Raw genomic sequence first — 118474 nt, forward strand, 5'->3', positions numbered from 1 at the left:
GCTTTTATCCGGTAAAAAAGTGTTTTCATTCAATGTGTAAAAGCTATGTTAACAAAAGACATAAAAGAATACTAAGTGTATTAGTGTCATTTAGATTTATGAACTCTTAAGTCTCAGATTAGCTGTTTGTTTTTGTTAGCATCTCAACACCTCTACCCTAATTGTGTTAGTTATAAGCTCATATTTTAAACCATTAAAGTCAATTGTTACCCAACAAAGAGTTTTATTAAACATCTCCATACAACAACTGCCACCCAACTTATTTCGTGGAACGTCATTTTTTTTTATCTTTATTATTCTTAGTTTTTCACATGTAACGAACGGCCTTGTTTTGAGACGGTAAAAATAACTTTATATAAAAAAATCGCGGCGCGATAAATCTGGGTTTATCTCATATTTCGGTATCTGTTTAATGTTTTTTTTTTTCTAATAACCTACTGAGGTGATCGGCATTCTGTGCCTGACACACGCCTTCGACATTTTGGGTGTAGAGGGTGAGAGACTTGTCGCGAACTAAGACTTCATGTATGTCAAGAATTTTACGCTGAGTCATACCGGTTTCCTCATGATGCTTTTCTTCACCTTACGAGCGATTCTTAAAAGGCGCAAATAGAAAAAAAGTCCACATTAGGGGTTCAAACCCACTACCTACAGAATGCCAGTCGTTCGCTCTAGCTACTAGGTCAAGACCGCTGCAAATTAAAAATTTCGGTCCCTGTGGCAGTGCACCTTTAAATTAAGCAGTATTTCCCTGCTGTATTGCGACACTTATTCGTTGAGCGAGAAAAGTACCATCTCTGGGTACACCCGTACTATCTACCAGGCCCCAACTTTAATCTTTAATTAGCTCCTGTGCACATGAATAAGCTAAAGATTACAGTTGAATCTCTTATCATTAGGAGAGTGTCCCGTTTTCCAAACCAAAATTTATTATTATTATTGGTTCTATATTCCATTGTTTAAACGTCTTACCATTTAATTACAAACTCTAAAGCACTTTTGATTTCAAACGCTAACTCGTAATTACTATTTAGACTTGAATAAAGACATTAGGTGTCATTATCGCGTGTTTGTTTAATACAATGCGATTTACTCCAGCGAGCGACGTCTGACAAAAAAGTAGTTCATTGAATCCGCAAAAATGTTGGAGCTTTCTAAGGTGTGCTCTACTGGTGAGCTGTTCATTTATTTTGTGTGGTGTAATTCATTCTTGACTCGCAGTGGTTTTTGTTATTTATTTTTTATTACGAATGTATTTGATTGACAGCTGGGTTTATCTTTTGGATTCGTTTAAGCATATTGGGTTATATTTTGTGACAAATAATAAATATCGGCCAGTGTTCTTTCAATTTAAAATTATGTAGGACCTGCCATAGTATCCGTTTTTGAAATAGGACAAAATAGGGTTAACCTAGACTTTATTTTAATAAAATATTTAAGTACCAAGAACTATTTTTGACGTATTAAGTAATATAAGTTAACATTTGCCGACGAGTGTTGGAGGGTAATTACTAATGGCTAAGCAAAATTCAAAAGGCAGATTTTATGAGTGTGAATACGAATTATTAAATTTTTGGTTAAAAAAATATTTTACAGACTCCATATACAAACTACACCATATGCAGGCTTAGGGTCTGAAAAGGTCTGACAACCTTAAGATAAGCGGTATGGGAGTACGGAGTACCTACTGTAGGCCGTGGCGCGGTAAGGGCGAGCGCGGTCGATGAGCCCGGTGGTAGGGGGCAGCACGGTGCCTGCTACGGGGCGAGGGGAGCCTCTCCCCGCATCGCCCTTCTGCTTGCGCACACGTACGGTCGCGCCGCGCGTTCACTGATGCGTCATACTGCTATCGAAGACGACGCGTGTTCAATCCATTCGGAACGACACTTCCCGCGCGCCATGTGAACTTCTCGTGTCGATCATAATAATTTTTGTGGCGCGACCGCTAATATTCAAATAATTTAATAATTATTCTCAACATAGACAGTGAATTTCGTGATGCTGAATGACATATGTGGCAGTGGTGCATGAGGTTAACGCACGTGCTCGCATCGTTCCTGAAAGTGAGTAATTTTCTTGACTTATTTTAGAGTGTGACTCGACGCTGACGTCTGTCGATCTGTGTATGGTTCGGGCATGTTATTTTAGCAGCATGCATCGGATCACGGCGCGGGGCCGCGGCTCGCCGCCTGGAATGCGGCCTCCGCCCCGCGGCGCGTTGCTGGCGTCGAACGCGCCGCGCGTAGCGTAATAAATAAAGGCGGGGCATGACTGCGTGCGCGCGCACCCTCCCGCGCCCTTCTGTTCTTCGGGTCATTGACTCAGGCCTGTCCACTGCCGCTACCATAACCGTCAGCGCCAACATTGCCGAAGACGACAATTCCCGGAAACGGTACCACGCTCTTGGCCTAGCCGCGCCTCGCTTAACCCTCATTATCTGTCCAATGTCAATGCCGTTGTTTGAATGTAACGGTCGGAACCATTTCATGTAAGAAAGTTCTAAGTGAAACTTATCTTGTCACAGGCAAAGGCTATTGACCTGTGTGTAAACTATATTCAAAATTTAATCTTGTCAAATGTTGCCACAAAAATTTCAATAAATTGTTATTTATTTACTACCTTCACTATAAATATAATAAATAACCCAATGTTTTGGATGTGATAATAGTTTTAATATAGCATACATAGTAACATAGATACGATACAAGCGTAAATAACACTGTTCCACCCGGTTTACTAAACGTTGCATATAATAAAATTCGCACTGGTAGTTTACTATATTACTAGAAGTAGATTCCACCGTTACGACTGAGCGTCCATGCAAGCTCCGTTAGTGCGGCGTTGTTCGTTTTGTGAGATGCTAAAAATAAAGCGTGAACTTCCCGGTTGAATGGCGTTGTCGGCCCGGCGGCCGCGGGGAGTGGCAGGCAGCCATTGCACTCGCCTGGTTTGTTTACAACTCGGGGCCAGGGAGTGGTGCAACGCTCAATGCTCTGTGTATATTAACATTGGGTGCACAATTAAGTGCCCGCTGCGGGTTCAGTCCCTGCGCTCGCGCCATCTGCGCGTTCACTATAAAAATAAACTTGTAGTCATATAGCTAACTTAACCGTACAAAAAACAGCGTCGGCTCGGCTTCGACCGCCAGGTGTATACTACCCTTGATTGCGGTTAAGGTGCGTCTAGTGTTAGGTCAGTTATAGCCACGAGATGGCGTGGCCGAAGACCTTGCGACTTTCGTGCCAATGACCAGATCTCCTCACTGGGCCTCTCGTGATCCAATGAAATCCGCGTTTAATATTGACATTTAGTTATCACTTAATGTTATTATTCTGTTTTTTTTTATTATTATGGTAGGCATTTTAATGTGGTTTTTTGTAACACATGTTACAACAGTGTAATATGAGAATGGCATAGTAAAAAATAATATCTGCATTGCGATGCATTTGATGCCTAATTTCTCTGAAAATAGGTATCAAAAAATGGTAGGCAAGTAGTCGAATTTAGTCAAGAAGAGTCATGTGGTATAAGTGGCGACTGGGGAAAACGCCATCTACGCATTATAGATGCCTTTGAACAGCGTGCGCATTCCGACGGACGAGTCGTTATCAATTCCTCTCATTCACTAATGGCGTCGTATCGGCACTGATAAAATTATTTGTTCGTATATGATGTACCCAAAAATTTGTTACCAAAATTACTACGACATTATTTAAATATTATACGTACATATTTATATGTAGGATAATATTTAAGGACATCCGGTGGTGAAAATCAGTGTTTTCAATTCAATCGCCATACTTGAGTTATTGAGAGGCCAGGTGTGAAATGGGGTGTAACGATATAGATTTTACACGCAAACATACCAATGATTTTGCTTTTCTCTTGAATTTTCCTCTCGCGTATGTTTTTGCGGAGTTCTTTCGATAAGTACAATATTTAGCTTTAGCGAAAGTTTTCGTGTTCTGGAAATTAGTGTAGCTTATGCTGTCTTAAAATAATACAATTAGTCATGGTAATGTTTAAAGATGGGAACATACTGTTTAAACGGTACCGATTGTAACGGTGTTCGTTCCGTTACAGTCGTGTATGTGGGGAATGAGTATGTGTGTCATAACCCCATAATTGTCGAGTTGAAAAATGAAGTCCATTGCTTGAACTTAATTCAATTTAATTGTTTAATAAATACATTCATCAAATAGTCTTTTAAGACAAATGGAATTTTAATAAGTATAAATAAATTCTTTTTAGAGCGTATTTGGAGTCATACATATTTTTTGAGAAATTTAATGTTGTGCGTAATAAAGTCAAATAAGTATTATTTATAAATAATACCAAAAGAAAAAATAAATAGTTTCTTTAGTTAAAATAAAAACGTTTATTAGTAACCTAAGACTTCAAATATACAGTATTTACCTAAATAATATATTAACCTACATAGTTATAATAATAATAATTAAAAAGAATAGTTCGTTTTTCTTAGTGACCTCTTTTTTTCTAATAAAATTTTAACATTTTATAATGGTCGCAAATGAATAATTTCTATTGATTTTGCACATGAATATATCTTTTTTGTTTACATATACATTTGTAATCTACAAAACATTGAATATGAGTACGAGTGATAAATAACTCTTCCAACTCGTATCTAGAGAAAACCTCAATGTTTCAACTTTCACATGACATTTCTGTGCAATATTGGTCTGTAAATAAATCTTTTGTATTCTTTCATTTATAATATATATAACCAGTCAATCAACAACTCAATGAAATCAAGATCTCCATTTTAAAACTAACCTATTCATACATAAACAATAGTAAAATAATTATGGTTACAAAACAATGCTAGCCCATTAGCAAAGAAGATTAAATTTTTAATTGATTTATTTTATAAGACTAAGTAGTCAAATCCTCTGTCCATAACAATGGTTAAACGTGAAGTGGTACGTACGTGACTTGGTATAAAATGTCTCATTTATACTATTCGTTTTATAGCACCGTATCATCACATAATAATCTTATCCATAGATGATATAACTACGAAGAACTTTGAATAAAAACTCTGAGAAAGTACAAGGTTGTCAATGTAAGTCAAGAGTAAGGTGAACGAAGTTGTAAGCAATCAAGGGCGAAAGAGCGAATGTAATTTCGCGCGATTTCTTTTTGCGATTTTGTCTTGCAAAATATAAGTATTTTCTGAGCCCAATAAGACAACATATAATATAGAAAGCGAATTAAGATTACGAAAAATGTATTTAACCTTTGGTTTTCCAAGGATAACAGGATAAAAAATCGTTGCCAAACCATTTCATACCAATGAGTGGTCAATCAATAAGTGATAGAAATAAAAATCAAGATTGATTGGTTCAACTATTGAATGATATCAAATAAAAATGAATTCAACAGAGATTTGCTATCGAAATATATTCTTTAACAGTAGGTTTTGCAGTTAGATGATATTAATTTCTAGCTACCTTGTGTAATCTGATTCAACTAGTCTCTAGTAGATAATTAAAAACTGCGGAATTGTAGAAATAATTAAATAGCCATAGTCTTTAATGCGTCGTCTACTTCATATTGTGATTATAGGTTATGTTAGTAATGAATGATGGAGAAGTGTTCACACGGAGTCTAATCGTGTTCCAATTGTCACGGTCTTTAACACATTGTTGTTTATATAACCGGTTTATATTGTGGTTGAAATCAACTATTAAACAGAAGCGTAAATATCGAAAACATTGAGAGAAACACGAGAATAGTATGCATTTTAATGATGCGGATGTGAGGTCCTCAAAAAACTCACCAAGCCACGCTACACTTCCGCTGCGAGCATTAGAGCGATGCTGCACGCAATAGGGTACATCTTGCAATGATCTATTTCATGTAGAAAATTTTACCTTGACTCGTCACTGGCCACAAGCATCAGTTTGTAAGATTCGTAATGAGATTACCAATACAACGTGACAATGTGCCGGTAGAATGCTTGCTAGCTACCCATTGTGTGTGTACCCACGTTTGATCTTGTGAAAGTAATACCTAACTCGAAAATATCGTGATAATGTTTCGTAGAATAATTCTAGAACAAATTTGTGGGATTGGGCACTATAAACTTTTTGCCGTAAAAACTATATAGAGCATCTGTTTAAAACCGGTCCGGGACCCAGGTAGTCGTTCACTTCACATCATCCCTTAAATCCACAAAAAAACTTCTTGAATTTGTGCAATAATTCTATAAGCAGTGTTAGCGCGAGATCCAGTAAAAAATAAAAGGTCTAATCTACTTTTAATTATTTGTAATTATATTATATTTGGTTATGATACAATACGATAACTGTATGTATTTGACCTTTTAATTACAGCTTTGAAGCCCCTAGTGTAAATGAAGTAACTTTCAAAATGTGCACGGTCAAAACTTTTACCTCGAAGGCTCTTAGCAAGCAAAAGCTGTTTGATAGTTGCAGAATCATATGGTCCAAATATTCTATACATTATATTCGCAGGCTAATACCTAATGTTTACTCGTTTCAGATCCGATGACAATGGGGTACTATAGCAAGGATTTTGGGCATATGATGGCACCCTGTTTGAGTTATAGGGATTTGAGGTAAGAACTTGAAGTTTACTAGGACTTGTAAGCTTTGGTTATAAGTTTTAATACAAATATATACTTAAATTTTATAGATTTACATGTTAACTAGATTTGAAACTATAAAAATAACGTTTTTTACCTACGCTAAACGTTATTTTTATGCTGTTTATTGGATATTAAGAACGAAATATCTGTTTCCTTAGAGATGTTTTTTGCGTTGTTAAAACTGCGAATAATAACGCTTGTACGTTGGCGTCCGCTGCTGTTTATAATCTTTGGGAGATTGCCAACGTGCCTATTTGCCCGAGGCTCGGTAACTGCGTCTGAACCGCGTAGCAACGCAATTTTTAAACAATACATTAACATCTACGATTTATAGATAACAAATATTTGGTTTTAACAAAAATACCTAGACGAAGTTTGGCTTTTTTAAAGTTTCTTTTTAAATTTCACATACATTAAAAATATTGGTGTAATATTAATCTTTTATTTAAATTTATCTCATCAACTTATCTAAAAATACTGTAGAACTTCGGCAATCATATCTCCTTGTTTGGCTTTATAATGGTTGGGATTTATTAGAGATATAAGAAAATAAATATTAACTTTCTATTTAAGTGGTAGTTTGATTAAGTAAGTGGTAGTAAGTTAGACAAATGATATGGACAAAGCTCCGTTGTGGTTAAAAACACTTAATAATATGACGACGTAAATAATGCTCCCAAATTTTAACCAATATTGGCTAGAGTGAAAATATCAATGAGTAGTCTGCTCCATTAGGTTATGGTGATTCAATTTTAAATGGGATGTATTGTTGATGTAACGGGTAGAAATAATAAATATATTGGATTATAAATCTTTAGGCACAAAATTAAATAAATTAATTAAATTCCGTTTAAATTTCAATTATTACAAAAGCTTAGATTTGCTTCCTTCAGTACCGTTAATTGGAACCCCTTCACGGATAAAGGTCTCCTCCAGATTTTTCCAAATATCTCTATTCCATGTCTTTCTTTCTCCATTCGCTTTACACTAACGCTCTCTTCGTATATACCCGTTGGTCCTTTCCATATATTTCACAAACCTTTATAACAAAATCGTATAGTGATCTTAAATGGAATATTGTCTTATAAAGCTTGCCATAAATTTGTGTTGATGTCTGTTTATTTTTAACTTAACAATTCAATGAACGATACCCAATGTAAAAATAATTATGTGTTATTTCGGAGATAATATTGCCCGTTCATGCGCGTTTTCATTATCAAAGTCGTCGCATGGAGGTCAACCTTCGCTCAATGCGTAATAGATAACTACAATCTACCAAAACACGGACAAGGTTAACATATGTAACGCTTGAAAGAAAGTGCATCTGTATGTTTAACGAATTGATTGCGCTAATTAGATTGTTGTTTTTAAATACATCAATAAAAGTGTGCGCAAGTGTAATATATTTTATCAAATAATTAATGTATACATATACTGTAATCGATTTGATTCGTATATGTTAAACCCCATTAAAAACATACAATGTGACCTTTTATAACCGATGACAGGCGCGTCGCCTTCAATGTAGTTGAAGGAAAAACAAGACGAGGCGTTGAACTCCAATGCACCATCCGTTAACTTTATCCGAGGTCAGGGCGCTATATTGTAGCTATACCTAACTGCGTTTAATACCTAGGATTAGGTGGTAATGAACTTGAACTGTTGTTCACAACAAGCGTTGTATTGTTATTGAATTTTCATGTAAACGATTAGATTTAAAATTAAAAGTAGCTTAGTACTATTAGTAATATCATGTTTTAATATGTTAACAATGGTTTTATTAAAATAATCGAATAGCGGCAAAGAGTTGGTATCAAATTCCCAATGTTCGCAACGCGCAAGCGTCAGCCGATCGATTTCTAAATAACTTAGCTTTTCAATAAGAGGGAAGAATATGGGATCAATTGAGTCTTATCATAATTATAATTTTTTATTAAGTATTATCAGTTAATCTGTACTTGTTGTCATAGAAATCTTAACGTTGTTACAACAATACTTGATACGCAAAATCAATACAATAGGCCAAATCAAAGCTATCACGTGAACAATTCACCATTATACATTGAAGGTTTCAATAATGTAGACGAATATCATATGATTGAATAGTTAAGGTCTCATACATTATAATTATTATACAAAATTAACTATGGGAGAGATACATAACATTTGACATTTGATTCAGAATTCTTGTTAGATTTTTTTTTCTGTCATGCAAATGTTTGACAAATACTGTTTAGCGGTTCACTAATAATTGTTGTTCAAGTAAATGTTTGTCTTAATAATATAATTTCTGCTACAGGTATCCGGCAGGCCAGCATCTCAGGAGCACGAGATTTAAGCTCTCCGGGTGAAAATCGGTAAGTTTCAATAATTTTTCGCTATGCGATATAAACGCGACTTAATCTAAGCTGAGCGATTAGTTAAGAAACATAAAATAAAAAGAACGTGTGTAACCTTTATTTTCATTGTTTCAGATAGTATGCTGCTGCAAGAAAATTGATTAAAAGCTCCGCAGTTCAGCATCCTCCATCCTCCATTTTTCCTGCAGCCTCCAGCTATAGCCAGGTAATTAAAATTTGATTTCTTATTAATTTATATATTTGAAGTATTTTAGTTTGCGTTGCTACTGTGTTATATTGAGCGAATGCTGCTGTTGCAATTGTTATATGTTAATCTAAGTGTTAACTATCCAATTTTCGAAAAATGTAAATTCTTGATTTGTGATAGATAATTACCACTTAGATACCCCTAGCTCTGCGATCGAAGCTGAGCGTTTAAAAGGAGTATTGAATAGATTTCGTAAAACATTTTGGCAGCTGCTGGATGGCGAGCAGACAAGACCGTTGGTGACGCCAGCTAACAACAGTGCACAAATACAGGTAGGTCGAAATATTAAAAATGGAGAAGTTTGAAATTGATTTCTACGAGGTTATTGTTTGAATTTTTGACGATGTAATTGCGATACAGTCACTCACTATCGATTTAATGTTGAATAAAATATATATATGGTTACCACATACATCAAGGTGAATTTTGAACTGATTTACAAAGGAAGTTTGGTGTTATATGTATGAATTGAAAAACCAAATTTCTCCATTTTGTATCCTCCAATAAGGCATTTATTTGTTGGTTTTTAGGTACACATTTTTTTATTATACCTGCTATGCGTTTTGTATTTGTAATTATTTTGCATTGACTTAATGTATATTATATTGACTCGTTTAAAATGTATCCGAAATAGATTATAATTTATGTTAATGATTTCGTAATCGTGTTAATAATTTGTGTATAATGTGTAATAATTCATATCTATTTTGTATTGGTTCATGTTAGCTTGTAACGTAATCCATTATTATTATTTACAAACTTCAGTAAGATTACTACGTATTATCGAGCCAGATAATTGTGGAATAATGTCAACTATTAAACAATTTTATACCCAAAATCTATCGAGATGTAAATCATATATAAAAATTTATTTATCAAGCTTTAGCTAAGTTCGAAGACATGTGGATCGCTTTTTGTACTCAATCACCATCAATAGATAAATGTATAGGTAACGACTATATTCGTCTATCATCTTTGACAAAATGTTCAGGCTTTGTTGACATGAAAAAATTTTTACAAAGCACGAGACATGCCTGACAGCGTTCTATAAACAACAGTTGTTATTTTTGTATGACAAGGTGAGCATTGCTACGTATTCGCAACTAAAAAACGATAACAAAAGTACATTAACTTTTGAATAGTTCAAATTACGGACAAAATTCCATACGTATAATACTTCATAAGATTATCGAAAGATTTATGCTAAAGGGAACTTTATTTAGGAGTTGAGAATATAAAACAAAAGACGAAACAATGGCATTTGTCGTTTGATTGTGATTGGTGAAACGGAAATACGAGTGTCTACGATTCGACTAGAGATGTTTTTCGTTTAACTTTGTTACTATTCTTATTCTGTATCTACAAGGGTTCTGAATATTCCGATTAACGTGTAAAAACATGACTTCATTTATTAAATAGTATTCAATAGGTGTCAGAAAGCAATATTTAATTATGACTGAGTTACATAGTTATCACAGAACATAGTTTAATAAATAAGAGCTTATCAATATTTCGTTTGATACCTTAAAACCTCTATCTAAACAAAGTCTTACGGTGTATATTATATGGAAATATATGCATAGGTATTAGCTGAGCAATAAGTTAAAATATTTCGTTTTCCAATGCTAACTTATTAATCGAATTTATATACTTATGAACGTAAATATTACAAAAAAACTTACAATCAAATTTCCATTTACTAATAGTTCCCAAATTTAGGGGCTAGTAGACCGAGAAGAACTGGCATTCGCTAAGTTTTTGTCTTACAAAGAAATTGGAAGAAACTGACACTGCCCTTATCTTTTTTAATCTAAAAAATATATGTTAAAATCTGTTATAACGTCATCGAAGGGACTACTTATATTTGGTCGAAAAAAACCAATAGTCGTAACAGCCGATGACGTTGTTATTAAGTATTTATAACAATAAAATTTAGGCAGGACCTTTGATTTTGGTCAATATAACCGGTATATTGTTTAAACGATGTCGTCGTAAACGGTTTTGACTGTATTTAAAATTGAAATAGTTAAATAATCTTCTTATATGAAGTAGTAGGAATAAGTACATATTTTTGTATAGTTAAGGTGTTATTATTAGTATATATATAAGTTGTTACATCGTATATACATATGTCGTCCACATAAACATTATTACTTTATTTGAACATCAACAATTTTTCTAAAAGCCTTCCTAGAAGCTATTGTAAGAATTCAAATCAATTTTCCATCCGCATCGCCACAAAAGACATGTGATTTTTCAATCTACTACACATACAATGTAACAACTACTATATATGTATATATAAGTTATAAATAATAATATTATATGTATAACACCTTAACTATAGATTTAGGGATTTTAGTATAATACATAGTAGTGATGATGAATGAATTCAAGGCATGAAGTAAACTATAACCTTTTAAATCATAAATCTATCTCCCAATTAATTCCTCTTTAAGTCTAAAAATCCATTAAAAACCTACAATCTTTGTATCCAGTACATAAAAAATCATACAATCATTTCATCAATATCGAAATACTTATTCGTTGAGCGAGGAAAGCACAAGCTCGGGGGTCACCAGTACTATCTAACAGGCGCCGACTTAAATCTTTAATTAGCGTCGGTGTCTCTACTCCAAAGGGAACAAAACCAACGTTGGCGGAAAGACTATTTGAGCCGTTTCATCGATATTGATTTTTATTAACAGTTGTTACGTTTTGTCGAGACGCCATTTCCCGTACTAAGGATACATACCCGTCTTGTGGGTGACTTGCCTATTCATGCGTAGTATATATTTATACTATATATATTAATTGTTTTAACAAATAAATCCTTTATTGCAAAATAATGTTTATTTAATCGCGATAATCAAATCTAGTTCGGTACCATACAGTTAAACCTGGATAAGGATAATTTCGTGTATGTTTTTCAAGTTCATAATTAAAATTTGTGAAGCGTCTCAAATGCCTTTAAACAACTGCTTTTTATGAACTCACTGTGAAAAGCTTGAAAACAAATCACGTTTGGACTTTTCAATAGAATGAGTTTCTCGAACTATAGATAACAACAAAACAATAACAAACGCACATTTGGTTTGAATTAAATAAGGGAATTGAAATTTAGGCATGTGTTATAAATAAAAAATCTTAAACGCGTTCAAGTGTCGCTTATAGAGGTATAGGTGATATCAATCTATCTCTTTCAGAGGTTAACGTGTGACAAATGACTGTCGCTTATACAGGTTTTATATTTCTCATTCATAGAGTATTTACGAGGTCAAAATGGTGGGACCTGGTAAATACTCCAATTAATAGATATTTTTCGGCCCAGCTCTTACTTATCTAGGTTTGACTGTATATAATTTATGTCTCAAAATTGTTGATAAACGTAAAAATATTAAGATTTTTTTATATATGTCATATATTTGTATTGTAACTTTAACATTTATTCAATTATGAGAATCATCAATAGCTGTTTACGCTTTTACGTAGGTATTTTCATCAACATGGCGTTTTGATTTCATTATTTACTTCGTTAACACAGCGGAAAGGTTTTGACAGCTTGAGCCCCTTTATGCGTTGACAGGATTTACACGTCGAAACCTGAAATATGCAAACGAGAATACGGGAAATTTAAATTCCATGTTATTTACAATATTCATGGGATTGGATAGTTCTACATTTATATAATTTGAGGGATGTGTCTGCAAACCCTTATCTAAAACTATCTAAAAAATGAAAATATGCATTTATAAACGAAGATATTAAAGGATTATTTAAATTACTATTAGATCATTAATTTAATTTAGGCTTAAAATAATTTATGCCTCTTACAAATTATTAACACTAAAAGGTTTCTTAGAATTCAAAGCCTTAGACGTAATTGAAAAATTTAAACGTTATTTGTATTATATTAGGTGGCAACTTGCATTTTAAAACAGACAAGAGACTTATGGCGTTAATGTAATAAAATATATATGAACTAATAGCATGGTGTTAATGTGCTAATAGAATTAAAAGTCGTGGCAGCGTTAAGCTACATATAAACTCTTCCGAAATTGCGTACAAGGACAGTTAAATTTTAAGCTATGTTAATTCAAATGAAATATAATTTAATACACAGAGACGTTCATTAAGAGGTCACAGTTACTTAAGTAAACAAAAGAAAAACCAGTGGCTTGTTGTAAGTGGGCCTCAGATTGATGTATCTGTTTCGTGATTATTTTTTTATTAGCCAATCAGCCTTCTGTACCTAACACACTGCGTCGACCTTTTTTATGTCCAAACTATGCCGGTTTCCTCACGATATTTCCCTTCAAGTTGAAGCAAATGTTGGTAGTGCATAGACCGAAAGATCATTGGTGCACAGCCGGGGATCAAAACTCTCACGCGGGATGAGAGTCGCAGGCTGGAACCGCTAGGCCAACGAACAATAGATACAATCGGAGTAAAAATGTCACACCGTTGTTAAGTATAAAATAATAAATGTTTGTTAGTATAGTTTATAAAAATGTGTTAGTTCTTCATATGCGTTAGAGATTTTGGGACAATTTTATTATAAATAAAAGTTATTCCCAGCTATAACAAAGCTCCGTAACAACACAGTAAAAGAGTATTGCTAAAATGGTATATATGTCGCGCAGCCAACTTAATCGGCCTGAACGATGTTCATCATGTTCTCACACATCACAACTCTAGCGGGTTTTTTTAATATGTTACGTTTTTATTGAATTTTAATTTAAATATTCGTTACATTTTAAATGAACTTGTAAGGTACTTAACACTGAACATATTCGTTATTCTTTGATATTTTCAATCACTTTATTATTCCAAATTACATTAATTCATGCTGGGTACCTGGGTGCTAGGTACAATATATTTAAGTCCCATTTTGTCGATTAATTCATGTCATATGAGTAGCTTTAAGAAACGCGTGTAATATTTACTTTGCCTCATGAAAACAACTTTCCCTATCCATATTAATATATGCCTTCTATTTCTGTGACCATACAACATTTTGCTCTGTACAGAACAAAATATTTTGTCTACAGTGTGTCTTGGGACACATAGGTCTCTTCTAGCTCTCTCCATTTATATATATCCCGGGCAACTCTAGATCATACAATATCCCCTGTGGTTTTCCTCCTTACCCCTTTGACCGTGGCTGCGATACAGTAGGGGATTCTTGTCACTTCCTGAAGACTTGCTCATGTCATGTCCTGCAAATTACCGTAACGTAATGCATAACGTAGATGAAAGTAAAGCCGGTTAAAACGTGTATCAAAATATTTGCTTTGAAGCACTAACAAATCAAGATTCCTAAGTCGACAATGAATGGCAATGCAGTGGCGTCTAACCCGGCGCTAACTCGCGTCAGATTAATATTAATAGCGATTACATTATTAAATTAGTTTTACTATAAATTGTACTTTCGTATGTTTAAATCGTACTCGTAATCGTGTCGTAAAAGCACTAAAATGTATTGTAGTGCTTTTACGACAAGCACACTTTGATAATCTATTAAAGTTGTATGTCCTGAGAGATGTTTTAAACAGAACAGTAAGAAAATAATACCGGTTAAAAATTAAATTACTGAGAATTTATAAAAGCACTACACATATATGGCTTATTTCAGTCTAGCTGTCATTGTTAATGATGATTGAGGCGGATAAAAGTTAAACGCAGACGTGGAGTCTAGGGGGATCGTTTAAAAATAGCGGGGGTAACTAATATGCTTGCATGGCAGACATAGGACACATGATGAAATGTTTTATTCCGATCTAAATTTACCGACGAGTCTTGAACTATCATTCCCGTATATCAAAATCCAATACGTTATTGACAAACGGCAGTCTTATTTAGTGCTAACTCTTAGGATTAGAGTTCGACTTTGAGGTACTATCATTAAGCAAATGGAGTTAACAGTTATTAATAATGATTGGTATTAACTAATTCATTGCTTAATTCATTGCCGATAAGCCAAATGCGCAATAAAGTCATTAACGCTTTAGGCAGCCCATACATCAACAATAATATTGCACAATATAGTTGATTGTACAATACTATTAGCAGTGTAGGGATGATATTGCAAAATTGCGCAATTATTCTTTTTTTTTCTCAACAAAATCATGGCTGCAGCCATAACTTCGTCGTCAGAAATGTTTCTCTCATGAAAATATTGACGTGAATGGTTTGTCAATCTTATTGCTAAATTTTTGAACGTTTGGATTCACAGAGGGTATCAATTAAAATATTGTGCAAAATTATTGTAGATGTATGAACGCCTTATTGAATTAGTAGAATCGAAGCTTAAATGGAAGCAACGCTTAACTGAATATCAAACAGTTTCGTCGAATAATACATGATTGAAACTACGTTGCAATAAAAGATTTACATGTCTCAGCCTTGTTTTGCAGCTGCATTTGCGGAAATGACATTTAATAATAAATACCTATATTTGCGTATAAACTTGTTCCATATAAGTCAACCTACAGTTGCAGTTGGCTTAATTATAAGTTGCACTTTTACATAGAATAGATAACAAGTGCCATGTTGACTAAATTTACTATGAGACAGCACTGTGCAACAGACTCCTTCTCTCACTAGGTATATATTAATGACACCAATAGTTGTACCAGTTTGGTGACTTCGGGGTTGGTTAATAAATTTTTCGTGTCTTTGAAAATTTATGAAGCGTAACGCTTACGGTAAAGGTTACCAGTCAAATAAGTGATGTTTATAGAAACGCGAGATATCTGGCGCTCTTGCTTACCTCTGCAGACTATTAGCCCAGAAGGAAACATTAAGAATATTACTTTTTTTATGTTAAATTGAGTAAATATGTTAACTTGTGTTTTAAATCTTTCTCTCTTTCAAATTAGTCCAAGCACGCTTCATAAATTTCAAGTAAAATGTCAGACAAAAATATTTTTATTAAAACTATGAAAGCGTCTTCAAATTCAGTTGAACAATATTGGGACCTAATAATTAGGCATTAATCTTATTTCGAATTAGGGTCCTTAAAGAAAAAAGCGTACCGGTTCATAAAAGGCCGGAAACGCACTTGCTAGACTTCTGGCAATATGAGTGTCCGGCCCTTTTTAATCCTATTACATAACAAAGTCGGGTTTGTTCGAATACTTATAACTCAAAAACGGCTGGACCGATTGTCATGGTTTTTGATTTGTTGTATTTATTTCCGCCCCGAATAGCACTAATAAAATTTACGAAAAAATAAAGACCTAAACAAGAATTACCAATACTAAATATTCGTGGGTTTCGTAACTGTCAAACCTTTAATGTTCTTCCTGTCGATACGGCAATCGCTCCCTTCAAATTAAATTACGTATTTACATAAAGCTTTCGAATTTACAAGTTACCTCAGCAATATATGTAGAATTATGTCAGTGATGACAAAGGATTGACATATGGTTGCCAAATATGTATGAGTGCAGAATATTATTTTGTATAAAATATACAACAAAACAAGGCACATTGTAACGTTGAGTTTTTCCAATTCGGTGGTGAACTTAATATGTATTTTGTATTACTTTCATAAAATCATAAATAAAGTTCATCTAATCGGTAACAAGACATTAGTTGTTAGGCGGTACGTTCGCCTAGTATTAAAAAATTATGCCGATATATTACATATGGTATATAGCATTCTTATAAGTTTCTTTTCCAAACCCTGTGAAAAGCTACTTTTTAAGACTTAAAGGAAATACTTCCATATTGTAATGTATGCAAGTAAATATTATTTTAAATAAAATCTTTCCTCACAAAGAAGAAGTTAAGTGAATTATACAGATGCAATATAGTCCGTGTTCAAAAAAAGAAATTAAAACTAGACAAGAGAGAAAACTACATAGTACTAGTTAACTAAGTACTACTGTACGTTGTTTTATATACACCGATGCATTAGTATTCGCAAAATTAATACAATATTGTATACAAAATACAATACGTAATAACAAAACATAAATTTCGGTTTATCAACAAAGATATGTGTGTTTATTTTAATATAATTTTAATTGACACAAATGTGTCAATATTATTTATTGATAAACATCACTGTTGACTAGGCTAACAATTATTATTTACGTTCAGAGTTTTATCAAATAATTGGCCTGATGTATTATTGATTTGATTTTGCATTTATCGGAAAATTTAATATTTAACCTTGTTCCATTAACTTAGGGTTTTTTTTTAAATTAGTACGTTGTGCGTTGAAGTAAGCAATGGAAGGGCGTCGAAACGATATTGGCTTAGGGAAGGAAGCCAGTAGACATAGGTACGGATAGGAATAGTGAAAAAAAAAAACAATGGCGCTACAACCATTTTTAGGTCTGGGCCTCAGATTTATGTATCTGTTTCATGATCATTTGTAAATTGAATAGGCAAGTAGGTGATCAGCCTTCTGTGCCTGACGCACGCCGTCGAATTTTTCGGTATAAGACAAGTCGGTTTTCTCACGATGTTTTCCTTCACCGTTCGAGCTAATGTTAAATGCGCACATAGAAAGAAAATCCATTGGTGCACAGCTGGGTATCAAACCTACGAGCTCAGGGATGAGCGCCGCACGCTGAAGCTACTAGGCCAACACTGCTCAAGTGAGTTGTATAAAGCAAGTGTAAAAATGTACACTTTCTTTACATATATGTATGTATAATAAGATGTATGAAGCAATCAGAATAAAGTTTTAACAAATTATTTATTAGTTTAAAGATTATCACTTCGAAGAGCTGTGTTTTTATGACGAAATAAATCAAGAATGAATTAAAAAAAAATCACAATAAAAATCCTTTGAGTAAATAAAATACCTTATGACGCAGTTATTTGATTAATACTGGGGAATGCTAATTAAAGTACCTAGAGGTAGGTAATTGGTTACCGTTTTAAAGACTTCATACTTCATTTACCTGCAAAAGTTTTCCGTATAAAATTAAGTTAGTTTAAAAGTGTACTTGAATGCGTCAGCGTGCGACTCTCAGCCTTGAGATCGTAGGTTCAATTCCAAGTTCTGCACCAATTGACTTTCTTTCTATGTGCGTATTTTACATTCGCTCAAAAGATGAAGGAAAACATAAGGAAACCAGCTTACCTTAGACCTAAAAAGACGGCGTGTGTCAGGCACAAGGGCCTCATCACCAACTTGCCTATTAAATTGACAAATGGCCACAAAACAGATACAGAAAATTGGGGCTAAAAAGGACCTGATTACATATATAATAGTCTTTGCTCGACACAAATGATTATTTCTAATTATTATCGATTCCGTTGCAACCAAATTATAATTATTTATTTTATGATATAAGTTTTATTTAGAATAAATAATACAATAATCTATGTCTTTTACGAAGAGATCAAGTTCATAATACATATTGAGTTATCAAATAAATTATTTATTGTTAATAATCATATCAACAGTGAAATTAGCTAAGAAGTTAAAGGAAGCACAGAGCAGTGAAATCTTTATCGGCGTTGGAAAAAAAAATACCGTCACATTTTTAAGTTACGCACCATCTTTCTCTTGTCCCTACCCACGGTTGATTCGAAGCCATTAATAATGAAATTTTGTAATAATCTTATTAGTAATAAGGTAAAATGAAGTAATTGTATTATTTGTATTCATGTTTATGATAATAAAAGCCTTTTGTTAAACTTTATGTAATTTAACTTTATTTAACCAATTTCTCTAAATTTACATAGAATAGATCATTTTTCGTAAAATAAGGTCATAACAAACTTTCACTTCTTACATGTTTAGTACACACACACATTTTTTCTATTTAACTTAATTCTACAATTTTAATCTCTAAATGAACGACAAAACAATTTATAACGTACGTAGTACAAATACCAACCGTAGTAAACAATCGTAACAATCGCCATCGTGGCTTATTTATTTTATTTGTACTCTTACAACTGATACTCACGAGTCATATACATATTATGATGTGTGAATGTGTGACGTAACTTGTGAAGCGCAGGGGTGATCGGGGTGAAAGTATGCAGTTTGCGGCGCCATCCAGACGACTGATTGTTATTGAATGGTCCGTGATACATCTGTCTCTTTTATATTGGGTATGTGGGAACAGGACTACAGATAATGCTATTTTATAGATGTTGAATAAATTTATGGATACACATAGCAAGATTCTTCCGATTACATCAAGTTATCTAAATTATTTAAGGGGTGAGAAGTTAGAAAAATTGTACCGATTTTTAGCACGAGTTTGACTTAGGAATGCTAACAGTTTTTAGTAACAAAAAGCAGTCCAACGTTTATATTTATTTATATGAATGTTACTGTGAAATGCTGAGATAAAATGATATAAGTGCTTTAGTTAAGACAAAATAGAATTATATTAGTAAATACATACTGTATTCAGCATTTTACTGTAACAGTCATTCTAGTCAGTCTAAGTAAATACACTATGTATTTACCGATCTAATTCTAGTTTGTACTTAACATTCATAGTTGTAACAATTGTTCCATACTATAGTGGAGGTGACCAGTAAGATTGTAATATTATAAGAGTGTAACTAATGACGCTTAGAATGCTTTATTTGCAGTGCTTTTATGGAAACCTCAACTAGAACTAGAAAACTTCGTGCGTTTTACATTAATTAATGTTACAGACTATCTATTTTTTATCATATTTCTTAATGTTACTGGTCGTTCAAGTATTACGTAAGCAGATTTACTCCAATTTATCTACCTTCATCTTGTCAGCAAAAGTAAAAGTTTCTTGTAAGAATCCTCGAAAATGCATTACGTTTTCAGGCATAGACAATGTGTGGGTAATATGTGTAAAAAAGTAAATAATTACTGTTGACGTATCAGCAATCAATCTAGAAAATCAAACGTAATACTTGAACGGCCCCAGACAAAAATCTTCGATATTTTATTCTTGTCTCGTATCACTTTGTCTAACCGCATTTATTTTATTTTACTGCGGAGTAACTAGGAAACTGTGTGCGTTATTTTGTCGCTTGTCCTAGCCTGTAATAAACTCGACTATCGGCAACATACGTACCGAACTTTCTAAGAAATACCTTCACTTGTTTACAAATTGGGATTTCTTGATTTATCACGAAGAAGCCTCAATATCGCAAGATATGAATAATATAACTAAACAAATACAACATAATTTCTGGTTCAGCAAAAGACGTCGGTAGAAAATAACAGACTATACGCAAACGCAAAGCGTTCAAATAAGATTTGTGTTTTATGATCTAACACTAGTCTGAAATAAACTTTTTCTAATTAGATTTTTCTTCTTTCCATTTAACGACAACTTTTTCTAACGTCAAAATTTTCACGGTCCCTTGAGTGTCGTTCTATAGAGTTTACACTGTGTGTAATTTTATCATTATAGTATTGTAATTTGGTTGCCTAAAGACGAAAATTTATTGACAATATATAATTTAATAGAAATATGTATTATAATTTGGTAATTTACTATCTGTAAAAATAAATAATTATTTATTCGTTGTAAAACAAATATTTTTAACACCGCACTATATCAAATAGGTATTTTTAGTTTATTTTAGAGATTTAACTTTATTTATTTCATAAAAATGATTATTATTATTCAACAAAAATATTAATCTGTACAAAATGTATTGTGCTAATATCATCTTGTTAAATCTGTTTAAATTGTAAGTAATTTTCATCTTCTGGCCCGACTGATAACCGTCTCACTTATTTATGGAGTCCCATGCTAGATTTACAAAACAATAATTGTTACTCACACATTGTCACACACCTACTTGCATTAAAGTTATCAATATTCCGGATCCTCCTTTTGTTCTGAAAGCCGGGAAGTATAACGTTGTCACTCCTACCTTAAGCATAAACCAACCAGAGCTTTCGGCTTCAACGGGAGCCTGGTCAGCCCTTAGCCACGTTTAGCACAACACCATTCCATACTCCGACTTACTGGAGATTAATTAGTGATCAGTTCCGATACACCGCGAACGCAGTTTTTACTCATTGGATGCACACGCAATCTCGTAGTATTATTAGCACGGACAAGGAATACCCACAAAATAGCTATTTCAACAATACGACAAAGGATTCGAGCCGAGTGTGAGTCTAAGTGCGGAAACTGAGTCTGCTTCTAACCGTTGACCATATATGCGACCTGCCGTCATCAGCCACCGTGGCCTTCTGGTTAGAGACTAAGGGACTGTATACCTTCATACTTTCCATCCTCCACAGGCCAAAGAAGACATGAAGAATTGCTCTCAGCCGTTTGAAAGACATGGGTAGCGAGATGTCCAGTACATCACCAATTCTCACTACCTTGTCTTTCATGCGGAGTGAGCACCTCTCCGCCGAAGATAGTTGATACCCGAAGGTTCCTTTGCTTTTTATATGTGTATATATATATATATATATATATATATATATATATCTTTAACATATGGTGTAACATTTGAGCTTAATTTTAGTTACGTCTAAAGAATGTTTTTAAACTTTGTATGTATGCAATAGGTAAATAAATAATACTATCGTAGTACCTAATTATATACAAATACATCGTTATGTTTTTTGCGGTGGTCTAAAGAGAGGTCTTACGTGACCAATCAACTGTCACTTTTCGCTTTAAAGATGGGAGGTAGCCACTACCCTTTTTTCTGTACACCCACAGTTATAATTAAACAAAACACTACTTGAGTTACGTAGGCAAACTGCAGTCAAGTAATATAGATTTGTTATAGAGAGCTTTGCGTTCGTTTAATTCTAACATATTAACAGTTCAGTGAAGCGATGTGGATTAATAAAACACTGCGAAAACTGTGGGTATATGGCTTAGTCGTAAAGAAGCGTGGCTGTATGTTATACGTGTCTTGCTTGTTACCGTTCTTACTCATTCGTCTGAAGTTTGGTAAATTTATTACAAACTTCGTACCAATTTACCATTTGCAGTTTAACGATAGTATATTGTGCTTATTGTGGTATGAATTTTTGACTGTTGTGATTAATTTAAAGCTAATGTGTATATATTTGTTGTATGTGTACATGTTAATATTTTTTACTTTATTTATAATGAGTAGGTAGGTACAATTTGTCGACCATTTACATATAATTTTAAATTCCTTTTGAGAATCCTTAAAAGATCAAACATTTATTTTTAGCGCAATTCCGTTCATTTCTTTATTAAAGAAGCAATGATGAAAAATGTAATAAGCCAGACCTATGCTAATTAAATTTCAGATTTATCTTGTTTAATCACATACAATTCTCGGATCGCGCACTTTCTACGCAGTGAGTCAATGACAAGGGCATTGACCTGAGGCAAAGGCGAAGGCTGGAATCCTACACGCGGATTTATTAAATTTCCCTACAAGCCATTGCTGTTTTTATTTCGTGCGGTTACTGTATTTGTCGTATAAAGTAGTACTTAAAATGTACATCGGTAGTTGGAACGCGTTGTTCATAAATATTACCTACTATTGTCAGAGGCCTTAGGGTATATACAGCAAATGTGAAGGTATAAATATTATTTATTTCATTTATATTCAAAATTATGTATTTTCAACCACGTCTGCCCTTTAGATTTAGATTACAATGTTATCATGCGTACTCGAGGGAGTGTGATTTGAATTCAAATAAAATCACACAGTTCATATATTAATATTAACTATATTGCAAATTGAATTAATCTTAACAGTATAAACTCATACCACGACTTACTGAAAAGTACTCTTGTAGTGGCCAGTGGCATTCTGTGCACTATTAACTTAACTTTTAACGTAACTTAAAACATATTACCGTAATAGGATTAGCGAATGGGAAGAACATTTAGTATTTTTATTTTATTTTAAGTACCTTATTTTGTCCTGCATATATGACATCCTTTTTAAATACTTTCTATTATTATAGATATTTGTCAATTGTTACATATATATATATATATATTATATTCGGAATTAGTGTTAATTATCTACAGAGCAAGAAGATTAGGTGCGAAGCCGTGGCATCGAAGCCGGTCTGTCATAGATCACAAAGTAACTATCACAGCCAGCTTTGATGAGCACGACTCCACCTTGATACCACACGAACCCATCACGAATTATTTCTCGAGCCTAGCCGGTCAAAGCGTCTGTGAAATGTCTCCGTCTTCATATCACAGCCACTTTGATGTGGTCGGTTTATTGAGACCGATGTCACTATGAATAATCCTACAGTTTCAGCGTGTAGTCAGTGGCCTATTCGCCAAAATGGTTGTGAAATGCGTGTGTCATATCACAGCCACTTTTGACGAGTTGGGCTGCGAGATAGTACATCATTGATAACAAGAGAAGAAACGCTCCAGACTGGTATGCGGTGCGTGTTTCTCACAAAGTGGTTGTTATATGTTATAATCATATCACAGCCAGCTTTGATGAGCGACAAGCGCCATAGATCTAAACCAACGGATATTGGTGATGGAGACGCAGACAAAGAGGTTGTGACATGTTATCAGAATCCACATATCACAGCCAGCTTTGTTGACTTCTCTATCGCCACACTTCGCAGAACTTCAAGAATATTTGTAACACTTTGAAAGCAAAATAAATTGTGTTTATCTCAACTTTTATGAATTTTTATATACGATATTTGTCTAATTTACAGGTCCCAGATGTGGCGATCAAAAGAAGACAGCGTGTAAAAATTTATTGTTAACTGCGAAATATACATATTGGATTTATAAATGAATTTTATTTCATCCAACCAGGCGCTACATCAATAAAAATTTATTCATGCCAAATACAAATGAAAATCAAATAAAGAAATCAGAGAATCCTTTGATTCGCATGTATTTAATTAAATTCTGAATAATCTTCTTTGTCTCTTTACATTCGACGATATTTTCACAAAACCAATATAGGGACAATTAATGAAAGCACTAGAATATGTAAAAAGTAAAAACGAATATTCCTTTGAAAAATTAAAATACTGGACTGCATGCATAATTTTTACAACAGTTCAGTTCTTGTGTCTGGTTATAGAAAGGACTTTGTAGTTATGAAAGCGTTTGTTTTTATGCTTTTATTTCAATAATAAGGTTGTACTAATTGGTTGTGATATGAAACAGCTTTCTGCTTAGTCTCAATTAAAAAGTACCGAGCTCTAGACAAGTTATATCTGTTAGACAGATCGTTTTATTCGTAAGCAAGTAAAGGAAGAGCTTTTCGGGACTTGTAATGTTTACTCAAGATTGATGAGTCAAAAGCGAGTGACTACCAAGATGTGGACCTAAAATAAAAATGGTAGTTTCATATTTATCAGTTATTTAAATAACTTGGCCTCGTGGGTTGAACGTGCATTCGTTGGTACGAACCCCGGCTTCTAGCCTTTTAGTTTTAAATAGTTTAGAAGTTGAAGAACACATGGCTTCTCATTTATTACGTCAGAAAGGGAAAGCATAAGCAGTTAAATCTCGGCAAATATAGACTTGAGTCGAACTTGGTGCATTTTTCAGGCAGAGGTCCCAGATTTCGAGAAACATTAAGAAATATGTAATTAGATTACTAATTTTCTTTAGTAACGGAGAATTTTGCTTTTCACTCCAATAACCTGTTATTGATATTTTTCCATATGTAGGTACAAATGTATGTTATCAATCATTTAGTTTCCGGTACAACATGTTAATATTAGGTCCTTACATATGAAATTGGCGTTTTGTATGGGAGGAACAAAAAGTCGAATATTTTTAAATATAATGTATAAATATTTAATTAATCAAAGTATGAACCATTGCTTTCTACGCACTTTTGCCATCTCATAGGTCCCTTTACTAAAAAAACCAGTCGGACGGGAATCAATAAAATCTGTGAAGGCGATTTGGACGTGGAAGTTGTCCAAATATCGAAAAAAATGGTAATCTGTTGGAGCAAGGTCCGGAGAGTACGGAGGATGTCTTAGACATTCCAATTGAAGCTCTTCTAATTTGGTAGCCGTCTGTTGTGCAGTGTGTCTGGGTCTAGCGTTGTCGTGAAGTAGCAGTGGCGTGGAGTGATTGACCAGCCTAGGTTGTTTAGCCGCTAGTTTTTCCATCATGGTTTGCAATTGCTGACAATAGACATCAGCCATAATAGTCTGGCCAGATTCGAGAAAACTGCATTGAACAATACCGGCACTAGTCCACCAAACGTTTACAAGTAACTTTTTTCGGGTTAATTTTCGCTTGGGGCAGGATTTGGCTGGCTGGCCAGGATCCAAACATTGCGCTGAGCGCTTCCGATTATCGTAAAGAATCCATTTTTCATCACAGGTAATGATTCGGTTTAAAATACCTTCATTATTGTGCCGGTTCAGTAATGTAACGCAGCAGTCGACGCGCGTTTGCCGGTTTGCTTCAGTCAATTCGTGAGGTACCCACCTTTCAAGCTGGTTTAATCTTACCAATTTGCTTCAAGTGAATTAAAACAGTTTTATCACTAACACCGCAGCCTGCAGCTAATTCGGACGTGGTTTGCGATGGATCCGCTACCACAATAGCCTGCAATACTTCATTATCAACTTGGGTTCTCTGGCCGTCCACGGGGCTCGTTCTGCAGGTCGAAATTTCCAAAACGAAAACGTTGGAACCAAAAACGAACTGTGTTTTCTTTTGCAACATGACCGCCATACACATCATTCACCCTTCGAGTCGTTTCCGCAGCACTAGTGCCACGGTGGAACTCGTACTCGTAAATAATGCGATACTTTAAGTTTTCCATTTTGTAAAATGAGTGACGCAAACAGAAAAAACAGAAGAAGAAAACAAATGAATGACGGTCATCGAAGCACAAATACATGAGTATATAGTATGAGAATAGCTGTACAAATTTGAATTTGGAATTCCTTACTAAAGAGGAGAACATCGTGATAAAAGTGGCCAGTACGAAATACGCCAATTTCATATGTAAGGACCTAATATTTAGATTGTATTGTAAACTGAGCGTGTATTTTTGTACAAAGCATCCCATGCAACCTGTTCATAATATTAATTATCTTTCATCAGATTCTCAATCCGACGTCAGGGCTTAAATAGTTAGTAATACAGGACATATTGCTATTAAGTCAGACATATTTTTGAAAAAAACACAAGTTAATTAGTTTCAGCTTAGTGGCCCGAAAGAATTTCCGTTTTGCAATATTTAGAACCCAGGCATGTCACGTTCGTTAAATAGCTAATAACTAATTATAAATATAGATTTTTTGTAATATTTTATTACCAACAATAAGTTACAAATTAGTATTAAGGACCTACTGCCGTGCACCACCTCGTTGTGGAATCCGCTGGTACTTTCATACCAATACATTTAAAAATAGGAGCGTACCATTCCCTGAAAGATCGGCAACACACCCGTTAGCACCCGGTATTGCAACTGTCTCTGGGCGGCGGTTATCACTTTAACCAAAGTGCTCATCTGGATCCTATCCCATAAAAAAACAAATGTTGCCCGTTGAAGGGTAATAATAAAAAATTTCATTATTTTCATAAAAGTTTTATTACTTTTTACATTAGACGCAGATATATAACATCAATGTTTATTTACACAGTAGACAAAAATATTTTGAACAATTGACATGGCAGATATATTACAAACCAAAAGTATTTAACTTTGCTTAATAATAAAAAAATTAACATGGGTGAAAATTCTTCAAGTATCTATTAAAAGTACTTATATTATGTGAAAGTTTAAAAAAATATTTGGCTTTATTTTTTATTGGACAGATTCCGTTTCAATATAATTAAAAAATATAGTAACAAAATATGTTTAAATGCATCATGAAAGAGAGCAACAAGTGTTGTTTACTGTACGAGCGAGTGTTAATTACGCAAATAGAAAAACACACATTGGTGAGTAGAGCACGCTGAGCCACTGCTACAGTAACAAAATCAAAACAAAATTTCGATAATTCTTCTTCCTAACTATGATTGGCAGAAAAGGAAGTTAATTGATGGATTTACCAGACATTTCTGTTTCAATACCGTCTATCATTAATGTGCAATGCATCGTCCGAGCATCGGCTATTAATCATTGTCAAAAAATTTGCACTCAAATAGGAAAATTGTCATATTTTCGCTACACTTTTACTAAAACATATATGAACCTGTATCTGGGCTATTTGCGTGTATCAATAGTGTTATTTGGAGTAATATTTACAAAACATGGATTTTGAAAATCGTTATGGAGGCAATGCCCTGAGTTGCGATTGATTTTTGATTAAAGATACGACAGTCACGTGACACAAAACGATCACAGATTAGACTAATAAACTTGTAACATAATAACGAACCACACCTGTCAATATCAATTCTAATACTGTCATGGAGTATAATTTCGTAGCAGTTTGATTTGTATAATTAAAAAGCGATTATTAAACATGGCAAGTGTTTTTTCGACGAAATTAAACTCTGAGACCGTTTACAGGCACAGTTCCTATGGAACCGGTGTGACGCCATCTTGTCTAGAGATGCGTTTTGGTGCATTCTTGAAATGATGAACGTTTTATTAGAATTTTAATGCCAATACTTAATAGGTTTTAGTCACTAATGAATAATCTGAAATCTGATATGAAATATTATCAAATAGCCAATTAAAATTAATTACTTACTTTTTTGCAAATGTATCACTTTTTTTTTAAATTAAGCCAGTTACGAATAATTTGTCTATGGAATACATACATTATATATTCTATACCAGACTATATGTATGTATACAATCGGATGATATTTATTAGCGGTCATTTTCTAAAAACTATGTACAACTATAAATGAACTCGACAGAAAGATTCTTAACAAATTGATTATTTGTAAAAGCTAAATCCAAATTGGATTTTAAGATTTATATATATTAGAATAATAATAAAAAACGAAGGAAATAAATTTGACCAACGCAGTTCGTTGGAAAATGTTAAATTTTGTTTTAAATACCTCCGTCAAAAAAATCTTTAAATATCTTATAGTACAAACCAATACATTCATTGTACTAAAACGCACTACTTAATTCTGACATTCTAACAATTATTAGCGTTTTAATACAATGAACAATGTTTATGAGTGACAAAATAAATGTACAAAAGTACACTGTACAGTGTATGTTACATTATTTTACAAAAATAGTATTGTGTAACACATTCATAACTTATTATGAGATTCTAGGACATTTAACACTGAGCTCCTAACAGAGCTACGAATTTATATATATACATATATAGGTGCCCTATAGACGATTCATAAAAAATAATCAGTATAATTGCAGCGTTTTTACTTACTACTCATCTCTCTTTTCAACACAGCGTTAACACGATGTGACAGAACGAGACGAAAGAGTCAGAGTGCAATTAGACTAATCCAGTTTTTTTAAAGACTTTGACAGTGTTTAATAATACATTAATTAGAATGCTATTACAGTGTTTGATCCCCGGCTGAAAACACTTCGATGCTCTGTAACTTATCGACGATTTTGTATACAATATCGATAGTCTCAGTATCTATAACGATGCCGCATTGAGCCTTAATTCGGGTTACAGAGTACCAATCTATAAAATGTCAGTTAGTCATTGTTAATAAATGCCAAGACATAGTTTAGTTAAACGATACATAAAATGCGAAAATATACTTAATTTTCTATAAAAAAAAAAAACTAGACAAATAGATGTTTACATACAAATTTGCTACGTATAAAGGTTTTACATATTATGAAAAATATCGCTTATTTAATTTAATCCATAAGCTGCTTATACTAAATAGAATTAAAGTATTATAAATTTACATTTACCGTTGTCACAACATCAAGCTCTAATGACTAGGAAAATTTTATAACTTACGTATTTCCAAACTGGGATACTTCTCTGGGCCGAAATTAGTTTTTAAGAAATTCGATCTCATAACAATATTCTGTGATACATGACGTCGTGAATACCCTATCAAGACTAGTTTTACAACTTATATAGTAAAACCAGTGTGATGCGTACTAAACAGCTTACAAATAATTGTCTTCATTTGTAGTCGCCAGAGGTTAACTCAAAAGTTTCACAAAATATAAAAAATCTATATAGATCTTAACTCAAACCCTAGAAATAATAACTAGAAATACAATTGTTAGTAAATAAATGCTTAGAATAGTTAAAGCCGTTTTATGTGAAACATGGTCAAAATTGTTTTGTTCTTTTTTCGAGTTCACTCAGTACACTTTGAGGGACATTTTCGGGCATAGACAAAGACGCGATACCGGAGGCATAGACGCAAACTCAGAGACAGAGATAAAGATGGGAGACAGAGACTGTAGAAGTCCGGCGGAGACGCGAGACCGAAGACAGAGACGGGAGATCAGAGGCAGGGACGCGAGCCCAGGGACAGATTTGGGACTACTTTTTCATAGGCTTGGTATGGACGCCAATCTGAGACTGGGACAGAGACGAAAAACGCGAGACGCTTAGATCAAACAATATTCTCTATTCTAGATCTGCTATTGTGCATATAACAATTCCATTGGCGCATGCACCCATGGTATTTGACCCTATGCTAAATTTAAAAAAAAATTAAAATTTAATAACGTCCAATCGGAGAAACAATTTATTATAAAAAATAAAAATTGTACTGGTTGATTCATATATATAACATTATACGTTCCTAAAGGGAAATCTTCCAACCTTCGCCTCGAAGGTTTTCGTAAAAAAAACCAAGATAACAGAAAAATTGCGACATTCTAGTTTCGATGTACTAAATTGATAAGTTAGTTGAGGCCATTGGGGACTTAATCCTATTTTACTACTAGATGACTATGAATTATTACATATCCTTTTAAAATAATGTTTTAGTACGTATGAAATTATTAAATTTTAAACAGAAATAAAATAATGTGACTATAAGCATTTACATATTACAATTAAATTAAAAATTACCATTAACGATATCTTGATCTTTCAAAGAAGGCATAGGAGAGACAGATACAAGCGACGAATTATGCGAATCACGTGCGGTAAAGTGCGCCATCTTGAAATCGAACGGCGAATCAGAGTCCGAATCGGTGACGTCATCGATGACGTCACGAACATCAGGTCAGATGGCCTCGCGTCGTATGTTCAGGATTTCGCCACGGCACATCGGGCAGTCGCGTAGCATGGACGTACATACCGAGCAGAATCCCCTGAAAACGGTAAACAAAAAATGTTTAGCTTAGGTTCATTCAGAATCCTGTCTCGAGTCATAATCTAGTTTTGAGCACACTAAAAACTTCATCACAAAACAGGTAGAAATAGAAAGTAGAGAATGTAGATGATGTAAATCGTACTGCTACGAGCACTTACTTCCAGACCACTCAGACATAAATAAGCAAGATATTTACAATAACCGAGATACCATATAAAATTAATTATCACGTGTCCGTCATTGCCTTTTTTAAAGGAAGTTAGGGGTTTTTAACGTTTTGGTATAGGTACACCGAAATTAACTAGAGAAAAAAGTCAAAAGTTTAATGGGGCAGAAGTTTTTAGTCCAAAACACCCGAAAGCAAGATGGGCAGACTTGGCTAAAACCGCTGTTTGTGGACCATTGTGGTTGAAATTTTCCAAAGCGTCTTCTATCGGTGGGACAGCATATCCACACTGTGCTGGTCCATCGCTCTCCATCTCTAAATTTTACCACGAAAAGGTCGACGGTCCCCCCAATCGGAATCAGATAAAGAGGGGGACGGATCAATTACTTGAGGCGGTGATAGAGGGCGGTAGTGTGGCGTTCCATTTTTGAATTTTCGCCAAGACTTAACCTGAATTGATTGGAGTAACCGGCCCTATAATTTGGAATTTTTCTATGGGATAAGTATTATTATTCAAGTTGAAACTGTAACTGTTGAAAGTTTTACTGGGTCCAGCCCCCAAAGCGCTGCCTGCTACCTAACGAACCTCGGCTAGGCTCGCTAACGAGCGAAAAGCGTTAGATTTCGAATTTAAAAGCATTAATTTTCTCAGGAATTGCAATTATTACGTAAGCACTATTTGTCTTTGATTTTCTTATTTGGTGATTACGTCAACATTTATTATTTAATTTTTTACGCCCACATTTTCAGATAATATGGCTGTGAACCTCCACCTCGCGGGCAGCGTGCAGTACCGTGCACGTACATTATTCTTACAGTAGCTTGGCGGTACAAAAATTATTTTAATAAAAATAAATATATATTTTTTAGTTTTTTCGTCTTTTATATTGTTTCGTCTCGTAGAATAAAACAATAGTTTAGAACCCGTAATATATTAGGAATTTTCTTTAAACGAGCAACATAAACAAAACAATAGCCATACCATTAATAGTAATATAAGAAAATATTCATTCATAAAACTGAGAATTACTTTATCACCTGTCTCTTTTTTTAACACGCTGTGGATAGAGAGAGCATTATATGGTGGTACTAACCTGTGACCGCACGGTTCTAGTACACAACATGCCGTGTCATCGTAGCATAGCGTGCACGAGTCCTCCTTTACGCTGGAGTGGCGTAGACGCTCTAAGTATAACCGCCTGGGAATAACCTGTAGAATACATCAAAATTAGGTTTAATGTTTTACATTTTTAAAGTGTAAAATTAAAATTAAAATCAGTTGAAATTTCACACGGTCACATAGCCCAATGTGATCAAAGAGCCTTACTTGGAATGGCCCAGTAGGAAGAAAAATAGAGGACGCCCGCCAGAAACCAGAGAAAGTGGAATAACAGGGATCGTGAGAAAGGATTCCAAAATGGTGGCGAGGATGACATGTGACATGTTAAATATTTTTACAAGGCTATTTAAATTATTAAGATTTCAAGAATCATTCGCGTAAGTTTTTGTATGAAATTTTTTTAGTAGTTCAAGTAGAACACAGGATGTTACGAATAATGTAATATAGATAATCGCTTATAAATATCAAATTTATTGCACTTTGGATAATTTTAATTGAGTCACATATCAGTGAAGCCACAGATCTCATACATTCTCTATGAACGCATCCCCACTTGTCAGTGTCAGTGATGACATAGTGCTCTCAGTGTCAGTGCCGACATCAGCAATCACGGATGGATGTGTTGACAGCGATTGATTGAATGGGTTCGTGGAAATAGGGTTATGGGTATTTTCTTTCATCTTTAACTAATTCTTTGTATAACGTGATTAATTATCGTTCCGTCTCTCTTAATTTCCATGCTTCATGCACCCATTTTCTGTTTTTTTCTTGATGCTGCTCTTCTTCGTCTTAAGCAACAGCTATCATTGCTAGCTCAGTACTATTGAACAGAGCCATAATCACGTTACTTGACGACGGCCACATTTCCACTGAAACTCCGTAAACTGAGTACTGACATGTGTGAATTGAATGAATGAATACTGTATCACTGCGGCTTCACTGATATGTGTGAATATGGAGTAGGATAACTTAATCCATACTTAGCGCTAAGAGTCACTAATACGATATGCATGCTGGCGTTCGACAAGGCTGTTTACTCTTGCCACTACTTTCACCTGGTTTTTCTCGACGGGATTATGGTTCGCACACATAAGCTAGCGCCGCGGAATAGACTAGGGTTTAACTAACATTTCAGAAGATTTAAATTATAACGATGACCTACGACTGTTGAGTCACACGCACTACGACATACAAACCAACTTCGACGACCTCCAGGTCGTCCAATGCGAGGTGGGATTTGTGGGACTTAAAATCAACAGCCGATAGAAATGCGTGTTAGAGATGAGAACCGGACCCAATTGCAGATGGGTGTAGAGGATATCGAAAGCGTTCATCAATTTGTTTACTTCGGAAGCGTCGTGTCTGAAACTGGAGTAGTGCAGACATTCATTCACATTTGTTCAGGCCAGAGCAACCTTCGCACAACTTCGGCCTGTATGGCAGTCATGAATGTTGATGCGTCGAATCAAGCTTAAAATATTCGGAACCAACATCAAATCTGTGCTGCTCTATGGGTGTGAAACGTGGAAGGTCTCTACAGATATCTCACACCGACACCGAAGTCTTCGTCAACCGCTGGCTTTGCTGTATTCGGGGTATCTACTGGCCCCAGAATATCTTTAACGAGCAACTTTGGGAGCGCTATCGATAAACAGCGACTAGCAGATCAGGCGACGCAAGTGGAAATGGATAGGCCATACACTCCTAAGAGATTCCAACCATATCCCCAAGCAGGCGCTTGATTGGAACCCGCAAGGAAAGCGGAAGCGTGGCCATCCCAAGCAAACCTGGCGTCGTACATTTGCAGATGAGGCGACGAGAGCCGGAAAGACTTGGAGCGAGGTGAAATACGAGGCTCAAAACCGAACGCGATGGCGACTTACTGTGGACGCCCTCTGCCCCATCTAGGGGTAATGCTCTAGGACATTAGGTCAAGTAAGTCAACTCACTCATGTAATAAAAAATTGACGTATTGGAGACAGGAACATTTTAAGGACTTTATAGACCAAACGATAATTTACTTATTCTCGAATCATAATAGTTATCTTTCTAAAGAGCGTACAAATTCTTAAAAGGCCGGCAACGCACTCGCGAGCTCTCTGGCATGGAGAGCATCCATGGGCGGCGGTGTCACTTAACATCAGGTGAGCCTCCTGCCCGTTTGCCGCCTGTTTTATATTTAAAAAAAATCTTAGTATTTTTAACAATCACCTTCTTTTGTTCATCTGTAAGTTGGCCAAAATCATTGAATGTAGCGAATATTCTGTCTTCTGGCGCATACTTGAAAGGCTCCTTCCCGAAATTGAATTTACATTGTTGGTAAGCCATGAAGCTAGCGGCGGCAAAGAAACCATATCTGAAAAACCAATTTGGGTTTTTAGAAACCAGTTTTATGTATATTTTCTAACCCTTATCACATTTGGTTGTATTATTTGAGGTAAGTCACAAAAATAATACTGATAGTTTAATATGCAATAAGTAATCAATTTTGTTTAGGTTTTCACTAAATATAATATATGATATATATAAAGGACATGTGGAAGGAGTGTGAAGTGGCTGTGTCCGCCTGAGGTCCCTACGACAAACCCTGGCTGTGCATCAAGGGGCTTTCGAAATGTACGCATGTAATCCTCGCCCGTAAGGTAAAGGAAAACATCGCGAGGACACTAGTATATCTGACATCCAAAAAGTCGACGGTGTGTCAGGCCGAAGGTTGATCACCTACTTGCCGTCTCCGCTTAAGTGGAAGCACATGTATGAAAATTATCGTTTCGAGTATAGCGGAGACCGTAATGGGTCCGTTCAGCTCGCAGTGGAAGGCGGGCATTAGAGATGATGACGAAACATACACAACTATGAGGCCAAGACCTAAAAGGTTACAGCGCGCTTGGTCAATATTGTTACGAAGACGGGTCGACTGCAATGTTTCTAGATTTTTCCACTAGTTAGAGAAGTTTTCAGCAAGCGGTAATATGATTTCTGACCGTTTCAGGAGAGGGTCAATCACATATTAGAAAATTGTAATTTTCATAATGTTACCCTAGTTTTCAGGAAGCTGAAACCTTTTTTCAGTCGGTTTCAGAACATGTGTGGTCGAGTAGTGCAGTTTTCAGGAGACCCGTTTTCAGGCCTAGTTATACCCCTTTGATGAAGGAATATTCTAGACCAAACTTTCTAGGTGTGAGACAAGGACGAAATGATACGAGAGAGAGAGACAAGATCAGATCTTTCTCGAAACTAGACGAGCACTCTAGAACGCCGTACGACAAGGACGGAGCAACGTGCGAAAGAGACAAAGAGTGCGAACGTTCTAGAATTGTGCAATCGCTACTCAGTAGCAAGCCCGCCTAGAAAGTTCTCGAATATTGTTTAGAATTATTCCCAGGGATATATAAGCCAGCCGAAACGCGAATAGTCACTTAGTTTTGAATGCGATAACAAGAGCGAAACACCGAAGCGATAAAGTGCGAATAAAGTGAATATAAGTGATAAAGTACTGTGTGAAGTGTGCATAAGTGAAGTAATTAGTGACTGTGTTTTTGTGTGTTATTAGTGAATCTCTGCAATTAATTTTGTGCCCATAAATTCCTCATTGATTTATCAAGAAATAAACCCTTGAATAAATATAAGGCATTTTCTATCCGATCCCCTAGCTCGTAACAATATGTATAAAGGACAATGATCGCGTACCCGTATATGTACGTACGTATTTAATTATCATGTGGATGCTTGTTTGTTCTTATTAATTCAAAAATATACGGTAATATTTGTAATAGTATCTTCAACAATCAACGACAACGCACGTGAGATATTTGTGATGTAATGTTTTAAATAGGCAATTTTTTTTAAACTAAACTTTTATAATTTTCTGCCATCCACTGCAAATATATTATTTCATTCAATTGCAAGATAAGTATTTACTGTGTTCGTATTATTTTTAAATATAAATATTCTGTGCCCTTGAGTATTGACATATGTTATGCAAGGCGTAATTTTGTTTATGCAATATATTAGGTCCTTACATATGAAATTGGCGTATTTCGTACTGGCCACTTTAATCACGATGTTTTCCTGTTTGGTTAGGAATTCCAAATTCAAATTTGTACAGCTATTTACTCATGTATTTGTGCTTCGATGACCGTCATTCATTTGTTTTCTTCTTCTGTTTTTTCTGTTTGCGTCACTCATTTTACAAAATGGAAAACTTAAAGTATCGCATTATTTACGAGTACGAGTTCCGCCGTGGCACTAGTGCTGCGGAAACGACTCGAAGGGTGAATGATGTGTATGGCGGTCATGTTGCAAAAGAAAACACAGTTCATTTTTGGTTCCAACGTTTTCGTTCTGGAAATTTCGACCTGCAGAACAAGCCCCGTGGACGGCCTGAGACCCAAGTTGATAATGAAGTATTGAAGGCTATTGTAGAAGCGAATCCATCGCAAACGTCCGAGTTAGCTGCAGGCTGCGGTGTTAGTGATAAAACTGTTTTAATTCACTTGAAGCAAATTGGGAAGATTAAAAAGCTTGAAAGGTCACGAAAAAGTCACCTCACGAATTGACTGAAGCAAACCGGCAATCGCGCGTCGACTGCTGCGTTACATTACTGAACCGGCACAATAATGAAGGTATTTTAAACCGAATCATTACCTGTGATAAAAAATGGATTCTTTACGATAATCGGAAGCGCTCAGCGCAATGGTTGGATCCTGGCCAGCCAGCAAAATCCTACCCCAAGCGAATATTAACCCCAAAAAAGTTACTTGTAAGCGTTTGGTGGACTAGTGCCGGTATTGTTCATTGCAGTTTTCTCAAATCTGGCCAGACTATTACGGCTGATGTCTATTGTCAGCAATTGCAAACCATGATGGAAAAGCTAGCGGCTAAACAACCTAGGCTGGTCAATCGTTCCACGCCACTGCTACTTCACGACAACGCTAGACCACACACTGCACAACAGACGGCTACCAAATTAGAAGAGCTTCAATTGGAATGTCTAAGACATCCTCCGTACTCCCCGGACCTTGCTCCAACAGATTACCATTTTTTTTCGATATTTGGACAACTTCTTGCAAGGGAAAAAATTTAAATCTGATGGGGCAGTCCAAATCGCCTTCACAGATTTTATTGATTCCCGTCCGACTGGTTTTTTTAGTAAAGGGACCTATGAGATGGCAAAAGTGCGTAGAAAACAATGGTTCATACTTTGATTAATTAAATATATTATATTTAACAATATTCGACTTTTTGTTCCTCCCATACAAAACGCCAATTTCATGTGTAACCTAATATCTATTGAATAACAAATTGTATGGGTTTATTTTTACGGGATCAAAACTTATACAAAGATCTGACTACCTAATCTTTCTTTACTTTGCTCAAACGATTTTAATTATTTAAAAAAGTTAATAATATATACTTTTATTAATATTAACACTTACTTAGTAGCTTCACTGAAAACATATTATTTCATTCAATTGCAAGATAAGTATTTACTGTGTTCGTGTTATTTTTAAATATAAATAATCTGTACCCTTGACTCTTGACCTATGTTATGCAGGGCGTACTTTTGTTTATCCAATATATCTATTGAATAACAAATTGTATGGGTTTATTTTTACGGGATCAAAACTTATACAAAGATCTGACTACCTAATCTTTCTTTACTTTGCTCAAACGATTTTAATTATTTAAAAAAGTTAATAATATATACTTTTATTAATATTAACACTTACTTAGTAGCTTCACTGAAAACATATTATTTCATTCAATTGCAAGATAAGTATTTACTGTGTTCGTGTTATTTTTAAATATAAATAATCTGTACCCTTGACTCTTGACCTATGTTATGCAGGGCGTACTTTTGTTTATCCAATATATCTATTGAATAACAAATTGTATGGGTTTATTTTTACGGGATCAAAACTTATACAAAGATCTGACTACCTAATCTTTCTTTACTTTGCTCAAACGATTTTAATCATTTAAAAAAGTTAATAATAGATACTTTTATTAATATTAACACTTACTTAGTAGCTTCACTGAAAACATATTATTTCATTCAATTGCAAGATAAGTATTTACTGTGTTCGTATTATTTTTAAATATAAATAATCTGTACCCTTGACTCTTGACCTATGTTATGCAGGGCGTACTTTTGTTTATCCAATATATCTATTGAATAACAAATTGTATGGGTTTATTTTTACGGGATCAAAACTTATACAAAGATCTGACTACCTAATCTTTCTTTACTTTGCTCAAACGATTTTAATTATTTCAAAAAGTTGATACTAGATACTTTTATTAATATTAACACTTACTTAGTAGCTTCAAATATCTCGTTATACGTAGGCAACCTTTGTCCATTCACTGAAAATATAATCTCCTTTGTAGCCAGGTCAATGAGACAGCCCAACACGTCACCGGGTGCCCAAGGCTTCACTGCTGTAATGGAAGTCGGTCGGGCGTTATACCACACCAGCTCACGGCAACCATCGTATGATATTGAATACAAATCATCTCCGATACCAAATCCCTCCTGAAATATTTTTGTCACTTTATATGGGAATGGAAAAGTGTCGAAGTTAACATGGCAAGAGTTTGGTTATGACCGAAAAATTATTCTGGCATTATAGAGAAAAATCATTTAAAAATCTACCTATCGCTATATAGCTATCTAGGTCGTTTTGAAATAATATTTATATACATTATAATAAATCTATTATATATAATACATTCTTACATACATTGTAATACAATTACGGCCAGTTTTAGCTAAATAAGTTCTTATTTGTGCCGCAATTGTGTAAATCAATATGGCTTAAATTAATTTTTTATTGTTACAGAATTGAGCTTTTAGTACCATTTCAAGGTATTTCCGAACAATTACGATGTTATTAATAAAAGTTCATACAACTCTAAAGGCACACACATAATAATAGTTATATATGTTTAGACACTTAATTTGTTATATGTGCTAAGTATAGCAAACAACATTAGCTACAGGTGGTATCAATGGACATGATTATCGACCTATGCTGAAAACGATACGCACAAGAGGGGTTGCCTCTCACTAACATGACAATAATTCATATTACCAATATGTATGTTAATACTTAAAAAAAAGATCTATTTACATTAACTGCCAGTTCCCAAAGCAAGGGGCTATAGCGAGAAGAACTGTCCACTGGTTTTAATCGCCAAATTGGTGGTTTAGAATTTTTTTAGTTAGTATTAGCAAACAAAATAAACTTACGTCACTTAAAAAATGACTATTCTTCGTTGCCCAACCAATTTGCATGACTCCAGGTGTGACAACCGTCGCTTCGTAGTACCAGCATCCATCATCAACTTGGAATGTACAGCGGACACTTTCAAAGGAGTAAGAGTCACACCTTGCCTCTAAGCCATTGGGCGATATTTGTAAATACTCACTAACATCTTGGCAATTTAATATCGCATTAATATCTTTCATGTCTACAACCTCGTATGAAAGCTTCCTGCCTTCGACCACAACTGTAATAGAAGATATTCAAACATATACATATATATTTAGTAACAATATATTAACACTAGAGTCCTAAATTGCAGGGCCAGTATGAAGTACTTTTGAATTATTTGTCGCCTGTTTGGAATGTGGTTTCAATTGATAACTCGACAATATACTCTCAACCGCTGGGCGTGCCTTCCAATATTGTGTAGTGAGCATAAATATTTCTTGGTGTTCAATACTTGACAACAATATAATGTTTATAAAACGTTTAAAAAGATGAATCGTACGATGATAAAGGTACTTTTACGCCACGTCATATAATTAGTATTAAATTTAATACATATATTTTTAGAATATCGCGAAATATGCTTAAATAGGCCCATACATCTACAATAATTTTGCACAATATTTTTATTGTGCATTAATATTGAATCCAAACGTTCAATAATATTTAACAGTAAGTTTGACAAACTATTTACGTCAAGATACGAGAAACATGTCTGTTCGACGAAGTTATGACTGCAGCCATGCTAGTTTTTTTAAAATATTGCGCAATATTAACCCTACGCAGTACAAAAAATACATATTGCGCAATAAAATTTAAACCCGCCCAAACTACTGTTCAATTTTTCAATATCATCCCTACACTGCTAATAATATTGTACAATCAACTATATTGTGCAATATTATTGTAGATGTATGGGCCGCCTTAAAGGAATATGAAGAATACACACCCACACTTTCACACCATCACACTGCACAGCCGAATAAGGTATTTTGTATTTAATAATTGTTATTGATTTTGTTTATTATTATTTTTTTGAACCTTATTGTATATTACGTCATGTAATCCATCTTTGGCTATTTGTTGAGTGTAATTATTTTTGTTGTATTTATGTTAGATACAAAATATTAATATATTTCCAAACTTACATAGATTATCTAAGGACCAACTAGCACAGAATCCTACTTGTCTCCATATATTATCTTCACTATCAGCAAATTTTTCTAGATGTAATAAAGGATTCTCTCCAGATTTCTCCAACTTATCCTTGATCACTATTTTGTTCTCCATAGTGTGCGCAAATTTCTCCAATGCTATTAGAGCAAATAGACAAAGACACGGTTCTCTGTGGTCCACCTGTAAATAGGTAAATAATTTATATTAGCAGCAATATGTTGGTATATCCTAACCTTGCAATATATATAATAATTCCTAATTTAACAGCTAAGAAATGAAAATGACAAATTCTAATAATTAGTATTAATATTGCAGTATATTACTATATATAATTACTAAGTGTCTATCAATAGCTCAAATAACATCAGATGCCACAAAAGAGATCATCAGTAATACGGTCTATTTGTATTGTGTACCCATAAAAGAAAAAGCAAATAAATATCTTCTACAAGACAACATAGCGTGGTTACATTTACACAAACAACAGCTGTTTTCTAATGTTAAACATTATGATTTTATTGTATTATTCTGTAATATAATAAATAAAAAAATAATGAAGTGTCAACTTACAAGGAAGGTAAAGAGATAATCCAATGTCTTTTCAGTGAGCATCGCTATACTATTAGGTCCAACCAATTTTTCAGCAAGAGATCCAAGTACGATACATATATTACGATCTACTCTAACATTAATTTCTCCCTGTTTAGCTCTTTCACTCGACAAGCCAAAAAGCTCCGTGACCTGTAAAAATAATTTCATACACATAAGTTTTACATAAAATATTTATTTTATAGAACAGCAAACGGCAAACGGGCAAACGGGTGGTACCGCTACCGATGGCAATAGCAATGAATTTTGCTTAGTTGCAACGCTGCATACATGTCTTTCATATGCAGAAGGAGCAGGGTCGGGGATGTGGAACATGCTCCGTCAACCTTGAATCTTTGGTCGGTCAAAATTTAAAGATCCAGTTGCTTAATTTCTGGAAGCTTGAAGAGAACCGCTTTGTACCACACGCGATTGAAGGCTTTTACTGTATCCAAACTAACCGCTAGCATTTGTAAGATAGGAGAACTAAGCAACAAGAAGGTCACCAGCTGAGGTGGTGGCTTTCTATATACCTAAGGAGCTGGCCTTTAGTATAGGTTTCCATTATTTTGGAGAACAAGGAGGTTATAGCCATTGGGCGATAGGCCTTTTAGAGGGATCCAAAGTGTCGAAGCGGGCATCCAGTACTTCGGGACAGTGGGTCCGGAGCACAAGTACGCACCACAATTCGAGTAATCCCATCAGGTCCGGTGGACTTATGAATGTACAAGGAAGATAAGAGTTTTGTGGACATCACATTGCCGGAAAATTATTTCCGGCATCGAAGTATCACACCGCGAAATGGTTGGTGGTGGTCTCTAGATCATCCAAAGAGTTGGACGTGAAGAAACAGCCGAAAAGGTTGGATTTATCCTTCGCGGTATGGGCCAGTGAGTCACATCTATGTGCAGGGGTGGAACGGAGGGCTGACAAGACCAGAAGGCTCGAGTCTCTGAAGGGAGGTGGGCCAATCTATGGTCAAAGCTTGCAATGTGCTCAGTCTTTGCCCTAGTGTCTTGTTTGATGGAGTTGGAGGAAGAGTTATATGCTTTTTTAAGTTCTCTGGTATTGTAATCACCGATATCTGGTGTTGCCATAAATCAGTCTTTGTTATGCCATTATTAAGAATGAGATAGAAGTGAAGAACAGAAGTTCATATGGAAAAACAATACTTACTTTAATAACAGTTTCCCGGGATGGTAATGGACAAGCATCCAATAAGATTGAAATTGCTGTTGGGCCAAATGGGTTTTCTATAGGGATCACATTAACCATTGAGGTAATCATCTGAATCCAGCCTTCCTCTTTATCTGCTATAAGATGCAACTTCACAAGTGACACTGGTGATTCTTCATCACTGAAAAAAAAATGTATAGTTTTATTAAATGCAGTTTTAAGTACCAGACTAAAATTTAATGTTTTCTTAATGTCCATCCATAAATTCAGCATCACTAAAATATGCAACAGCAAAGTTTTCTCAATTAGCTTATGACATAATATAACTATTTTATTATGTTTTAGTTGAAAATGCCCTTATTATTATGTCTTGAAAAATCTATGTGGTGTATTACTTTTGTAAAAATGTATTATTCAATAAATGATTATGCGTGGGACACTGTAGTTGAAATAAATTTAATAACATTTGATATGATATGTACAGTATAAATAATATGAGAATAGACCAAATCATATGAGTAACAATGTAAAATGTAAAACTCATTTGAAGGCAATTTGTGCGTCATTGTGTGTGGCAGAATATGCCAACTTACTATTGCACCATCTTACACATTTGTACTATATTATTGCAATAAGTTATTATTATATAGTTACATCTAATGAGTAAGAGGCAAACAACAAAAATAAATTTATAGTAGGTATTTAGCTCTGTTTCAGCACATTGTCATTCATGAAAACCAAGATATTCAGGTAAAACATGTATAATAAAAGAATAAACCGAGGCCAACCGAGGCCAACTGAGCCAATGTTGTTATGATACAAATAATGTATTCCAAAAAGGTCAGAATCACTTGCAAGTTTGTTAAGAAAAAGCACCTTGGAAATAAGGTTTTAAATAACAAAAGAAGTAGAAGTAGAAATGAAATTTGCAATGCACACATAGTCACATACACAATATCACACAGACTATTGCAATCTAATTCGCACTAATTTGTCTAGATATAATTGTTGAAATAGTAAGTAGAAAAACTCTAAAAATTTACTGCATTAACACACTGGCTGTTTAAGGATACATGTAAGACAGCTTATTAATAAATGCTCATGTATTTTTCTTAGGATCAAATTTCTATAAAAAATGTCAACATTGAAAATGCCTCGCATAGCTTTTTATCACACCAAACTATATGAATATACATTGTTCATTATATACTATAACAAAGTGTAAATAACAAAATGAATAGACACATTATTATCAAACTTCTTTTTATGCAATTAACTGGATTACTTTATTATAAAGTAACATCTCACATTAAAATTATATATTCTAACACACACAATAAAATCAATAAATACTCTTAAATATCATAAGGTACTTACGTATCAACTCTTGAAGCAGCTACTGTTAACATTTCAAGAACTAGCTGATCGACAAGATTAGGATCCACTTTAGGAGACCTTTGCCTATTCTCATATGGTGAATTAGCACTCTGAGTAGCAGAGGAAGGTGCATATGTAAACACATCTGGCACAGAATTCTTACAGCAGCAGTCACCCATTATCTTTAATGTAATTATAGGATTAGAAAAAAATATACTTAATGACAATATAAAACTTATAAAGATAGAATCTTACTGATGTTGTTCGTTTATGTTTCTGCAGGAGTCACACCATTGTGATACCTTCGACGCAGCTGTTGAATAAAAACAAACAATACCTTATTACACTTTGGGATTTGAAGTACAAGATAATTTAGGATAATGTAGTTAATAATAATAATAACGATTTAAGAAATTGTGTTTAACGAAAAAAAAGAATTATTAATTTATATTATCAGTGTTAATGCTTTTGTCTATTATTGCTTTAACAAAATTAGAGTATCCGGGGCATATTTATAATTATGATCTTAAAAATAAGCGGATGCCTTCAAGAATTATTACCAATTACGAACCTTCAATAAACTTAAACACAAATCACACTGCGAACATACTACTGCGAATTCTTATTATTCTCGCTTTTAACTTGTTTCAACTCAATTTAACATGCCACAGAGAAAAGAATAAAGACCAACCAAAGCTTTCATATAAATCACAGACTAAATACATAAACTAAATCTTTAAATTATTTAGAGAAACATAAAGATTATCATATATCATATTATTCCAAAATATAAACAGTTAAATACAATTATACTTTAACATTAAAATAATATTATTAAATTAATTAATTGTGGTATACCATATATACAATTAAGAGTGTCATACACTCTTAATGGTGTTGGTTTTTATTTTGTAAGATTTGAAAATCAAATTAAACGTTTATACATGCCTAGACCCAAACTGGTACAACTCTATCTGTTAAAGAGTTTTTGCGCCGGTGCACTTGAACCCCACGGCCCAAGAGTCTCTCCTCCACAGGGAACAACATTTTACGAAGTTGTAGGAAAGAGTCTTATTTTTGCTTTTTTGCTTGTCCGAGGGAAGCGAGATGGGGCTCACGTGTCCATACCAAAATCTGTCCCATCCGGCAGCTTGCCATCGCCTATTCAGCCCCAAAATAGCTGGAACATTGACGGAGGCAAGAGAGCGGCGTATGGCGTATAAAGTGTGACCTGAACATTTTTGGCAACGGAGGCCATGGCTACTTACTTCTATGCCACAGGGATACTTATGGGAAGTACATATGGGTACTCCGAAGCGAAGGCTGACGGCAATGCGAAGTGGCAGGGTCCAATGGGTGCCAGTGTTCTTCGAAGAATAAGCATTAATGAGTATGACGTATGAATAAGCCAATGACGGGCTTCCCCTGCCACCAACCTTGCGCGGTGTAATAATTAAATTTTGACTATTTTTGTACAATAATATTAGGGGAGCCCTAACTCAGTTAACCTATTCGATAAGACTACCAGATTTGAATTGCGGTTAAGTCACAGAAAATTATAGGTAGTTTTTTTTACCATCAAGTACGATGGAGAACGAGAGACGAGAGTAGATACCTCACGTTATAAGCCATTATTAATTTATAGCTTATTTATTCATTAGTCGTATCATCGTCTTGAAATTAAGTCAATCATTTTAAGATTAAGAGTCGAGACCTAACGCTAAGTATCACTCCCCAGCGTCAAATTCAATATGTTATAGACAAACGGCGGTAATTACCGCTGAGTCACGACGCTGACTGAATTTTATCTACTCTACGACTTATTGCGTTTATATAACATAATTTTATAAGATGTTTTCGTATATAGACTCCAAAATCGAGTGGAAACTTCGGCGAGCGGTCTGCCTATTTAGGTTGACCGAAACTTTAAAATGAAGTTCTCCGAGGCAGCTTAGAGTTACATTTAGCATCCAACTACGGCCAAGTTCAAATTAAAACCCAAAAAGAAGATGGCCGCTATACTTGGCTAAAATCGCCGTTTGTTGACCATTATGGAATCTGAAATCGTCTTCTATTTGGTCGGGTAGAAAACGTGTGAGTGGAAAATTGGTCTGCCGATCTCCAACTCCAAGTTTCAGACCACAACACCCATTCATCTCAACGGCCCGCCCAAAAGAAACGATAGATGGGGGGGGGGAGGTGTAATAGATTGCTCTCTTTTGATCAGGACGGTGAAGGGTTTAGGTAGTTTTGCGTTCCAAGTCTGGTTTTAACCGTAATAGTGATTAAACAAAAGTTTTAGTAAATGGATACCGCCATACAAAATAAAGAAAAATAAATTTAATTTATCTTTTCAAATGTTCTATACATTTTTGCTCTTTTCCAGGATTTGCCTGATTTGACAAATGAAGTTTCGCAGTGGTATGAAGAACGTATTATTTTTATTCATTAGGATCATTAAATTTGGCCTGGGCGTGGGATCCAGGAATCATTTTTCAAACAATTCATTTAACAGATTTCAAAGAAAATCCTCAATATAATTTTTTAAGGAACAAGTATTGCTCTTTAATGCTTCCAGGCACCCATCATGCGGCTGATCACACCTTTATCCAGGACATAAAAAAATTGCCGAGCTCGAAAAGTCTTTGGATGAACATTGTTAACCTTTCACAGGTATTGCTTTTACGGAATTCGGCCCTTATCATATCGGATAAAGCTTATTTCCAAATTTCCAGGAAATATGGCTCCAAACCCCTAAGCCCCTCCAGTAGCGGACCAACGCACAGCGCAACCTCGACATAAGTTATTTAAGTGTAAATCGTTTATGTATGTATCTAAAAGCAATACAACTATGTATTCATAAATATTGCCAATGCGAAATTCTCTCATTCTACGAGGGGATGTGACCTTTTGGCTATTCCCCTATACTTTATGAGGCACCTAGCAGCGCACCGCGCGATAGCTAATTTTATGTATAATGTTAGAGCTTTTATTCACAGGCGTTTGTTAATTCAAAATAAAAAAATACATGTTTCATTCCAAAAAGTTGGCAAAGATAATAAACTCCAAATGGAACCTTCCTTCTATTTTTGAAATTAATAGTACGCCCACCCTTCTTATTAACAGCCACGTTACGAGGTACTAAATAGAAAAAGAATTTGTAGCTTGTATACCTAGTAATTGTTCATAAACCTTTCCACGACATTTCATGACTTTTCTCTTATCAAGTCCATTTGACTAAGAAAATTAACCTGATGTGAAATGTATAGATTTATTTATTATAATAATTAGCCGACAAAAAATGTCTGATTTTAATAATGCAGATCCTAATTTCTAGCTTTAAAAAGTTGTAAGCTAGAGCTAAGAAGTTAAAACTATATGTTATTTACAGTTATTTTACAGAACCTTTTCGTCAAAGTTCATATTATAGTGTACATTTTGCCTGCAATAACAAAAGTTGGAGCTATAGTTTTCCGTCTAAAGTAATCTAGTCCTTTTGCAACGTTATTACAGTTATTGCACACTCATTCTTCTTGCGATTCAAAGGGTGCCTTGGAATCCAAATCTGGAACTTTCAACTGCTCCTTACTTAGGCCAGCCTGCCGGCTATGTCGCCGACAACTCCAGTTCCCCTACAAAGACATACTACTGTCTCCTGTCCTTTGCTGAATATTACCATTATTATTTAACTTTCACTGAAGCTGTAAGCAGAAATCACGGTTCATTTCGAAAACCAGAAGACTCTCCAAGAAATATGAAACTGACGAGCTGCAAATGTAGTGCAAATTAAAGCTGATTGGTGAGGTGAGAAAATCAGTCTCAAAGTATGCAATTACTTCGCGCCTGGACAGCTTATTAATCTTTGTCAAGCGCAAGTCCGATCGTGTGTGTGTGTGATATTGCTCATATATTTGTGCAGGCTCCACTGAAGCATATTTACTATCTTTGGAAACAATCGTAAGACATAATCGATAGCTGCTTCTACCACTTAACACCGTCAAGGTTATAATGGCATGGATTAGTAGATCAACCCTTGGTTGACGCTGCGAGGTTTCACACGGTCAGTTTCGGGTCTTCATTTCTTGTCCGCATCGTTAATGAAATGTATCATAAATTTTGAGTTTTACTCAATCCCCATTTGCACTAACAACTGGTCGTCCGAGATTTCGTTTTCCACGAATTAAATTTTGTTTTACCCAAATCCATGAAAACATTTAACTGTAGTGCACTACACGAATACGAGAACACAATATACACTCTCAAACTGATACTAAAAGTGGTTATGGCAAATAATAACTGGCAAATTTTGTATGCTTATCATCGGATATGTCGAAGATTTAAAATACTACAAATATTAAGCAAATTAGAAAGCATCTTCGACACACTTAGAATTAAGTATCTTACAAAAAATGATAGCAATTTATATTTAACTAAGTTTAATAATTATTTAGAGTACCGCGAGACAATCAATCTTTTTTTAAATCAATTCAATATAAATAGTAATTTGTCAACCTTAATATTAGTTTCGTTGATTTTTGTTTCCGCTTACTTTGAGGTATTCGATATATGCAATTGGGGCTGGTAAGCAATGTGTAAACTGCATAAATTCCAATGAGTTGTTATGGCTCCTTACACTGGCATATTGTACACAACAAAATTAATTAAAGCCCTTTCGTCGTCCGTTATTTCAAAAAAGAATTTTGTTATATATTTCTGGAACACAATGATTGTAATATAATATATTGTAGTTGAGATATTATAATTTTCATATATATGAGTTTCATTACCTAAATAGGTGATAAATTTGTAGGCTTTTGAGGAAAATGTGAGTTTCCATGTAAAAGCTTTACCAATTTTCATCGTAAGTTTCCTGCTGTGCACAAATTCCAATCACACTTTCATGAATTTATCCTAAAACATAATATTATTATTTTTACACATATTACACAGTTTTCGTAGAAATGGATATTTTTACTGAAGTTAGTCAATTAACTTTTTGCCACTCTCGTTGACCTATGTTCTTTTGTTTCGGAAAGATTTTATACAGTAGTACGCCTTGAAATCTCAATTGATTTTAGGCGAAATGTTTAGATTTATTCCTAAAATAACTATTAAACCAGAGACTTTTTGACAGCCACTTGAATTTGTTTATGTGTCTCAAACGTCAAGCTATTGAAACAACTTGAAAATGTGGTTCGTCGTGGCTCGGTTTACAGGATGGACCCTTGGTGTATCGGGTGTGGTTTCAAGTCAGTGTTGCGTTGAGAAAACGCTAGATCGATAGGCGGGCGGAGCGCTGCAGTCGTCGTTAACATTCGGCACAACAATCGCTGTCGCTCTTAGACTTGGCTCTCGGCTCTCCGGCATTCCGCCGACCTCTCGAGTCGTGAACACACGCGACGATGCGCGGCGAACGCGCCGCTCGTGACACGCGGCACAACAAGGATCACGAAAATTTAAAATCATCACTTAAAAAGGGGAATAAATCAAAAAAGCATAGAGTTGTCTTCGACGAGACTGCTAATGAATTTTTTGAGGCGGATTACATTATTGTTGTCCGTGATGAATGTGGATATTCTGATGAAGGAGAAGCGGATGAATGCTCAGGGTGCGGCGCGTGCGAGCGCTATCAGGAGCCTGAGCCTGGTGCCCTCAGTCCACCAGAAGGGTACAAAGATATGGGGCTATTCAACCGGGATGGCACTTTGCGTGAGCAGGCTTGGTGGGAAGCGGGAGATGTTGTTTTGGTAGGAGAGAGATCAGGGACGGTTTTCACCCCGCAGCATCTGCAGCTTCTGCGACGGCTGCAGAGGGAGAGGATGATGCGATCGTCAGTTTGCGCTGACTGCGATGCACATACGATCCACCAGCCTCTGGGTGAGTCACCTTCCTCTTAATACGCCTGACAAGGACGTAATTGCTCACCCGTAACATGCTTCTCAAGTATCACCTCCTCATGTTAACATCAAGTAGCATAACATCAAGTTAAGTCTTCGATGCCTTTACATATAAAAATGTATTACCGACTTAGACAGCCTAACTAATATTTATTTCATTACGGAGATGTTTTAATGTCATACGTATTGTTTTAGTTATTCAAGTTCAAGAACATTTAACATGTCTACTCGTTAGAAACATATCTTATACAATGCTTTTGCGACTGTATGCATGACGTAATGCTTTGCGAACATTTTTGGTTTTTTAAATAGGCTAGCGTATACGAGCCAAGCGATGAGTATAATAAAAATAAAGTGCAAAACCTTATCGTTATGGTAATGATGTGACATTCGCATTTCTTTCTTTTTCCAAGGCCAGACAAAACAATTGACCTCCGTCACTCTACAGACCTAATTCATTACCACACCTACAAGTACACATATCTTTATAAACTTTAATTTATACTGAATTATCTAATCCTCTGTTTATTTTTATTACACTAAATCAAGTCATACGTTTTAAAGTTAGAAGGTCGTATAACCTTTAATAAATATAATACTCTGTGTAAATAAAAATCATAAGTTACATACAACGATTATTATTTATTACAATCTATATTATCATAACATGGTCAACAATTGATATTTTAAAAATAATCATTCAGTTAAACGGCATTGTTATAAGACTATTAAAATATTAAACCTACATGAGAAATTACTGACGCTCAAGTATGGGTAAAATTTGATCATAATTTCAGACTAACAAGCATTAATACCCAATCTAGTTCGAGCTAGTCAACGTATTTTGGAAGACACGCGGCAAATTTAACTCACCTAATACATAAACAAACGAAGCTAGCCGTCTTTACAAATAACAATCAATGTATACTAAAACGAATCATTCTAAAGAAAAAAATCTCGAACTATTTACTAATAATATTAATTTTATCAATATTAATCATTATTGTGATGCCACAATTACATTTGAAGTGATGTCGCCTGAAATAAATTACGGATCGCGAATTGTATTACAGAATCTGTGATTTAATATTGACATTTCGTAGCAATATAAAATTAATGAGATTTTAAGTAAATGTTTACAATGTACGGTACTAAATTAAAACAACAACTAATTAATACTATAAATTTATTATAACGTAAGAATGTTTTTTAACTATTACTTTATTTTAATGTTACGGCAATAATAAATATTAAATTGTTATGTTTTAGTATTACACTAATACAATTAAAAATTTGTATCTGGTGGTATGGTGGGTCTGATTAATGTTCATCTTATACTTACCCAATATAAATAAATATTCATAATTTGGTTTATTCAAAAGTATACTTGGATATTTGATTGTCTATCATGGTGGCGATGATAGACGAACATTTGATGGGCCATCACGGTCTTGGTTGAAGAATATTAGACAATGGTTTAGTCATAACACCAAGTCAGAAGATGATCGCCAACCAACCAAAAGGAGGCGACACTATAAGAATTAGATATTCTAAGTCAAAGTAATAATAACTTTATTGATATATGTAAAAAGTACACTTATGAAAGTCAGAAAAGACGTTAAATTAATTCTAAATTTAAATTTACCAGTTCTTAAAGTCAAGCGCGTAGAGCGTGTAAGAAGAACTGGCTAGAAACTTTCCGCCATTCTTTTGTCTTAAAAACTTAGCGAACAGCTAAGTTTTGAGTCATACAAATTGTTTGAATATACTTTGGTCTTCTTCTGGTATACATTGTCTATACGTTTCGCCAGCCAACCAAAAAAGACAATGTCGTATGACGAATTAATAATAATATTAATAAAAGCCTTTTACTACTATCGAAATTAAAATAAGAATCTTACACTTCGGTGATAGAAAAAGGTCGTCTCCAACGCCGATTATAAGGTGAAAAAAATACATAATTTACTCAACTTCATTAGGCAAGAAAACGTAAACGTAAGATTGAACGACAAAACACCAACAACTGAAACATTAACAACAATTTCACATATAAATTAATACCATATATCCGTTACAGACCTAAACTGATAAGATAACAGAGGAAATCTGAATGCATTTTCAAATTAAACCAAAGATGAATTATCAGTATATATTCAGCACATTAGGAAAGCCTACAATTGGAATATTTTAGGATCTCGCCAGCGTTTAACTGTTGTTCACTTTTGTTAACGATATTCAGGTTATATCCCAGATATATATTTGCATTCGAATGAAGTGGCATAAAATACTAGAGTTTGAACACGCTGCGTTTATTATATACGACCATTTGCCGCTAGTTTTGTGACTCTCAAAAAATTATCCGTTACATTTTATGTTTATCACATAATGCACCATTAGCCACACAATGTTAGGAGTCAAGTAAGTACCTAATACTTATGTAGTTTTATCGTAAGCGCTCGAATCTTTTTCCTACTTATAAAAAAGTAAAAACATTCACGTGAGTGTAAATGAACAAAAATTGCCCTACATTTTTATTCAACATATGAGAATTTAAAATAGCCAAACTCTCGTAGCAACTCATTTATGAATATTTAAACGTGGAACGAGATTTAAAATACATTTTATTTGTATTGACAAAATATGAATGGATTCTGTAAATTTGATAGAATCGAACTTTTAATATTAAAACTTGCATTGAAATAATAAATAATAAGCTCATAAACGGTTTTGTATATTACACGGACGACAGCACTGTGGATAATCTTTAAGAGCCATGCAGGTATTTCTCGGGCAGTTTTCGATCAGTACCGCAACAAACTTTTGTCTGGGCGTTTTCCGCGAAAAAAAATCAACCTTTGTTGCTACTCCTCCTTTCGAAGACACTCTTCTTAAAGTCCCTAAAGCGTATATTCAGACCCACATGAAGTTCTAACCCAGTAACAGCTTCTTCCTCTTGACCGTATTCAACGAAGAGCGGTTCGAGTTGTTGAAGACTCATCCCTTTCCCAGCGATTCGAAATAATATATAATATGTACTCATTAATTTGAAGATCAGTCCTATTTGCGTATCTGTTTCACTTTATACGGTTCAAAGGAAAATATCAACTACCCGCCAAAACGCTTCTCTAGGCAAAATGGCGATGCTGTATTCGTTTTAAACGTGTTAATTATCATTCTTAGATTACACAACATATATTTTATTTCTATCAAAAAAAGTCTCCGACGAAATAATACCAGTACAGTATTAGAATACGCCAAGATATTATTTACAAGCAGGCTACGTCGTCGTCGTGTTACTGACGTTTAATTATGGATTTTATAAGTAATTTAATAATGAATCGTTTATTCGCAAAGCAAGTGGTAAATTTAAAACTGGATTGCAAATAATAATTATATTTTTACACCATAACGCTTTTTAAGCCAAGTTTTAAAACACTTTATTTTTCATACTGGCAAGCATATTGTGCTCAATGTAGAATTTGTGTACCAAGCGATCTGGAAGTTAAGCCTCAGTGCTACGAATGTCTACTTACAAACTGCTACGAAAATGCATACAAAACGGCGGTTGGGAACTACAAAGTACCGCAGTATTATTATACGTATTATTTATAAAGTATTTTTTTCATTTCAATCCGAATTGGTATACAATTTATTTAATTTGTAAAAGCGTGCCAATGTTCGGCCCACTAATACATTGGTACAAGAAAACATACAATATGTATGTGACAAGCGCTTATAGGCAAACATGACAAACAAGGCAAAATTAAACCAAAACATTAAATTATAAAAATATAGGTGAAAAAATAATAATAAAAAAATGTACGACAATAGCTATCCTTTTATTATAAATTGCCGACAATCCTATCAGCCAGACTCTTAAGAATAGTATTGCTACAACTGTCAAAGGAGATAAAGTCTGTATCAAAGGAGTGCATTATTGAGGAACATTTCCGACGAACAGAAACAATGCTACGGAAACTAGGCAGGCCCATAAGGTTTCGAAAATTATGAGCTATTCGTTGGTACTTTGAGACTTGTATAAATGTCTAGAGTTGCCAAGTGTATAGGCATACTGAAAAATAAAATAAAAAAAACATGTGTGTGTCATAAGTACACACGTTAGAAGTTATACTTCTTTTGGCGCGTTAGGGAAAAATGATGAGAGTAAATTTTTACGAACGCTAATGCGTTATTATGAACTATATAATTCTAGTTTATATATATAAATAAAGTTTATTAAAATATTACAAAATAATATTCTACATTTATATGACATTTTTTATTTTAAAATGTTGACTATACTAACTTCAGGGTGTTGGTTTTGTGACGGTGTGCGCGCGCGCTTACTCCCATCATTTTTCCCTAACGCGCCAAAATAAGTATAACTTCAAAAAATAAATCAATGGCACTACAAGCTTTTTGGGTCTGAGCCTCAGATACTTTCTGTATCATGAAACATATATACCTTCTGTATCTGTTCGTCAATCTTATAGGCAAGGCTGATCAGCCTTCTGTGCCTGACGCACACCGTTGACTTTTTGAGGCAAGCCGGTTTCCTCGCGATGTTTTCCTTCATCGTTCGAGTGAATGTTGAATGCGCACATAGAAAGAAAGTCCATTGGTGCACAGCCGGGATCAACCTACGACCTCAGGTATGAGAGTCGCACGCTGTAGCCACTAGGCCAACACTGCTAAACTGGCAAATACATATGGATAATCGAATTGTTACTATGTAATACGATAGCTATATGTGTTCGTAATTATTCAAGGTAATTTGAACCAATTATTGGTTTAACTAAGCAATTAGTGTATGGTGAAGACAATAACGATTCTGTTATCTTAGATACAATGTAAGGTGTTAATAAACATTATATAGTATTTGGTATTGTTTAATAAAAATATTTATAACAAGTATGATGCGAGTGCTTGTCGGCAAAACTTTTACGTTGGGGTTCGATATTTGGAAATATTTAAGGATCAGAAATTGTCTGATAATTCTTTTTAATTTTAATTAAATTTAAGGCCGGCAACGCACTAGCGAGCCTTCTGGCAATGTGAGTGTCCATGGGCAGCGGTATCGCTTCACATCAGGTGAGCCTCTTGCCCGTTTGCCTGCTATTACATTAAAAAAAATTGCCTATATTTGTTGTGTACGTAATTAGGATTATTTAAGGTTCATGTCACTATTTTTAATACACTGGTACGTCTACTGAGACGACCTCCGACGGAGTGAAGGCCTCCTCCAAATACTTGTCTGACATACTCGCCATCATTTTCCAATTCTAAAATATTAATGTGCCATGGGGTCTGTGTGGTATCTGGAATCGGTTTATTAATGTTTAAGAAGACATAACGGTGATTATGTTTTAAATTTTATCTTCGTAACTTAGCAATTTCGCAAGGAATTTCGTAATACGCTCAACTAATATCTCTGACAAAGGAAGAATTAAAATTTCATTAAAAGAAGTACTATAAAAGTAGACACCGTCTAGTCTAGTCCTAGGACATTTAGGTTTGAGGTCACTGCCCTCTGTAACATAAGGTGACCGTCAGAAGTCACTATAGGGTAACGTACTCACAGTCTAGAGTTATACACGTGTTCACTTCGTAAACTATGCACCAATACATTGACAAATTGTCTATGAGCATTGTTAGCTAAAGTGTGCATTCGAGGATAATTCACTAAAATAATTTACTTTCTATTTGCGTAATTGTAATCTATGACCTTGAAGACTGTTCAGTATTCATTTACGCTAATATATGCGTCATGTCTTGTTGATGGGTTACACGGATTAATACATGGACTGCAGATACACGCGGAGTGGATGTCACGTAAATATCGGATAACGTATACGTTTAAGCTTGAGTTTATTAATAATATTTTTTATTTATAATTTTCCCTTTTCCCTTTGGAATAGACGCGCCCCAAGGGATGCCAGTGCACAGGCGCTCATTAAAGATTTAAGGTGACCCCTAAGCTTGTGCTCTCAACGTTTAAGCATTGCAAAACAGCGAGGAATGTTGCCAGCATAAAGGTTCCCTGTAACGGATGTTTTTATTTAACATTAAGATTCACATCTATGTGATTAAATTTAATAACTAGTATGTTACGAAAATATAAAAAATATGTTAATATAAATACATAAATATGTGACTTATATAAACAATTAAAGAAAGTCATTTTCATTTGTCAAAGAAAATAAGGAATAAGAAATAAATAAACAAGAAAGTAAAATCGTAAATAAATACCTGCGATGCATCTTGAGAAAGACGAATCGGCATAATAATCTCGAGGCATCTCTAAGAAAAATCTCTGGTTGAATACGTTCAACTTTTTCCAGATTATATTTTGTGTATAGAACATTTTTTGTTTACCGTATAATGCCTACTCCAGTCAAGTTGCATATTTCCTATATATTACCCAATCCAGCATGTTTTTTTAATTGGCATTTGTATTGGTCATTACAAATTTCACGCATAAGTTCAGCAGTAAAAACAAACATTTCCCGAAAATAAACAACTGCCTATTTATTTATTTAATATGTCTCAGTGTATTCATAACAACAATATCGGTATCTAATTCTAGATCTATTGATTTAAACGCTATTTAGTTACTCGTATATTAATATAGAGTTCGTAGGTCTCATTCGGCTCGGCCGATATAAACTATTAGCTTCTACTATTTAGACATCGCGATTACATGGATATCGCTGAAAACTAGTAGCGCGGCGCGCACGGCTTGCCATTACAACTAGGTAAACTGTAAGTTCTTTTTGTGTCAAGTTCACACAATCATTTGTGGCTACATATTATTTTGATTTTTACAATAAGTTGACCCTATTTCCAACATGTGATTAAACGTATTGTATGTATATTATTAAATATGAATATTAAAGTAAATGTATATTATTTAATATGAACTAACTTTTTCGCTAATCTAGGTAATTCAAGGCAATTTTTCACTCCTAGCAAAAGATAAAGCTGTAGCTTTGAAGACATGTTTTTTGATTCTAATAATCACAAAGTTATGGGTTGCTATTATAGCTGTAATTATGATATCAATTACAATTAAAACACAACTTTATAGGTAGCACGGCACACATTGAGATTAATTTAAATATTTATACGACACTTCCGAACATATAAAAATTAACAATGGTATCGTTTTAATCTTAATTTGTTATGATTTTGGTACAAGTGCACTTAGCGATAATATTTATGACCATATTATTTTCATCCTACGGAACTATAACGCCAAAGTGCGGCATTGCCGTTCTTCACCGATGTCTGATATTAATGAATTTGCAAGGGTGTTAAATTTATTGACTCATTTTGCCTCAATTTGTTTGTATGGAAGAAATTATTTCTTAATTGTATAGTTTTCCTTGTACTTTTACTAATATGCCCATATTATTTAAATAGAACAATAAATGTGATTACGTTTAAAACAAGTTGTATACCAGCAAATCAGTTGTTTAAAAGTTTATATCAAAGAAAATGTAACGAATAAACCCCGTTTCAATTGAATGCAGGCAGGTATTATTCGCAAACAATTTAGACTTTGTAAATTTATCGGATTTCTTTCGTAAGTTGATCTTTTTAAACCTGGAACGGGAACTACAACTCGTATTGAATTTATAAGAATAAGTTTTCATTACAATTTTCACGTTACATTAAAAAAAATTGTGTAGCTAATAAGTTTAATCTGTTAGTCTATAAGCCTGATCTTACTAGATATTATATGAAAACAGACTATTAAAGAAATCGATTAAGAAGAGCTGCGGAGAGTGTCTTTCCAGTTCATCTCGCCCGCTCTATGCACTTGATTCGCTAAAGTGCACATAATTATCAATATGAATAAATGATTTTTGATTTTAATTGATGAACATTGTTTGTTTGTAAAATATAGTAAACCGCAAACCTCAAACCTCTACGAATCTTTAGTGATATTGTGAACTGAGGAACTGATAGATCGATTTTTTGGGTTTGGAGGAGTTTGAAGTCTATATAAATAAAACAACAACAAATAGAAACGTTGAGTCAACAAACATGTTGCACACACGGGAATATTCTAGAGCTATATATTAACGCGGGCGTAAGCGCCGGGGACAATTGTTTTTAAAGTTACAAATATTTCTGTCTACAAAAACTCGTATTTATCAGTATAATATTATTTTAAGATCAATCGTTTCATTCTCGGCAGTGAGTTGTACCAATTAGCACATTACACATCAATTAATACAACAGAATAGTTTAATGAAATAACTGTTTGCATGTATCAACAAAGGCATCTGAAATTTCATTGAAATGCTTACCGCATTCGTCACATTGGCATTTGACCGTTATTCGATTAATTAACATATTTCCATACGAACATAATGGAATATATTTTGATTTGAATTTGGAATGAAAATAATGTAGAAATAGATTAACAAGTACTTAATAAGAGAATTGGGGTATTAATATGCGTAAAGTTCTCCAGACGAAGCGTTGTGTTCAATTGTGATTGTCCAAAGTGACGGAATTACGTAACATATCAGGTCGTGTATCTAAAAGGACTAGATATGCTGTTGACCAAAAGCAATGTCACAGCGCTTTTCGTTTAACATTGTCACCCCCAGTGTGATTCAAAGCAGCTAACCTTTATTGACAGATCGACTGAACTAGCCATTTACGCGGAAAATGTTATAGTGTATAAGGGTATTTGTCAGCCACGAGCATGAAAGATCCGGGGCAGAATTGACAGCTTCCCATTGTCATCCGGAGCGAGCAGTTCGATCGCTCTAGGTCCTCATTGAAATATTCCCTATTATACTAACGAGAATTGGTTATTTTAGGTCCAATAATTAAATGAATAAAACTGATATGTTCGTTATATCGATCTGTGCCTTCTGTGGACAATTAACTTTCGACACACTCACTCGTGTTCGACAAGCGGTGCTGTTAAACAATCGCCGTTTTTAGTTGAAGATTCTCAACCCCAAGAACCTGTTGTTTGTCGCTCCTCTTAGTACTACAAAAGTACATTTTGCCATAGACACGCCATACGGGTAAAAGGCGGCCATCTTGATTCTAATATTTGAACATTACAATATATTCTCCACATTAATTACAGTACATCATATCGTACATATTATTGCAACCGCGATGTTTTTGTATATAAAATATCAGTAAAAGTTTGGTACAAATCTACTTTTCGTCCTATTGTTTTTTACTATTTTTTCAGTCTTTATGTAATAGTTAACATAATATTTGTGAATAGGAATCAAAATAATCTGCATGAACAATGCACTGAATTAAATGAAGCGAAAACAAAAGTGAAATCTAAAATAGTAAAACTTAATTTTTCTCCACGGGGCACAGTCAGTGCGTTCAAAAGATTCACTGCATTGCAGGTATTTCATTTAACAAGGAATTGTTATAACGAATATCGGTATGAAAAATATTTTTACTTTATGTGAATAAAACTGGACTGTAGAATTACGGAAATTAATATGTACTTTTAATCGTGTTTGAGTATTAAAATCTTAAGAGTAAATATTGTATTGCGTGTAACAGTTTTTGTCCTTAAGCCGGGGTTCGGTTTCAGTAACAGACTAATAAATAAAAATGTGTTCGTGTACTAGTGTACACACGTAGGAAGTGAAACTTCTTTATGACCTTATTTTTCGAAAAATGATCTACTATATGCAACTTTACATATATTAAAATAGATAAAGTTTAACAAAAGGCTTTTATTATTATAGACATGAAAACAAATAATACAATTATTTCATTTTACCTTATTACTTCTAAGATTATTACAGAATTTCATTAATTGTAATAAAATTATCATCGTTATTATATATTTTTGTTATTAATGGCTTCGAATCTCTTCCAATCAACCATGGTAGGGACTAGAAAACGTGTAAATTTTTCTCCTACGCCGATAAAGAAGTTTCACTTTTAATTGTTTAAAAGACAGTGACTGCTAGAGATAATATATATAAATTGATCGCTACGAACTGCTGCTCTGGCCTTTCTCTTTTAATAGTACACACATCCCACATGTTTAAATCTGTATTAAAACATTGATATATAAAAGTCAAATGTTAAAACTGTAATAAAGCCATTTTAGAAGTATAAAGATAGGCCGTTTTGATATCCGAAATGGCCTGTACATCACTGCTAGTAGCATGTGCGCGTGTTTCAAAGTACTTGGGTCGGATCGCTGAGAGGCGTACGTACGGAAATTATTTTTTTTATATTATTGTTAAGTTTTTGAAAGACCGCTCCTATTAAGTCCTGACTTCTTTCTATAAGATTGTAATTTTCTTATAAAATATTTTATGAAACTCAATGAATTAAGCTGACTCAAGACCCTGGCACTGGACATAAGATTTCTTTGAAACGCTTTTCCCTAACAATAATTAATTTGAAAATTTTCTTTTTATTGCACAATAAAAAGAGGCTTCGAAGTTTTCTTAATTGAACTTCAAGCGATTTTCGTCTTAAAGTTTAAGTTCTTTATACAAAAAATAAAACTATATATGTTTTTTATAAGATAATAATGTATGTAATGTGTAATGCTAATACTTAAACACAAATGTAGGATTAAGATTCATGCATCGGTGTGTCTGTGAAAGCTATCTCGGCGCTTTAAGCACGGAGATTCTTCCATAGATTAAGTAGGTACGCTATAATCCTACGTGGTGAAGCATGTAAACGTAAAAAACGAATTGCAATCTACTTATTAGCTAAACTTTGTTATAATATTATGACATAAAGTTCATGAAGTACAATTTAACTTTTGTTAAGAGGATCTATAGCAGGTTTGTAGACACGTAGACAGCCAAATTGTAGTTGGCGATAGCATCGGACAGGTCGGGTATATGGGACGGCTGCGCGCGCACATTATGGTAGCCCATTAGATTCCCTTCACGAAATCGACGCTGCTTTAAAATTTGCATAGTGAGACGCGTAATAAATGCACTGTCTCGCTCTCGTGGCTCTGATGTAGTCGAAATATTTTTTTAAAAGTATTACATTTTATATAAAGCCTTGTAACTCTACAGCTTAATCAAAATATGTGGCTAGGCTCTTTTTTATTAACAATGGCATATTGTAAAATATAAGTTTATTATTAGTTATATTCACTTTTAATTTTTTTGATAGACAATAACACTTATACAATTTCACGTGTATGATTTTATGTGGTTAAATCTAAATTACAAAAATAAAAAGAATCTAAAAACGAATTCACTGTAGCCGGTATAATATTTATTGTAAAAAATGCTAGGATAAATTTAAACTATTTTAACTTGTTGATTTGTTTGGCAACGCCAGAGAGAACATCAAATTGGATCTCTTTTCTCGTTAGTTTTGAATTCGTTCAGACTCGCTATTATCTTCCATCTTTGATGTGTTATCCCAAGTATGGCTGAGCAATTCGAACTAAACTTACTTTATTCGTAGACAAATCATAAAGACCCATCAACCTAAAACTAAAAATAAAGACAGTTTTGTAATCTTCGTCATGATTAACCATTTCATTCTTTTTATCTATATCAGCATCGGAAAAGCTTTGAAAGTCAACGCTAACCTTTAAAATTTCATCCAATTTATTTATTTAGGGCAATCATCTAGGATCGCAGGATAACTGTGATGACAAAATTATTGTTATTTTCTTTCGAATGGAATTTACATTGTTTTTAATATATACACTCGGCGGACCTATGCGCCTTCTACAAATATAAAGAGTCGAAGAGTATTTATGTGTCACTATATCGGGGGCTACTCGATTATCGCTGCACCTGATTTGTTAGTTCTCTTGCGATTTTCATACGTTTCCTTACATTTTTCATAAGGTTGTACTCGTTTGTGATATGAGCATGAATAAAATAAAAGAATTTCTCATTGTCATATAATAGTTCGATAACAATAATCTATTATCAATCAAAATCAAAATACGTTTATTCAGTTTAAATGCGTCTTAGCGCATGCTTTTGAATGTAAAAAACGTTTACAAATTAACAAAAGAGCAAGACTACGCCATCAGTTCGCAAAACTACCAGGAGGCCTTGTTCTGAGAAGAAAGGGCAAGAAACTCTGCAAGTTTTACCATCCCTCTACATTACAATTATTCAAAGGAAAATCTCATTAACCACAACGTTATTCAAGTTACATACGTGAAAAGAAACTGTTCTATGATTTACCAAATCCACCATTACACACATTTTCACAACACTGCAAAGTTATGTCCATATGTCAATTTGCCGTATATTTGTCCTTTCATTGAAAGAAAACACTTTTTTACCGGATTGAAGCTATGTATTATTATAATTATAAGTTTAATTAAAAGCTATGTTAACAAAAGACAATACTTGGTCCGTTCAGTTTTTACAGGACTTGACTATAACTATAGATTATTATATATATATGTATAAAAATAAATTTATAGTTATAGTTATAATAGAGAATAATGATAGAGTGAGGGAGAGGGTTTCTTACATTTCAAAAGAAAAATAGATAAACATTTACCCATTACTTTTAAAAAAACTGTAACATCTAGTAACGACCGTGTTAATTTGATGAATATCGTAAAGTCACGGTGTATAATGATACACCGTTGGAGTATGGTTATGTTTTTTTGACATTTTGCATTGATAATGTAGGTTATAGCAGTTATCTTAGTAGTTCAAGCGCAGACAGTAATAAATTTTAAGATTTTGCAAGGCCGTCATGCGCCAAAAAGATGAGGCGGAGAGGGCCAGGAAGGTCGATCCCGCAACTCATCCGCATCGCCGCTCCACCGCGTGTCGCTTTTTGTTATCCTGCAAAGACGCTACAGCGGGGTACAGGGGTCCATTCGTCCAAAAGAAGCGATGCTGACCTTCATCAGCTCTACAAACTAAGGCGAAAGAATATGGTCCTTGCTGTGTCAAGGTCCATTACCGAGTCCTGCCTACGCCGAATGGTGGTGGCGCCGTAGGGTTTTAGTGGATATGCACAGTAATGAATCCACCTTATACCACAAGGCAGTGGTGTGAAGGTATGCGTAAGGAATTTCCTAGTGGCTGTGTGACTCAACCCTGAGCACACGTTCACAGCCCCGCTACGAACAAATTCGATAATAATTTATTTATTTAATTTAAAAGCCAATATGGAGTATAAAGTATATTAAGGATAAAAATAATACATAGTTCGATAGTATCATAAATAAATAAGTACCATAATAAGTTTTAATGTGCATATTTTTTTATAAAATGTAAATTTATTAATCCTATAGTTAACGAAGCAATTATCACATAGAATACAAGTGACAGCAGCCAATTATTGTTAATCAGACACAATATTAGGGTTGTCACTCTACTTTTATTTACCAAAGTTCATGATTGATTATTACTAATGATCTGTATTGTTGATGCATATTCTTTCTCGTAAATGCTTCTTACAACTGTAACTGCCTTTATTTCTTTTTTTATATACAATCTAGTTTACTTTTCGCTTCCTTATCCGTAGACTAGAAATATATCAGTGTATATACTATTGTCTTTTGTTAAGATAGCTTCAATCGGGTTAAAAAGTGTATTCTTTCAATTAGTGGATATGTTTTATGATTTTATTAGGAACGTTTGAAATTGACGTCTTGTCGTGACACTTTGACCTCAAATATCAACTCTTAGGTTAGGAATTCCAAATTTAATTTTTACAGCTATTTACTCGTGCATTTGATTTTCGAAAACCATAACTCATTTCATTTTTCCGCTTTAATTTTTTTTCTTCTTCTTGCGTCACTTTAATCTAAAATGGAAAACATGAAATATCCCGTTATTTACGAGTACGAGCTCCACCGTAGCACCAGTGCTGCAGAGAATGCTCGAAGAATTAATGATGTGTATGGCGGCGGTGTCGTAAAAAAGACACGGTGGGTATATGATTCCAACGTTTTCGTTCTGGAAATTTCGACCTACAAATAAGGCCCGTGGACTGTCGGAGACCAAAGTTGATACGAAGAATTGAAGACTACCACAGTTCCACAATTTGCTAGTTCGCAATAAAAAATGGCTTGTGGAAGACATCCATCAAGGTAATGTTGATGAAATTTTGAATTGACACGGCTCATCCGGTGTTGAAACGAGGCGTCAGGAATCAACCCGAACAATTATTCACAACACTCATCGTAGTACACTTTATAGAAAACGCAAACAGATGCAATACCTCTGCATAGAGAGAATGAAGCCGATGAGTTATACATTGCAAATTGATAATTCGACGAGCCTTTCGGTGAATATAATCAAAAGGAAGGAGCTGATAATTGCGAGCACCAGCCCAGAGATGTGCTGAATTTCTTGCTCTCCCGGGTTGGTAATTATAAAATAAAACCAGTCATCTGGAAAAAAAGCTAAACTGGATTCCAAAAAGCTGCGTGTGTTGTGTAGGGCTATGCAGTATTCCATATGAGGTCGTACTTGAGCATTGTAGAGCTGCACACGTTGTACAGCTCTACAATGTTCAGAACAGAATTGTAGACTGGTTTTATTTTATAATCACCAACCCAGGAGAGCAAGAAATTGAGGAGACACAACAAAAGGATCTTTCTAGGCAGAAAACGAACAAACCTGACTTTGTAGGGTTAGACGTAACAAGGTTGCTACTACCCCACACAGAAAATTTCTCCAGTATCGTTTCAAATTGGAAAACAAGTTTGTTACGGTTCAAATGAAACGATTTAGTAAGCAAACACCTAAGACTTAGTTTACATTACAAAATACCGAACTTTGGCATATAAACGTCAACCCTAAGCGGTGGCTTGTTCTAAATGATTACAAGGCTAAATTGTTACGCGCACTTAACTCCTTTTATTAAATAAATTTTATTGTGTTAACTCTTAACAACCAATTTAAAATACAAATTTGTTTAGAATACCACTTTTTTGTTACGATATTTCAAAATCAATGTAACATACATAACAATCGTTTAGTTTTAAATAGCACTAACAAATTGGCACATCTTTAAGATCTGGGCTTCAGATCATTTGTATTTTTGCTCTAATAAGCCATATCAGTTTACTCACTATGCTTTTTCTTGTGATTACTAAATGTTACTACAGAGGTGTAGATTAATGGGGATTTAAAGATTGATAAATAAAATAACTAATATATAAAATTGCATTGCATGCAATTGCAATGTATAGTAGCAGCTGCTCAGTTTAAAGTATATTTATTTTGCTCGTGTGACACAGCATAGGCACTGTAACATATTAGAAGGAAATATATATCGCAAACATATACGTAACAATATTAACGTCGTAATAATTACTTGTTGTTCTAATTATTACAGGTATTAATGGTGTAGGCCTTTTGTGAACATACATTGAATACGCGATATTAATATTATTGGTTTATCCGCAATTTGATAGCGCAACGCATTGACGAACACAGTAATTAATTAATTTGCTGATAATACGTTGGCGGTTCTTACATTAATTTGGTCTAAATTATATTCAGAAATATTAAAGCCCAAAAACGTTATTGAAAGTTTTTCGTCGGAAAAGTAATAAAAATTCATTGGGCATACAAATCGATTTTTTTTGTCAAAGCTTGGTTTTGAATCGCGTATCAACGTATCATTTGAGAACAGAATATTACTTCGGCATATCTAGACAAAAAATATTGCTATGCATTCAATAACTCCTTTGTTAGTGCGAAATTATAATCAAATTGTGAACTATAATGGCTGACACTGGCTTTTTTTTAAGTTACAAAGGATAGTTCTCAGAGTCTTTGTGATCTACCTTACTGACAAACTCCGAAGAACATAAAATTTTCAGGGCTTTTGCCTTATTTCAACTGACTAAGAACTATAAAAAACGAACCGTGGCTATTATAAAAAAAAAATTAAAAGAAAGACACGGTAATACGATGACAATACAATTTTAAATTTTAATTGAAATTCCGTTGTTTTTACAAATTACTTGTTAAACGGCGAGTCTTTTACTGAAATAGGTACCGGTGTACAGATAGTTCGCTACCACGGATTGACTCAATAAAACTTTTTCATATTATTCTAAAAACGATCAGTTGATTAAATAATTTATATTCGATATTTATTTTAGAGCATTTTTCAAGAGATTAGTTGTAATAAATAAAAATACATACACTAAAGAATAATGTTATGAGTGCTGTATGTGTATAAGTAATAAATTGTATACCTTTTGGGTAAAAACCTTGTATGAAGGATCTTTCTCCTTTAATTTATAATTTCAAGCTTAGTAAACGAAAATAATATAATTTCTCGAATCATTGAATACATTCAGAAACATAAAATTATTTCCGCTCTATTTCCTATCAATAACAGGCGTATTGAACCTATATTGAATATCGTAATTTACTAGTTAATACAAGTACGTATTAATTACAACGATAAGGGATAAGTCGGAGTAATTTTACATCGTTAAGTATGTATATTTTATAATCTTTAATTGAGGCCATTTTTCGTAAAACGGGAAAGCGATTGCGACTGTTACGTTTTAGCTCTGTTTTTTAAGAAAGTCTTAGCGTTAAGAAAGTCTCTCGTATTGGATTTTGGCATATGGGAGACACAGTCTCGACTCTGAATCTTAAGCTGATAGTATTAAGCGATGGCGATTGATCATTTTAAAAAAAGATGCTTCGCAAATGTTTCTTAAAAATTTAATTACATTTTAACTGCGCTGCTGTGTTCTTTACAAAAGTAATTATTGCAGTTAATTTAATGGATGACTCTGTACAAGTGATTATTTTATATTTGTATTGACTCTTATGACATAAATTCGACTTACATTTCGAAATGTGTGGATGATGTTTAAACATAATAAAATACGAATTATATTTTTTCTAGGTCTCGAACACAACTACGAAGAGGAGGAAGGTAGTGATGTAGACCGAGAACTAAGGCCAATAGCGCGACGCACGGGCAAGCACATAGCTGCTGGCGAAGAAAGACCAAGGATCAACTCTAGTCAACAAACTACACCTATTGAAGGTATGTTATATTGCAAAAATTTCCTTCCATGCATGAAAAGGTTTTGGTATTTGAAACGATGAAATTAATTGTATCTTAAATTGAGCTATATATTTAATATCTTTATCGTTCATGCACTTGTGGATTACAGTTGTTATTCATTTTAACTACTTTTTTATACTGTTATTTTCTCTGGTCTTTGAATTTGCATTTGCTGGATCCAAGAATCACATATTAGTGCATCGAAAATAGCAAAATGGTTAATTTTTGGCGACTTAATAAGATAAGAAAATCTCAAAGAATTACATTAACTTTGTGAGAAAATTTAAATTTATGGTTAATGTGTACACCGTGTCTTAAAACGATTAGAAAATAAAACACAAAAATAAGAATATGTCCATGCGTTGGGTTGTCTCTCTCCCTAAAATATGGCGAGGGGCCGATGGCTGGCCATGCGTGATACTCGTGTACAGGTCAAACTTGTGGTGACTGGTTATACTTGAATTCGTGTATGCGGTGATGTTAGTGCCTCACCATGCCTTCTGCTGATGTCATGTGGAACATGGTGTAATGGTTGCAGCTCCAAAAAAAAACTTGGCAATCCTTCTCTTCCGTTCTACGCCCTTGATTTGAGTAGTGGCAGTAAATGTAAAATTTGAAGCATTTTATGTACATTTCTTTTTTTTACGTTCATTTGTGTACATTGTGTTACCTATATGAATAAATAATTTTTGACAATATTTAAGACAACGGTACATGTAGGTCTTTTAACATTAACTGAAATAAAATTTTGAATCTAATTTTAAGTCAAATTAAAATGTATGTTCCATCAAGAAGGACTGCCTTGTAATCATACGTTGTAAAGCTAAGTAACCTAATAAATTCAGAAAAACACTTTTTGAACGGATTAAAGCTATGTATTATTATTAAAACTTATAGTTATTTACATAATTCAAAATTTTAGTCACCACACCACACTGAAAAGTACGCGAAACGTCGGAAAAAAAATAAAATTTTGAATTATGTAAATAACGATAAGTTTTAATAATAATACATAGCTTTAATCCATTCAAAAAGTGTTTTTCTTAATGTGTTTGCTATTTTAACAAAAGACAATACTAATTAATTATTCACTATAACTAGTTCATTTTAATATTTTTAATCATTTAGTTGAGGTTCCACACCTTGTTTTTCACTATTCAAATACCGTTGATATTCAACTTAAACACGAAATACGTTTGTATATACTTCTTGCGAATTGGAAAAGGAAACGATTGAAGTTGTTAAGGCAGGCTTCAATGGAAATGGAATCGCTAGACTGGAAATCAGGTGATGAGACTGAGATACCGGTTCTTCCTTTGGTAAAGTTAAGAAAAGTAGAAAGACACGTTCAAAGGTATAAAGAGTTATAAACTCTCACCACAATGAGGGTTTAAACACGTTAACTATACTAATTTCACTATGTCTGCACGCCAATGTTTCATTATCGGACGTTTATACGATATTCCACCCGTATTACCTCGACATCAGTTGTTCCACAATTGTACGTTTTTAAGGCAGTTTTTTCCGCGAACTCCTGCTATGTAGAACCAGCTGCCCACTGAAGTATTTCTAAACCAATTCAACTTAGGTTCCTTCTGTGCAAGGTGCATTTGCCTTCTGATAAATGTGATAAGCGGCGGTATCACTTAACATCAGTGAGCCTCGTGACCGTTTGTCCCCTCTTATATAAAAAAAAATTTGTTCGTGTATACACATAAGAAGTGAAACTTCTTTATGATCTTATTTTTCGAAAAATGTGGTACTATATGCAACTTTACAGAAATTGGATAAACAAAATGCTTCTATTATCATAGACATGAATACAAATAGTACAATTATTTCATTTACCTTATTTCTACTAAGATGATTACAGGATTTCATTAATTGTAATAGAATTATTACTACCGTTGTTATCGTTATTATATATTTTTTATTATTAATGGCTTCGAATTTCTTAGAATCAACCGTAGTAGGGACGGACCAGAAAAAGATGGCGAATAACGGAAAAATGTGATGCGTAACCGACGCGTGACGGTAATTATTTTTCCAACGCCGATAAAGAAGTTTCACTTCAAAAACTCTTTTATTAAATTTGCCTTTCGTTTCTTTACCAGTTAACGTTTGGCTTGAAACATAATATTGTCAAAAAATCTTTTAATGTTTCCTTAATTGCATTTCTTTTAAGTGTTAGTTATTATTCTTAAGTACGAACAGTGTGACCATGAATAAAATAAATAATTCGATTTTCGAAATTCAAAAATCTAACACTTCCAACTTTCTCGCATTCGCAGTGAAAATTCTTCAAATATTATATTTCTGTAAGTAACAGGTTGTCGTCGCGTCAATAAATTTCAACAATAATACCTTTAACGGTATCCCAATCTGACGCTAGATGCTTTCAAGAATCGTGCGACGCCTTTTATCGTTTCCGCAAATGTGCAGTATTTGTAGGGATTCGTACGTTTTAGAAAATTTTAACCAAAGCTATTCATGTAAATAAATTGAATATTTGTTTATTTGTAAACTGTAACACACTAACTTCTATAAAATAAACTAATCATTAATTATTATAGGGGTGTTTTCAAGGCACTTTCCTAGTTGGATCATTATTTAAAAGCGGATATAAAATGCACTCATGTAACAAGCATTGTACAACAACATTTACACTTTATGATTGAAAAAAAAAAACATTTCCAACAGAAAAAATATTGGGAAAATGTCAAAATTGTTGCAATATAGCGCAACAATCAAAAAAGGTTTTATCAAAAATCTCTCCATTTTTATGGATTTAATACTGGCCAGTTAAAAACAAAAAAAAAACAACTTCAACCGACACAAACATTTACTCAGTAAATGCAGGTGACACTAACGTTTAAAGGAAAAAGAGAAACAAGTTCGTGGCTTCCAGTAACAAATTAATTTACTGCGGCTCACCACTGCAATTCACCACAAAGGACAAAGGTTTAACAACACTGCGTATGGATAGTGAAAACTATAACCATTAACTTTATCGATTTGAAATTGAAATTCACACAGGTTTATACAGTGGCGTTAATAAGGGTGGACGGACAATATTATTATGAATAATTACAACAATACTGTTTCACGTATTACGTAATAAGAAATAAGATACGGAAATTAGTTCAGGTCCAGGCGTAATGAATTCAAAACCATTAAAATCACTTCATGCTTTAGGATTATAAGGCTGTTATTTGTCTTTGTTTAATTGGGAAAGATTTTCAACGATAATACTCGATATACCTAAACGGGGTTTTGACATTTTACTTTTAAACTTCTATAGTTTATGGTTATCAATTTTAACAATGCCATTAAAGTTCAATATATTGTCTATTAAGACGTTTTCATAAGTATCAACCATCAGCTAAGGGAATCTTAAAGAGCGCTAAAAATCCATACACATTGTTAACTACTTTCATCATAAAACGTTCGCTAAAAATGATGTAGGCTATTAAAAGTTAGTTAGTAGCTTAGTTTTGTCTTAATAAATGTGTATAACATGAGTTTGCACTACTTGCCTATCTTATGTAATTTAATAAATTTTTATTTATTTATTTTTTCTTTACTCACGGTGGTTGCCTGGAAGAGATCGCTCGAAAGCGATAAGGCCGCCAGTTACCCTCCTTTTGATTTAATTATGTTAAAAAAAATTTTATATTGTCGTCTAACGAAGTGTAAATAAATAAAAATAAATAATTATATTGAAACCTTTATATATTTATATATTACTATTACCCTTGTCATTTTGTCTTTTATTATCGAGTCCAAAGGAAATACTAAACTAATGTACTGACAATTACCAACTAATTGTAAGTAACAATTAACTATAGTAAACATATCTACACCTACAAATACATATATTATTTCAATGAAAAAACAAAAACACTATTATAAACAAATTTTACTTTCTAAGACTTAAACAAAGAGAATACATTACTTCGTCTATAAATCAGCTTAGAAGAGGCTTCCCACTTATGCCCCGAGGAAAGGTAAAAGATTTTTTAAGCTACCTTTCACGACATAGGATTGTACTCAATTACACTCGCCAAGAATCATACTCATAGAATCTTGCTCACGGATAGCTTGTATAAGAAAAATTTCATTTGCGTTAACAATCAAATCAAAATACAATTTATGAATTCCATTACAGGACCCAGTTCTCAAATTAAGGGCGTGGAGGCAATAAAGTGTCTGTCACTCTTTTAAATCGCTAAGTTATTTTTATTACACAATGTTTATAAGCACCTGCAACCTTTAAATGAAAATAATAAAAAATACATTAAGAAAATATTTCTCCACTATCAGCAAGGCATGGTGAAATGCTCGCTTACATTATTTTGGTAACAACACGCAAATATCAAGGTAAATTGAGGTACAAAATAATAATTACATAGCTGGTTAAACATCGATTCAATTCCGACCTGCCCGACTAGTGATGATATAACTTTTCTAATGTTGTAATCGCATTAGCATCAGTTACGTAGCAGTAAAGCCTCTTAAATTTCTATATTTATGTTCTGGATTACATGACAAGTCAAAGATGCAAATGTTATGTATTTAAAAAAATTTAAATGAACCGTACGTTTGATTTTTTTCATATGAGCGTCGTTATATAAATATATGTTGTATGATGAATTAATTTATATTTCGCATTCACGTGTGGATTAATTTCCGTTATTATCTAGGATTTCTGATCTGTACCAACCCGGAGCAATTACTCGCCGGAAATCGAACAGAGGATAACACGAATAACCTTCCATAGACACAGAGACACACTGATATAATTTCTGGCTTCAGTTATAATTATCAATTAATGATTGCTTATATTTATTAATTATGGTAATGTAAACGGTTGCATAAACCTTATATTTCCAAAATCTCTTTCAAAACTTAGTTATTACTATTATCTTTTGTTAAAATTACACATTAAGAAAAACACTTTTTGGATGGATTAAAGCTATAATACATATATTATTATTAAAACTTATAGTTATTTACATAGTGGTCACGGTGACCACGCACGCTGAAAAGTACGCGAAACGTTGGAAAAAATTAAAATTTAGAATTATGTAAATAACTATAAGTTTTAATAATAATACATAGCTTTAATCCGTTCAAAAAGTGTTTTTCTTAACTTAGTTATTTTTTCCTAGCACAGCTACTTGGTATCCTATTTGTCTAGGATCTCAATGGGTACTTAGACGAACGGAAGATGATCCAATAAACAAAAGTTAGGTCTCACCTGCTCTTGTGCTACTAATCTATATAAACTCAATAAAATTAAAACTTATTAACAAATTTTTAACCGGAAAAGAGTAGTTTTACTTTAAAAGAAAACGTGTCCAATTGTAAATTGCAAGTTGTCTCGAGATGACATCTTGCGATGTGTAAAAACCTGGTACATATACAGATAATTCCTGTAAAATTAAATCGTAAAAATTTAACGACGACGATTTAATTTAAAAAAAACCATTTATTTATTTATAAATAGCCACGCAAACAAGGCCACACAACAAAAAACAGCATAGAAGAAGTTATACATTTTGCAACCAATGTTTGTCCTTGATGTTAGGTGTGGACGGCGTGCACAAACATGATGCTTATAACATATCAATGTTTGCAATCATAAAGTCTACACAGACAAACAATACTATAGGATTAAAATTGGAATTCAAATTACACAGTCGTAAAACAACACATAAAATGTAGCGCAAAAACCTAACAGAATGTTAACAGGAATGCCCTTCCTGTAATCGAATTGGTGGTTCGAGAAAACATCGAGTTTGTTCTTCACACATCTTTATAAATCTATATTATTATTTAAATGCAAAAAGCTTTATCATAAATTTGGCAATAAGGTAAAAAAATTCAGGGTATCAGTTACGTTATTCAGTTTCTTTACACAATTTCTTACTTGACGTTTATTGTTTATATTGTTTTTGGCCCTGCATAATATTTTTGTATGTAAAATTTTCGTTTTTGTATGTAATAATGGTAACCAAACAATGAAAAACCTATAAAAAGGTGTTAATTTAAGATCTTAATGAAAGAATAAGATAGTCGTTATAGATAAAACACGGTATTGAAGTATTTCTTCAATGTTATTTAATAAAACAAACAACTATTATTCTTACATGAAGCAGTTAGCTAATTTCTTTACTGTACCCGACACTGAGGATTCATCTTCCTTTGAACATTTCCGAGAAAAGAAATTTCACTCAATAAAATCGTTCATTCGATTAATTTGGTTATTTACTGATAAACATATTTCAATTGTGTAAAGAGCCGATCGTGATTTCAGCGAATACGCTACGAGGTTACGTGGGTGCGCTTTTCTTGCGGTGTTTTCGTTTATGAAATCACTTGGAAACGAATTCATATATTTCATTAGGCTTTTATTGAGTTCTATAGTTAATTTCCATGCTATTAGACAATAACGAACAATACGCAAAGAGTAGCCATCACAAATATGTATCGAAAACGTTTCTATACATAATATTACGTTACATTTTGTGGCTCCAAAACCACGCATGGTTTCTAGATTCGCTTATTTATGTCACACTTATGTTATAAGTTATTTCTGTGTAGATAGAGAAAAGCTAGGCAACATCGATTAATAACGGACAGGAGCGAGGTATCAATTACAAAGTAAATGGTTAAAACAGCGCAAAACTTTTGTACCTAGGTAACACTGAAAATGTTTAGAAAATGAAAAGCGGCTTAATGTAGAACGTTGCCAATACTTTTATTGTTTTCGAAGTAATCTCCGTTCCTCTCTACATCTCGTTGCATTCGATGGTACCACTGAGAAAAGCAGGGGGCCCATGCTTTCTTAAGGGTCTATTCTATAGCATTTTCGTACGCTTTCACCACATCTTCAGGGCTCGTAAAGCGAATATCTCAAATTTTATCTTTAGTTATTGGGTATAAATGAAAGTCGCAGGTCGCTAGGTCAGATATGTATAGCGGATGACTCATTATCTCGACACCTGCCATAGTCAAATATTCACCAGTCCAGGCGAAGGTGTTTCTGGTCCTCGGTTAAAGTATGGGGAATCCATCTGGTACAAAGCTTTCTGATGCCTAAATGTTCGTGTAATATTTTTTGAACTTGACTCATACCAATGCATAGGATTTATCCGTATTATCAGCAGACAGGAGCGAGGTATCAATTACAAAGTAAATGGTTAAAACAGCGCAAAACTTTTGTACCTAGGTAACACTGAAAATGTTTAGAAAATGAAAAGCGGCTTAATGTAGAACGTTGCCAATACTTTTATTGTTTTCGAAGTAATTTCCGTTCCTCTCTACATCTCGTTGCATTCGATGGTACCACTGAGAAAAGCAGGGGGCCCATGCTTTCTTAAGGGTCTATTCTATAGCATTTTCGTACGCTTTCACCACATCTTCAGGGCTCGTAAAGCGAATATCTCAAATTTTATCTTTAGTTATTGGGTATAAATGAAAGTCGCAGGACGCTAGGTCAGATATGTATAGCGGATGACTCATTATCTCGACACCTGCCATAGTCAAATATTCACCAGTCCAGGCGAAGGTGTTTCTGGTCCTCGGTTAAAGTATGGGGAATCCATCTGGTACAAAGCTTTCTGATGCCTAAATGTTCGTGTAATATTTTTTGAACTTGACTCATACCAATGCATAGGATTTATCCGTATCTGCTGATAGGTCACTGTCTTATTTTCTTCTATCATGCGTCGCACAGCACTGATGCTATCTGCAGTAGTCGCTGTTAAAGGACGTCTCTCACGCGAATCATTATTGAAATTGCTACGTCCACGCTTAAACTCGTTAAACCAATTTTAAATAATGGCACGAGATGAGGCTTCATTAAAAAATGCCAATCGCAGCCTATCATAGCTTTGTTGATGAGTAAGCCCACAACGAAAGTCATAATAAATAATTGACCGAAAATTTTCTCGGGTTCATTTTCACGTGTAACAAGAGTTTTAGATTTGCCGCCAATCCACAAAGACAAATGGCAAATGAATGCCACCAAAAGGTTATCAAAGAGTTCTAAAATTGAAATTCAAAAAAATGTTTTCATCGCAATGTTTTTAACTGGCCCGTTCTAAACATTTTCAGTGTTACCCACGTATCATGTCTGTTTTAAGGTTATTCCCGAAGGTTATCGTTCTAAAATGATTGGCATTTTTAAGCATGATATTAATGTTTATCCAAATTAATGCACCATTTATCACAACTATTTAAATTTACGAATGTACCCTTTGTTTTTAAAAAAATATTTTATATCATATAACAAACAAGAATAATATGCAAAATAATTTTTTTAAGTAAAATATTTAAGTGTTAAACAGAACTTAAACTTTACTATATCAGTTCCAAAATTAATTATTTTCGCTATCGTTTGCGAAATTAAAAAGTAGCCCCAAATTCATAAATATACTTTAAATTTATTTGTGGTCCGGTCTATCTTTGGTTGGTTGTAAAAATACTCAAGATCGAAATTTGAAAATTCATGCTTCGTAGACTAAAGTTAATGACTTCTCGGCAATTCCCTTGTACAAATAAACAATAATTTTGCATATTGTCGAATGAGATTCTTGTTATATGACAAAATTTAATTTAGCTTTTCAGTGAATATTGTTTAGGTCTGTAGAACAATTAAAATTGTTCATGCAAATTCTATACAGCTTTTGAAGAGTAAAGAAAATTAATGTTTGTAAAACAATGTTATAGCACCTTGAAGCCAAACGTTCTAGAAACTAGGAACGCTCGACTTTAATTAAAAGTTTGTTAGAAACACTTCCTAGGTTACCTTTATAAATTAACAACAAATTATAAGGCTTCCCCGTTCTTGATCAACGTCTTATAACTTTATTCATCAAAGTTAGGAATCATGTGTGAATAGGATTATGATATACTGGCTGTTCTCCACGAATTCATCCACGTTAATTAAAAACGCATTATCATCAATATTTATTAAAATCTGTAAATCTTCACCGAATTTTCACCGATAATTAAATAGTGTATTTATTTGGATAAAGATTAATATAATGTTTAAGAGAAACATTATTTTAAAACGAAACGTTCAGGGATAACCTTAAAACCTTGACATATGATGCAAAAGTTTTGCGTTAGATTAAACATTAAATTTGTAATTGATGTCTCGCTCCTGTCCGTTGTTCCTCGATGTTAACTTGCTTTTCTCTATAAACACAAAAATAACTTCTCAATTGTGACCAGGAGTGTCTGTAAGAACGTTCAAACAAACAATTTAGTTTTATAATGTATAGGTAGGAGTGATGAATATATATTCTCGCTTTATGATATTTGCATAATGCTTTTAATTTATAATACTTATGTAAGGAAACCCCACAGGAGCTACTATGCAAATTATTATGATGTAAAATAATTTTAAGCATAGACGCGCCTCTATTTACGCACAGACTTAAAGAAAACAGAAGATAAAACTATATCTAGCTAAATAATATATGTAGTGCACACGAAGTCTAAAAATGAGAACATGATATTAATCTTTATCCAGATAAATACTGGATAGAGATAAACAATGTTGATTGTACATATCTCACAACATTTTTTAATTTCCACCCTTTGATTTTAATAACTTTTATTTGTATATACATTTATACATACTACACATATTCTTGTTTTGGGAACTGATAAATGTAAATTCATATTTTCCTTTTATTAATATTGACATTCATAAGTGTACACAGTTACCAATACTATTTATTAAGTATTGATTTGATATGTATTTGATTTCTACAAATATAATAATTTCTATAAACCAAAAATTATAAAATGATGACATTTGTGTGCCCCAAATCGCAGACCAGACCATTCATGCATGTCATAGATTTAATCGGAATATCGGATTATCGCTTGCGCCATTCTTTATATATATGTATAATACAAACATGGCTACATACCAACATATTTAACATTTTACTATACAACCCCTTAGAGACTGTTTCTGTTTCAGGACTGAAAACCTTTATTTTCCAATGTTTCTCTCCTAAAAAGCCTTTCTCAGATAGTAGCCAGTAGTCAGATTCAGTAGCCAATTAGATAGAGATTAGTGGAATTTGTCCTGACTTTTTTGAGTATTGCGATTAATTTTTATTATATAGATTATTGATCGTCCACTCGACATAGCTTAATTGTTTATTTGTAGTGCGGCTATATACCGTTATATTATATAATACTTTTAATTCGAAATGAACATTATTCTCTAGAGCTAGTCATATTTCTGTAAGCTTGCGTTAATTAGTGTGTTTTGTATTACATACAGAGGTTAGTTTGTTTATAATCAATAATACAAAATAAAAGTGAATTCTTAGACTACAAGAAATCTCCCCAGTTCCTTGAACATCTGCTCCAATTTGAAGGGTGCGGTCTGTTGCCTAAGGTGTCATAAGGCAGACCCTCCTGCGTATATATATATATATATTATGATACATATGCTAGGGCTACAGCTAAGAGTCGTGGGGCTGTTTGTTCACCCTTTTGAGCTTCGCTCACTCCAGTGAGATTGATTTTTAATTAATCGCTACGGATATTGTGATAATTGTATTCGATTGGTAGATTTGTTAGGTAAATATATAAATCAGTATTATTCTTATAAAAGGTAGGTAGTCTTTTTGAATAACTGCAAATTTCGTTACAAATAATAAAATTTTATACAAACATTGTTCTAGACTTGTAATTAATGGTTGCAACCTACTTACAAATACATTCCTGTTACGAAGGGTGGGTCGTGTAATAGGGGATGCCCTTGGCCAAAATAACTGGGTCACAAATAAACGTGGATAAGTACATCGTATTTTACATTTATTGTAACCTTGATGGGGTGAAATATGAAATATTATAGTCCAACAAATGCTTTATTTTGACTTAAATTTGTTTTGGTAAATGTTTAATATAAGGGATTTTAATTGTTTTTTTAGGTCTACCTTGGGTTAGTATCTATAGAGAAAACATATTTATAAGATATTAGAAAATTGTGGTTAAGGAGTAGTTGCATGTTGTAAATAACATAATATAATATGCTTCTTGTTTAATCTTGTGTGAATTTGGTAATACTCAAAATATATTTAGGTGTCTTTTGCGAATTTAAACGCACGATGGGTTGAGAGTCACAGGAACCACTAATACAATACTCCAATAATGTACGCTAATACAATAATGTAGATATATTAGGGTCTATACATTTGATTTTAATCGCCAAACAGTTTGACTTAAAATTATCTAAAGGACTGTATTTAACTTGCAGGTAAGCATAATGTTTGGCGGTTACTTGTTATTTTCATCATTTTTCACAATCCGTCGTTCCACGGACTGTAAAAAAACATTTTGAAATCCCTGATATAGGATAAATATTTCTTATGTGAAAACATGGCGATGGCGTATAAAAATTGGCAAGTCGCCAAGCTCCTCTATCACAAATTTTCATCTGCCAGTTAGGGTAGGCACGCCCTGCTCCCCGCTAATATACCGCGCGTAGCTGTTTTAGGACGCGTATCATGGGAAACGTGGGGATCTAAGTAAAATGGTCGGGAAGTTTTTACAGGCTTTTGTTTTCATCATTAGAACTATGCCAGTATGCCTCGGTACAGATTATTTTGTTCAAAGCGATGTTTTTAGGTCTTGTATACTCAGGTGAATAGGTTGTTAGCCACGAGTGTCTATTCTAACTCAGTTATCGAATTACGTAGGTGATGATTTTGATAGATTGTAACTTGAAACTTAGATATGAAATTTATTGCTCGATTAGTTAACGTAGTTCCTTCAAATCCGTTTGTTGTATACATACTGTGAAAAACGCTTAATCTTTTTGTAATTATTTTTATCTATTACTGTTTCTTTTTATGTATGTAACATAAATATACGTAAACACATTGGAGTATTCATAATAATAGCTTATAATGTTACGAATAAAAAAAATAGGAAAATAACTCCTGAAAAATCTACTTGGAGCACGGCTGTACAGTGTACACGATATAAATCGAAGACATACCTAAGTTAGTAATATTTAATATGCCAACTGATAATACATAGACATAATTTCCAAATTTCGTCAGACCCTAGGAGGCTTTCCTAGTAGCTTGTACATAACGGGTTTAAACAGTGCATTTAAGTTCAGTTACTACTATGCGAAGTTACAAGTACGCTATTAGTACGCGATATAAAATTTTCCCAGGGTTGCTAGTAACTTTGTTACGTACCATAAAAATAATCCTTATTTGATAGAATAAACATGGCGCTGCAAGGTTTCTCAAAATTTTCACAATAGTATCATGGCAAAAAGATGTTTTATGCCGACAAAATTATTCTACGTTTGAAAACGACACAGTTTTTGAGCACTTAAATAAAAAACACATTGGTGCAAAGACTCATTGATATATGCGTAATAATGCTAGAATCCTCACAATACACACTATTTATAATATTCTCAACCATAGTGATAATAATAAAATAATGGATGAATAGAATATTAAAACACAATTTAAAAAGTTTGGTACCTGTGGCAGTGTATCTTTAATGCTGGCAGCATTTCCTCGCTGTACAGCGATACTTATTCGTGGAGCGAGGAAAGCACCAGCTCTGGTTTCCTAATAACTTTATGTATTATTCAATTGTCGTTATATGAAAGCTTTTAACGGGACATTTATAAACTCCTCCTCCTACTTCTTATCATCAGACACATAAGAGCAGTGTTGGCATCGGCTTAAGCGTGCGACTTTCTGAGTCGTGCATTCAATGTGCCCAATTAGCCTTTACACATATAAATATGGCGAAAGAATCAAACATCTCAGGCATAGATTTTGATCAGATACTCGGCTTTAAAAGAAAATCATGTTCATTTTTTTATTTATAAAACACAGGCCGATAAACTACTACACTAAAGAGCGAAACACGCAGACACATCAATTACAAATATGCACAATGTGGACAGATTACAAAATCAGAAAAAATAAAACGAACATCAAGGATGAAAAAGCAATTGCCAAGACCCTTATCGGATTATAGCTTTCATCACAAGTGCTTTTTTTATTTTCTAGACGATATTATTTCAAACATCGTTACCAAGTTCGCTAAGTATAATGGATTTCAGCACGTGTGTTGGATCTGCATATTCATGAGCCAATCACAGAATGACGGATTTTGGTTAGTGAACGTTATCACACTCAAATAAGCTTAATCCGTCGGACGTTGATGCTTGCACACAGGCTCCCTTTGTGTGAGACACGGTTATGTTAAGCACAATAGTATGTTGTCTTAAATACTACTTATGTATGGGCACTAATGCACACGAATTTGATTAGTAGTAGAACACTAGACACTTAAACTCATCCTCTTTGATGTATCCTTGTCAAATAAAAAATTATAATATCCTATAATATAAATTAGGCTCGGTTGAAAATGTTTCTACGTCAAAAAATGTTTTACAAAGTCATGTCAATTGCAATTCACGAATTTCAAATAAGACATAACATTCAATTTAATTGAAAATATTGAATTTTCTAACATATTGTTACGAGCTAGGGAATGGGGTAGAAAATACCGTACGTGTTGACCCGTCTTCGTAACAATATTATAGAGAAATGAAGTTCTACGTTCAAGTTCAAGTGTGACTTTAAAAGATAATGTATAATGTGTAACATATATAATATAATACAATTAGGAAAACGAAAATTTTCCCTCCGTCTTAAGAAATGTAATTAGTAGGGACCTAATAAAATTAATTTTAATTCAAGAGTCTCAAAAAATTAGATCTTAATTGAAAATATTGTCACTGTAATACATTTATTCTAGATTTTTTATATTACTCGTATAAATATGAAAAACAAATGGCGTAATAAAAATAACACTTTACCACTCATCATAAAAATAAATCTATGTATTACACGATTTTTAAAGTACTTATTTGTCACTTTTTATCACAACACATTTTGCTGGAAAGCAGTAATAATAAAAAGTAGCCTGATGATGTAAATGGGCAGTCAGTAAAGGACGGTTAGTATTTAAACCACTTTGTGTAAATTACTTGTCTGTGAAATAACTGAATTTCCATATTAAAAATCATTTTATTAACGTTAACTATACTAATACTACGTATTATAAACATATTAAATATACTAAAAACGCAATTATATGTTAATTACAGTTCCGGATTGACTATTTCAAACTATTCCCGTATGAAATATAATGCCGAGTGCAAAATGCTAACACGTGTAACAACAACTTGCTAACTAACTCACTTAGCTCAATTTACATCCACAAAGTTATTTACTGAAAGCGCTTGTAGAAATAATTTCATATTTCATAGCACGGTTGCCACTGAAAGAGTCTTAAGTTATAAGTTATGATCGATTATTTTTAAATAAGAAGCATACGTTAATAGTGTAATATTTTAGTTCTCTGGTACGGATCTTAGCTATCAACGTTAGTTGATGATGAGCTGGATGAATGAAAATTATTTTATTTTTTCTCTAGGGCCGTGGGTTTCAACTGCACAGGCACTAATTAAAGATGTAAGATCGAGCGGTAGATAGTACCGGTTCCTCGCTCAACAAATAGATTTCGCAATACAGCGACGAAATGCAGGTGGTGGTAGTGAGCCTTGGTAGTGGTAGTTCACCACAGGGACCAAACGTTTTAACTTATACTTAATTTTATATTTATCATATTTAATTAGCATTATTACTATATAGGTTAGAAGATTTTAAATGCTTTAAATTTTCGAATCTCATATTTGTTTGTTGAGACTGAATGCGTATTAAGCAAACCTGGACGTTAAACATCGTTCGCTTGTTCTTATATTAGTTAATCCTCTCATTACAGCGTCATCAAAAGGAAGTATATAGTTATTTTCTTTAGAATTACAAATAAACGACCCATATAAATCGCCACTCATGGATTATTGACTATTTTTGATCGGAAAATCAAATCTTTTACATGGTAACATATAGAAAATCCAATCAAATCAATGCCAGTATATTCCAATAAAATCAACGTAGAAGATAATAAAATGAAAGTTCGCAACGATGTTACATACCTGTTTGTTTAGTGGAATGCATTTTCAAATGCGGAATCCAAAATTATAATCGGGAACTTCATTTTTAGTAACCTATATTATTTAATTAACACACCGATGAAGGTAAATATGGTGAACCGGTATAGCAAAAATCAACTACTTGTGTCGTGATGGGTAAGCTTTGCCTATAAATGAATTTCAACAAGATTGTTATAAGGTAAAACAAATATCAGGCGTGAGAAATGTCCGCGTGACCAAAACCATCTTGAAATGATAAGATGAAACTGTTGAGAACTATTTAATGCAATATAAGTAGCACATGAAATCATGAATAATGCAATGCCTGTACAGCGTTTCAGAGCACTTCCATAAAGACAATAAGGATATACCTTAGTACTAGGATATTCAGAATAATTGAATGACGAACTGAGAACTTCTTGAATTGTTCAGACGTGCGATGGTAGTTCACACTTCATGTATTCGTTTGTGGATACTTCCGATTTTAGATATAAAAAACTTAACGCCCATAGCGTATTTTATATCGTTTTCTTTCTGCTTTTACGACCACTGTGGTGCGAAAGCGATTTAAATCCGGCAATTTAAAAAGCTTACAACAGATTTGTTTTGTGATACCTCCGAAGATATCGACATATTTGCCCAAAAATTTAATTTAGTTTCTCGATAGATATTTAATATATTACGTTAATGTTTTTCGTGTCACATCTACACAACTGTGAGAGAATGAGATATTATGGAAAAGACAGCAAATTCCAGTAGTCTCAAAAGAGATAAGCTAGTTCGTTCAAATGGGCAAGGAATATTTTATTTCATGAAAACAATAAGTGACTGTAATTTATAGATGGTAAACCAATATGCACGTATCGCACATTGTTCTGTAGTAAATGGAGGCTCTGTATTTTAACTCATTGATCCGATGCAAGGACTGATTGACGCCACAAAGTCGGGGTGGCCGAGTAAACTCTTTGTTATCGACATCTCGTTGTTCGTTGTTGCTCGTTTATGTGCTGGATATTGGATATTTTGACATTGATTTTTAGTAGAGCTAGTTGAAATAATAATTTATGGAATTTAAGCAAACATAACACACAGTTAACAGTTGGTATGAAAACATGATTTAGAACGAAACATAACAAAGGCAAATTTTGATAAATGAATAATAAAATTTAAGGACATTGAAACAGCTTGTAATTTTGAATTAAAATCGTCTTCAACATAATATTTATTCGATTAAAAAAAGTACTAGGGCGTTCAGTGTGGATTAATTTATAATTCCAGTAAAACCACACTTATTAGACCTGAAGAGTCATCGAATAGGCAAATAAACGTAAATACATAGCTAATAAAAAATTGCTTTCACTATATAAATTCTAAATTCCAGTTAAAAGAGAAAAACGAATCACTTTGTACCAGTACTATCTACAAAATATCAGGCTGTACTATGAATTGAAAGAAACTACAATAAAAGGTCAAAGTAGGTTTTAATTAATTACTTAACTAGACTGCCCTAGATAGATGCTGACCTGAATAATATAATATTATTAGTTTTATCTAATGTAGACACAAACAAGAATGTAACTAAAAGTTAATTAACAGCTACTTATAATGTCTTATATTTGTTTAAGTGTCAAAAGCAACCCCTGCAAGTGTATGTCCCCCAGGTAAAAAAATTAGACAAATTGAATGTTTCTGTCATCTAAAATATGTTTGAGAGCATTCGACTAATGAGTACACCACGTTGCCTATCAGCTCATCTCAGTAGCTGGAAGTTCCAATCGTCAAGGATCACATTTGAGTCTCTTAAAGTATGTTTCCCTTTCTGTATGTATTTTATTCAATAAAAAATTGAATAAAAATTTCCTGCTAGATTCTGTGGCGTTTTAGATTGAGAATTTGTGCTATAGTAATTTAATTTGAGCGATATAAAATATGAAGTAATAACCTCAAGGTTTTTACATTTCATTTTACAAATTCTTTAGCTTGTTTTTCTTAAATTTGTCCCTTTTTACGTGTGTTATTTTGATTGGTTATGTATTCTTGATGATTTAGGCTCATCTTTTAGGAAAGGATTGTGATTTTTGTGTATAAATAAATAAACAAACTAAAAAATTTTTTTGTAAGTTATTAAGTAAACTAGTATGATTAATTTAATCATCGGTACAATAAATACTTTACTTTTACTAAGCTAACGCTATTTAGTATATATATATCGTAATTATCTATATATATATATATATATATATATATATATATATCCTGTTATATATATATATATATATATATATATATATATATACAGTTTTGACGTCCTTTACAGACTAAAATTCATTTAAAATGGCGTCCCCCTGCTTTTGGCGTCCTATATACGGACGTCTGATTGATTTACATTGCCAAACCACTCGTCGTGGTCTAAAGTACTATGTGAATTTAATAATAACAAAAATAATTGGATCAAAAATAATAACCACTGTATATGAAATTTTATTTTTGTTAGTTCTTGACGATTCCGTTTGAATTGAGCAGCGCTGTTGTTGTGCAGAGTTTACGTTTGGTAACAATGTAATAAAGGAATGCGATAGTTGAGATTGTTTATAGTGAGACTTCGGCTTATCTACTTCCTGGCGCGGTAACACAGTGAACTTTGTCTTGTCCATTTAATTTAAACTAATTATACAGAGGGCAGTCAATAAGTCACACCATTGGTCATACTCGTAGTCCGTCAATATTATAAAATATCTTGCACAAGTGTAGTGCGCGATATTCTTGACGACGGTAAAATTAGATGCTATGAAAAAAAACATTATGTTTATGATATGATTACATCGTAATTGGCAAACTGCAAGTTGGTAAAACGTTATATAAAGTTCGAAACGGCCATTTCTTGCTGAGATATCGAACTGTTAATGGAAAGGGATCTTTTTCTCTTCAACCATCAATATCTCAGCAACCGCTGTTCGCACAAGAAAATTAAGGAGAGTTATGAAATTTTGAACAAATTTCCCACGAAAATCAGGTACGGTATTGAAATTTTTTGTTTGTTCTATACATAATAAAGAAGTATTTAAGCTGAAGTGGATAAGTTTCGCAACAACAATATGCAACAAAGTAATGTCGTCAATTGTACGTTGAAGTAGTGGCCGAGATATACGGCGACGCGATATGGGCGTGTGTATAAATGTAGGTCCAAATCGGTACCAGTATGAACATAAATTCAATATTGACAAATAAAGAGTATCTTTTAATTATGAACTCATAATATTTTTTTACGATTATAAAGCAATATATGCAAAGATATGAAGACAAATGGATGCAACATGGACGCACAAACCGAGGAAGACGCCGAAACGGAACTGGGATGTATATATATATATATATATATATATATATAAATTTATAAGTATATATCAGTCTATATAAATTTGTCGATGGTATTGTGATAAATTGTGAATTCATTTTAAAGCACTACAGGCATGCTACGATGTGACGGTCTACGTAAAAACTCCTACACTTTTCTGTAGCACGATTGATTTCAAATGGATAACGTGACCAAAGCTCTTTTACGGAGATTAAATTCCCTCGGGGCATCGAAGGGTAATGGCGGCTCATCAGTACAATATTGCTGTTGCTTTGTTTATCTTTTATTAGTAAACATTTTAATGGATATTGTAGATTAGACATAACAAACAAAGGAAATTTCTAACATGATTGTATACCTTTAGAAACAATACTTTAATCTTTTAATGACTATTTTTCATAAATTTTGTTCAATATTTTTGTTCGTATTTAATTCTAATTAGTTAAGTCTCAATTATGACATACTGATTTTTTTATATCCGCCAGCGTATGGCCAGTCCCAGATGTTATCATGCTAAAGAGTATGTTGATTGAAATTGTTACATCGTTATACCTTACATTTATTTTAGTACTGATATTAAAACATGAGATCCAGGCAATTTTATTCAATAGGGTTATGTCTCTTAGCAATATCAGACTTACATTAAGACACTAAGTACATTTTTGAGTTACGATATATTATGATATTGATGTTATTATGGATATGTATGAATACTAAATCACAAACGTTTTTTGCCACTGCCAAAAAAAAAATTTTTTAGTAGAAATCAAACCCTTTGGGCGGCGGGTTGGTGTCTGGTTTATATGATTATGATAGAAGTCTAGCTGATGCGTTGTCACTGACGAGAGCATCTACATGGAGTCTATACGATTCGCTGTTGGCTTTATTAATGGGTATGATTACGCCGCTTTAAGAACTTTATTTAACTTTGCTTGGTAGACTGTCATTATCGAATCACCACTGTTATATACCTATATAAATATTTAACTGATGGAGATTAATGGGTCCTGTGGTCACCATAGTCAACCCTGTACAACAGAAGTAGTAATCTGTGCAGAATTCATACACTGCTCTCTTGGACAGCAAAACGATATTGTTACCGTCCACAAAGGAGTGGGGGGGGTTTAATGATGAAAAGACTTGCTTCGTATTATGATCATTCATCAAAAGGAACAACGGATCGGTCGCGGATGTGCCATTGGCCTACAGATGACAAATCGTAACCTAGTAAAGCGCTACATTCTTTCATTTTACATATATAAATGACATACAATATGATAAATACAGCAATAAAGCCGCTTTATAGAAAAAACTACGGATAAAAGTTATCACTATTACTTAAAATATAAAAGCCGGTGGTCATATTTCTAACTTTCTTTTACTCTAACGTATTTCTAGTTTTTAAATATTTTCAATAATGGAAACCGTACTCGGCGTACGTAAAAAAATAGTTCACAATTGCAACGTTCGCTTTTCGTTAAACTATCGGGATATTTTTACTATAAATTTTTCTCAATATACAATTTTTTTATATATGATAATTTCACGTGTATAAAATGATCGAATGATCTATAACTAGTTTTGAGTTATCATCTGTCGTATCGTCAGTTACTGTTTTTAGTTAAGCATACTAGCTTAACATATTACCAAAATTATTACAAAAAATTTTCAAAAATCCCTCCTACTACAGTTTTTAAAAACGACCTAATGTATTATTTTTCATAAATAAAAATGTTATTGAATTAATGTTTATTTGTGTGAAAAATTATGAATTATATTAATTTGATAACGTTTTAAAATATTTAATACTGTGATATTTTATCCCTACAAATAATTTACGAATTGACTATAATGATATGACTCATAAGCCAATTTTGCACGCCATTATGCGTGGTAGTATATGCGAACTTTAGATTGTACTACCTGTACAATCTGTAACAGTTTTGTACCATATTTTTGGAAATAAATTATTATTATTGATATGTTACTTTATATAAATTCAGTAGCAAATTGCCGTCTCATAAAACACCTAGAGCACAAATATAATAAAAGATAACATCAGACTACCGCAGTTAGAATTTTAGTTACTGATGCTTAGCGGATCACGCTCAATATAAGAGAAAATATCGAACTAATTCCGAGAAATCGCTCTTCAGCAAATTCAAGAGCAAAATTGAAATTTGATATTGCTTTGTTCCTTTTTTACGCCTTTTCACATCGTATATTATTTTACATGTTTATTTATCTTATAATTGATACCCAATTGATATTTACTTTACGTATCACTTAAAATACATTAGTTACATTTTCGGGAAATATAGGCCTTGTTTTAACAGTTTCAAGTCCACTGATGTAAGATTAAGACTGTTAATTCTCTTGATCATTATTTATTTCAGTTACCATCACCTCGATGAGCCAGCTATGACTAGGGAATGCAATCTCGAGTCGAGATCTCGTGGGATTAAGAATTACAACCTCGCGAGATCTCGGATTTCGGGTAGTTTTTTAAAACCAAATCAAATTGAACAACTTAAGCACGATGAAAACTTCTAACATGTTTATGAAGTTAAATCAGATACGAAATTAAAGTGAAATATTTGTTGTAACATATTAATAGTAACTTATATTGTTTATTTACGAGTTATTTTAATACAAGCAAGATTTGCTGGATATTTTGGAGTGATTTTGGAAAAAACTTCTTATCTTAGGAAATAGTATCAAAAGTTCTGTCTGTCTGTTTGACTATTAAACAGCATCTTATGTCAGCCAGCTGAAAATGTCCTCTCAGTCTTAACACTGGCATCAGCGTGAGTAAGCTATTATAAGCAATCTGTGTAAAGGTACCCCTCGTTCCATCCACACTCATATAGATTCATCTCTTTTTTATAAGTGACTAATCGCTCAAAGCCAAGGGCTTTGAGCTGCTCACAGAGTCTCTTCTAATTCCTTTTGAGGAGTCGTGTGGGTCTATAGCAGGACCACATAAAAATAATCCTAATCCTCTGCAATCATTGAAATAGGCAATTCATGTTAGTTTCCTGTGGCGTTGTTACTTTCCAGTCATTCAAGAGGAAATCTGACTATATAATCGTTCGATAATATTTTTTTAAATTGTATTTTTTTTCATAAAACTTTATCTTTAACTTAACTTAACTTAAATTAACTTAATTAACTTATAGTTAATTGTTCACAGTAAACAAACAGGTTTGTGTTAAATTTTTCACTTATTTAAAAAGGCTGTATTACCGCATTTACTCCGGTAAAATATATATTACCTTTAAGCTTAATTAATCCGAATACTTCATGTATGAAATTGACTTAGAGTTGTTGTTTCAGAATGCGCTCCAGATATTATATGCATAGATGAGATACAGCCCGAGGTGCAAACGGCGCCTCTAACGAGTGAGTACACATATTTTTAACATTGTTCTAGTTTCTGAATGCAGCTACTGAAAAATATATTAAGAGAACAATATGTTGTGTATGTATCACTCAGCGCAGTTACGATCTGAAAGCGAACAACTTTGAAATTATCTCGATGTTACCCACCTAGCAACTGCTTATTAACGTAGTGGATTAACGCACACGACATATAGCTCTTTTTAATTTCCAGCGAGCAATAAAAAAATCTCACGCTATTTATCTCAGAGGAGACACGGAAAATACATATGTTATGTCAGTAAATAGACATAATGAAATAAAAATAACATTTATTTATATTATAACCACAACTAACAGTATGCTCCTTGGCAATAAGCACTTACAAATTTCGCCATTTTGATGAATTCTAAATAAATTTAAACCATTGTAATGGTATGTCAGTATACATATTATGTCGGCACAACGAGACCTGTCTGCCATTGCTTCTCTGCCTATTAGGACGACTCGGTTATCATTTTTGGCCATAGCCATATGGAATTTAGTTGTTATTTACGGAAACCTATTGATAATACACAGAAGTCAAGTTGGTAAATGATTAATTTAAGTAGGTACTTCTGTGCGTAATGCCTAATATCTTTCATAGTATGACACCTATTTTTTATCATAAGATGCAAGCTAAATAATAAAATATGATTATTTTGAGCTTCCTGTCTTATGTGGAGCTTCAATTATTTAGCTTTATAAATTTTATATTTAATGTAACTGTGAATAGCGCGATGTAGTGTGGTTTAATCAGCTCGGAGTTGAGCACTTAATTTGGCACTTGCCTTAAAACCTGGGAAGACGCACACCACATTCACATTAAGTAATCAGAGGCAATACGTTGTTTAGGCGAAGAAAGTGATACGGCTGATACTGAAGGACGAGTGTCGCTAGAGGGTTCACCGCTGCGACAACGACGCGCAGGAATTCTAAAGGGCGGCAGGCTTTGGAAATCCTTGGACATGGATAGAGAAGGCAGTGAACAGGTAATAATTTGATTTTATTTAATAGAATTTAGACATTGCAAATGCTTTTATATGTTAAAGTATTTAAAGTAAATATTATATACATTATAACAAACATGTACGCCAAAAAAGTACCTACGCCAGCTTATATGTATTAACAAGTATTTAGACCTTTATCCCACTCTAAACTAATAACTAGAGTTAAATTAAAAAAATATAACACGAAATGAAAATAAAAAAAATGGTGACAACATGGCCATTTAATTGCGCTGAGGACAAGGAATTTAATATCTATTGTATCCAAACTTATTTTTTTTGATTTCATGTTCACTAAAAGTAACTTGTAAGTAGTAACACTTATAGCGAATAAATAAAATCAAAGATCAAAGTAGTGATCCTAGTGTCTTAACGTAATAATAGCGTTAACATCGTTTCAAGAGAACTGTTTACGACTCCTAGAATAAGTTAATGCTTCAAAGCTGCGATCGTGGTCCATTTTGTTTTACATTTTCTAGAGCTTTATTTAACTTAATAGAGAACAGTAAATTCACAATATTCTTGGAATTCAATAAATAAGAGGATAAATACATTTTAAATCAAATTTCTTTACTTCTTTCAAAAAGTGGTGTAGAAATAAGTTTGAAAGTAGCTTAGGCTGCTCATAACAAAGCTGCTTGTGCCGTATCAATTCAAAATTTCATAAACATCACCTTGATGACTGAAAGTCTTTCACAAAGCACTTTCTTTTGCGAACTGTGGAATCGACTCCTGGTGGGGGCTTCCCTGAGTGAAACCTCCAACTAGTTAGTTAGAGTGTACTCCTCCCTCAAAGGCTGGCATCGCACACACTAAAAACGGGTGTCCATGGGCTGCGATGACTGACTGGGCGTCAGTAGGCTTATTTGCCCCCCTATTATGTATAAAAAAACGTAGCTTTTGATGTATTATTCTAAGTAATGTTGTGGGTATTTAGAACTAAAAATCATGAAACCTTAAAGACACTCTAGCTTTCCAAAGGCATCTTAATAAATTAAGTAGTTGTCAGCAATAAGGGCAAGTTAAAAAAAATACAGATAATCAGGCAAATTAATCAAAGCTTGGTACAAAATATATAATAAAGGCTTTTCATTGACAGACAATAGTGAATGATTTATAGGGTCTATAAATCATCAAATACTTAAAGAGATTTCTTTTAATAGAACGACGATCAGCGGTCAACAACAGCCAGCGACGAAGATGGTTCAGTGACACCCAGATCGGTACGATTCGTTGAAAGGGCAAAAGAAGCGGAGGATGAGGAGAAAAATAAAAACGCAACTACGGGTCAGCAAACACAGAACTTGGATGAGTCTACACAAAGGGAAATACCGTCTACGCATAGGTGAGTCTTAAAGATATATGAAGCATTTTTTAAATGTATTATGTAGTATATTGTATTTCTAAGAATTGTATTAACATGTTTTAAACAAAATTTATTAAATCTACTCTGTTCGGAACATTAAAACATTATTTTGAAGCCAAATTTGCATTAACAAAACGTTTCGTTATATTTACGTTGTACTGAAATAGAAGATGTTTTCAGGTTGGATACTCCGCTAATACTAACAGCGAATGCGTCGAAGACCAATTCTGCGGTACAACAACTGTTTACCAGTAATCGACCTCCACCACCCGCTATAGAACCACAGCTAATCACATCAGAAACGTTACGGTAAGTTGGTTTATCATTAGATAAGTTCAATTATTCTCTTTTGGATTTCCAAGAACGAATGACTTGATTTTTAGAGCCGTTTTAATAAATTCATCAATGCTAGCTATTAACTTATCCTAAACATTTTTTTATATCATTGAAACAAATATAGCGTCAGGGATAATGTAACATTTTTTAAACTCGTTCAATAGTTAAGGGTTTATTATTTGTAATAATCAAAATACATACCTTCCCTTTGTAATGTAAACTATTGAATACTGTAAATTTAAACATTTGTTATTTTAAATCGTGTAAATAGGCTTAATGAAGCAGATATTTATGATAGCAACGTTAATTTGTTTCGGTTTATATTCAATACCTTTAAATGCGCTCTCGATTATTTGTTTTATTATAACAGCTAACAATTTGAGTACAAAATTAAACAATAATTAAGTGCCAGTGAGGGAAGCGAATCAGGTTGTGTGAAAATGTTATAAATTTGAATTGCTATTATTTATAGTTTTAGACCGGTATTAATATATATAAAACGGTTGTGTTTACGGGAGGACAAAAAAGAAGATATTGGTTGAGACTCTGGCATTTCCGATTTTCCTTTATAGTGCTGAGTCATGGACGATACGGCTACTGAAAGGAGAAAATTCGATGCTCTGGAAATGTGGTGTTGGAGGCAGAGGCAAACGATTCCCTGGACAGCTAAGGAAACAAACGTGTCTATACTAACGGTTTCAAATAAAAAATCTTGTCTTCTTTCGACACTTTGTTACCAAAGTATTCTAAGTTATTTTGAACATGTAACACGCAGAGATCCAGAAACTTAGAAAAACTCATCGTGACCGGCAGAGTAGAGGGCACCAGTCCCTACTCGCTGGACCGATTAAGTAAAAGCCATTACGGCTCTTACCATCACCCAGGTGTAGAGGCTTCCCGAAGACCGGGGAGAGTGGAGGAATTTGTGTGGCGCCACTAATACGACCTTCAAAAATGAAGAGTACGACTGAAGAAGATTATATAATATGTTAAGAAATATTCGCTAGGGATTTCTTTATACCCGTCATATATTTTTGTTAAATGTTATCAAAGTGACGATAGAACTATTTTCGTCTGAAAAACAGCTTTTTTAATATGAAGTTATCAAGTCTCATTGGTAATGTTGGATGGAAAATAATTGTAAACTTGTTATCGAAGCTTTATGCCTCACTAATATAAAATATTACGTGTTTTCATTAAAGTGATATGATATGATTAAAATTGAAGATTTAATTATTAATTTTAACTATTTAGCAATTACGTACATTTATGCCTGTTTGGTAGGCATGCGGAAAGGTTGTAAAGTATATTTCATACCGGTTAGACCGCCTATTCAATTTATTTTTATGACATATTTTTATGTATTTAGCTATTTCATATTTCACACAAAACTTCGCTGCAATTGCGATGCTTTTTAACGAATATGAACTGCCCTTCCTGCATTAGATACTTAAACTTAAATTATGAACATTGTCTTAATTATTTTTCTTTGTATGAGTATATGTATTTCTTAACAGTGCTTGGGACGCTGGCGTAAGACCGAAGGCGGAAGATGCCGCTGTACGACGTGTGGCAGAAAGAAATGCAATCAGGTGTTCACTTCTTCGAACTGAGACGAGGAAAAAGCAACAGCCAAAGGTAAATTTATGCTGTATGCCAGCACCATAAAAATTTGGTTAATTAGTATTCCACGATTTAGAAATAAATATGAATTTATTCGGTTAATTACTCAGATATTGCGTTGAAACTGCTTGAACATCTCTTGATGATGCTGAAATAAGTTTTGTTAAAGTTATAAATAATTAGAACAAAATTTGAGAAGAATTTTATTATAAACTTATAAATTTAAAATTATGAAAATAATTATAATTTTATAATAATAATACATAGCTTCAATCCGTTTAAAAAGTATTTTCTTAATGTGTAAAAGCTATGTCAACAAAAGACAATACTAAGAATTTATATCTTCCTGATAACTGTTTAACGACACTAAGGATAACATATAACACTAGCATGTGGCTCTCAGTTTTTAACTCCAGTTTGCAATTTTAAGCGACATACGTGTCGTAATTATTAACGAGTCAGTGAAATGATATTTGAATATAATGAAGTCAAGCGTAATAATTTATTAGCTTGTTATTTCTGAAATGATATTCGCGGTCCTTATTGTAACACACAACGCATTTAAATTATTAACAGAATTGTTTTGTAACAGCTTTTAGCTTCGATTTATCTTTAAAAATTCAAAATAGTCTAAATAAAATACGTGTAGCGAGATATTCATGAAAATTAAATTATAAAAAACACGGTTCGCTTTGAATATTCGCAGTGGAATGGAATAAAATTTTTGGACTGTATTTCTATATACACAAGTTGAATGGCGAATTTTTAAACCAATATTTGCTAGGCAATACTGTATTTTTTGTGCGATCTTTTTAAATCACAGGTGCTGGAAAATTGTCTTCATTGCTTGTATTCATAAAATGAACGATGTTTTACTTTATGAAAACACACAAGAGAGTGTTGGTTCGTGGAATATCGGCTCCATACTCAGTGTGTAATAAATCCACAGTACCTTAACGTACTCTTAAACAATATAAATTCAAAGTTCTCCATCACATAAGCACATTATTATAGAGTTTTATATATTTAAATTATATGCGGAATACAATACCTTTTAGTTCACATAATTTCAAACTATCACGTTTCGTGTGTCTGACAATTGACTGACATAAATCCGCTGTTAGTAAGCAAAATCATATTTTATTAATCTGAAACCACCAATAACGTGGATGAGTGGCATTCGATGGCATTTTTAATAATACTTTTATTTCGAATAATAACACTAGGAGGACACTACTACTGTTAACATTGTAGGTAAAAAACATGATGCAATACTTCTTTGTCTAATACTTAAATCTATAGTAGAACAGAAGTCCATATAGAGTAGACATATACAATGAAATTACGAAAACCCTGCGTTTAAAGCGTTGTATAATATAAAATACCATCCATATCACTGAAGTATGCCGAAACGTACAAATTCATAAAAGGCCGCCAATGCACTTGCGAACCTTCTGCCAATCGGGCGGCGGTATCACTTAACAACAGCTGAGCCTGTCCGTTTGCCTCCTATTAAATTAAAAAAATGTCAATCTAAATTTCATTACAACAAAAAACTATACGTTTTTGTTCTATATTTTGATATTTAGATTCTTTTCTTCTAAGACAAGATCATCTACTCTTAGTATCTCTGATAAGTCCGGCAACGCACTTGAAATATTGGAAGTCTTTTCTATCAAATTTTATTTTAAATGAACCGCTGTTCTTGAAAAAAAAATTATTTTTTATGGCATGAAGTTCTCATTAAAAACTTAATTTCTTAAAGTCATGTTTTGTTAAAATTTGAGTGAACTCAACAAAAACAGTTCCTAAGTTCAGTACGATTTTAATAATTACATACGTTATTATGTAAAATAATTAACATAATCATTTATTTTCCTTTGTTTTGGTTATTGTTTTTTTTATTTAAATCTAATTTGATATTTATTTTGAATTATAAAATAGTCGTTTATTCCTGATAGTTATCATGCACAGAAAGCTTTTATTCATTAGATTTGACGTTAGATAACTACTTATTTTGAAAGCATAAAAATATTTTCGAGAATAAATAATTGCTAAAAGAACGAGGGGTGTTCAATAAATAGTGATAATGCGATAAATTCTCCTTAGAAACAAATAACTACTAGGCATAGCCCAGATAAGATATACTAATAATAATAAAGCAATCAATGTGTTGCGTGTTGAAACGTGTTCTTAATAATAATAATAACAGCTATTATTGCTGTAATTACTTACACTAGTACATACAATTGTGTAATACTAATAAATAAACACTAAAAATCAAAAATATACACTAATAATTAATCGGCAAGCCGGTTAATTTATGTTATACAGCTTGTCCTTGGACATAGGCCTCCTCTAAGAGCTTCCACTCTTCTCTGTTTCTAGCTTTACGTAGCCACTAAGGACCAGTTGCTCTTCGCACATCATCTTTCCATCTTTTTATTTGTCGTCCTGGTTTCCTTTTGTCAAAGCGAGGAAGCCATTCCGTCGCTTTTTCGTGAAATGTGTTATTAAAAATAGATAAAATTTAAGTTCGCGCGGAAACGAAAAATTCTGCTTGAAAATTGTATTATGGAGCTGGTGGCTCAACACTTGAGAGTAAAATTAGGGGTTCATGCTCCTTCATATTCTACGGTTGCGCGTTGATAAGAAATTCCATTATCCCAGCACGGATGTCCTACGTAGTGGGGCGGTAGTGACTGAAAAAATGATTTTAAAAAGGTTGTTTTACAGTGGAGGAAATGAAGATTTCTGTGGGAAGTGTCCATTATATAATGAGATAGCCATGAGCTGGAAATGATCAAATACCTTAATCATGGATCCACTATTACGGGGACTTTGTACGCAATACAAATAACAAAGTTACACGAGGAAATACTCAAGAAACAGCCTGGCTAACTCTAAAGTCCAGATTTGTGATGACTACCATTCAAGAAGCTGGCTTTAAATTGATGGAAGATCATCCATATTTACAGCTCCTATGGATTTCTACATATTTACCATTATCACTTTTTATTGAACACATATGACAATATTTTTTATTATAATGGCTTCATAAGCGAAAAAATGACTAGTTCTTTTTTGAAACTTATTACATAAAATGACCGTCACCAGTAAGCTATCTAGAGTGTTTACAAGTGAACCAATATTAAAATTTCATAGCGAAGTTTCATTAAAATATACCTTTTCATTGGTCACAATAACATATTGCTCTTTTAATTATAATATTTCAGATATTTCCCAGAAATAAAATGATGATTTTTTTAATAAATCGAAAACCGGACGCTTTGTACAACATTTAATATTGCTCTTTATTAATTAATCCGAACGTCGTTTTGAAATGATAAAGTTAATTTCCAGGATGAATTCGTATAACTACGCACTACGAAGAATTAATATTTCCATGAAAAATAATCCTCAAAGAACGACAAAATATAAATACACTTTACTTTATACGACATTACTTTACTTATTGAACATTTTATTGGAACAGGATTACTGTGTACTTTTCCGAATAAATACAATTAAATGTTCGTGCAACGGCTACAGAGAGAATCCGCTTATACTGCCTTGCACCTCCGGGCTTTTGATATATATTTTACACGGGTTTGTGGTCTGTCCCTTTAAAATAGCCTATCATTTTATTCCATTAATATTGGTGTTCAATAATATTGTGGTGTTATATATAATTAGTGTTCAATAATATACACTTTGTCCTTTTTCTAAAGCTAAAATTACTATTGTAAAAAAAATCTTGCTGATCCCTTAAAATCATCTTCAAATTTAGGGCCCTATATGTCCCTTATAACGTGGGTGTAATATACAATAGGTAGAAAACACTAGGAGCTAGGTCCGGTGAGTGTGGAAAATACTTCATCAATTTGAAGTCAACTTCTTAAATGGCATCAAGGCAACTCTGGAGTAGTGAATAGTGTTTCGATGATGAAGGTTTATTATTACATTTACATTACCACCTCTTGGCTGTCTTACAAAGACATCCTCCTTCCGTCCTTTAATTGATTCTGAGTTTAAGATGACAGTCTCTTCATGGACTGTTTTTTTTGTTTCTGGGTCACAATGGTGAAGCTATGTTTTATCCATAGTTAGCAGGCGGTAATCAACAATACGTCAAAATCTTGTTCTAACAAAATTAACCGTCGTAAAATTCTCTTCATGTATAAATATCAAAAGCATCTTAAAAATTACATAAAAGGTCTTCTCAAGGCAGTAAAAAATTAAAATTAATGTATATAGTAAAAATATCTTACCAACCAGGTATAACAATATGCATAACTTGGTTTATAGCTAGAAAAGTCGCTACATATAAAACAGTCGGTACTGTCATTTATGAACTCAACTAAAATGCGCACATAAATTATGTCACAACTATACGACATTTAAAATTCAAATTGTAATACATATTGTTTTATCAGAAAGTGGATTTATTTTAAGACATACTTTGTTGCGAACCACCCGTACCTAGAAATACCTATGTATTTCCGAACCTATCCGACGCACCTAGAGGTTTCTTAAAGAATGCACTTATTTATAAAAGGTAGGCATTGCGGCGGATATCAAGCATTCTCGCAGTGTAGACGTCTATGTCTTTACGATACGGTCCGTCTACCATGAGAGAGACTACATCACATCATTTCTTTTACTGGAATAACATTTCGTTTGTAGTTTTGTATTATTGCGTCATTGGAGCAGGGTGGTATGTTAACCAAATAGCTGTGAGTTTGAACCACAGCTTTGGATTATTCTGTTTGCAATTAATATTTACTCATGGGGAGAAATATTATGATGAAAACAGCACATAGGTCGGACGGTGATTCTGATATAAAGTTCGTTAACACTGAATCTTACACTGAGACCTAGGAATCAACGGCTGATATGCACAGAAGAAATATTAAGTAAAAACTACAGAAATTTCTTCGAGGCCAAAGGTGGTACCATTCTATTTTTAGTTGATATAATTTTTATAACTAATGAAGTTTCAAGTACTAGATACTTTATTCCTAACTAACGTTATTTAATGAGTGAATCTCATGCAAAAAGTTTTAACAACTTTACCTAATAAAGTTAGTTATTTCCTCGAGCTTCGTCGATGAAAGCATATATAAATGTGCCACTTTGCCGACGAGTGTACTTCCCTCAGCTTTGACAAACGATTCTAAGTCAGCAATAATGCTTCTAAAATCAAATATATTATATTATTGTCTTTTATTAAAATAGCTGTTACACATTAAGAAAAACACTTTTTCAACGGATTGATGCTATGTATTATTATTAAAAACTTATAATTATTTACATAATTCTAAATATTCATTCTTTTCCGACGCGACCACCAATAATAATTCCCTCCATTTTTACGTGAGATCTTGAAATATTTTAAATAATCGTAAATTATTATAATTCGGAAACAGATATAATGAACCGAACCATTATTTAAAATGTCTAAATTGAACCTACATTGAAGCAAATATAACTCAAACATACCTAAATAGCAATTATATAATATTCTCTATTTTTATATTATACTCTATTATTTTTGATTTGACGTTCCATATTTTATATATTGACAATAAAGGTCGTACGTACGAATCCCAGATGTGCACAAATTTTGTGGCCAATTTACAGTCTCGTACAACGAAGTAAAAAAATCTGAGAGAACTATCATTGCTTGGCCTCGTAAATCGACATGTGTGTGTGTGATACTCGAAGAACGGATGACCTACTCGTCTAAGTTATCAATAGAAATAATTTTTTGCAATAAAATCTGGTACGTAATGAAATTTACATTTTAAGGTCGATATGAGTTAATTGTAATTGTGTGACGGAGTCTGTATACTCATAAGCGTATTAATTAATACGCGTGAATTGAATCCTACCATTTTTTTATTCATTCAGATAGTATAATAAAGATTATAGGGTAGGTGTTGTTTCTTTAATGTTGGTGAAATTTAATCTAAAAATCTAATATTTATATTCTTAGGGCTGAACGGAAATATTCGTACATTTAATATTGTATATTATTCCAAAAAAATATTTTTGCCTTCGTATTTTAAATATATGCCCTTCGTTTCCACTTTCGCTTTTCTTTCGCTTTTTTCCGAAATTTAATATTAAATACATTATTAATTTTAAAATTTTATTTGCTTAAATATTTACGTATAGCTAAGACGAAGAAGGAATATTTCAACATGAGTGAAAATTTCAAGTGTAAACATTACGTCAATATAAATCAAAATGAAAGTATAATATTTATTAAATATATAGATATAATAATATTTAGAAGAAATTAATGTGTTTATTAGTTCATAACAATGAAATATACAGTACTTTCAACCTTCTTAATAAATATAACTAAAAGGAATATTAAATCAAATTGAAAAAGTTTGGTCCATGTGGCTGTGTGTTCGCGGTATTTCCATACTTATTCCTTAAGCGAGGAATCCACCAGCTCTGGGATCACCGGTACTATCTACAAGGCCAACTTAAATTTTTAATTAGCGCCTGTGCACTTGAAGAAATAATTAAGCAATTCTTAATTTTCTTTTGATTGAAGAAAGGTCCATATTTTTGATAACTTATAGTTCTATAAGTTATGTTTTTTTTGCGGAATTTTACTGTCCATAACATTCGCAATGGTTATGTGTACTCAATAATACTTTTTAAAACTAACATAGATTTTTCTGCTGTAAAATTGTATTGAAATGTTATCTTTGAGCTGTGTATTGGAAAGCACGTGGGAGTAAATCCAACTCGACCTGCTCTAAAAAAGATTTGCTCTAGTTATTTAAACAATCGGAAATCTGTTACGCGATCTATTTTTTAATTTAAGTACATTTCTTTTAAATGTACGATATCTTGCGGAAAATTGGAACTCAAAGGTTTTAAATAACTAGTTACTGAACTAAAAGGCCAAATAGATCAGTTGTATGCATAATGAATATCATTTAATTTGAACTAAAAGAGGAAAATAATCATGCAAATCTATATGGATATGAGTTTAAGATTTCCAAGAGAAGTATTAATTGATCTAATTGTCACTATCGACATCTTTATATGATCGAGTGAGTTCGCATTAGCAATATTGTGTATCGTATGTATTTTATTATATACCTATATGATGATTTGACATTTTCGTAATGTTATAGTACTGCAAGGATAGTGTATGTAGGTTTTGTTAATAAATTAAAAAAAATTATAGAGAATTTCGTACGATCAAGTTCTATTATTTGTTAGCAGCAAGAAGGCACGTCACTCTCTGAAAGGATACGGTTGCTAACTTGCGATGTCGAAGACGAAGCGGAGGAACAACGATCATCACCAGCTGGAGCTAGTGTCGACAAATTCTCAAGCAGCAGTGACAAATCCAGCGACAAATCGTTCAACGGTGTCGATAAGAGCAATGAGAAGGCATTTGGTAGCGGTTCATCGAGTTCGTCCTCGTCGACATTGTCGGCTCCGCCCACGCGGCAGCGACCTCCCGACTTGGGGGACGTTCACCAAGAACCACACAAGGTATGTCTATGTAAATATGATCTAAATTATGTCTATAAAAATTATATGTCTTTTTGTGGCTGTCTAGTAAGTGGTATTCACTAACAAACTGAATAAATTATTTACGCATTTAACGTTGGCAACGAATAAACTTCAAAATAATACGACTATAAGATTTCAACTTATTATTTGACTCTCTCTATTGAGATGTCTATTTCAAGGGCAGGAGCCGTTATTTTTAATTATGGCTTAATATTTTGTTAGGAACTGCTAGTTAAATAGGTTGCAAAACATGTCCGCGGTGAACCCTTTGCCATTTCCCGCCACTTAAATTGCTGCTCGCTGTCATTTGACATCTGCCAAAATCTTTGTTAATCATCAGAGTACGCTTTTCTTATCAAAATGTATACCAAATATTATTTGACGTTAGTACTATGAAAGTCCACCAAATTGATGATGCCTCAGGTCTTTCATTTTTAACGCAATTCTTTTCAAATAAGTTTGGGTTAGTAAGAAAGATCTGTTTTCTCCTATTAGCCTCGACCGGAACCACGTAGGCAATTCCTGTCAACGCTTGCCCCGCTTACGGCCTGTGTGGGAAATGCAGCTCACCACGAAGGATTCTACTACGTGGCACCAGGAGATCGCACTACCGCTTCCGCAAACACTGAGGTGGACCTGCGTGAGATCAATGATGCTCCAGCCCCAGATGTCATCGCGGGCACACCTGGTAAATGTACTGCCTCTTTATAAATAGAAATATATTGATAAATAGTTGATTTGCAAAAAAAAACAAAAAACGCATTAAAACTATTGTAAAGTTAGATGATTACACCCCTATGATTTTAATTTATATTTATTTGGTGAGTATAAGAGTAGGTTAATTTATTTAATCAATTACCATCTAAATATTAGAGCGTTTAATAAATTCATAAGGGCATTAAAGATACACGTCAAAGTGAATCTACTAGACTAAAATTGGGACGTGTATCTCGCTCTTACATGCTGTTAAGTTTCTCATGTAAATATTATTATAAAATACAATTTTGTGATGAGAAAATAAAGTCATTTAAACATTTATTATATTTCATATCTCCGCGTTAGATTTTTTTATTAATTGATGGAGGTTATATTATTCGACAGAACCAATGCTTACCGCATTAAAATAATAATATAAAATATATTTAAGCAAAATATTATTCAATTCACAATTCGTTGCTTATATGAAGAACTTTAACTACCAATAAAATATTCAAACAGGTTTGTGCTAGTTAAATATTAATATTGTAAATTACTTTTGAATATCACGCGGAAGCTCTATATTATTACCGCAGCACAGACAAAGCGGAAATAACTCGCGTTCCGTGGTAAATACTGGTATTAACTTTCTCCACGTACCGACCGAGAAGCAATTATAAACTTCAGCTGTTTATTTTATTAATTTATGAAAACATTGCGTGAATTGAAAGGATTTTTTAGTCATTTTTATCTCACATTTATAGGATTATAAGTTACTTAACAATCAAATTTATTGCATCGTAATTATAGATTAGATTTCAACAATAAATACTAAATAAAAATAGAAATTACAAACCAAAAGTATAAAGATATGATGTGATATAGACATACATATTTTTTATTAATATATAATATAGTTTTTTTTATTATACATATATATGCAAAATATATTTTTAAATTAAATGTAATATAACTTTAAATTTAAAAATCTATTTTATATGCATTTGTATTTTGTTGCGTTCCTAAACAAGACTGCTATGGTTACATTTTTATAAACCACAGCTTTACACCACAGTTTTATAATGTAACATATTATAATTCTATTTATTTTAATAATATTTTATGTTATATATAAAAAATAAATCTGTAACATAGATTATACATTTTGTTACATTATTTTTAGAAGTATATACGTATATATTTTGTATTAATAAATATTGTTTAAATGAAATTAGCGTAATAATACTATATTGTATAATTTACATATTGTAAGACTTGATACATTATAATATTTTTTGCCAGAACGCTGCAAATTTTATATTTTTTTCTTATTAACTTCTAAAAATACGTACGAACACGATTATCTGTGAAAAAAATATAAAAAATGTAAAGAAATTATATATCCTTATTTATTATAAAGGAATAGTTAAGTATGACGAAATTTTTGATTCAAATTGAACTAGCTTCGGATGTTATATCCTGTAGGTGTATCTTGAAATCTTCATGTCAATTGGTGCTTCTCTCGACAGGTTTTTATTTTGGCCGTATGATGCAAATATAATAAATTGAACCAAATCTGTAGCGAACTTTTGAAGTACCAATAAAAAGATTATTAGAAAATACTTCAGTGAAGTGCAATAATTAGGTCGATCTCAATAAAATCCTTTTTACAATAGCAGAAAAACAACAAAATAGTATAATATTAAACGCTCAACATTAAGTGTTATAAAACGTTTGATCTTTCTATAAAATGAAGCTCATATTTTAAATAAAAACTTCAAATGTGCTCGAAGAGATAAAAGTCAGCACAAATTTCAAGGAAATACCACCGTAGAAGTGAACTTTATAGTTAAGATGTCTTGATAGTATTATCTTTTTATTATATAAGTTTTTGCATTCATTTTTATAAGCTTGCGTTTTCGTAATGGATTAGCGCTGCGCCTTCTTACTTCGCTAAACGAATCAATTTATCAGTATTTTAAGAAACGTGTTGTAGAAACTGTTAACGTTGTGAATTTAAAACATCTATTAATTTCAATGCGTGAGCAATGAGGATGTCTATTTTATTTAAATTTAATTATACCTTTTCATAGGTGCCACAGAGAATGATGATAGCTTGGCAGCGTTCGCCAGGGCGTCAGCTCCTAGGACAGAGAGAATACGCCAACGTTACGGTCAAGATTCGCAGCCGGTCAGCAGTGATGATGAGCATGATGATTATGGTAAGTTATTCCGTTGACGCATTAACTACAAGATGCAATATCGAAAAACAACACAGAAGAATATTGAAGCAGCCGTGGCAGCGAAGCAGCAGCGAATCTTTAAGTATCTCAAGTAGCCTACAGAAGAATTTTCACATGGAAAGAGTGTCTGGCCTCATCGTTTAAAAGACTGTATTGCAGCAAATGGAGACTACTACCAATAAGCTTTTTTTATTTTAATTTGTTTTATACTTATGCATTAAACTAATACACCGTAAAAGTAATTAAATTTATTTGCATTACAACATTTTTTTTTTACTTTGTTTCAGTATTTATGCCTAGACTAAGTATATATATATATATATACTGTACAAGATAGCCAAACTTTATAATGATGGTATAATATTTTACCCATATTTAAGAATAGTGTTCCCATGATAAAGTGTTGCCATCTTTAGATATTATTCTGAATGTCACCATTTAAAAGCTTAGAACTTAAACTAGAGAACGTGTTTTAATATGGTTTCAAAGATGATAGAGTGATAAGAGTGAGGTAGGTAACAAAAACTATCCCAAGCAAGTTGATAATAAAAAATTACTTCCTAGGCTTCCATCGTCGGCCAGCGGTCAGAGGTATAGCAGTAAAGCAGCAGTTGGGCGCCTCAGACGATATTTTGCAGCAGATGCAGAATGAATTGCAGCCCACACCAAGCTCGACTCCAATGCAAATGCCGACTCACGCCTGTCAACGGACTACAAGTGCGAATTATGCTTGGCCATATTACTCTGAAGCAAATCTCAACTCCCGACCGCAGAGCAGGGCAAGTGTTCATACTAATTGGTAAGTGCCTTTCCCAAGGTGTTTTACATGTGACTCAAGCCCGAGTGTTAAACAGATGTAGGGTTTTTAATGGCTGGGGTTGAAAGGCTGCCAATAGAATCGGGAAAGACAAATCTTAATAAACGTACCTACATTAGCTATTAAAATGACAGAAACAATAACGTAATAAATATACATATAGTATAATCAAATTGTTATTAATATATATATATAGTGTTGGTGACTAGCCTAAGACTACAAGTCTAATGAACAATTTTCGCAAAAGCAATAATGAAGGTATACTTTCATTTGATTATACTATATGTTCAGTATAATCGAAAGAAGAATATTTGTTCCATATTAATATTTTGTAGTTTAAAGACAGGAGATCTATATAAATAAAAATGAATCCTAAAATGCACCATGCGTTGAGTAGCACAAATTCAAGTAATTTTCGTTAATTTATTCCTTAAATTTTGAGGAAGGTTTTTAGGGATAGAACAGTTTGAAAAAAGGATAAGCAAAAAAATCATATGAAGACGAAACCAAGTTCGCGGTGGCAGCTAGTAAGGCAAAGCGCGCACTTTTGTCACCGGAACTACAAAGTTTTTGTCATTGTCACGTCGTGTTTTAAAGTCAAGTGCTCTCATGAAGCTTTCAGATTCAGAAGAAAAAAGCGAAAAGTACTCACCCCCTTTGGTGGATACGATAATTCTTCGTCAATAATGATGTCATTATCAATATCGTCTTCTCAGATACTCAAGTATTGTGTTGATAATGACGCCATTTTGCGTGCACCAAAGTCGAGAACCGAAAGGATAATGCGAACGAACGACGCTGAGAGTGAGCATTTTGTTACTTGTGCTATGAGAACTGGCGCCGGTCGGCGTAAATAAATGTCATCCAGTTGTCACGTCGTAACATGCGCGCATCTCCATACATATCCGAAAACTTCTTATGAGTAAGAAAACAGTGACAGTGATAAAAGTAAGCCGTGCTACATTACAAATTTGAAACCATCATTGTCGAATACGTTATGGCTCAACACCACAAAATTAGACTTTAAAAACTATCAATTCGTATTAAACAAACATCCAAAGTCTTTCGACTTTGATTATTTTAGTTCTAGTGTCTAGACGGTTCATGTCTGGTCATTGTCACCAAATTATATAAAAAATAAGTTTAGAGGATCACTGAAAGGGCTTTATTTATGTTAAAGTCGTTAAAGGCTTATATTTATCGAAAGTTCTTCGAGTTGAGTAAAAGTTTAATTGGTTTTAGTCGTAGCTTAGTTCTGCGACTTAAAGCTCTTTTGCGTCTAATGTTATTCTCTAATAAATCCAATTTGAATGTTCTAAAATAATGGAATTTGGGGCGACCACCTCTTTTGCTGACGGATAAATAATGTATGGGCTCCTCCCAGCCCAATTATAATTTATTTATTTATTACAAGATTTTAAAAACTGAACGTGTTTTGTTTGACATTTTTTTGGATTCAGTTTTTAAGTTCCACTTATTCTTCTGACACTGTTGCCAGCCGCAATTTATAATTAATTCTCCCGTGTATTGAGCGTGTTAATGCCAAGTTAATTGGCTGGTCTTTGCGTTCGCGTAGTACAACGTGCTAGTATAATAACGAGAATTCTGATTGGATCCTATATTCAATAACAATTTTCTGTGCTTCGTTAATATTTTCGGTTACATATTATTCTTCGAAATATAAATCTTTCATTTATTAAGTAAGACAACAGTTCTAAAATAAATTAGTGAGTGGACTTTAAATTAAATAGACATACTGGTATTTAAACTATACACTTGCGAACTTTGAAACGCCAATGGTACCGATTAACCACTGAATGTCGTGTTTTTATGGACATATTTGAATTCGTAAATTTATGAAAAAATAAAAATAATAAAATGTATACAAAATTAATATTAAGTTAATTTCTATTACTGAATTGCAATAATGAAACGTTGCAATGGGGCTTGGTGTTTTGTATATTTCAGTAGCTTGATATATTTATCTTAATTTACACACTATTTCTGAACTCATGCATAAATACTTGACAACCATTACATATCCTTTTTAAAACCATTATTTATTCTAAATGTTTCTCTAAAATCTATAAAAAATATTGTGGATAAATCTTGTCGACTCCAAACTTTTATTTAAATACGTTAATGCATTTGCTTTTAGTTAAAGGCCGGCAATGCATTTGCGAGCCGAGCCTTCTGGCAATATGAGTGTCCATGGGCGGTATAACTTAACATGAGATGGCTTCTGTTACATATAAAAAAATATATATTTTAAGACTATAAGGTTTAAAGTTAATCAGCTTAAATAAGGTAGATTACTGTAGAATAACAGCTGTAAATCGAACCTTCATTATTTATCCTCAAGTGCGTTAGTTAACGAGTGGTACTTAGTACCACCACAATAAATGTCATACTTTTGAATAATATCCATAAATTAACTTTAAAATTAGAAGGTATTAAGAAACAGTGTACTTGCAGCATTGCTGAAATACTGTAAACTCTGCGTAGAGGAGAGAATGGAAAAGAAAGGTTGGAGCAAACGCGCTCTGTTTAGTTAGTTAACAGCCGCTGAGTCAAATCTATGTAACGCGACGGAAGCCGGAAGACGGAGTTTTCTGTACCCCTTAAAGTGTCCCCTTAGAGAGGGAGAGAGTGGAAATCTATACGAATACTTATAAATATTTCAGGTCTACAAAGTCTTCCGATTACGTCACAGCCCGTCAGTGCAACTCTACTCCAGTACCACAACAACACACAGACGCATGCTACGCACACGCTCAAAACATGGCTTCGTACACACATTACCAACAGCATCGTCAACAGCAAGAGAATATGTACAGAAATAATTGCTCGCTTTACGCTAATATTGGGTAAGTTCATGATAACCTTGGAATCGTAATTTTTGGGGCTACTAAAATTTTCATAGACAATATAGGTACAATGCACTTTGACTACAATATTAAGCAATGGGTTACACATTGAAGTATTATGCAAGTGTTATCTGTGTACACTTTAAATGTAAAAGTTTAGGTTAGTTAGTAATATATATATATATATATTATATCATAAGCTAAAATAGTCGGATCATATACTGAATTGTCAAAGTCTGGGTTTCAATTTCTAAGCTACCCAGTTAGTTAACGAAGTCAGCAAGACAGTGAGAAGTTATTTTTTTAAGTTAAAACGAAATTGAATTACCTTCTAAATGACTATATTTTACTACAAATATTATATATACAGAAAATTGAAAACACTAGAATTTAACCGCTAGAAACTTGAAAAATAAAATGTCACTGAAGTAGATAAAAGTTGGTAAACTATACACAATATCGAGACATTTTTCTAACCTCACTTTTATAAATTATTCTATTGAATTCTATTCCCAGTTGCTCGGATAGTAGTCAGGAACTTTATAGCTCTCAAACGAGTTCGGAACAAGCTTCGCCTGTGCGGTCTTCCTCTCGATGTCGAAGGCCGGAGTCACCGCCGCCTATCAGAAGTCATCATCAGCTTCTCTACGTGCCATATAGCAGCCATTATCATTATCAACATGACTACGCCCAACAATGGACCGCTAATGACTGTGAGTATCTTAGCAATTATTGTTTTTATAGTTCCATAAATAATATAATAGTTTCATAAATAATATAATAGTTTCATAAATAATATAATAGTTTCATAAATAATATAATAGAGAGAGAAAAAAGAAGACTGCATATATGTGACAAAAACATTGAGAGGGTGAAATTATTCAATAGTTTTTTTAAATTTAGGATTGAGGTTGATTACCTAAACACAATTTACTGTGTATTTTTCATCGCGTTTTTAAGATAATTTTATGAGTGTAGTGACTTACGGAACACGTCAAGGTAGATGTATGGACCATAACCCCGATTGTGTCAGTGTTATATCAGAAATTAACTAATCATCTCGCTGGTTATGGCCAATATATTATCTAGTTCAGTGTCTCGCTAAATATCAACTTTAATTTTACGACTGTAAGATTGCTAAGATTTATTGTTTGAATTATAGAATAGAGAATAGAGAGAAACACAAAAAACTAATCGAATATAGATTATGCCATTGCCATCAAATTTTTTGAAGTGAAACTTCTTTATCGGCCTTAGAAATAAATTCACATTTTTCAGTTACGCGTCATTTTTTTCTTGTCCCTACTACGGTTGACAGTACTTTCTCCAGCGGAGTAGGTATAGCATTTCGTTTAACAATGATAGTAATAATAAAATTATATTACAATTAATGAAATTCTGTAATAATCTAATAATCTTAGTAGTAATAAGATAAAATGAAATGATTGTATTATTTGTATTCATGTCTATGATAATAAAAGCCGTTTGTTAAACTTTATCTAATTTAACTTTATTTACGCAATTTCTGTAAAGTTGCATTTAATAGATAATTTTTCTAAAAATAAGGTCATAAAGAAGTTTCACTTCTTACGTGTGTAGTACACGCACCCATTTTTCATAAAAAATCTGAAATGAAAACACCTCATTTCCGTTTTAGATGGCCGCATGCATTCCTACTATCAGCAACAAACCCGTAGCGGAGCCAGTACGCCTCAACCTGTGCCCGCTCAGTCGCAACCCGTCGCTGCTCAACCCCAGCGGGCACACTATACCCATCCCTTGCAGTTACAAGTAAGCATTAACTAGATCCGGCATGAGTCGTACAAACGTAATATTGAACTCTAAAAGCTATCAAATCTAAACAATGCCTTTTAAAACAGACTTTATGCCCTGCGCCGGCACGATACAGAACTGTACCCGCTCCCCAACCTGGTGGAGGCAAGCAGATGATATGCTATTCGGAAAAGGTAAATTAAATAACATTAACATAATATTTATTTTATTAAAAATTTATGGCCCACTAACAGAATTCTGTGTGTACCTCGAGAACGCGTATGTGGGGATTCAGATCCAATGGTCTTTAGAGACTTTTAATTTAATGGTGGAGCAGCCGCACCTGTATGATTCGTCCACTACATAAACATAAATGAATCGATCTATGGGGATGTAATTTTATTTATTTTACTGATAATAAAACATATGACATAGAAAGAAAATTCTAGTCTTTTTGGTCATTATGTAATCATAAATTGTATTTTTTTGGGTTATTCCTAACTAAATGTGTTCTGATGTAATAGTTAAGTTTCAGGTAGAAGCTTATGCATTATGTAAATAATTATTACTTAGCTTCACGATGTATGATAGGATTATGTATAAACTGAACGAAGTTTTACGAAAGCTTAGCTTATATACGCTCTTACTATTTACTAATTTATATACGCTTACTGTTTACTGTTGTAATTTAACTAAAAAAAATAGAATAATATGTACCTTGCGACAGTTAACTGTAGAACGCTTAGCGATGAAACTAGGCTAGTAGAACTAGAAGAAGCTATAAGATTTATCAAGTGTGACATTATCGGGCTCTACGATATAGAAAAAAATAAAAGAATATGATATTTTCTTCTTCTACGTATAAAATCAAGGTCTATACGGAATTGGGATCCTAATAAAACTATCTGAAAAGCAAAATAATTAGTTTTCAAGGGATAACTGACGTGCTATCCATAAAATTCATATTCATGAAATAATTAAAAACAACACTATGACAGTGACACATGTGTGCTTCTCTGTTTAACTTTTGGGTGTCAAACCTATGAAAACCTAAACGTTTGCCATCGAAACATGAAGAAAATAAACGAATACAAAACTTATGTCAGAGGACAACCTGACCATAAAACTGGTTGCTAAAATAGTTATCAATTGTTTTATGATACGAATTATTTGTTATTTGTTTGTAACCAACGGCCAGAGAACAAAGGCTTTATTTAATTACTTCTATATTATGCATATTTACAAACAACTTAATTTGCTTCAAATCGGAACACCTACAATCAGCCACAATAATTTGTACTTACAACTAATGACCTACGAAATTAATACGAAACTCTAATAATTTCTTTGATTCCTTTCATGTAGATTTAAATGTTGAAGTTAAAAGTAAAACTTTGGGTTCCAGTTAGTTCTTAAGCAACACGAAATAAACTTCAAAAGTTTGCTTAGCACGTGGCCGCGACGGCGCATTGTGTCATCTCAGTTCGTCCACGTGGGCTTAATATAGAATTATTTTCCTTTCGACACTTGATAGACTTCCCTGAACACCTACCGTCATCTATATTGCCTGAATGCAGCATCAACATTTTGCAAACATTTTCTTAGGTCTTATATATTATTGATCCTTGCAGTTTAGAGGACTGATCATAGATGGCGCAAAACTTGTTAAGGGAAAATAGCCTTACGTGTTACATAACTATATCAGTTACGATGAATATCACTAGAGTGCCTTGAGTAGTTGATGGACAATGTGTTAAAGCCAAGAATCAATAATCATTTGTCAAAGACGTAGAACGTGGTACTAAATGTTTCAATAAGCTTGAACGAAAGGCTCTTTTAGGCTGGCTACTGTGTTCTTTAAAAACTTAAAACTTACAAGCTGTACCGGCCATAAATCAACAGAAGAAGTCAGTTAGCTTATAAGGAAATACAACTCTTCCTTGTTGCAATACTTGTTACCAGTCGTGAGTCTTTGACTTTGAGCTTAGCAAAGTAATAGACTGTCCTTTGTATAAGAGGCAAGATATTTAAAATTTAAATAAATAATTTTAGGTGGCGCCTCCAATGTACCAACCGGCACCGGGGTCGCCATCTAGAGCGGCTAGGGGTGCACCAGAAGGTGCCCCATCTGGGACAAATGCAAAAGCAAACACCACTTCGCCAATGACTGTTCCTCCGAATCCCATATACTACGCTATGAACGTCTGATCTAAGGATTAGGTAAAACATTGTTTTATATCCTTCTTATTTATTCGGTGGCATTTTCCGAATGTTACCAAATTCAAAATGCTCATAGTATATAAAAAAACGCGTTCCAATTGTGCGTTTTAAATTAGATTTTGATGTATTTTTACTTATTAAAAATAAGAACTAATAAATCCTATTGTTTTTAGATATTTGGAATACACACCTGGACATGATGGAGCATGGATATGCTACAAAAAGTACATGATATCGAAGATGCATTGATCTATAAATCAACGAAGAATAATCATTGGGTTTTGTTGTCTTTCGAAATTTGTAATAGTATGATACGGCTTTTTAAAGATCATGAAAATTGTATTGCGTTTAAAATATGTATATCAATGAAGCCTAAGAGACCTATTATTAGATTTTTTTAACTAAATTATCACATGTTAAATTAACATATAAAAGTGACTCCAGTTATATAAGCATATTGGGGCAGTCCTCAGTTCTATTGTTATCGTATTGGCGTTAACGTTGTTATGTCTAGGATATTATTTTTAAATCCACAGATCTTAACTAGCTTTACAAAATATTAAATGAGATATATTTTTCAAACGAATTACAGGACAAAATTATATTTCTATTATCGATTTAATTAAAGTATGGTTAAAATACATAGTTATGACTACTATATATATCGCCAAGGCAATGAAATTGCTTTAGTTTTTGTATTAATTTGAATTGTATTTACTTGTCCTTTTAACACACAATGGACAAGATATAATATAAATATTGTCAACTTTAGTTACCAAAGACATTGCCATAAATCATGTATTAATTTTATATTCGTATTTCTTTATGTTGAACGTTTTCCAGTTATTTAGTAAAGTGTTGAATACACATTTATTCCCACCAGTTTTAATTATATGAGGCCTATTTATATGATTGTTAATGTTATGAAAAATGTCTACTGACATTTTAATTTAAATATTGCTTAAGTTAGTGCCAAAGATGATTGAAGTTTTAATAATTATAGGTGTACATTAATGTCGGCCTATGAAGTTGATAGTACTAGTTAAATGTTGAATTATTTATGTTTTTGTTTATATGAGAACGCACATGGTAACGTCGTTTGAACGGATAATTTAAAATATAGCTGTTAATAGACTTCGTACGAATACGGTCGACGAAGAAAATGTTTTAATACGAGTGTCTCACCAGTATTTTATGAACGTTCTACGAAACATATACTTTGGTTTTCAGTTAGGAATGTTATTTGTTTTGTGTTAACAAATTGTTAAATGTAATTGATGTGATTATACTTAACACATTCGTATTGCTTTAAAATATTAGTAAGAGTCATATGGTGTTAAACGCAGGTGGCGAGCACCTTTAAACATATTCATTTAAGTCTTAGATGTCTATATAGTCTAGAATTATTGTTTTTAACTTGAAATCTTTATCATACATTTCTAAAAGTTATTGTTTGTCTAAAGATAAACGTTGCTAGTTCGCTTGAAGAATTTTTGGATGCTAAGACGCAATTACGCAGTTATGAATGTCTTTCGATATGTCACGTTATTAAGTATTGTCAAAGACAAATTAAAGTCTTTGGTAGTAACTCAATTCTAAAGCCAAATCAAGGTTTATTGTTTACGATTTATTTGCGTCAGTAAATTTCGTATATATATTAAATTTGTAGGTACCGTAAATAACATTATGTAAATATAGGCATTTTAATAAAAAATTAATCGTCGTAAATGCTTGTGTGAAACATTTGTTTTTGATTTCTAGAAATCAAAAAGGTCTAGATGTAAGTTACGTTTCATTGCTTTACTCACCGTAGCTGGTAGGAGCGTGGTCCGTCCATCTGATCGTTATTTCGACATGGCTTCTTCCCATCACGTTAGCTTGGCAATTGTATTTACAACAGATGTAAAATATATAGTTAAAATTACTTAATTACTTCAAAATATTTAATAATATATAATCATAGATAAGTGGATATTCCCAATGTTGAAGTTAAGAGTTATTTTGTTAACAAGCCTTTGCCAAGAAAACATCGCTATATAATAAAGACTGAGCTTGTTAAAGAAGCCTGAAGCTACGGTGAATTTAGATTACATTAGACTATAGGTTTTACTGAGAGATTGATAGAAATTTAGAAATTAATTGAACAAAAATACAAAACCCAGAAATGTATTTTGAATGACCAATCATCACAGAACATTAAATAAATGCTTAGAAATTTCATATGATGAATTAACTATTTGACAGTAAGAAAAACAAAGTGTAATTTATAGTAATCTGTATAAATCCTGGCTTTAAAATACGTTATGGAGTAAATTAAACAATTAATGTGTATCACGTGCCCCAAAAAGTTTCAGATTAGGTGACTCGACAACATGTCTTTGCTGTCTTACCTAACCTACAATAAAACCTTGTCGTTGGTTTAGGTGTTCAATTGGATAGCACGTCGTAGGGAACGTGTGGGACGCCATCTTGCTGGCTTTGAAATTATAAATGTTTGGTTTGAATTTATAAAGCCTATACGTAAGAGAATTAAAAAAATATAACATTATATAGGTTCCATAGTCACTAATGAATAATCTGTAATGGTTTTAAATTCCTGTCAAACAGCCCATTGCGCAAACGTAGCTAAAACACTTAAGCCAACGCCAACTAAACTAATTTAGTTTAGCTTAGCTCGCATAGTTGAGCCAGTTTTTTAAATATGTGCGTCTACTGCAAACTATGCCAGCTAAGCTGCGTAAAATAACCCAGCTACGTCGAACTAAATTAGTTGTGTTTAGCCTTACTCAACTGGCGCCTCTCGCTAGTGTCGTTCTTCTGGCGATACAGCTTTTCGATAATTAGTGTCAATCTTAGCGATGACCTTGGCAATTATTGTAATTAACTCATCAAACTGTTTTCTAGATATACGATAAAATTTTCGTTGTCTAGTTCGTTAAACAAAGTGATAAATATGCCACTTGTATTCCAGGATTGAATGTGTTTGCGTTCTTTATAAAATAATCAATCTTCTTTTCCTTTGATGATTGTAAGCCTCCTCTGAACTCTCGTTATAGCTCGTCTCTTCTTCCATCACGTCTGGATAACTCAACGTTCTAGCACAAGCTTAGTTTTTGGTGGAAAACTGTACCTAACCTAAACTAGTTTAGCTTATTTTAGTTGGCTGCGTTTTGTTATCACTTAGTTTAGTTGGCAGTGGGCCAACCAACGGCTTTATTCAGCCGCGCACTACTATTAGAGCCGTATTAGGAGATGGAATAGATTTTCTAATTTAATTTTAGATTTTCCTAAGTTTAAAAGATCTTACTCAGTTTTACACATTTTAAGTTTAATGTGATATAGTAATCATTTATTGAATGTTCTGTGTTAATCGTATTATTTTCGGTGTAACTATGTAGTAGGTTCTCAAAAAATAAACATAACAACGACGTGGTTCAATCGTCCATTGCCGCTTCTGAATGTTGTTTACAATGTATGAAGTGCATACAACATCGTGCCTGTAGAAATGCTCACAGTTGATAAATATACTTTTGTAAATAGTTCATGTATACACTATGTTAAAGACAGTTAAACGTTGTTGATAGTGGTTTTATATAATCATTGTTTGATTGCACCTTGATCAGAATCGGTCTCACATTCCACCTGGGACACATAGGCTTATATGATGTCTGCGACCTAACTATTATTTTATTAGCAGTCTTAGAAGATTCGAAGTATAAATAACAATAACCTGTGAGCATATCGGTTCACATCGCCATGACCTTTTCTTGTTACTGTGTACTGTTGTGTGTTGCTGCTGCTGGATTACCTCTCTTGGTGAATACTCCTTATAAACAAAGCTTAATATGTAATGCTACAGTAGATATTAAATACAATGATGTAAGGAGAGAAACAATAAAAATGTAAAAATAAGCTATTGTTAAAGTGTCTTTATGTTATTGTTATCCAAATACGTTCGTTTTTTTTTGTTACTTTGTTTGAAACGCCAGTATATATGACTCCTGTATATTGGCTAAATGTAAAAGATGTGTACTTTTAAATATTTTATCCAATTATTGTGTGATATACTGTGGCTGTATTTGGAGTTGATTGCATTGAGTCGGTGTGGGAATACAGCTTATACATAGACTTAAATGACTTATATAAGGGCATTAAAGTGTACAATTTTGACCCTAAAGGGGCAAAATAACAGGAAATAAAAGCCTGGATTCGTCATGGCTTACTGCGGGATCTAGTATAACAGTTTTATATTATGGAGTAGTAAAGATGTTGTGAGAGTAGGTAACTTAAATAAGTGTCTAATTGTCTATTACGCATTTTTAAAGTTATATAAATATATACATATTCCACTGTTTGTGACAGAATTAAAAAGATGACAAAATTTAGAGAATAAAGATAATGGACGTGATCCATTAAAATGTTTAACTTTCAAAAAGTTTAGATCGACGTTACATTAACATCTTGACCAATAATAGGTACATAGTTTGAGATACTATTATGAAGACATGCGTTTTAATCGTTCAAATCACTTTTTAGTGAATAAAAATTATATGTTTATTTATACTATAGAGTATCTTAAGTGATCATTATTCAAAAATAGTAAACACCGCTTATATCGTCCCTATTGTATCGGAAATTCTCCTTAACAATATTTTATCCTAAACTTCATTCGCTCATTGAATTCGGAAAAAAAGTTATTCGTTTTGACGGTTTAAACGCATTCGAGAGCGGTAAGGTTTTTAAAATTATAATGTTTCAACGATATATTCTTTTATTTAATAGAAATAAATATGTATTGTGTTAGTATGATAATGTTACTATATCGAATATTATTTTATATATTTATCGTGGACTTGCTTTATAGTGATAAGTGATTATTATTTAATAGGAAATGGACATAATGTGACCATTAGTGAATGATTGGTTTAGTTAATCTGTAAGTGACGTGTGACTCATTAAACAGACGTTTAGTAATAAACTTATATTTTACGTTGACTTTCTGTAAGCAGATAGATTTTAAATAAATACACAATTGTACACTGCTCTTTTATTGGTGCACATTCGGGAAGAGGTGCACCTTGTCCTAATTAAAAAAAAAACTATTGAAGTACTGCGACGAGGAACATTTATTTTATTGTTTTTACACATAAGTCTGGCCATAAATATTGTTACATACAAACATTTCTTTTTTCAACTTTTTTATTTATGATTTGAACACGGATACGTAGGTAACACTGAAATGTTTAGAATTGGCCATTTAGAAACATTGTTAATGAAGACTTTTTTTGAATTTCAATTTTAGAACACTTTGGTAACCTAATTTAGTATTGCATTCATTTGTCATTTGTGAATTGGCGGCAAATCTAAAATTCTTGTTACACTTGAAAATGGACCTAACGCGAGTAAATTTTCGGTTAATGATTTATTATGAGTTTCGTTGTGGGCTTACTCTATAACAAACCTATAGGCTGCGATTAGCATTTCTTGCTTTTCAGCAACTCCTGATGAGAGAGTGACCTATCAGCAGATACGGGCAAGCCTAGGCATTGGTATGAGTCAAGTTCAAAAAATATTACACGAACATTTAGGCGTCAGGAAGCTTTGTTAGATAAGTTCAACGGCGGTGACTCAAATGCTGTATTTGACATCGTCATAGGTAATGAAAGCAGGATATATTGCTACGAACCCGAAACTAAAAGACAATCAGCTTAGTGAGTGTTTCCTTTCTAGGATCGGCCAACTAAGGTAAAGAAAGGAAAAAAGATGATTGCCTCATTCGTTGGTCGGAAAAGTCATTTCATAGTTGTGGTAGAAGATGGAAGGACAGTTACTGCAGACTGGTTTATCAATCGCTGTTTGCCTGTTGTCTTGGAAAAAATTCGACAGCAGCGCTCTCGAAGCAGGATCCTCCTTCACCACGACAATGCTTCAGCGCACTCTGCAAAACGGACTGTTGAATATTTGACTATGGGAGTGTCGAGATAATGTGTCATCCGCCATACAGTCCTGACCTGGCGCCCTCCGACTTTCATTTATTCCCAAGACCTAAAGATAAGATTCGAGATATTTGCTTTACGAGCCCTGTAGATGCGGTGAGAGCTTACGAAAATGCCATAGAAGAGACCCCTAAGGAAGAATGGGCCCACTGCTTTTCTCAGTGGTCCCAACGAATGCGACGATGTGTAGAGAGGAACGGAGTTAACTTCGAAACACTATAATAGTATTGGCAACTTTCTACCTACAGAAGCCGTTTTTCATTTTCTAAACATTTTCAGTGTTACGTAGGTATTATTTGAAAAACTTCTGTTGACTTTGCGCTATTTCAAACATTTTTTCGTGCAACATCAAACATCGTTATCAAATTACAATATGGAATGAGGTGTTATAGAAAATAGTGATCGCTTTGCACAAAGTGGGTATGGAGCCGTTGGTCATATCCATTTGTCATTATTTCATTTTTAAAAGAAAGACATATTTTTTTAAACTAGAGCTTGAGAATTAGAACTAGCATTTGACGGATGCGCATTTGCTTAAAAGCGTTGCACAACCGGCAATCGCTATCCTTGTATGACAAATCATGTTAGGCGTTAACGCTTTCACTCTACCTTGCATTTTTATCAACTGTAACAGACAGCAACCTTTATTTGCGGCCAATATATGAGAAAAGAAATAGCTTCAATTTGATATATAATTGATAATTGTACGTTAATGTATCGAAATCATACCTGTTTACACCTGGCTGTTTAGAGGTGCAGCCAGGTGCGCAACGGCAACCGTGATGTAGACAATATTTTATTTAAAAAAACAAGTGAACGAAAACTTTTCCCAAAATTTAATTAAAACTAGCGGCCAAATTTTGATCGGCAATGACAGTTAATTAAATGTCGAAATTCAACCAAGTCGCTAGCATTTTGATTAAAATAAAGCAGTGTCGAAAACGTTTAACTATCTGTCTGACCAAAATCCAGCGTGTTGATTAACAATGTAAAACAAGACTCCGCCATGATTATTACCGTTATTTTATAGGTGCTTTGGGCGGTATCTGCACGAGGTGGCGAGGCGGGAAACCCTTCCCATCTGCCACCATTGTGGTTCCCCAGAGGACACGGCGGGGCACACCCTGGCCGATTGTGCCACTTGGTCGAGGCAACGCCACGACCTAGTTTCGGTCGTCGGGACGGACCTCTCGCTACCGAGCGTTGTTGTAGCAATGCTTGGTATTATCAACAGGGACACTTATGGGATTACAAATGGGCACGCTCAAGCGTAGGTTGATGGCAATTCAAAGTGATTCAGGGTGAAAGATTTTGCGAAGGATAAACATCAAGCCAATGACCAGCTTTTCTAGACCCCACTGCCAACCTTGCGCAGTCTGTAATTGAGATGTGACCTAATAAGTTTGGAATTCAGATATTGCTATTGTTTAATCGCGTTAAGATTATTAAAAAGAATGTTACGTATCGGGTATCAAACAAAACAAACGTTTCACAAGATCCTCCCCTTTCCCGAAATTCGTTTCGTAATACTTGAACGCTCCCTCAAGACATTGTGAATTGTTTTTTTGTTTCGATATTCCTATTCGCATCTCTCGTATACATATAAGTTTTATGTAAGTATATTGTATGTTTTGTGAAAAGTTATTTAAATAATGCAGTAGAAATTGGTATGCTGTCGATTTCTATGACAAAATTCTTGCATACATCTAAGAGAAGCGGGCAGCTATAGTTATTATCATTATATTTGTAAGAATTATTAATACCTAAAAGCAGCACAGTTAATTAACATGGAAATTTCTACATTCACGTACGTTGTACGACATGTTTTTACATTGTCATTGCATAAATTTCATTATATACTTTTACATATGTATTATACAAATTGTAAAATTTAATACATCAAACACGCATTTATTTCAAATAAATATCCTTATTTTAACAAGTT

General features: G+C 33.4%; 2 protein-coding genes and 2 long non-coding RNA genes across 4 annotated transcripts; 2 read left to right on the forward strand and 2 right to left on the reverse strand.

Moving 5' to 3' along the window:
* Nucleotides 1–1828: 1828 nt before the first annotated feature.
* On the forward strand, nt 1829–23946 carry LOC123718672. The gene is made up of 6 exons (XR_006755049.1): nt 1829–2063; nt 6529–6604; nt 8934–8991; nt 9109–9199; nt 9451–9513; nt 23871–23946. It is a non-coding gene; the product is annotated as an uncharacterized LOC123718672 (long non-coding RNA).
* Nucleotides 23947–26791: 2845 nt separating this feature from the next.
* Nucleotides 26792–43920, reverse strand: LOC123718729 (RING finger and SPRY domain-containing protein 1-like). The gene is made up of 11 exons (XM_045675474.1): nt 43836–43920; nt 43520–43577; nt 43265–43446; nt 41888–42068; nt 40694–40864; nt 40096–40303; nt 38926–39185; nt 37991–38208; nt 33882–34026; nt 31645–31760; nt 26792–30382 (listed from the first exon to the last, which is right to left on the reverse strand). Exons 3-11 carry the CDS (start codon nt 43441–43443, stop codon nt 30295–30297), a joined length of 1566 nt encoding a protein of 521 aa, XP_045531430.1. The 5' UTR covers nt 43444–43446; nt 43520–43577; nt 43836–43920; the 3' UTR covers nt 26792–30294.
* Nucleotides 43921–47745: 3825 nt separating this feature from the next.
* Nucleotides 47746–48392, reverse strand: LOC123718918. The gene is made up of 3 exons (XR_006755071.1): nt 48258–48392; nt 48052–48175; nt 47746–47977 (listed from the first exon to the last, which is right to left on the reverse strand). It is a non-coding gene; the product is annotated as an uncharacterized LOC123718918 (long non-coding RNA).
* Nucleotides 48393–48650: 258 nt separating this feature from the next.
* LOC123718654 lies at nt 48651–110896 on the forward strand. Its single transcript, XM_045675340.1, has 17 exons — nt 48651–49141; nt 66022–66165; nt 87954–88019; nt 88890–89026; nt 90205–90386; nt 90588–90716; nt 92261–92381; nt 99618–99896; nt 100413–100605; nt 102707–102835; nt 103421–103655; nt 106358–106540; nt 107057–107253; nt 108198–108331; nt 108421–108507; nt 110366–110533; nt 110707–110896. Exons 1-16 carry the CDS (start codon nt 48667–48669, stop codon nt 110519–110521), a joined length of 2847 nt encoding a protein of 948 aa, XP_045531296.1. The 5' UTR covers nt 48651–48666; the 3' UTR covers nt 110522–110533; nt 110707–110896.
* The last annotated feature ends 7578 nt before the right edge of the window (nt 110897–118474 follow it).

This window comes from Pieris brassicae, chromosome Z (genome assembly GCF_905147105.1).
Source record: "Pieris brassicae chromosome Z, ilPieBrab1.1, whole genome shotgun sequence".
Taxonomy (NCBI): domain Eukaryota; kingdom Metazoa; phylum Arthropoda; class Insecta; order Lepidoptera; family Pieridae; genus Pieris; species Pieris brassicae.

Coding starts and splice junctions, on each gene's coding strand:
- LOC123718729 (XM_045675474.1), bottom strand. CDS start 43,443: ATGGGTGACTGCTGCTGTAAGAATTCTGTGCCAGATGTGTTTACATAT. Junction 42,069..43,264: donor GCTGCTTCAAGAGTTGATAC/GTAAGTACCTTA, acceptor TTTTTTTTTCAG/TGATGAAGAATCACCAGTGT. Junction 39,186..40,095: donor TTGGTCCTTAGATAATCTAT/GTAAGTTTGGAA, acceptor CTTCTATTACAG/TTGTGGTCGAAGGCAGGAAG.
- LOC123718654 (XM_045675340.1), top strand. CDS start 48,667: ATGCGCGGCGAACGCGCCGCTCGTGACACGCGGCACAACAAGGATCAC. Junction 99,897..100,412: donor TTCACCAAGAACCACACAAG/GTATGTCTATGT, acceptor TTCTCCTATTAG/CCTCGACCGGAACCACGTAG. Junction 108,508..110,365: donor TGATATGCTATTCGGAAAAG/GTAAATTAAATA, acceptor AAATAATTTTAG/GTGGCGCCTCCAATGTACCA.